General features: G+C 37.8%; 3 protein-coding genes across 12 annotated transcripts; 2 read left to right on the top strand and 1 right to left on the bottom strand.

Moving 5' to 3' along the window:
- The first annotated feature begins 30,166 nt into the window (after positions 1–30,166).
- On the top strand, positions 30,167–73,658 carry KY (kyphoscoliosis peptidase). 2 transcript variants are annotated; one of them, XM_088131717.1, is made up of 11 exons: positions 30,167–30,314; positions 39,823–39,885; positions 46,441–46,485; positions 49,491–49,565; positions 51,326–51,382; positions 62,402–62,484; positions 64,793–64,901; positions 65,838–65,955; positions 70,481–70,669; positions 70,780–70,970; positions 71,789–73,658. In XM_088131717.1, the coding sequence occupies exons 1-11, from the start codon at positions 30,167–30,169 to the stop codon at positions 72,691–72,693; spliced, it is 1,983 nt and encodes a 660-aa protein (XP_087987843.1). In that variant the 3' UTR covers positions 72,694–73,658. The 2 variants fall into 2 exon arrangements, with proteins under 2 accessions (XP_087987843.1, XP_087987844.1); XM_088131718.1 differs by lacking the exon at positions 39,823–39,885.
- A 130-nt stretch (positions 73,659–73,788) lies between these two features.
- CEP63 (centrosomal protein 63) lies at positions 73,789–110,604 on the bottom strand. 5 transcript variants are annotated; one of them, XM_007434739.4, is made up of 16 exons: positions 110,470–110,604; positions 109,251–109,349; positions 107,986–108,054; positions 104,159–104,339; positions 101,581–101,676; positions 99,607–99,729; positions 93,336–93,449; positions 89,104–89,337; positions 88,744–88,889; positions 87,150–87,260; positions 86,708–86,819; positions 84,444–84,641; positions 84,067–84,132; positions 82,699–82,904; positions 81,885–82,173; positions 73,789–80,409 (listed from the first exon to the last, which is right to left on the bottom strand). In XM_007434739.4, exons 2-16 carry the CDS (start codon positions 109,262–109,264, stop codon positions 80,251–80,253), a joined length of 2,118 nt encoding a protein of 705 aa, XP_007434801.1. In that variant the 5' UTR covers positions 109,265–109,349; positions 110,470–110,604; the 3' UTR covers positions 73,789–80,250. The 5 variants fall into 5 exon arrangements, with proteins under 5 accessions (XP_007434801.1, XP_007434802.1, XP_025026651.1 ...); XM_007434740.4 differs by having other exon boundaries at positions 104,159–104,336; XM_025170883.2 differs by lacking the exon at positions 89,104–89,337.
- Positions 110,605–110,636: 32 nt separating this feature from the next.
- ANAPC13 (anaphase promoting complex subunit 13) lies at positions 110,637–116,377 on the top strand. 5 transcript variants are annotated; one of them, XM_025170886.2, is made up of 3 exons: positions 110,637–110,710; positions 112,279–112,401; positions 113,987–116,377. In XM_025170886.2, the coding sequence occupies exons 2-3, from the start codon at positions 112,303–112,305 to the stop codon at positions 114,110–114,112; spliced, it is 225 nt and encodes a 74-aa protein (XP_025026654.1). In that variant the 5' UTR covers positions 110,637–110,710; positions 112,279–112,302; the 3' UTR covers positions 114,113–116,377. The 5 variants fall into 5 exon arrangements, with proteins under 5 accessions (XP_025026654.1, XP_007434804.1, XP_007434805.1 ...); XM_007434742.4 differs by having other exon boundaries at positions 110,688–110,763; XM_007434743.4 differs by lacking the exon at positions 110,637–110,710 and adding an exon at positions 110,751–110,882.
- Positions 116,378–144,179: the final 27,802 nt, after the last annotated feature.

The raw sequence follows: 144,179 nt of genomic DNA, 5'->3' as shown, positions 1-144,179 counted from the left end.
TTCTGGTGCCCTCCCCGTTTTCCTCATCTGTTTAAGTCAAGATAGCCTAATTAAAAACTGAAACGCAATTTGCTTCTAGCCATAGGGCTGCTTTCCATAGCTAAACTATTTTATTCTAGGCTGAACAGACTGATTGTGGTATTTTCTTTTCTACTGTAAAATATACTTTATGTTTAATTTTCATATCTGTTGATTTCATCAGTGTGCATTTTCCTGCCTTGTGCTTAGAATTAGATACCATTAAAGGCATACTGTTTAGGATCCTAGATATAATCTACTGGAGCGGAGGGGAATGCTGGCTGGGGAATTCTGGGAGTTGAAGTCTACACATCTTAAAGTTGCCAAGGTTGAGAAACACTGGTCTAAATGATCAAGCAAATCACAGATTGATTTTGTGCTAATAATTTAGGCAAAGGAATGAAAACCATTAACAGTAATATCTTACAATTATACAGTTCATCGTATAATATGATAGGCTTCATATAAATATGAAGGAAAAGGATGAGGCCAGGGAGGGCTGATGTGAATGTCATAAGACAAAGTATTCCCATCTGTGGAATTGAAAAAGCTACAGAGAAAAAAAATCACACAGTCAGATGCATTTAAGGCAACTACAGCATATACCCTTTTAAACAAAAAGAAGATCTCAGGAAGCAGCAAATGAAAAAACAAGTTTGAAATGCCCTGGGAATGTACTATTCTCCACAGCTAACTTGTTCATTTTCTTTGCTCTGTGGATTTTCACAATAATTCCATATATCCTCCCACTTGTTTATTTTTAGTGAAGAACCAACCCCTTTAAGATAGAGACAAGCAACGATTTTAAGACAGCTGACAAAAATAAGACAGGATTGTTAAGAGCCATTTGCACTGCTGAGGGACTGCGGCTCTCCAATCACATCTACCTGTCCCTTCAGGTCTTGCAGAAAGGGCAGGTTGCGGGTCCCATCCATGAAGGAATATCATCTGATGGGACTCAGGAGAAAAGCTTTCCCGCTGTCTGGAACATCATCCTCCCTGAGGTCAGACTGGCCCCGACTTCGTTGGCCTTCCAGAAGGGCCTGAAGACATGAGTTTGCCATCTGGCCTGGGGATCCGGTTACGGTGGTGTAGAGACTGCAAAGTGATTGTACTGCTAGGGAAATTAATGGCGCTGTCCCACAGATTATGTTTTTGTGGTTTTTTAATCATTTGAATTGCTTTTAATGTTTTTTGTTGTTACATTTTCAGTTATTTTTTGTATTGTTTTGGTATTTTTAATTCTGTAAGCCACCCACAGTCATTGACATAAGATGAGTGGCTACATAAATGTAACAACCAAACAAATAAATATTCCTTCCATCAGCTGGAAAATGGTGATTCTGTGCTGCATATAATGTAGCACTATTTGCCCTCCCCCAAATCAGGTAAGCACTTTTCCTTGACCTTGCCCCCAATTTAGATTCCCCCCTCTGGTTACCTTTACAGGTAGTCCTTGTTTAGTGACCGTTCGCAGTTATGGTGGTGGTGAAAAAGTAACTTTATGACCAATCCTCACATTTACAACCTTCACAGGTCTATAAAGCAAAGGAAAGCTGAAGTAAGATCATAAGCACAACTGCAGTTTCACTTAGTGACCACTTCGCTTAATGGCTGAGTTGCCCGTCCCAATTGTGATCACTAAATGAGGACTACCTGTATTATGACAATTAGTTGTTTCCTGCTAATTTGCTGTAGCAATTTCTATATAGGGTGGGGCATAAGTTGTTTCTCTCTTGTGGTCTGCAATCTTTCTGGCTTCCTGCAGGACCTCAACAGGGAACTTTGCTGGTGCTCCTTTTTCTCTCCCCCCACTTTGATATTGTATTGTGACAGTTCAGAAGCTTGTCAGCCCATGAAACAAAAATAGAAGTATTATTTTAATTAGTGCTGACTCCATCTGATTTGCTTTTCTTTCTTCAGACCTTGGTTCAGTTCCAGTCCATTTTTACTTTACTGATGCAACTTTAGTTGGTTTCTGGGAATAATGGGGACTGGTTCTGTTTGCACTTTCCTTTCACTGTTATGACCCTCATTTTGTCTTTCACTTTTACTTCATTACAGGATTTGTTCTAAGCCTGACTTCACACATTCCAGTAAGTTCTGATGTAATTTTATTTTGATTTAGGCTGTATGAAGGCTGTATGAATCCATTCACTGTGGCTTCTAAACCATGATTTATGGCTTTCCACCATGTATAAACTTAGCCATTGTAGCTTATTAACAAGCCACAAATTACTGCCCCAGAGCAAGAACTAAAGGAACAGAATGAAAATGTAAGCAGTCTCACCGTTAACTCTTCTTTGTTCATTTTTGTTTGCTATGTCTAATGTGTATATTTCCCATTATGTAATGCATTTACCTTACTTTAACAACTATATGCATCTTTGACGATGCATTTTAATTGGCAAATTGCATTACCACATTCAGCAAAGTATGAATTTCAAATGATAAGCTGTACCGGGCTTAAAGTTCCCTTGATTATTCTGATTCATAATAAAATAAAAATATCCTCTGAAGCAGAAAAATAAGGTATGGATCAAAACTCAGGTATACCTAAACTGAGGAAAGCTGTAAAGGTGTCCACCATGCATAGTCCAAAAAGTCAAGAAGTCAAGACTGCCTGATTTTTTTTTTTTTTTTTTAATCGTGTCTCGCTGTAAGGTTCATCCTGTACTTTCCCCGTCAAGGGTGGTACAAGGGTATTCCTACATGTCTCCTGGATGGGGGAACATACAGCATTAGCTGACCTGCTCCAAATAGGTAGAAGGTTAATTAAATTATACATGTAAAATTTTCAAGAACTAGTGGATGGGAAGTTATACTGTCTATTTTTCCTGGTGAAAGAAAATGTAGTTAAATAAGTGGGAATCTCAGCAAAACATTGTATGACACATTCATTGAGGATTTTAAAAATGTGATTACTAATATTTATGAATTTCAGAATAGAGGGCTCTGGCAATGGTTCCCCATTTAAAAAGTAGGCAGGTGTATATAATCTGAATAAAATGGTGAAGTTAGAGTCATTCTTTCATGTCCTTACTGAAAGGTTTGTTTGTTTATTTTATTTTGAAATATAAAATAAAGTTTGAGTATTGTTTTCCACTTTCAGTAGCATACGCATTCTATTTTCTTATCCTCAAATTGTCTTGTAAAAGCATCTTTGTAATTGGTCCTCATTCTTAATTCACTTTTTTGTATTTATTATAATGTTATGGTTAGTATTTTCTTAACGTCTGAAACCTACCATGTCCTTCATCATATATCACCATTTTAAAACAACTCTTCCTTAAAAATTGAACTTTCCAAACTCTAAAACCTCTATAATATATTTGTCATTTTGCATTACTTCATCACAGAGTTTGTATACTATATTTATCCTTCTGTGTGATTTAAATAATGTACCTTTAAGCTGTATATTATGAACCAATTCCATTCTGTATCCATTATGCATCAGGATTCCTCCCCGCCCGCCCCCCATGCTTTAAATGAATTCTTTTTTATCTCTGTTTTTGCATCTATTCCTTTGAAGTGTGTACCTTCCATTTTGTTCATCTTCTCTTCTGAAAGCATGAACATCTAATTTAAAATATAATTTTAATTTTAAATATGTGTATATTTATTCACTTGATCAAAGAAAATGACATCTTTTTCTTGGTTGTTGGACAGATGTTTTTGTTTTTAAAAACCTTTGCAGAAAACCTTCCTGTTTAATAAAGTAGACGCATGTACTGATATCCCCTTACACCTACGACAGCCGTCTGACCTATGTCAGATTCTGTTTCTGAGAGTTTCCTAAATCTCAGGAAATATTGTGTGGGGGTGGGGGCAGGGGGATACAGGGAATATTAAATACCAGGATTGTATGAGTAGCAACCCTTTTCCTTAAAGCAAAGTCACAGATGGTGTGCTTCACTGATAGAAAATCAAGGGATTGGGAGAGTACGCCTTGATAGAGCCATCTTGCATTCCCCCATCCAGGAAGTTAGTCGAATAGACTGCCGGTGCCTCCACATGCATATCCTGTCAATTTTAATGATGGCATTTCACCTGTAAATAAACTATCTTGAGGCTCAGCATATCTACATTTCCCTTATGCAATTCCCTTTCAGATTCAGCAACATTTTGCAAAGCAGAAAATAACACAAAGTAAGCCACAAAAGTTAAAGGCGTGAAAAGAAAAAGAAAGGGAAATATAGCTAAATCTACTTTTCACCAGCACTATCCACTGTACTCCTCCACACCTTTTCCTCTTTGCAAACCATCCATGCTTCCAATATATCCATCCACCATTTCATAGTCTTTTGTTCTTTAAAATTCTCACCTCTCTCTTTTTGCACCTTTTATCAACTCCATCCAACCACAACTTTCTCATTCTTCCCCTTCCTCTCAACCCCTTCAATCCACCTATATATTAGTTTTGCAAATGAATCCTCATTCTTTCTCTCTTTATGTCCATACCATTTGAAATACTCCTTTTGTACTGGTTACTCGCTTTTGCATTCAATTCATTCCTCAACCATTCATTCATTCTTGACCATACCTTTTCTTACTGTATCACACACTTAGTATCCTGTTCCCAATTTCATTCAACTTGCTTTTATGTTTCTCTTCATATAATGAAGTGGGCAGAAGCATCCTGTTATACACACCCATTTTTGCTTCTTTTAACAAACATTCATTCCTTGCAATGGAATGTTCAGTATCAATTATCTTTTGCTCAGGATTTATTTGATTTAAAATTTATCTACCCTTTTTTCATATTTAGTAAACATTCTACCAAAGTGCACAAATTCGCCTGCTGCTCTAATACTTTTACATTTATTTTTAACTTGTAATTATTCACTCCATTTTCCCTGTCAACCACAATTACCTTGATTTTTGACATACTAATTTTTATATCCAAACTTCTCATTGTATCACACTATCTGATCAACAAATTGTTCAGGTTGTCAGCCAACCCCATGGCATCATTTCCATACAAAAATACACATACATTCACTTCCCCAGCTCACACACATCTAGCATCATCACAACCATTCCTTATAGATTCAGCAATCAAGGGGACAGCACACATTTTTGACTTACTCCTTGCTCATCATCAAGCATTCACAAGCATTTCATTTAGTCACATGCATGTTTTACTTCAAACATATTTTGTTCTGATCATATTCAACAGCCAGATTTCAGATTCATGCCAAGCATTCCATACTTTGAGTCTATTTACTTTATCATACACTTTTTCTAAATCAACAAATATACAATAAACTTTCTCACATTCACACACTCCTTAGTGATGTGTTGAAGAACAAAAATCTGGTCTGCAATACTGACTGATTATACTTCTCAAATGTTGCTCACTGTCACCTCTTGTACCCTTACAAAGGAAAAATCTGGCAATCACCTTCCCAGGTACACAGAACAAACTAATACCACAAGAGTTTTTGCATTTGCTCTAACTTTCTTTTTGCACAGTATAGTGGAATGATAATAATAATGTTGTTTCTATCATCAGGCACAGATGCAGTCTTTGCATACTTGTTAAATAAGTTGTACAGCTACTAAATAAGCAAACTACATACATATTTTAACATGTGTCTAGTTACACCACCTACACCTGCAGTCTTACAATTTTTCAACATTCTCCCAAAATTTATGACCTACTTTTCATATTTTTTCCTGTAACATTCATTTAAATCATTCATTTAAATTCTATTCCTCAACGTGCCACTCTCATTCCCACAGAAATCTCTAAATAATATTTTCAGCATTCTCTCACTTCAGTTTCATCTTAAATTATTTAATCACTATTATTCTTAATTCCACTCCCTTTTCTGGATGCTTCTTGTTTAGTCTTTTTCACCCAACATTTTAAAAATTTTCCACCAGATTGCTTACATTCTCTGTGTCTCTTAATCATAATAATTTCATATATTGATTGAATTATTTAAGAGTGGGTTTTTTTCTGTATTTGCATATTATACATTACACATGTTTTCTCATCAGTAGCCTCTTTCACTATTATTCCACCAACTTCGTTTTGCATACACTGTATAACTTCTGTGGCACATTGTAGCATTTATTTTTATTTTGTTGCAATGACTTCCACGTCTTTTTTTCCTTACATACACTTTCCATCATTCTTTTGGAAGATCATCATGGTTTGAAATTTCTTTCATTGCTATGTGTACTGGTGAATAGACTTAGGCTTTAATCAGACATTCAAAACAAACCTTTTTCTGAGCAGATACTTACCAAACAATTACCATTTTCATTCATCCTTGGGTTTTGAATGGCCCGATCACAGTCTTTTTTCATCTTGTTCTCATCCATCCATTCAGGTCACCTCTTGATTGCATTCATTCAGAGTATTGCATCATTTCCCCCAAATTTATCATTGTGTTATATGCAGTTCTTAACCCTATGAATTCCTATTTTCAGACAAACCCATAATAATACAGATGACACCAGTTCATTAGTTTCTTGTCCATTCTATCCCTCACATTATGAGTAACTTAAACTTATTCCTAGGAGGAAATTATACTGTTTCCTTCACATGAGATTTAAAAAAAAAAATTAGCTATTGGCCTACAAGAAGTAACATGATTTACATCAACAAGGTGAAGCAGATCATAGAATGACCTGATTTGCTCTGCTGAAGTGAAGAGGCCACTTGGCTGGCTTCAATGAAACACATTTTCAGCCAGTGCTGCAGGCAGATGCTGTCTCAGCCTTTTCCTGACCACTCCCCAAAACAGGTATTTGGGGACTTTTCTTCTATTGTCCTCCTTCTTATGGGAAGAAGTCTAAAAACTTATAGATATGCCCATCCCACCACTGACCTCTCTTAATCACTGGCAGTGGAGAAAAGACCAGGGGAAAGGATCTTGTGGGTCAACCAGCACTATGGAAGAACACTCCTCTGAGATTTTTCCTGTAATGCAAGCTCTGAGAAGTCTGAAGGGGCTCCAAAGCACTTAAACAAAGTGAAGCACTCCATTAAAACTTTGCACAGGCCTAATTAGCTTCAGTATTCTGAACAGCAGGAAATTTAAGAAACCTGGTGCAGAAAACGGACTCTCTGATAAAATCATTTTATAAAGAACTGGTCTCAAATACAAATTTTTATACAAATGCCCCAATTTGTCTTTATGCTGACTTAGAAACATATGTAATTGAATAATTTACCCAACTCCTTGATGACTTTCCTAGAAACATTTTCCCAGTCTTTCTGCAAATACGTAACTATCCCTGCAAAACATTACATCAAGAGTTGAGTACTGTTTGCAGTTGCTATAACATGGGTGATACCAGCATAGATTGTAGCAGTTTGTAAATGGTTCTCACACAAACTTATATGGAGCTGTTGCTCTGTGGAAACAAAGTTGTTGGTGGCCCCACAGAGAGGTTAAAAGATCTTGCTCAGTCCTCAGCTACCCTAGTTAAAGAGGATGCTAACTTTGACCAAGAGCTGTTAAAGTTAAAATGTTCAAAACTCTGAGGTAGGAAATACAGAGTCAGCTCCATTCTCAGAGTTCCAGAGATCCTATTACGCAAAAGAGCCCAACCATCCTGCGGCATGCCTTCTCTTTATAGAAGCTCTTGGCTCGGTGCAGCTGAGAGCAGATGGTCATAATGACTTGGCTGAGAAGAACTGTCAGCACTGATCCCCCCATCTCACATGATTTTAAAAATGCCACCTGGGAAGTGCAAAGTGTCTTGCTGCATGCACACTGAATTACTGTCCATGCCACGTTCCTTGGCTATGGCACCCACAATGTGCGCCTGTTAGAGTTTCTGCAAGTTATATAAGCTTCTAAGCTAATCAGTTGCTTTGTTTGCTTGTTGGAAGGTTGGTTAATACAAAGCAAACACAATTTGATGTTAGTATCTTATTTTGGTGTATGTGTAGTTATTTACATTTCTAAAAGGGAAGGATATAAAAAACATGCTCCGTATGAATCACACGACAGAAGCATAAGTTGAAATCATGCACACATACATTAATATTTACGTATGGAACTGCTTCACATTTTAGTTAATAAACCAGTTAATTTTATTTATTTTCCTACTACATTTATATGCCACCTGCTCTACTGATTCTAGTACACTGAACTATCTATAAAATAATAAAAGCAACAAAATATGAGTGTTGTAATTCATACACTATGTAACTCAATGCACTCTAGACAGTTACTTCCATTTAAAGGCCCAATTAGATGGCATCTTCTGCCCCAAAGATTTGTTAGAAAAGGACCATTTTCATTACATTCCAAAATGTCTGCAGTTTCCACCACCTTCCAAGGTTAGGGACCATCCTAACTTCAGGGACTGGCACAAGGTGACTGCTAAGGAGAAAGCTTTTTTCCAAGTACCATTCCCCTTAATGTCTTGATGCAGGTATCCTCAGCTTATCCTCAGCCAGCATATGCTAAGCAGGTAAATTTTACCTTGATCAGTTAGTCCCCAAACTAACAAGGACCTAAGCTTAAAGCACCTTAGAGGTAATGACTAAAACCTTGCAGTGGAACTGGCAACCAATGCGGCTCCCACAACATTAATGATACTCTGCTATATTAGTGTTGGCTACTCAGCATGTGGGCAGCTACCTTCTATAATAGCTGCAGTTTCCAAAGTAATCTGCCTACATGATAATAAGCGTGTTGATAACTGTTGTTAGAACCTTCTGGTGTAGAACAGATTGCAACTGGTGCACCAGCTGAAACTGGGCAAAGGCTTGCAAGAATCATAAGTTCAGGAAGATCCTAGAGTTGCACAGCTGTTCCTTCAGGCAGACATAGCTAAACCATCTAGAGTCAAAGGTGTTGCAGTTCTGGATCCAGAAGACTTCTGAATAAACAGCACCTCTCGTGAATAAACCTCTTCCATCCCATCCAGTCCCTTTCACAGACTCCAAGACTGGGTCAGGACTTCCACTGCCTCTCCTGCTCAGCCAAGGGGGTTATATCTCACCCTGAACTAAAAAATTATCTTTCCCAGTAGTTTTATGTAGATATTGAAAAAATGGTGGGAAGACTGAGCACTGAGGCACCACACAATGATGTGGCCAAGGGCCCTTTTTCACCCTTTTTCTACTTGGGAAGAATCAGAACAACTGAAGAACAGTACTTCCAACTGTCAACCCTCATAGATGGGCCCAAGTATATAATGACCAACAGTATTAAATGTCACTGAAATATCAAGCAAGACTAGAAGAGATGTCCTCCCTCCATCTAAGTCCTGGAAGACTGGAGATAGGCCAGTATTGTCTGAATCAAGGGTTGGCTTTTTGAGGAGGGGGTACATCACCCCCTCTCACTAAGAAGCAGGGCCTCCATTGACTTTACTGATCAGGCAGGTCTGTAACCAATAAGGCAAGCTCACAAGAATTTGTATTTTAGGAGCATATAGAAAGAATGTCAAACTCCTTTCCACCTTCTTTTCATTCCCACCCTATGTGACAGACCCCCTCTTTTACACAAGAAGACTGTTTTGCATATGTCTGTTGTTTTTACAATGGTCAAATTTGCTAACATGTTGCTTTTCACTAACTGGAGAACTAATTATCATACACTAGTGCCGTCATTCAAATCAACCAGGAAGGGCAAAGATCAAGCCACAGGTGTCATTGCTCATCTCTCAGATAACAGTCCACAAATTTAAATGAATTCTAGATGACCTCATGAGGCATCACCTTTGTCATCTCATTGCCATATAATTCCAAGTGAAAATCTTCATTTTGTTCTTCAATCTATTGCTCCCTAATAAGGTGTTTAAGGCAGCAGTCTAGAAACCAGGAGACCATGAATTCTAGTCCTGCCTTAGGCACAAAGCCTGCTGGGTGACTTGTGCAAATTTTGCTGTTATGTTCATCATATAATCCAGACTGTTATATAGAGAATGTTGTGGACATGGACACCTTGTTTTAGGCTTTGCTATCCACTTATGCAGCATATATATATATATATTTGTGTATCTATATAGTGTGTACCCTATTTAATACTAAAGGTGCAAGAACAATTTTAATTACCCCTTGAAAGAAGCAGATGACCAGAGTGATGAGGCAGTTGAATATGTCAAGCCAAACACTGATGGATACATGTTAGAAAATGAGTGCCACAAAGAGCACTCACAAAGAAGGACCAATCAGGACCTTGGGATTTCAGACAGTTCTGAAAGGTGATCAATAAGGAGTGAGAAGGGATCTGACAACCTGGACTTGGCTGAAAATGGTTAGAGGTCCTCATCTCCTGATACTGATTCAATAATTATAACAATTTATTAAATGTATATGAGGGGGGACCCCAAAAAAAACCAGAATTATCTTCTGGAGGGCGGGGCCCTTGTAGTACAGGCTTCCCCCACTAGGTGAGTGTTCTAGGAACCCATCTGCCTCAGTGTACCAGCTGGGTTGTTGTGAGAGGCTGCGTTCGGCTTCAGTGAGGTTTTTTTTTAGAGACTCTTTCAACGCGTTTGCCTATTTCGTGATGGGTGATTTGTCCCTCGCTTGCTCATGCCTGAACAAAGAGACAATCACTTGACTGCATGCCACGCTTTGAAGGAGCAATTGGAGGCTGACCCTGATTTTTTTTTCGAAAGTCATAACCAGAGATGAATCTTGGTGCTACGCCTACGACCCCAAAACGAAACAGCAATCCAGCCTGTGGAAAACTGCCACATCCCCACAACCCAAAAAAGCACAAGTGAAGTCAAACATGAAAACAATGATCATCAGTTTCTTTGATGTGAGAGGGATTGTGCACTCGGAATTTGTTTCTCTGAGTGAAATGGTCAACCAGTTTTTATCTGGAAATTTTGAGAAGGTTGTGTCATGATTTGCGGAAGAAACGTCCCGAGTTGTGGCAAACAGGTGACTGGTTGTTCCACCATAACAATGCCCCTGCACACACCGCGTTGAGTGTTCAGCAGTTTTTGACCAAAAACAGCATGACTCTTGTGCCCCACCCTCCCTATTCACCCCATCTCACCCCCTGCAACTTTTTCTTGTTTCCCCAAATGAAAAAAGTCCTCAAAGGGAAACGTGTTGCTGATGTGGAGGAGGTGAAACAAAAAACGGCAGAAGCACTAAAAGGCATCAAAATCGACAAGTTCCAAACCTGTTTTGAGCTGTGGAAAAAACATCTCGATAGGGTTATTGCATCAAAAGGAGAGTACTTTGAAAGTGACTGAAGTTTGAACATGTAAAAATAAATACACGATTTTTTATAAATAAATTCTGGGTTTTTTTGGGGGGTCCCCCCTCATTTGATGTCCAACTCCCAGTGATTCTGGGTGATTTACAAATTGTTAAAAACATTTAAAAACAAGGAAACAACAAAAAAATCCACAAAAGGATAAAGATGGAGAAATGACAAAACCAGATAGGTACAAAGGAAAAAGGGGGCTTCAAACACCTTCTCCAAAGGCCTGGGCAAAGAGCCAGGTCTTCAGGAACGTTTAAGAAACAGCAGTAGGGTGGACTTGTTCGAATCTCAGGGGCAAACTCATTCATGCCAAGCCCTTTAAGCCCTTCTCTGTTCTTTGTGCAAGGTTCTCTGCTGACTGGCCACCCAGTTAGGTCCAGATTTTTTGAGTAAAAGATTTGCTAAGTGGTAGCATCTCAAGAGGGAATATACTGTCCCCTGTGCTGGGAACTGAGAATTTTACCTTGCTTATAAAAGTGTTTTTGCCTGCTTGCTTAGATAAACAGTTAAATGTTTTACTGCACCTTTCATTCTTTTTGTTTGCCATTGCCACAGCTATTTGGATAACCTCATACTAATGAAGGGAAGCTGAATTCTAATTTAGGGTTAAAATGGGAAAGTAGCAACATGTGCATTTAGTTGATAAAAGTATAGTTTCAGCTGTCACTGTAGAAAAACATTGATTAAGTCTCAAGAGGGAAGCAACTTTGCATATCACATTCTCCAGCTAAGTAAAGTCCATGCAAAGCTTTTTTTGAATCATGAGCGTAAAGATGGTCTTAAAAACCTGTCTGGGGTATAAACTGAGGTTTGAATTGGTGCCCTGTATGATGGGTGTTGTTTTTTTTTAATCACAAGATAGTTTGATCATTCCTATAGTATTCGCAAGCATAACAATGAAAATAGACATACCTAGGACTATTAGGCTAGGTCCAGTGAAACCCAGCATAGTGAACACTCAGAGCTGAAATAACTTCTCCAGGAATTCAAAACACAACTATATAGAAGACACTAACGGCTTTGGAACCAAAGCTTAACCAATTTAAATCCAGAGAGTATTCATATGTCCTTAAATTTCAGACAGAGATTTGGCAGTTTTGACCTTTCCTGCCCAGTCTTTTTCCAATCACATCATCTGCACTCCTCAATCTACTGCAGTTTATCAGGGATTTAGCTGTGCCACACACTGAGGAACAACACAGCAAGAACACAAAGGAGGAAATACATAGAAGTAATCATGGCTTTTATAGCTCTTGATGTGGAAGTTTTACACTATCTATTTTCCAATTTGTATAGTGTATTCCTTTGTCCTTGGTGAAAGCAGAAATAGCCTTCCAATATTAAAAATATATATAATTGTTTGATTTACCCATGATTTTTTTAATTTATAAACCATACACACAAATACAATGCTTTATTACCTGAACCACTGTTTACAGTTTTAATTTTAAAAGTCAACAGATAAATAAAAATCAGATAACAATCAGATATTTGCCTTTCTCATCTCACAGGCATAGTATCAAGTCAAGGGAGGCAGGTTGGATGATGACAAAGCTGTTCATTATGTTTCAGCAGCTTGGAAACTGTGAGTAAGAGTTACTTTAATGTTTGGCTCTAATTTGCTACAAAGAGGGAGAACAATTTTTGAAATCAAAAACTATAAATCCTTGGACATTGCTGAAATGCTTTGAAAGAAATCCCTTGGACAATATGTCAGATCCCAAGAGAAAAAGGAATGACTAGTAAACCTGTTAAGAATATGATGTAGCAGATACAGGATGTGATTTCTCTTCCTGGCATGTTTGGGATCCTTTGCAGAATTGCTTGTTGTCAGTCTGCCCGGTTAGACTTTTACAATAATTTTCTTGAATTTTCCCTATACTCTGTCTATAACAATGATTCTGATATTTGAATGTGGAAAGGCAATATGGTTGAACTGTTCAATGAAATTAAAATCTGTTAGGATTAATAACTGCAACCAATGACACTATTTCTTCATGCTTCATACTATACAGTTGAAGTGTGCACCCCCAAATCCACTCAGACACCACCATCCCCCAAAGCCATGTAAATAGAAGGCAAAGGTGAAGATACCATCTGCTCAGCAACCCTTTGATTTTTGCCCAGACTGAGCTTTGTTTTCTCTCTACTAAGTAACAAAAGCCAAATACTGCCTTTGAAAGTTCACAGGACATGTTGGAAATAGAATGTCAAGATTTTGACTCTTGACAAAATTGAGCTAAATTTAACAATAGAGGTGAGTAGTGGCAACCAGTGAGCCAGCATGGTGGAGAAGAAAAAGGCTTAATGGTGGTCCTTACTATTTAGTAATCTCTCATCTGAATCTCAAGCTAAAGTCTGCCTGCTTCCAGGAAAGTCATGGGGCCTCACTAGCTCATGATTCTCTAGCCATAACAATCTGCATTACTATGGCATTTCTGTATTCCATCAACCTTTCTGCAAATTATTACTTTAATGCATACCAACCCACAATTGTCATATGCAGCTTTTTCTAATACAGTACATGTTGTATATTTTTCATGCTATTTTTCAGTGGAGAAATATTTAGGATAGACAATAATGGATTCCATAAATGATATGTCGGTCCACGTAAAGATGGATTTAATGATGATGGATCCTATCTTTTCATTTGAAAATCTGTTACAGCTTTCCTTTACATCAGCAGCAGTGGTGTTTTCTTGCTGGCCCCTTCTGCCTAATATACCACCTCACTAAGAGCTGGTGACACTTGACATAAGAATATTTTTCACTTACAAACTTTAAACATTTGACTACCTATGCCTAATTGGTATATGCTTCAGGTTCTGAAGCACACAGGAACTTTCATGATCATATTTGGAAAGTCCGATTAGGGATAGCAAGTACCCATGAAATTAAAGATAGATGCCAGGAAAGATCTTAGAGATAACAGAAATGTTCAACAAGTAAAGCAAGCTTTCTGGATACTCTCCTTGCACCCATACAGAGCAAAGTGCAGCCAGTCAGAAAATGAGACTTAAAGCTTCCATTAACAGACTCTTCCAAGCTCATGTTACACTCTTCTATTCTCAAGAAGTCTTTGTACTACAACTGAAGCATAGCAGGAGAGCTGCAGTTAATTTAGACAGCATCTTTAAACAGAAGTGGAAAAAACTTCCCTTCCCAGCACATTTAATTGGTGACCTGCCAACTTAACAAGACAATTTTATTTGAGATGGCTGCCTTGTAGAAATGCTTTGGGATTGGATTGGCCTGTCAATCACTACAAAATGACTACAATACTGTACATTTCTTGCTGGATCATGACACTTTTTCTATAACAACAGCAGCAGCAGCAGCAGCAATAATTATAAATCTTCAAATAATAATTTTATTTATTTATGGGTTTATAGGCCATTCTAAGCACTAGCAGTTCTGCGTAACGTATATCCTAACACTGTAAATCAGGTTAAAAACATAAATGTATATTAAAAAAGTAAACATATCAACATAAGTAAACACAAACAAACATTGGAAGCTTCATTTGATGTATCAAATTATATATCAGAGGGAACAACATTACGACAACCCAACCTCCAATGCCTCCTGAAATAGCCAAGTTTGAATGGCCTTTCTGAAAACAAATAGGAGCCATTTGTACTTCTGGGTAAATTCTGTTCTACAGACGAGGGACACTGATGGAGAAGGATCATTTCCATGACCCCCACAGATAATAATCCCAGAACATAAGGGGAGGCTGTTTACTGCATCTTTTTAGAAGGGCAAATATTACTGGGAATAGGTGGTCCCATAGATACCTACATCTTGAGGCATGAAGGGCTTTAAAGGTGACCACCCAGAAGTCAACTGGCAACCAATGAAGCTTTCAAAGTAGCAATGTTACATGAAGAAATCAAGCAGTACCCATAAACACTTGAGCCATTGCATCCTGGACTACCTGTGTTTTCCAAATGCTTTTCAAGGGCAGCTCCATGTTCACTGTATTGCAACAATCTAGGTGAAAGATGAACAAGGGCCCCCAAGCTAAGAACCAGTTTTATATGTGGCAGTATGATCCCATCCAGAATTAAGGATGGTCTCTCCCTGATGCTGGATGACTCCTGAAGTCACAGCCATTTTACCTAGTTGGGATAGAATGTAAGCATTTTCCTCCCCATCCAAACTCTAAGCCAATACCTTAACAACATCCTCTGTTCAACTAGGTGTCAAGGTTTAAAGTTGAGTATCATCTGTGTACTGAATATACCTCATCCTGTGTTGGTTAATGATCTTACCCAATGGCTTTATATTAGTATTTCCCACTCCCAGACACTGGAAGTGATCCAAAAGGTAGGTAGGTGGGTGGGGGGGGGGCTGCAGATATATCAAACAACACAAAGAGAGTCACATTCCCAGTCTTGCCATAGGTTATCCACATGCACCGTCAGTGTCCTCTCAATGCCAGATAAGAGTGATTCCCACCTAAAACTGATAGCCTGTGATTTGTTAAACCTATGACAAATTAATCTGGATCATAGCCTAGATTAGCTATACGTTATGAAAATTACATATGTGACCTTCTAACATGACTAGGGCAGTGCACGCTTCAAAAATGATTCAGAAGAATTTTGTCAGACCTTGCACAAGCACAATACTACTCTGCTGCTCGTTAAAGCTACAGTTACGGCCAACCTTTGCAGTCACTCCAGTAGGATATCATGGTGAATGGTATCAGGCATGCTGAGAGATCTAGGAGGAATAAGAAGTGTGCATTCCTTCCATCAAGGTCCCAATATAAGTCATCCATCAAAAGCAACTAATGTGATTTCTATTCTATGACCAGGTCTGAACCCTAACTGGAAGGGATCAAATGCTTAAATATTAAGCTTATATTGCAGATGACTGGTTGAAAGAGAATGCTTAGCCTTAGGCAAATGAATATCCAAATTCAGATCTCAAATCAAGTAGAGTTTCAAAAAAATATGTGTTTTATTCCTGCTTTTTTGGCCTGCAAACCAGAAAAAGTGACCCTGTCAAAACCAAGTTATAAACATACCATAGCTGAACATTTGCATCTGAAAAGTTCAATGAGAGGAGAAATTTGAACCCAGGTTAAGCAAATCACTGCACAGACTCTTTTTTCTGTGCTTTTTTTCACACCATCAAAAAGGATGACACCTTTAGAAATCAAGGGAACTTGTTTGAAAATGACTGTTTAATAATGTGGTCTTTTCATTCCTTTCAACCCAACAGAATGTTGGAAAGAAAGGACATAGTCAGTTAACAGAATAACCCTCTGAAAACAGAACAGAACGGGACCCCATTTGGTGCAGGAGGAGAAATTGGCCAAAGAAAGATTGTGTTGGAAAATGGGCCAGATCTGGCTAGAAGCGTCATAACAAACATTCAGAAAAAAAGTCCCCCAATTCATCCATTTTTTAAAAGGCAAATTGGCAGTCGCCTGGAATGCTGCAACTGTTCCATTCTGGGCCCAGTCTCACCTCCATCCAGGTCATCTGATCCACAGAAAAATAAGGCAGAGAAAAGCCTATACCGCTTACCCTGTGCTGTGGATCCCTTGGGGTTCTCTGAGCTGGGTTGTTTTGCATGCATGCATACAAATACACAGAGATGCAACACGCAGGGAGAACAGGAAAATATAAACACACACAGACAACACATATGCACACAACCTGAATAGCCCTTGGGGAGAAAATGTATACTGTAGAGATAAAAACATGCAGAGGGATGCAACATGTTACTTCCTCATACAAAAGAAAATACACCTCCTACAACCACTACTGGAAAAGAGGTTGGAAAGGATCCCAGAAGCCACACTCTACACATTTTTCTCTGCCTTATTTTTTTTCTCCAAAAGTTTTCTTCATTCCTTGTGGAATATGTTATTTAACCCCCCACTTCCCCATTCACTCAAGATATCAGGACATAAATTGAATGTGTATATATGATAGATTTATTCATCATGTGTCCTGATAGCTTCCTCTACTCACTAATGCATCTCCCTGGGACTTATTACTATCTCACCCACAGGCACCTTTAAAATATATATCTTTGTCCTTTTTCATCTGGATGTTAAATTTCTTCTTCAAAATTCAGTCTGAACTCCAGAACAGCAGAATTCAGTATCAGATCAAGTTCTTGTGCATACAGATTAATATATCACGATGACGGAGACTAATGGCAACAATCCTAGGTATAAATAAATAAGCTCCATTGATCTGGTAAGAATTACTTCTTCCAAATAAATATGCTTAGGACTAGGTTAAGAGCTCAAGCAACATGAAGATCCTTTTCACAAATGTAAAATTACCATGTGCAGTCAGAACAGAGGAGAGATATGAGTGGAAATGTTTCTTTCCCTCCTCTATTATTTTTGAGGGTGGTTGCTCAAAGTCACTTCCTACAAACTGTTTCCCACAAGCTACATGGGGAGAGAAAATTTAGGTATAATCCTAGTTGTACGTGAGACATAAATCATGTAATACAGTTCTCAGGCTATTCTCAGAATCAGTCAGATGCACAAAGTGCTTAATGGGATAGCAAATAAATTCTGCTGAAATGTATTTAAGAACTAGAGTTGTGCAAAGCTTCAAAGGAGCTCTTCGGTTCAACCAAACTTCAACTGAATCACCCCATCCAAGCATATTTGTGAATCAAAGCAAGGAACTGTATGAAAGCAGTGAATCAAATCAGGAACTTCAAAGCATTTCATAGTCTTTCGAAGCACTTCGCAGATTTTATGGCTTTTCTGCTGCTTTTGGGGGTGCTACAGGCAATATTTAATATTGCAACTTAATTCCATATATGGAGAAAAAATAGAGGATCGAGGTTTGTGACCTTGATATGAGTACTTGATCAATGAGTTTTACCACCTTATTAAATTCTCTACCTGTCAGAAAGGTTGTTTGAGGCGGAAAGGCTAACATTGCTTTGAGCTTCATTCACTTTTTCAGCTCTCAGCCACAGAGAGAACCATAACTTTGCTCTCTTTTGTGCTATTGGAATGTTATACTGCTGTGCTGGTCCTGACAGAAAGCCAGAAGTTCAATTTCTCTCTTTGCACTTTGAACAGTGGTATCCGCTGGGTGTGGGATCAGATAGCAACATGGCTGACACAGCATCAGAATCCAAGCCTAACTCTTTTTTGATGTGCATCACTGTCACATATATGTACAAAGGGATGGGGGCTTGATTTTGACACTGCATCTGCAATTTTGTCAGTTTTGATGTCCCCTGCCCTCGCAGATGCTTCTGGCTGAACATGGAGTCAAGGCTCATCAGTCTAATGTGCACTCTTGGGATACAACTTACTTTGAAATTCTGCATGATCAAGTTAGTTTTAGTCTATTAATTATTCACAAATGAAAGTATGCTAACAGGCTATCAATTATTAACAAATGAATGTACGCTAATACTTATAGGCCCTGGGCTAAATGCATATTACTTTTAAGATGTAGTAAGGCTATAAATGTCACTTACTCTGTGCCAGCCTCTTTCTCTATGGCCTTCCTATCTCTGTAGCATTCTGTCTAAGGCAGATTCACACTTTCTGTTTGGCCTGTGACCAATATGGACCACTTACCACTTCCTTAAGGCAGGAATGGAGGACATTCCCAGCCCATTACAAAGGCATCCTGCATCTCTGCAGTGCAGCTTTGATCCAAAACTGCTGTTTTCTGTCTTAAGCCCTTTAGAATGGATGGTCTCCAGCACTTCATTGCATTCTAGCAGCAGGCCAGCTCCAAGTGACTGCAGTGCCTGCCACGTCTCCTTCTTTCCTGGGCAGCCACTTTGTCCTCGGCTGCCGGGCTGCTAGATACCCTACTGGCCGGCAGTTGCTGTTTTATGTTTGTTTGTTTTAATCTTGTGATTGATCCAGTGATGGCCTATTAAGTCAATGAACTATCCTCAACCCTAGGCAATCCTGCTCCAGTCAACCCTTATATGTCTCAGTGGACACCTTTTGGTTTCTGACCCAGCTGGGTGAAGCGTGTTCCTTTTGCTTTTCCAACCCCTGCCCACATGCTGCAAAGCATCCTTTGCCTTTCCTTCATTTTTTATTTAACATCTTCAAGTAATAATGGAGGAACCTTGTCTCTCTGTTTCTATGAAGCTGAACTATCAGTTATTCCTTACTAAAAAGTTACCATGAGCGTACAAAGGAATGTAGGAATGAAAGGACAACCTGTTCCCTATTGGTGTTGATTATTGTAGTATCGGAGCTATATGGTAGTATAAGGGGGGGGGGGAGAAAAAGGAAAGGGTCTGTGTTAGTGTCAAAAGAGATAATGTGGGAAGAAGCATGTGTGTGAAGGCATCCTTGTGTGCCAACATCTGGGAAACCAAAGGGAGACTAGTGAGGAAAGAAATCAAAGCCTGTTTTCCCTGTAGGGATGGCAAGGGCAAAATGTGGGGAATGACCAACCAGATCTTGTGAGGGCTGTAATCCAGACAGAACATCAGCCCAGTCCCATTGCCAACTCACTGCAATCCAGACTGGAATTCTGAAGTTGGCTTAGGAAACAACCAGGAGCAGCATGGGAGACAAGCTGCTTATGATGCAGTGTGCAATTGACTTACATGTTTCAGCCTGCTTCTGCTGTCTGTGCCAATCAGCTAATAGAGTATTCCCAGCAAGCCAAATACAATCAAGTCTAGGGGTCTTTCCCTAAGCTTTTCAGCCAGTTGTGTTGCTGAAAACAAAGAAATTAGTATGAGGTGCAAGTGGCTGAAGACATCAGTGCTGTTGCAATATCCTGGATACCTCTGAGAATTAGCATGATTTTCAGCTCTCATTAGAATGATTGAGATTTTTACCTGATAAAATAACACCAAAACAAGGCTTTCTTCTTGTTTCCTTCCTTCTTTGTCCAGTTATTTCTTCTCCATACTTCATCTCCATCCAGTTTTATTTCTCTTCCCGATTCCTTTCCTTCCCAGGAATTCATTCTTCCTCTTACCCCATCCTGGTATTTTTCCTTTTTTTTACAGCTTTTGCTTCTGGAAGCAAAGGGGGATATGTAGTGTTTGTTGAACATTTCTTGATGTGGAAATGGCTGTTATATGCAGACAGGGAATTATTAATTTTGTCAATGGGATACCTAATTTTATAGGCAATTAATTTACTTCATAAATGTTAATTCAATTAGCATAATATTTATCCTGATCTGCTTTATTTGGGGTGGGGGGGGAGGGCTTATGGCAGGTATACATGCATGAAGCACACATTTATGAGGTTGAGGGAGAGAAGGGAATCTCCAAGACTGGTTTCAGCTGGAGATAGGAACCCTAGACTAAGGTTTTTCTTCTTCTTCTTCTGTATAATATTCTGTCTGGTGACCCCTTAAATTTAGAGTAGTCCTCTTTCCTAATAAATATGGTAAGTATAAAATTATGCATATTGGAAATAGGGCTTATTTTCACATATTTACTTATGGGACAGGGATTGGTTGTTATGCATATTCTGGTGGAAATAAACCTCGGGATTCTGCATGGCTGACTCAATTGAAATGTCAATTAAGCATCAAATAAGATGTGCTTTAAAGCATACAATTCAAGGATGCTTAGATTGCCTGTTTCTTAGTTTACAAGAAGAAATTGAGATCATCCCTGATTCAAATTAGGACTGCAGAGTGGAGAAGGTTAATACTTTCACACCTTTTCTCAAATGCACTTATGGGATTCCACAATACTTTTCCTTTTTATACACATTCAGTGTATTATGTGAAAGGAGTCGGGGTATGGCAGCTGTGAAAAAATAAATTTCACACTACAGATTATTAGTAAAAGGAGTGGTGATAAAATTGTCCAGATCTTAATGGTGTTATATAAATCTGTGGTATCACATATTTGGCATACTATATATGCTACTCTAGAGCTGGAAAAGGTGCAAAAAAAAAAAAAAAGAGCAATAAAAATTAAGGTGTTGGAACAGCTTCAGTAACAAAGAAAGACTAAAATATTTAAGGCTTTAAAAATAAGAAAAATATAAGTTAATGTGCTGGTAGTTTATAGAAATAATGATACACGGTGTAAATAAAGTGGACCATTTTTTCTTCCCCAAAGTAGAACCTAGAATCTTCTATGGAAAAGGATGAGCAGCAGGATTCATAATAGACAGTAGAAAATATTACTACATTTAAGACTTAACTGACGGATTTCCTGCCACAAGTTATGATGAAGGCCACCAAATGACACAATTCCAGAGGGATTAGAAACATTCATGGATGATGGAATGTTTGTCATGAGGGTAATGTGTGGGGAGCAACTGTGAATGGAGGTTATTGCCTTCATGCCCTGCTTGGAGATTTCCTGGAGGTACCGGTTTGGTCCTTATGGAAATGCTGGACCAAATGAATTTTTGATCTGATCCAGCCAGGTTCTTTCTACTGTAATAATACTTGGAGATGATTCTGACTGATCTCTTAATTACACTGAGAGACAGCTGGTAATAGATCTCTGACAGAGAAACTTTAATTTGGCTTCCTGCACAGAGCAGAGGGTTTGACATCTTAGTCTAAATAGGTTTGACTTCTTGGCCTAAATGGTTCCTTTCAATTGTATGATTCTAGCCCCAAATCCTATGAACGCATAGTTGTGAAAACTTACTCTTACCCTGATTTAAACTGGTTAACCATGTTTAACATCACTACCTCTAGATTGGTCAATGGGAGGCTTCTCATCTTCCCTCCCATTGCTAATTGACTATGTTATAAACAGAAATAAAAGTCCAAAAACTGGCAGGCTGTGTTCATAGAATACATTAAGCCATAAATCTGTCACTTACATTTAAGCCTGCATGTTGTAAAAACCCAACCTGTAATATTAGTTCTTTGTTCAGTGTGTTGTGCAAACCCAGAAATTTAGGATAATAAAGTAAACCATGGATGAGGATGTCATACAAGCATAACATCAGGCAAGCTGCTTAGAATGAAAAGCAAGCAGAGGATAATTCAGCTTTCTACAAAATAATAATAATAATAATAATAATAATAATAATAATAATAATAATAATAATAATAATCCGTGATATTATAGCTTTCCAAAAGAGCTGATAGTGAATAAGTTTATTTATAAATGCAAAGCTTCCTATTTAGTTAGAATCCACACACAGATACGCTTATCATAGAAACGCTGTCCATTTCCACTTTGCAAGGAAAATAAGCCCTTATTAAGTGTAACACTTCTGAAACATCTTGTTGCTCAGAACTGGAAAATATATATTGTACAGCACTAGGTTTTCACATTCTGTTCCCGACAGTATAGCTGAAAAGCTACATTTTGAAATTAACAGGGACAAATATGGTTATAATCCTGTTAGTTGGGTAAAATAGCTGAGATACATATTTGCATTTTTAACTGCTATTTTCGTCTGCACATGCAAATGTTTCCACATCAGGATCATTCTTTACAGAATGACTAAGCAGGCATTCAGAGTTTTGCTATTCCAAGGTGTTTACTGTTAAATTCATCTTTCTAGGATTCATTAACTTGGTGAAAACATCTGAACAGTCATTATTGATTACCATAAACTTGATTTTCAAGTCCAATACATGGATTCAGGAAGCATTACTGTAATGAATACAAGCAAGCAGTTTCACAGAAGCCAAACACAAAATTACCTATAGCATACAATAAATCTGACTGAAGTTTCACATTTCACCTAAAGATGTATGACATATGGTTATGCCATCTCTTTCAAAGGAATTGCCCTTCCCATGAAAGAACAAAACATCAAAAAGTGCAGCATGCAAAAACTTTGTCATATAGTCAGGAAGGAGAAAAAAAGTCACTGCCACCAGTGCATTTTCATTCCTAACATTATTCTGTTGATACCTATGTACAGTTTCAAACGTTCATAGAGACCTAGATACAGATTTTGCATAAGAACTAAGATACAAGTACATAGCAAAAGTAGGCAAGCATTCTATCTCTCCATCTTTTTTTCTGGAAAGTTTCCCCCCCCCCAAAAAAAAAGTCCAAAACTTATTTCAATTCCTTTGGGAACAATCAATGGATAGAAAATTGCAAGGCAGAAAGACTCTGAAGTACTTTGCACAATTAATTTACTTTAATCCCCTGCTGCCCACATAATTTCAGTACTAGCTGGCTTTTGACTGTTTGCTGAGCCACCAGCCAAACAGGAAGCAATCTTGATGGGAGCACAAATCAACCAGTTTCCATTGGAGTCTGGCTTGAGAGATTCTTACACCAGAGCTGGAAAAATAGATGGAATTGCAGCAGTCTGGCACTGAAGACTTAAAGTTTGTCCACTCAGAATCCAGTCCAAATCAAAAAGGATCTTAAAGTGTTTTTCTTTGGAAGTAGGCTGTTACTCATTATAAGTCCTGCTTTTAGCTTCTTGAATACTTAAGCCTGGACTTTCTGAAGTTCGTGCTGTCTCAATGTTGTTGGTGGAACTGTTATTCCATCTCCACTTTTTCTGAAAAACAAAATTTCAGTTATTGTTCACTCTCTTCAATGCTAAACTTCCTCAGTTCTTTCAATCTCTCCAAGTCATTAATAAAAAATGTGAAAGTTCAGGACTGAACATTTCACTCTTTTCTGTTTAATGAGGAACCATTGATTCATTGATTGATTCACTGATTGATTTAGAAAATTTATATAGCCACCTATCTTATGTATGATAATCCTAGGTGGCTCACAACAACATTCCATAAAGTCAAAATAAATATAACCCACAAATCATGTATCCCATCACAATGCCACAACATCTTCTTTTGGGATTCTTTGGCAGTATCAATTATACGGCATGCAACAGCATGGATGACTTCTGTTCCTCAGAGATTTCTAAAGCTAGCTTCAACATCTGACATCTGCCTTCCCACACAGGGCTCTAAACTGCAATGAATAATTCTAAGCATTATTTTATTAACATGTGAAATTAAGGCTATTGTATGATAGCTTGCAAATTCTTTGATGTTTTCTTTCTTTGGTATAGGTGTATAAATGGATGCCCCCTTCATGGATCACTGCCTTGTCGTGGCGAAGGGGCTTGCGTAACTCAGTGAAGCCATGAGCTATACCGTGCAGGGCCACCCAAGACGGACAGGTCATGACAGAGAGTTCTGACAAAATGTGGTCCACTGGAGAAGGAAATGGCAACCCACTCCAGTATCCTTGCCAAGAAAACCCCATGGACAAAGTCAAAAGGCTAAAAGATATGACACCGAAAGATGAGCCTCTCAGGTTGGAAGGTGTCCAGTATGCTACTGGGGAAGAGTGGAGGGCAATTCCAAGTAGCTCCAGAAAGAGTGAAGCAGCTGGGCCAAAGCCGAAAGGACATTCAGCTGTGGATGTATCTGGAAGTGAAAAGAAGGTCCGATGCTGTAAGGAACAATATTGTATAGGTACCTGGAATGTAAGATCTATGAACCAAGGCAAGCTGGATGTGGTCAAACATGAGATGACAAAACTGAACATCGACATCTTGGGAATCAGCAAATTGAAATGGACAGGAATGGGTGAATTTAATTCAGATGACCATTATATCTACTACTGTGGGCAAGAAACCCTTAGAAGAAATGAAGTAGCACTCATAGTCAATAAGAGAGTGGGAAAGGCAGTAATGGGGTACAACCTCAAAAACGACAGAATGATCTCAGTGCGTATCCAAGGCAAACCATTCAATATCACAGTCATCCAAGTCTATGCCCCAACCACTGATGCTGAAGAAGCTGAAGTTGACCGCTTCTATGAAGACCTACAACACCTTCTAGAACTAGCACCAAAAAAAGATGTCCTCTTCATCATAGGGGATTGGAATGCTAAAGTAGGAAGTCAAGGAGTAATCGGAATAACAGGCAAGTTTGTCCTTGGAGTACAAAATGAAGCAGGGCAAAGGCTAATAGAGTTCTGTCAAGAGAACAAGCTAGTCATAGCAATCACTCTTTTCCAACAACACAAGAGACGACTCTACACATGGACATCACAAGATGGTCAATACCGAAACCAGATTGATTATATACTTTGCAGCCAACGATGGAGAAGCTCTATACAGACAGCAAAAACAAGACCAGGAGCTTACTGTGGCTCAGATCATGAGCTTCTTACTGCAAAATTTAGGCTTAAATTGAAGAACGTAGGGAAAACCACTAGACCACTCAGGTATGACTTAGATCATATTCCTTGTGCGTACACAGTGAAGGTGATGAATAGGTTTAGGGGATTAGATTTGGTAAACAGAGTGCCTGAAGAATTATGGACGGAGGTCCATAACATTGTACAGAAGGCAGCAACTAAAACCATCCCAAAGAAAAAGAAATGCAAGAAAGCAAAATGGCTGTCTGATGAGCCTTTACAAATAGCTATGGAAAGAAGGAATGCGAAAAGCAAGGGTGAAAGGGAAAGATATAAGCAACTGAATGCAGATTTCCAGAGAATAGCAAGGAGAGATAAGAAGATTAAGCAGAAGAGATTAAGAAGAGGTGGCAAGAATACACAGAAGAACTATACAAGAAAGATCTTAATGTCCCTGATGTCCATACTGGTGTGGTCACTGACCTTGAGCCAGACATCCTAGGGAGTGAAGTCAAGTGGGCCTTAGGAAGCATTACTAACAACAAAGCTAGTGGAGATGACAGTATTCCAGCTGAGTTATTTAAAATACTAAAAGATGATGGTGTTAAAGTGCTGCACTCAATATGCCAGCAAGTTTGGAAAACTCAGCAGTGGCCACTGGATTGGAAAAGGTCAGTTTACGTTCCAATTCCAAAGAAGGGCAATGCCAAAGAATGCTCAAACTATCGCACAATTGCACACATTTCACGTGCTAGCAAGGTTGTGTTCAAAATCCTACAAACTAGGCTTCAGCAGTATGTGAACCGAGAACTACCGGATGTACAAGCTGGGTTTCGAAGAGGCAGAGGAACTAGAGATCAAATTGCCAACATTCGCTGGATCATGGAGAAAGCATGAGAGTTTCAGAAAAACATTTACTTCTGCTTCGTTGACTATGCAAAAGCCTTTGATTTTTTGGATCACAACAAACTGTGGCAAATTCTTAAAGAGATGGGGGTACCAAACCATCTTACCTGTCTCCTGAGAAATCTGTATGTGGGCCAAGAAGCAACAGTTAGAACTGGTCATGGAACAACCAACTGGTTCAAAATAGGGAAAGGAGTACGACAAGGCTGTATACTGTCACCCTGCTTATTTAACCTATATGCAGAGTACATCATGAGAAATGCCAGGCTGGAAGAATCACAAGCCGGAATTAAGATTGCAGGGAGAATCATCAACAACCTCAGATATGCGGACGATACCACCCTAATGGCAGAAAGTGAAGAAGAACTAAAGAGCCTCTTGATGAGGGTGAAAGAGGAGAGTGCAAAAGCTGGCTTGAAACTCATCGTTAAAAAAACTAAGATCATGGCATCTGGACCCATCAATTCCTGGCAAATAGAAGGGGAAGCAGTAACAGACTTCATTTATTTGGGCTCCAAGATCGCCGCAGACGGAGACTGCAGCCATGAAATTAAGAGACACTTGCTCCTTGGGAGGAAAGCTATGGCAAACCTAGATAGCATATTAAAAAGCAGAGACATCACCTTGCCGACAAAGATCCGCATAATCAAAGCTATGGTTTTTCCAGTAGTAATGTATGGCTGTGAGAGCTGGACCATAAAGAAGGCTGAGCGCCGAAGAATTGATGCCTTTGAACTGTGGTGTTGGAGAAGACTCTTAAGAGTCCCCTTGACTGCTAGGAGGTCAAACCAGTCAATCTTAAAGGAAATCAACCCTGACTGCTCATTGGAAGGATTGATAATGAAACTCAAGCTCAGATACTTTGGTCACCTAATGCGAAGAGAGGACTCTTTGGAAAAGACCCTGATGCTGGGAAAGATTGAAGGCAAAAGGAGAAGAGGACAGGAGAGGATCAGATGGTTAGATAGCATCACTGAAGTAATGAGCATGAAACTGAGCAAACGCAGGGAGGCAGTGAAGGACAGGAAGGCCTGGCGTGATATGATTCATGGGGTCACAAAGAGTCGGACACAACTTAACGACTGAACAACAATAAACTGACCTTTTCCAATCTGTTGGGCACTGTGTTGTTTTCCATATTGGTTGGCATAGTTTGGTTAAACCCTTACAGAGTCTTCTTCTGTTGCTTGCTATATTCCATCAATTCCTATAGCCTTCCAACCTGACCAGAATGCTCATATAACTTCATCTTCTAGTACTAGAGGTTTTTGCAAGTACAGAATATCTTCTAAGATATCATAGATGTTGACATCTCTACTATACAAAATTTCAGAAAACTCCTTCCATCTTTGTCTGATCTTCTTTGAATCAGTTACTATCTGTCCATTAGTGTACTTTAGCATACCAATTCAAGGTTGGAACCTCCTTCTGAGTTTGGAGATCTTTTGGAAGACCTTGTTTTTCTGTGCCTGTTTATATCTTGGATGTCTTTACAGATGTCATAATACTTCTTGTCTCCTCTAACAGCTCTATGAAATTCTTTGTTAATTTCCTTCTTGAGATCTTTATCTTTGGGCTTCTGCTTTGTTCTTCACAATTTCCACCATTTGCTCTAACATTCAGTTTGCTTTCTTCTGTTTCTTGGTCTTTGGCAGTCTCTTTTCACATTCATCCTTAAATAACTACTTTGATTTCATTTTATAGTTCCTCTGGTTCCCTGTCCATGAGGTTCAGGACTTCAAAGTAATTCTGATGTTCTCCTTGAAAATTGTGACATATGCTCAAGATCACATCATAGAAACTGGTTGACTTTGTTCTTTTGCTTTAACTTAACTTGTAACTTGAGAATGACCAGTCCATGATCTGTTCCACAGTCTGCTCCTGACTGTATCTTTGCTATTATAACTATGCTCTTCTGCCTCCTTATACCAATAGTACAGTGAATATGATTTCTGTGTACTGTAGTGTTGTCCCTATATATGAAATGGCCAACTATATAAATTGAATGAATGAATGAATGAATGAATGAATGAATGAATGAATGAATGAATGAATGAATAAATAAATAAATAAATAAATAGGCATCATTTTGTTGTTTGAAGACTGTGTTAGCAATGAAAAGAATAATCGCCATAAAGTGTGATTTACAAATCCAATGGTTGAGCTAACACAGGGTAAAGCTACTATGTCTGTGCTGCAAAAAATGGAATGACTACTAGTTAGGACTGCTGTCCATATCTTTTTTTCTGTCATCTAGTGGTTGTCCACATTTTTGCAGATTGTTGTAACCTTAACATAGTGTGCTAAGCCCAAATCAATCAAGTTTACTGGATTTTGTGAATCCAGCCAGAATTTATGTATACAAATATTTTGGGTCCCAAGCTCCAGCAAAGTTGCTTGAAGAAACTGAGCTGGTAATGGTTAAAGCTTGGGTAATCTGTGATCAGTTATATGAACTTACATTTGATTAATGAATGAGAGCTACAGAAGCACAAAAACTATATAACTGTGTTGCACAGTCCTTTAGCACACAGGTGTTCCTATCTCCACTCACCCCAAAAAACCACAAGCCAAACATCACTCAACACCCAGCTCCGGATAGAGGCCCAAGATATATTTAGAAAGGATTCTAAGCCAGCACACTCTCTCCCCATTACACTGGCTGGCTAAACTAGGTCGCTCATAATTGCTAAACCATATTGCCTGTAGAAGAGATATGTAGCTCAGTGTTGAACTGTGGAGTCCTTGGAGTTCTCTGAGCTTGGTTGTTTTCTTACAAACATTTCATTACCCGGCTAGGTAACAACTTCAGTGCTAGAATGGAGTGGGATTTGCTCTCTGTTTATATTCAGTAGCTTGCCCTACCAGTGTTGGTGAGGGTGTGGGTTTTGTTTCATTTCATTTTTTCCCTCTGGTAGTTCCTTGATTAGGGTATTGTTTACTGCTTGATTGATGTATTGCTTGATGTAACAATCAAGCAGTATACAATACCCTAATCAAGGAACTACCAAGGAGAAAAAAAAACCATCTCCACCAACACTGGCAAGGCAAGCTACTGAATATAAACAGGGAGCAAACCCCACTCCATTCTAGCACTGAAGATGTTACCTAGCCGGGTAATGAAACGTCTGCAAGAAAACAACCAAGCTCAGAGAACCCCAAGGACTCCACATATTGCCTGTGTTCCTTTTGAGGCTTTAGCTGGCCTGGAAGACTACAAAAAGGGTTGGTTGAAACTTCGGACTTTTTTTATGCTCAGCCTGAATGTGCACTGCAAATTGAATCAAGTATACAAAATGTCACAAAAATGGGGGAATAAAGATGTGCTGCTGCTTTTATATCTTGGAAGAGCTGGTCAGCTTCTAAAGATAGTTGAGAGTGCATTGTTGACTGTTAGAGATGACCTGGGCAATATCAAAAACTTCCATTCCCAAAGAGCATCCAGGATCATTTCTGTTCTTTTTGCTGTTTTTTATTTCACTGATTTTCTGCCCAAAGTAGCTCTTCCCTGAGTCTTGTTTTAAGTCTACACATTGGGTTTGCCAATCAAGAAGTCCTTTTAGGGGATGTAAAAGCTTCACAAAGTAAATTCTCCGAGAGCAACAGAGGTATTAGTAGGATTTACATGTGGGCAAGGACTTCATGCTGAAAGGGCAGCCAGAAAAGGAAGGGCCTTAAAGAGTACATGCTCTGAAACTAGACCCTTCCCTCCCCACCTCTCTCTCTCAGTCTGTTTGAAATGTATCTCCTTCAGGTTTGGGAAATGGATCCCTGCTGGGATTTCCTTTCAAAACTGACTTGTAACCTGCTTATTAGGACACATCACTGTAGAATACCAACAAGATCAGTGTGTTTGGCAGAATCATCCAGAAGCTGTGCATGTGTTTGTATGCATATGTGGGTGGGTGCATTTGGGGTGAAGGGGGAAGCAAAAGGTGCACAGCATTTGTCCTTAGTGGCAGTATCAGTAGCTATAAGGTAGAAGAGGCAATGATCTGATGGGGACGATGGAGTTTCCAAAAGTTCATAGTGCAGTTGCTCTAGAAATGCTTCTTGTAGTCCAATCTGAGAAGAGGCGCACCAAGCCTGTGCAGAAGCTGCAGCAAGACAAACATGGGCAAAGGCTTGTCTCACAGCAAAACCAAGGTAAAAAAAAAAAATTGTATTGACTGGGGAGTTTGCAGGGAAGGGCAATATATGCACTCCAGTAGCAAGTGTTAACTCAGCAAGATGAGGGGAGTGGGAAATCAAAGAAAAAGAGGAAGATTGTAGGGGTTTTTTATTTGTTTTGTTTTGTTCTGTTTTGTATATACATCTGGACAAACAACAGTTTAACCAAAAAGGGGAACACTTCTTAGTCTTAGTTCTTTTCACTTTTTCCTTTCAGTTTAACTCTTTAATCCTGCTAGTCTTTGGATGAAAGCTACAGGGTGTGTGACTGCTCTTTTAATAGTGTGGAAAACAGCACATGGTTTCTCTGTACAGTATGGCAATGCTGCTGGGAGCAAGCCCATACAACGAAACATAGGACTAAGTGCAAAGGAATGTATTGTGGCTACTGTTGCGAGGATTATGAATGCAGAACGTCCTAGCTCAATGTGAGATTTTACTAGAGTTACCAGATCTGCACTGTAATTTTTTTTTTTCTATTTCTTTTTATCCACCATCCGGATTTTTGCAGCACAGATCTGATAGTCCTAGATTTTACAGCATGAGATACTGCACCTCCAAAGTATGATTCAGAAACTGTCCTTAATTTGCAGACAGAGCCAATGAGGGAACAGACTGAAATGGACAATGATTCAGTAATTCTATTTCCAGCTGTTGCCATCATAAACAAAGGGAAGAAATATTTCATGCGCCTATATAAACACGACCGCATTAGCGTGCATAGCGGTGATTAATAAAAGGGACATCAGAATGAGACATTTATAGCTTCATTCAAATCAAAAGTCTAGATTGTGTTTTGCAGAGGGTATAAATTTTGATAGTGACTTAGCAGATCTTATTCTTGCTGCTGCTGCTGCTGCCGCTGCTGTTCTTTTTTCTACCTGATTTTGGAATTGGGCAAAACGTGCATTCCCATTTCTTAGTTCATGAGTACAATCTACTGATCATGTGACATGCCAGGGAAGTTTATATAGGTCTCCCATATTAATCATTTTGCTTTGTAATAACCTCCCTGGTGAAATAGTTTTAAGGTGAGATGCAGTGACCCATCCAAAGTCACCCAGAGAAATTCACAGCTGAGCACAGGCTGCAACCTGATTTTCCTTTTCCTTCTCCATAGTCATTAAGCTACAGAGGTTCCTAATGCTTGCCCTTCTATCCGTCTTATTATGGAGCAGAGTAGGGGTATCCACGGGGTGTGGTCAAAAAAGCCTCACTTAAAAACAGGCAGAGCTTTGATTGCGCAGTTGTGGCTGCCATTTTGGCTTTTTGACCATACCTGGTGGACACCCCTATTATGTTTTTAAAAAGAATTAAAGCCATAGGATGGTCATTCAATAATATCATCAGAGGTATCATTGAAGTGGGGGGGTTGGGTTGGTTGGTTTATACAAAATTAGTACATTTCGCCTAACAGGGCCCTGACACCTTTATTTTTGAGCTTAACTTTGCAAAAATATAAATTTAACATTGTACAATCACAGAAGCAAAAGCACCAACAATTTGCTACTGAATTTCAGCAGCGTAATTGTATGGGACATTGGGGACTGCATAACTAAGGTTGGGGCCTGGGGCTGCTCACCTCATCTTTTATTAACTGTTTGCGTAACCACTCTTGGGCTACCACGTACAGTTCCAGACAGAAGTACATGCAGCTGTGTATGGTTATCCAAAACTGGGTAGACAAATGTTTTCCTCCTTTCTCACAATATTATAACCAGGAGTGAGGCATCTCTTCATGCAGAGTTAAAATAACTGAATCCTCAAGAAAGGTTGTGTGATTAAAAGGCTTCTCCAGTTGCTTTTCTGTGTTTTGCAACAAACATATTATCTATATGGCCAGACAATGCTTCCCTTGGGATTACGAGCAAAGAGGCTGCACATGCAAACACATGTGGAAACAACTGGAAAATGTGGACATTTCTGAAGGATGTGACTGCTTAGATTTTTCAAAGAAGGTGCTCTGCTCACATCACTGCTTTCAAATACCTTGCACAGTCCTAAATATTTTTTTATCCAATACATAATTAAACTGTGGAATTCACAACTGTAACACAGCAGACCCTGTAACAAGCCCAAATTATGTCAAAATGATAGTATGTGCATCATGTCATCATGCAAATGGCACATTTATTTAGTGACATACTTATTGATGATAGTGTCATCACACCTGTTGGCATTTGTTCCTTGTTACCCCTCTGGAGTGCCCATGCTACCAGATATTGATGCCATCAGTACAGACAGTTTTAAAAGCAGACCAGTTAAATTCATGGAGAATAGAGCTATCGATGGCTTGTAGTCCCCATAGTGGTATCTTATCTCTGGAATCAAAGGCAGCATTCCTTAAATGCCATTTGATAAGGATCAACAGTGGAAAAGAGCCATAACCCTCATGTGAACTTCCTGAATGCATCTGTTGTCCACTCCATGATGCAGTCATTCACAGTAGGGATCGTAAGCAGGACCAGCTCCTGCTGTGGTGGTAGATTTATTGGTGTCGTGATGCATAGTCCCGGCTTTCTTTGCACTCCTCTATGCTTTGCAGTTGGCGAAGATTCCGCAGGTTACTGCTGCGTAGCTCATGGCATAAGGAGGATAGATCAGCCTGGAATAAAATGGTGGTTGTCTACCCATTCCAGTGGGGATGTAAATAACACATGAAGAAAGACTCATAGAATACCATAGCAGAAAGACCTTTAGCAGGAAAATCTAGCAGAGTTCCTCTCATGATGGGAATTAGACCAAACACTTAAAGATGATTCTTTATTCTATAATCTTCTGTTCTACTAGTAAAAGACGGAGGGGGAGCGACATGCTAGTGCAATGATGCCCATCACATTTCCCCACCTGTGGACTGATTTTCCAACAATAATTTTTAAAAAACAAAATGGCTGAAATGGCCAGGCTGGTTACAAAATATAGTTTTAGTCCCACCCAGCCAGGCAGCTTCGGACTACGGACAGTTGCCTTATATAATGCGGACACATTCTATAATATGGACACATTCTACGCTGGTTTTGTGGCTGTTGTTTATAAAGGAAATATATCACTTGCAGAGTATCAGACCATTTTGATGTTCCTTCAGCAGCTGATTCAGTCATCACTCCCAGTGGTCTGCCTGGGTCAGCTGCAGCAGGCAGGATCAATCAAAGCATGTGAGGCTATGTGTGTATGTTGCCAAACAAGGAAAAGCCACAGCAATGGGCAGAGCAACCAAACACAGTGGAAGATTTTCCCTTGAGCCAACACATTTCAGAAATGCTCCACGGGGAGATTCTGTTATTGTGGTTTCCTGCCAGGCTTTTCACTCCTAATCCTCATCGTCTTATATATATATATTTATAATTTTGAAGATAATAGTAAAATCTAATACAAACTAAGCTGAAAGAAAGAAAATAGAATAGAGAGGAGTAAAAAGTGCAAGGAAGAAGAATTTAAAAAAGAGAGAAGAAAAAGAAAAGTAAGAGTATAATAAAGAAAGAGAAAAGAAATATATAAAGAAATTACTTCCAACCTTCATCACAACAGTATAAACAAATTTAGTAACTCTTCATCCTCTCTAATGTTACAGACATTTATCTCTTCATCCCATATCCTATCTCTTATCTATAAACAAATCCATAAAACATCATCTTTTCAGTCCTGGTATCAGCAGAAAATCCATAAAGGGTAGCCAGAAGTAACAACATATCTTGTTCTAACCTTAATATAAAACCAATTTTATATTCATTCCTTTACTTCTAACAGTCTTAATCTTTAGTTCATTCAAATACTGTAACAGGATTTGATTTCTCTTCATTTCTTCTTCATCCCATCACACAGCACTCTTCAAGGCTTTAACAAGCCTCTTTTGTAAATCCAATAGGAAAAAATTATCCAGGTCACTCTTTTGGTTTGTCATTTGTATTTCCCTTTTAAATTTTAAAACCTCACCCAGTTTCTTTTGTAGATCCAGTGAAACATCCTTTTCTAAGTCATTCTCTTGACCTCTCAATTTAAATCCACTTTCAATACCATCTCTATCTTGTCAGATAAATTTTGTTCTACATCTGTCATTTCTTCAATAACATCTTTTGGACATAGTCTATAGAAGCAGACATCATTACTGACATTGTTGATATTGTGGCTACTATTTTCTGATTCCATTCTTCAAAAGTCTCCTTCAATATTTTTATTGTCATAACCTTTTGCACTTACAGGCCTGTATACCTTTCTTCTACCTAAAATCTCTAGTGTCCAGTTTTTGAAATCATGAAATTGCTTATCTATGTTATGTCTTGTAAAAACCAAAACAGGATCTATACCCCATGAGAAACTGTTTATACTTTATAATTAATGCCAAAATTTTATTGTAAAAGTTTCAATATTCCAATTTTTTCTGGACCCTTAGTCTAACTTTCTAAGATCAAAATCTTATTTAGCTTTTTGCTGTTTATTTCAGATTCTTTACATTTTAAGCTTATGATTAAAATTTTCTTTCATTCAGGATTGAAAGCAGACTCACCTGGCATTTTCCACCTTGTCATTCCAAAGGTCTCTAATAGCTTGAAAGTAGTTAATGAGCAATTTTCAAACGTGATTAGAAAATGAAGTTTGGGAAATTAGTGTCCTTAAAAAGTCTCTGCCACAGTTGTGAGCAAGATGGCTAATCCCTTCATCTTCTGGCACTCAAACCCACTGAAAACTGTTGTCCTGAGGTCTCCTTGCAAGGAGAAGCTGTCCGGAGCACATGTCAGCAATCTCCTGACCTCTCCTAATCCAGAGAGATTCCAAGAGACTAGGCTACTCACCAGTTCCTTGGGCTTTGCCATGGTCATCAGCCCCACTGTCACAGAGCCTATATGTGAGGTTTGTGAACTTAATGTCCTTCAAAAGTCTCCGCTGTGGTTGCAAGCAAGATGACTAATCCTGTCATCTCCCGGGGCTCAAACCTGCTGAAAACCGCTGTCCTGTGGTCTCCTCACAAGGAGCAGCATCCAGAGCATATGTGGCCAATCTCCCATCCTTTCCTTCTAAGGCACTGGTCTACTCACCAGTTCCTTGGTCTTTGCTGCATTTGTTGGCTCCACTTTTGCAGAGTCATCTTCAGTTTGCCATACTTCCCCTGGAAGTAATGCCTAATCATCATCATCATCATCATTATCATCATCACTATCAGGGTTATTTTATATATAAACATGTGAGGCCCACCAGTTGAGCAACTCTCAGGTAGCATGGCCAATGGAAAGGGATTCTGGAAACTGAAATCCAAGACATCTGGATTATTTTTTATTTATTTATTTATATTTCAAATTTGTCACTGCCCATCTCACAGCAGAATATAATATAAAGTGTTGCAATAGTAAACTCTTAGAAGCACCATTTTTAGAAGGAATGAAGGGTCTTCTGACATCTTAATGACTATCAAATGCATGAATGCAAAATGGGTCACAGTCTACTTCACCAGTTGTATCAAGTTCTCATCTGCATGCACAGCTTATGTTGGAAAGGGGATGAGTGAGTACTAAAAAGGGAGGTGAGAAACAATGAATATTCCTACCCTGATCTTTAATTATAGAGCCAGTTTGATGTAGTGGTTAAGGTGCCAGGCTAGAAATTGGGAGACAGAATTCTAGTCCTGCCCCAGGAATGAAGCCAGCTGGGTGACCCTAGGCCAGTCATTCTCTCTCAGCCCCAGGAAAAAGGCAATGGCAAACCACTTCTGAAATCTGGCCAAGAAAACTGCAGGGACTAGTCCAGGCTGTTGCCAGGAGTCAACCCTGACTTAAAGGTACACATAAACTTCTTTAATTAGATGTGATACAAATATTCTCTCAGTAAATAGCTAATAACAATTAATTCCATAATCCCTTGCCATTGGCCATATGTCCTGGATGGGATGGACTTGGTAATTCATAGAATGAAAATTTTGCAAGGAGTCATTTAGGCCACAAGTTAATCCCCACCCCACCCCGATCTCTGGATAGATGGCTCTAGCCTTGACTGGAACACATCTGATGAAGGGGAACTACCACTTCTCTGGGTAGTTGGTTCCACTATTGAAAGCTTTTACAATAAGGAAGATTCCCCCCGCCCGCCCCCCCATTCAGTCAGAATCTGCCTGTAATTTAAATCCATTTTTTTAAGTCCAGTTCTCTGGAGGAAGAAAAAAATCAGCCTTCACTTTTTTCTCTGCGGCATCCCTTCAGATATTTGAAGAGTGCTTCTCTCAGTTGTCTTTACTCAAGGCTAAATATACCCATCTCTTTCCATCCCTCTTCATGGGATTTAGTTTGTAGTCTCCTGATTATCTCTCTTGCCTGAGCCTGTTTCAGTTTCTCTGTGAATCCTTCTTAAAGTGTGGTGCCCACACTTGTATACAACACCCAAGAATTGTATACAACACCCAAGAAGGGGACTGACTAAACAGAATGCAGTGGAAATATTACTTGGAAATTATATTTTTATTGATACTGTCTAAAATGGCATGTGCTTTTTTTTGCAGCCATATCACATGGCTGGCTCATATTTAGTTTGTAATCAACTACTATTGATTACAATAATAATTCTTTTTTCCAGCCAGCACATTATGGGATACTTCATCAAATGCTTTGCTAAAGACAAGGTATATTATGTCTAGAGCATTCTCACATTCTGTTAAGGAACTTACCTGATCAAAAAATAAGGTAAAGTTAGACTGAATGTATGCGTATGTGTGCACATGCTATTCTCTTACTATTCTCTTTCAGGACAAGCACTGTTATGCAAAGCACAGTAAAAGAGTAAGAAGTAATAAGCAGAAGAAACTGGGGCAGGAGATAAGAGAGAAATTCGATCTATATTAGTTTCTACCAATACCATTCATGAGATATTTGCATACTTTTCTATCCTTGCAAATTCTTCTTCTTTCTACCATGTCCCAAATGGATTCATGGATTGCCTTTTGTTCTTTAAACATGTCACTTCTCTCTTTCTGAGGATCTCATCAATTCTATCTAACCACGAACTTCTCAGTCTTTTCCTTCCTTTCAACTCATTCACTCTTTCTTCAAATATTTTGTCTGCGATTAGATCCTCACTCATTCTCTTTATAGCACAAAACCACAAGCACTCTCTATTTATCATACATACATTAAAATAATCAAAGGGACAGTATGGATCCTTGACTTATTCCCTGCTCTATATTCACCAAACTTTCAATTTATTTGCATCCATGCTTTACTTCCATCATATGGTATATCGTTCCACTGTTCTTATCACATTGTTCTGAATGGAGTTCCCTTGCCTGCTGGCAGAACTCAAACACATTCAGTATACATCTTCTCAGGTAGACTTCCACAATCTACATCTTCATGAAAGAGTGATGTTTAGTGAATAGCAGAAGGTAAATTCCCTATTCTCCTCCCTCATTAATTGGAGGGATTTTTGTTCTTTTGAAAATTACAGGCAATTTTGTGGGAGGAAGGAGACAAGAAAGAAGTTGAGTACAAAGGGTAAGAAACATCATTCCTGATAAAAGGTCATAATCTACAAGAAACTGGGGAGGAAAGTCCAATAAATGAGCAGTGGAATTTAACATCAGGCATCAAGTCATCACAAGAAGTAGGTACCAAGTTAGCTAGGAACATTGTGCAAGTTTATTTGTGTTTTAAGTCTGTTTATTGTATATGTACAAACTCAATAATGGTTTGTGTTTTGCAGTTTGAAATTGCTTTATAGCAGAGTTACCTCTAAATAGGAGTAGACCACCATCATCTTGTATTTGGCCAGATGATTATGTTTTCATTTATATTTTTTTATGGGATGTACTTTTTAAAATGCTGTCTGTCATTTGGCCAGCTCTATATACTTATCACCTTTTGCCATTGGAAATCAGTTGCATACACCATTGCCATGCACAATTGCTATTGCATATGACTGTTTAAAACTAAACAGAGATTTTTTTACATTCTCTTTCTTCATGGTGCAACTGTCCTAAGCCATACATAATGTGCTTTGTTTGGTTTTAACTCATGGAAACTCAGCCACTGTGGTATGTGAAGCATACTAGATGCTGAGGTGAACAACGTTTTGATGGTCAGGGGCCACAAATAACTATTTGCAGGTGCCTGAAGGTCATAGTGAATGGGCTGATGATGCAAAGTAGGTGGAGTCAAGGTTTTCTGATTTTGTTTCCTTAGGGTTTTCAGTTATGTGTAGAAGTTACTTTCTTTTATACATTAGGTTAACTCCATTTTAGAATATATATTTTGTACCCCACCTTAAGATGTCAGGAAGGCATGGCACCATTTCTAACTGTGCTCAGAGTTGACTCCAAGGATATACAGTACATAAGGGGACTGAAGATGGCATGAAGTCATGGGGACTTTGGTTGCTAACCTCTGAGGTATAACTGTTTTGTATGAACTAGGTCACTCTAGCTTCTTGGAGAAAACATGTTTTTATAAAACAGGGCTTAATGTAACAGCCTATTTCCGCATTAGTTGGATCTCTAACATGTAAGTGTTCATATTGCATACAATAATAGAAGGAATATATTATTTTTACTATGAAATTCAGGGTATTGTTTTTTTCTATAGAATATTTGTAAAATACAATCATAGTCCTCATGCTAATGCAGCATTATGAATAGAAATTCTTTTACTGCTGATCCCATCCCATCCCATCCCATCCCATCCCATCCCTCTCCCTTCCTTTTCTTGTTTTCTATCAAAATCATTTTTCCAGACTATTTAAAAGCTTATACTTTATTCAGATTCTGAATATGTCTGCATGAGTTATATCTCCTCTCCTGCACCCTGCACCCCCACAGACAAAACTAATTACAGTAAGCTTAGAGTACAATATATATTTTCAATTTGGGGGATGCAGTGTGAAAAGAAAAAGAGAATTTGGTTTGAAGAAACAAGCATGCTTTCTAAAAGAGGGAAAGGCAATGTTTTAAAATATTAAATTAAATTTAAATTTAATTTAATAATTTAATTTAATAATAATAAATAAATAATGTACATTGAGCACTGAGTAATAAAAAGCCAAATTCTCAAAGTCCTCTATTACATTGGTATGGTATTGAAATGACTTGGCAGCTGGATTTAGACTGCTACATTCCAGCATTTTTAAAGAAAGGAAAGGATCAACATAAACTACAATTCAGAAAATGTCCAAACATGAGATTTATGCTAAAACTTTCTCCTGGAATGAAATTTCACTGCAGCTATTAAGTCTGTAGAAAAGTATTTTCCAATGTTCTGCTAGCTCCCTATGATATGCTAATTCCCCCTATGCATTCGGCAGGGGCTGTGGACTTAAATATAACCCAGCAATACATTCCACTGATCTACTTCAAAGTCAATGTGTGTATCACAGGGTTGAACTGGGGGAGCATTCAAGTGTGCAACCACTCACCTGCATTCTAAACTGGTTACAGACCAGGAAAGACTGTAACACATATTTCTGTATAATGAATGTGCTCTTAAAACTTATGCTTTTATTTTCTGTGCTACAGGCTTTAAAGGGATTGGCAATGGAAACAACAAACTAGAGCAATACCAAGAAAATTACCTTCATGGTATGTCTATTACTCTTTGGCATTTTGTGTGAAAAAGTATGGCTGGCTGGAGAATTCTGGGAGTTGAAGTCCACCCATCTTAAAGTTGCTGAGGCTGAGGAACCCTGCTATAGATAATCTATCAGTATAGTATATATAGCCCACCTTCCTGTAAGTTCTCAGGTTAGACAGAGATGGATGTTACATTACATCATGTTCCCATATATGAGGTTTTACATCTGCAGCATGTTATGATGATGTCAAAATGACCCATGGTGAACTCAATTTCTGGTAGAAGGTTTGAACCTTTTAAAATAAGATCTGGCTGCATACATGTGAGAGCCAGTTTGGTGTAGTAGTTAAGCCATCAGGCTAGGAACTGGGAGACCGTGAGTTCTAGTCCTGCCTTAGGCACAAAACCACCTGTGTGACCTTGGGCCAGTCACGTTTTCTCAGCTCTAGGAAGCAGGCAATGGCAAACCACTTCTGAAATCTTGCCAAGAAAATTGCAGGGACTTATGCAGGCAGTCACCAGGAGTCAACAGTGCTTGAAGGCACCAAAAACAAACAAAAAAAACCCATACATCTGACAAGTGCCAATAAGGATGAAGCTGATTGCATACTGCCTCCTGGTGGTCAATATAACTGTACTATATAAAGAGACATTCTGGGAAGTTAAGCCTCTTTCGTGTGTAAAACAGAGTCCAAATACTGCTATCTTTCCCAAAGAGTGATCCAACCCTACCATGTGTAAATCATTTATAATCTGCTCTCCTTTAATGGTTCTGCAAAATCTCTGCTCATTCCGCCTAATAGGAGAGCCAGCACTGATATTCTAGAAAGTGATGGTGACATATATGGAAATGACATATGTACATTTTTAAAAAATCAAAGAGCAAGCAACTGCAGAATTATTTAGGAATGACAGGAGCATATATGGAGCTATTTGAGGATACAGACTATGAGATGCAATTTGGAGAAGTGGTTCTGAAAATAGAAATAGCAACTGCAGATGCTAGCAACTTGATGGTAAAAGTCCAAATATTAGGACTTTTGCATAATTCTTATAATGTAGTAAAGGAATGTACAGCCTACATTCCTTGTCCTAATTTTCTGAGGTTCTTGGCCTAATTTTCTCTGCAAGAGATCAGGAAGAACTATCTGTTCCTTATCTTCAGCCTCTGGTGTGAGAGAAGAATATATCAAAAAGAGAAAAAAGAAGTTTTAGAAAGAGAATGGATGTCCCTACTCACTTTTAGTTCGGGTCCCAGCCAATGTTTTCTTCAGTGTTACTCATCATCTCATCATGTGATGATGTCAAAATGACAACACATGCACAATGATATCATCATGCAAAAGCCACATTTACATATTTGCATCATGATGTCTGATACAAGTACGCAGCATTTGCATGATGACAATTTGCTCCCTTGCCCTCAATAGATACCCAAACTGGCAACATATTATTCCTGAAGTAATCTGACTCACATCAGGAACAACAATTTGCATATTCCTGATACAGTAAATACTCTCATTCGGTTATCTCAAACTACCTTATAGTCATCCATAAAAACCTCTCAGTTGATGCAAACTGTCACACAGCCAGCATCCTACTGAACTAATTAGTTCCATTGTTCTGGAATCTGTGCCTGAATTTTTCAGATCAGAATAAGAAATCAGATGTTTGGCTTCCCAACAGAACCTACCCAGAATTTACATCAACTTCCACCACTTTGCAGATAGTTCCCAATAATTTTTAGTTGCATAATGAACTATCAGAAATCTTCATGCACCAAGCATGGAGGGGTCAACAAATCAATTTTGAGCACTATGGTTGGATGACAGTACTTGTGAAGTTTGACACCATGAAGCAGCCAGTGCTCTTACAGTGTTTCTGAATGCTATGAAGTAATTCAAATTGAGCCCTATTAAAACAAACACATGACTATCACACATTGCAGTGATAGTTCATCATTCATGGGCCTGAGCCATGCCAGCCATAAGTTATGCAGTACCCAGAATGGCAAATGCATTTTTGGAATGCTGAAGCTTCTCTTTGGTGATTATCAGTATACAGATCTTTGAAAGAATATTCTGGTTAATGTATTCCTTTATGGAGACTGAGGGTATGGAGGTTATATCTTTCTGTACTTCATTTTGATTTGTGTATTAAAATATAAGATTTAAAAACAGAAAAACATATTTTAGCACTTTCTATATGTTCTTCCAATGCATAGAGGGGATTTGGGTTCATCTAACTCTCTTGGCTACCAATATGCATGAATGGATCCATGTCTGAAGAGAGCCTTCATACACGCAACTACAAATAACGAGCTTCCTCATGGCCATAATTAAAGTGCACCTCCATTTCTATAACCTGCTATTTGTGCAACTTGATTGTTAGCCAAACCCCACCATTTGCCCATCTTTGTACTATCACACATTAAGGAGATTGTTAGTTTTCCTGCCAGTAGATGATGCTTGGTGGGAAGACAAATGGAGCTAGGAGAATCCACCGATCCTTTTCCTTAACTTGACCCCATTAAAATCCTAAGGGCAGCATCATTACCAAGCCTTGTTACTGAGGAGGAATAAAAGTCAGCAATTAAGGCAGCACAAAATATGCTGCCAGGATAGCACTTAATACAGCCATCTGGCCTCAGTCACTAAACAAGGCAAATTTAAGAAGTGTAATCCTAGGCTATAAAAATGTAGCTTACCTCCAAAGCAAATCAAATGTACTATTGCGACCAAAGATCAGCATATCACTCTCCCCTGATAAAATTCATACAATAAAATTAGTGCAATGAGTCCAGACTGACAAATTGCCACTTTGCACTAGTTGTTGCCATGTTTTCACTGCAGCCACACAATATTTGATTATTGTGCTAGTGGTAGCATGATTTGAGTCTGAAAGAAGAAGATTAGTGTAATATACTTTTGTCTTCTTCGAATGTATTGTAGCAGCAGCATATGTAATCCTTACACAGATCCCTTTAAAAATTGCAGTAAAACAATACAAGTTGGATGGTTTCTATTTCCCAAGGGTCACAAAAGCAGGAGCGTTCTGTTAGTGGGGTTTGGTGAATCTGCCCTGTAACAAAGTCAGTGGGAATACACTGTGCCTAGTTCTAAAAACCTCCTTCCTTAACCCTGGAAAGGTTAATAATCTGTATAAACAGTGTCCAGATTGCCATGTACCTTTTGTTATTAGGCTCTGCTGTTCCAGGAAGGGGTGCTAACTTTGATTTGGTATTCAGTATCATTCAACCTTTGAATGACTGTCTTTTTTGCCTGGTGAAAACCAGATGATAGGAGCGAATCTATAGTGAGCCCAGAGCACCTCAGTCTTTGATTTACTGCTAGTATCCCTGATGAGAAGTGGTTGCCCTTCAAAATTAGCAGAACCAGGACATTAGGGAAGAATGCTTCCTCCAGGCAATTTGTAATAACTTACTTCTATTTTGGGCACTCCTGTTCTCAGACCTAAGTAATATGTCAGTGTAGAGAGTAAGGAAGATGACCTTGACAGAGATATGCAAGATCTGTTGCCTAGGTGACAAGGGGTGAAAAATATTTTAAATCCAGAACATCCAGATAACGTTTGGAAGTGGCTCAGACAAACACCTCTCTAATTCACTGAATTGTAAGAAGGAGGAGTAGGTACAGCATATCAGACTTGCAAGGTTCTGTTATTATAGCCAATCTCAGTAGAAGTAGTTTTAGTCTTCCTGGGGAATTGATTTCACAGTTTGGTCTGTGGGGCTGACAACAGTCTTGCAAGTCAGATTGTGCTGGACCTAAAATATTTGTCACCCTTCATTGCCCTAGCAACAGATCTTGCATATCTCTATCAAGATCATCTTCTTTACTCTCTACAGTTGGGACACACTTTGCAGCTGGCAGTATGGACCTTAGACATTTTGTCTAAGTATTTTTCTTGATATAAAATGTTCCTCTTCTCCATATAAAATTTGGGTAAGGGTTTTAACCTTAACAATTGGTAGGGGTGCCAGTTTTAATTTCCTTCCTTTGGTTGCTTAGCTATTTTACAGGGCTATTCCCTATCAATACAAAGTGTAGATGCATAGATTTTGTCCAGACATTTCCTAACTTTGTGTCCTGCAAATATGTTGGATGATAATCTCATCCTCCTCAGCTGCTGAATCAACAAGACCACAGAGTGGTGATCCTCCAAAAGGGTCAGAAGAGTTTTTAAAAACTTTTTGAGGCAAAAGGAAATTCTTTTTTTTTTTAAGGGAGAGTTATGGTTCCCACTCTCCATGTTAGTTCCACAATCTGAACTGGGACAACATTCACTTGATTGAGTGATTATGTACCAACAAGTCAGTATCAATTCTTAGTGACCACCTAGATAAATTTTCTCCATGATGATCTGTCCCTGACCTGGTCCTTCAGGTTTTCCAATAGTGCATCCCTCACCACTGTAACTGAGTCCAACCACTTTGCTGCTAGCCATTCTCTTCTTTTTCCTTCCATCTTTCCCAGCATTAGAGACTTCTCCAGAGAGCTAGGTCTTTGCATAATGTGTCCAAAGTAGGATATTTTGAGTCTGGTCATATGTGCCTCGAATGCGAACACTGGGTTGATTTGTTCAATGGTCTATTTGTTTGTTTTCTTGGCTGTCCATGGTATTTTCAGCAGTCTTCTCCAATACCAAGTTCAAAAGAGTTAATACTCTTTCCAACTTTCGCTTCCATAGAGTGTCACAGGAAATACCATTGCCTGCCATTTTGTGATCTTCATAGGTACACACACATCACAGCATTTGAATATCTTTTCCAAGGCCTTTGTGGCTAGTCTATGGGGTATTTCTTAACTACTTGTTCCTTTATTATTTCTGGTTGATCCTAAAGGACAGAAATGGTCTACCACTTAATGTTTTCATCGTCTATTCTAGGGCTAGTTGTTGTAGCTATTGTTATTTATTTGCCATTCTTTATATTTAATTTTAGTCCCTTTTTTTAGTGCTCCTTGACTTTTATTACTAGAGCTTACAAATCCTTTGCATTTTTAGCGATCAGAGTAGTGTCATCAGCATAGCATAAGTTATTGATATTTCTTCTTCCAATTTTAAAACTATGCTTCCAGTCCAGCTTCCCTTAATATATTCAGCATATAGGTTGAATAAATAAGAGAAGAGTCTTGTCTCACTCCTTTGCCCAATCTGGAGCCAGTCTGTTTTGCCATATTCTGGCAAAACTGTCTGACCTGTATATAGGTTTCATGAGATGTTCTGGTATGTACAAAGCCATCTTGTTTCAATATGGATGCTGAATAGAATGCCCTACATAATATAGTCAAAGCTTAAGCCATGCAAAGTGCAACTACTGTATATGTAACTATGTGTAACTAGGTAACTTGTTGTATAAACTTCAAGAGTCTCCAAGGACACAGGTAAAACCTTGTCCAATCCACCTTATAGCAGAAGCTGAGAAGAACAAAATTAAATAGACTTTTACATGTTTGCTTAAGAATAAAGAAGGATCTTATTACATTTTTGCAGATCAAAGCATAGTTCAAGGAAGCAGAAGACTTCAATTATGATTCATTTAGAACAAAGAATAGATGTTTACTATGAAGTATATATATAAGCTGAAGACTCCCCTTCATGCTTTCTCTTAACAGAGTGCCTTGAACTTAAACTTCAGGAGCCTCATTCACCTTGTTGTCCTAATTTCTTCCTAGTTTTCTTTTAACTTCCACATAAACTTGGCATCACAAATAGGATCTGTCAAGAGGTGTTTAGGAGAACTTTGTCTACCCTTCAATATGTATTTTGTTCCATCTTGGGAGCCATTGGGTCTGCAAAGGATTTTCTAACCCCACCACAGATCTAAGGACCGGGTGACTGATGCAATGTAGAAGGTAATTCCTTGGTAAAGATACGTGTTTCCAGTGGAGGATTCCTGCAGGTTGGATGAGAATTAGTCTGAAGAAACATGGGAGGACATATAAGTAAGCAACTGATTAAAGAATTAGAAGGGTCTCCCAAAGGAACCCCTGGGAGGGTAATGTATTTTAAGTATGGAATTAATGAAGTAAGATATTGTATTGCTTGGAAACAAGTAATTAGAGATAAGTTTGCAATGTAATGGCCACTACTTGGGGCTCAGGATAAGGTTAAGATAGATAGAATCAGGCAGGATGTTGAGACCCTTCCTCCAAAGGTGCCACTGAAACATGAGAGCCACGTGAGGTGGTGTTTTTATTACAGCATGGTTGTTTGTTATCGATGACCACTTCTCATTTAAGAACTCAAGGCATGCTGCTGTCCCTGGGAAAGCTTGTGGAATCCTGAGGTTTACAGAATTAGAAATAAGATTTTAAAACAAATCTAGGAAAATAGAAAAAGATAGAGAGGGCAGGGCAGGAAAGGGAAGAGAAAGGGGAGAAACAGAGAGAAATGAGAACTGAGCACACTCAGTAATCATTAAATGTGGCATGTAGTTATGAAGTGACAATATACGCCAAACTTAGGTCCAGATCCTACTTGTCTCTACTCACCCAATTTCATAGTACTTCCGTCACTTCATATTTTCTTTCTTTCTCCAGGCTGTGCTGTTCGGAAGCAACAAGTCATTACAACCTGCTCACAAGGTATGTGGCAAAGTAGCAAATATGCTGATCGTCCCCTATGTTTCTGCAACTTTCATTCTCTAGAATATCATAAAAATTATGAAGCACTTGAAAAGGTTTGGAAAGCAATGGAAAGGTCTGGGAAGGCATCATAATCCTGTTCATATATTCAACCTGAAGTGGAGATTTAAACTGGTGTCAAGGAGATGGGGTTATGTGTGCTGACTCTATCCAGCCAGTCCCTGATCTTTCCTTATCAAGCAGGAAGTTAAAAGAGAAGGAATCATCATGCTGACAGCAAGGATACTGATCTGACCAGGTCCTGGATCATGCAGGATTGTATTGGCATTCAAGCACATGCAAGCAGAGTTTCCCCTTGAGAACTTGTTGGGGAGCTTGGCAAGATCAGGACTGATGGAGTAGATGAATCCAATTCACCTTTAACATGTAGTTTTTGAGTTTAATATGTACACGGTGCTCATGTCACCTCTGTTTTAAAAAATATCCAGAGGTTCAGAGAAAATCTGAAATTAATCTGTTCCTATTGGGTGAAAGTAAAACATTAAAAGGAAATCTGGCCAATATGAATTATTGAAGTAACCAAGGCAGGTTTACCTGGAACTCTATTTTCTATTAGAGGAATTTTCTCATCCCAGATGTCAGCTATGAATCTTACTTTCATGTGGATAGGAGAATTGTCTAGTTCGACCATACCAAAAATTCATTTCATCCAGCATTCAGTCTCCATCCCTGATTTACCAGATGCCTCTGGAAAGCAGCACTTCATGCAAATTGTTGTCCAATCCTTTGTAGAAGAGCTGTAGCTCAGTGATGCCCTGCTTGCAAACAGTGCCAGGATCTATCTCCAGAGCTTTCAAGAGAGCTGGGAAAGGCTCATGTTATGAATCCTGGAAAGCTCTCACCAGTCATGGAAATCAATACCTGCAGTTGAGACTGCAAAGCCCAGAATTCCCAGGTTTTGAACAGATAAAAAATGAGTATCTTTGTGATGAGCCGACTGGGAAAGCCAGGGACTGCGTATCTGAAGGGGGCCCAGTTGGAGGAAGTGGATATGCAAGACTTTGTACCACTTAAAGAGGTCTGGAGGCAGAATGCTAATTGAAGCTCCCTGTTTTCCTTTCTTCTTCTTTTAGTTCATTGATATCAATGACTTAGTAAAGAGGAAGATGTAAGAACCCAAAATATTGACATTATCATTACAGTTACTTTTAACTTATCAGCTCTGCTTTCTGACGGAACTTTATTGATCCCACTGATCATTCAAATATTGAACCATATTTAGATAAGGGCTTTCACCATTGAAGGTCTGCTGATATAGAGCAGTGATGGACCATGGGTTGCACAGCATCACTCAGCAACCCCATTAGAATGGGCAGGACCATTATGAACCCTTTTTGAATTCTGGAATGTGTTTGTGTGTGTGTGTGTGTGTGTGTGTGCATGTGCGTGCTAGCTGAATGCCTTTAAAAAACCCTCAACAGAATGCATTTTCCCCCATTTTGGGGAGATAAAGAGTCATTTCCCCATTTTGTTTCTAAAAACTAACCCCATTTGCAAAGATATCACACACTGTGTAACTGAAAAGTTTGCCTGCATTTGATATAAGCTTTATTGAGGTCAATGAACCAGACTTGGTAGTATGCAACTTTCTCTAATTTTTAAGATTTCAGATGCTTCCAAATGGAATAAGGTGAAGCTATTACATCTCTCCAATCTCACCATTTTTTTCCTGGAAAGGAAAAAGAAACCTTGGGAGTGTACAAATGGAAGACAGTAATGTCTGTACCTTCTATAAAATTCCATGTATGGCAGGCTGATTATACAATAAAAGCCTACTTACTGTGGCCAAATTTGACAACTGACCTTTATTCTCCTTTCCAACTTATGAAGCTTCAGGCAATCTACCCTGTGTTTCCTGCCATCCCAATCTCATCGCATTTTTGCAGCAACCTCTTTGCCCAGGAAACAAAACTAATAAGCATAATTAAGCTATGTGTCATAGAAAATGAATAGAAAGGATTCACCTGTAAAGGAAAGGAACAAAAAAAGAACACCCGTTGCTTCTTCAAAAAAGAAGGAAGGACTGACAGAGCAATTATTGGCTTCATTGTTTGCAAAGAGACTATGACAAATCCTAAAATACATCAGTAAATGCCCAGAGGCTCTCAGCCAAATTTCCCTGTTTGATGAGGAAATATCAAAGGCAGGGAGACACGGCTGTCATAACATATCTTTACTTCTTGCCAGCATTTCATCCTTTGCAGCTCTGTTCTGAGAAAAATTGAGTTGGATTAAGATTGATCCATCCCAGAACTCTAATATAACTTTTCTTGAAAACAAGTAGAAAGGTGGCATAGTTATACAAGGAATCAGCTCATGAAAGGTAATTCTGTGTCTTTTAATATCAAAGAAGTGAACAGATGAATGAACAGTAATGGAAATAATAGAAAACAAACAGAGGATCTGAAGGATCTTGGGGTAGTTGAACAAAAAGGTGATGGCATTGCGAAATGAAGATGTGAACCAGAGAAATACTATTTTCTGGCTTGTGCAATGTGTGTCTGTCTGTACAGGTTCCATTCACTGTGAAAATCTGCTCATGGAAGAAGGCTTTTATCCTTCCTCCTCCCCACTGTCATCTTTATTGTTCAAAGGCTGGAATGTGTGATGCCAAACTGAGGTGGAAGAAGGGAATCACCCAATATTGGGTGGAAGCTGTCTGATTGAAAAGAAAGTTGCTCACCCAAGTTCCTGCTGCTGCCAGGTTTTCCCCAAGTCTGTTCTTTCACAAAAGTTGCCAGTGTTGCACCTCTGCCCTTTCCTGTAATTAATTGAGCTCAGATTTGGAGGTCACATAGCAAGTTGCCATGGGAAAGAAGGGAGGCGGAATTGCCTTTGCTGTGTATATCTTTCACTTTATATCTTATGAGCTATAATGTGTATGCTGTGCAACTGGAAGTGTCTTTCCTGAAACTCACTGACTGCAAAATTATTACTTATTTTAGGAACTCAGGTGACAGTAGAAGTTCATGGTAGCAATTCTACCCCACAATTATTCAAGAAGCTCTCCTCTGAGAAAGGTATGTAGCTTTATAAAAACAGGCTACTTTTAATAAATAAATAAATAAATAAATAAATAAATAAATAAATAGAAATGAGATTGAATCATACTATATTAGACAGCTGGTGTCACACAGTGCTTGAGTCAGGAAATCCCAATTTTGTATCTGCCCCTGGTATGAAGTCACTAGGTGGTTTTAGACAAGCCACTCTCTTTCAGCCTGAGTTCCCTTTCTGCAGTATGGGGCCAATAATGATTTACTTTACAGACCAGTCACAAAACTTAAAAAGCTAGCAAGAAGTAATGCACATGAAATGCTTTCAGTATTTGAGAGTGCTATATAAATTAACAGGTACAGTACTGTCACTTAACAGACCAGACAGAAAAGAAGCTATTTCTGAGCAATTCTTGGTTTAAAAAAAAAAGTCCTGTTTTAAAGATATATTATTAGCCTATCTTCCCCAATTAAGGAAAGCAAATTGGCCTCAAACTGATTTTTCTAATCCCCAAATAGATTATTAGGGCTGTCTCCCTCCCCCTCACTAGGAAATCAGTTCTGACATTTGAGCATGTTCTTCAGCGTGTATAATAAGGTAATGTTTCCCTCAAGTAAACTTGACTCCTGGTAACTACACAGATAGGTCCATGAAGGTTGCGGGGAGGGGAGCTGTTTGTTTTGGGGAAGTCATTTACTACTGCCTTCTTCTTTTTTTAAACTTTCCAGTCTAGTGTGCAGCCTTGGGAATTCCTTAAGGTTCCCATTTTAAGCATTAACCATGTCTGACCCTGCTTAGCTTCATAAAGATCAGCCAAGTTTGGTTAGATGCTGCCACCTACAGATCCCTAATTCAAAAAATAGTTGTTTCAATAAAAAGAAAATAAAAGGAAAATATTACTGAGGTTGTATAAATAGTGCCTTTTTACTTGGCAAATCTTAAATGTACACTACCAAATACCTTGTTCTAGGAATACTGCTAAGTACTTTTTTATGGGGTAGAAGGAATAATTGCAGACATAGCCAACAGTAAATAATTCCATTAAAAAAATGTCAGTTCCATGGAAGAATGATACAAAATGGACCAGATTATGCCTAAACATTACTGTTAATTCTCCGTGTTGGGCAAATCTGTTTTCAGCTACAGAAAGTGATACTTAAATTCATGATCAGGTTTTCAGATGTTGTATCCAATATCTAATCATGAGTGAGATTAATACCCAACATATGGCATGTCCTGATGGGATTCCCCACACCTCCACAATAATGCTATTTACTGCAAGAGGAAATCTACAGCTGATTCTAATTTTCTGATTTTGGTCAGTTGGACACTCCAGTCATGTCCCATTTATATGCAATCAGTTTCTCAATGCTTTCCTATTGTAATATTTGCTAATTAAAAGAAAGAGGTGGCTAGATCGGGAAAGAGAGACAAATATTCAAAGTTATCCACAGTATAAGTGAAACAATAGACCTGTTTCAGATGAATATTTTGAAAAGCTATGACTACAAATGGTGATTAGATCATTAACTCCTTAATATGCATACATACGCATGAAAAAGTATATATTTTTGTCACAACCCCACTGCTGAACATCTGTTATTGTAGTGGGGAGATTGACTGTAGACACTGTCCAACTGCAAAGAACTCCAGCATCAGGTTCCCCAGCCTGATACTTTCCAATTGTGTTGGACCACAACGTCCACAACTTTCTAAGCCAGCATATTAGAGTATGTGTTTTTTTGTCTACCCACTAGTTCATATTCTTTTCACAATTTCATAGGTTTTGAAGTGAATGGGAAAAACAGACCCCGCCCACCTGGACTGAAAGACCAGCATGGTAACTACAAAATGGTATTATATTGTCTGACCCACTTCTACAAGGCTGCCTTGTAATTTTCTGGGCACCAATCATCAGAGTCCTCTTTGGAATCATAAATATGGGAGAAATCCCCACTCTTCAAAGTATGTATGCGATAGAGAGATTTTTCCTGTAATTAATTCATATACTTCAATAGTTCAGGAAGCCTTATATTATTTCTTAGGCTTATCAAAGTATATCAATAAATTAGGGCTTAAGCTGTAAATATGAGCTGTAGGAAATACTGACTAGTCTTTTATTGAGTTAGGAAACCTGGTCTTTTGAGCTTTTTTTTTTAACTCTAATATTTATTAGAATGTCCCTTTAAATAGTGCAATGACTGAGCAAGAGTGATATATGGGGGTGGGGGAGGGCATGGGAGGATTCTTGGCAGAGATCTGCAAATTAAGAGGGGTTTTTTTCCCCCCTTTGATTCTCTTTTCTGGTGGTAACGAAGAAAAGTATGATTTTCAATGGACAAACTTGTGCTTCAAAAATGCCAGTGTTGCCAAAGTCAGCATTCAAGCTCTATTCTATTTTGGGTGTGAGAAGGCAATCTTGGGATCATGGAACTGGAAAAGTCCACTTAGCCAACAAGTCTAATCCCCTACTTTGCAGGGATTCAAACTGAAGCATCCCTGACAAATAGTTGAACACATCCAAGGAATGGGAGATACCAACTCACTGCTTCTGCTATTAGAAGTGTTCCACATTTAATCATCATTTGCTTTCCTGTCACTTAAAATCATTATTCCATGTCTTGTACTCTGGAATGATAAAGAACAGGTCTTGACCTTCCATGTCATATCCTTTCAGATATTTGAAGAGTGCTACCATAGTTCCCCTCCACTTTCTCTTGTAAACATTCCCAATTCATTCAAACTCTTTGCATTGGTGTTTTGTTTTGGTACTCTGATCATTCATGTTGCCCTCTTCTGTACTTGTTCCACTTTGTCTGGAACTTTTCTTAAGTATGGTACCAGAACTGGATGCAATAGTTGGGGTGGAATCTGATCAGTACAGAATGATTACTTCATGTGATTTGGAAACTCTCCTTCAGTTGATGCAGCCTAAAATTGCTTTTGCTTCCTTGCAGCCACATCACATTGCTGACTCACATTTATTTATTAAATTACTATTTCAATCTCTTTTTCAGGAGAATTATTGCCAGGTCAGTCATGCATCATTCTATACTTGTGCATCTGATTTCTGTCTCTTAAGTTAAATTAAACTTTGGAATTTCTCCCTCAAATTTCATTCTCTTATTTTAAGCCCACCTTTCTAAGCAAGGAAGTTCATTTCACATTTTGATTCAAACCTTCTAGAATATTACATTTTGCATCATCTACAAATCTGATAAGCATTCTCTCCACCTCTTCATGCAACTCATTAACAAACATGTTGAAGAGCACAGGGCCCAGGATTGAAAGTTGTGGCACCCCACTCAGCATCTTATTCCAGTGAGATGAGGAACCATTGATGATCACTCTTTGAGTATGATTTTTAAGATAGCTACATATCTGCTTAATTTCATTTCATTCAGCCTACTCTTAACTAGCTTATGAATCAATATGTCCTAGGATATACTGTCAAACACATTGCTAAAATCAACACGTTACCTCTTCAGCAATTCCAGAATTTATTTAAATGAGATAATGTTAGTCTGACAACACTTGTTCTTGACAAATCCATACTGACTTTCTGGTAATTACTACATTGTTTTCAACATGCTTACAGAGCAATCTTTATAACATCTGCTATAGCATCTTTACACATGTTGAAATCAGACTCACTTTTCCCCCTTTTTATTCTTTCCAACCCAACAGAATGTTGGAAAGAAATTATATAAAGGGGCTCTATTGGTATGTCTGCCTGCAGGAAAACTCTCTGAACACAAATCAGAATGGGATCAAATTTGGTTCAGCAGGAAAAGCCAGAAAAATAAAAATTGAGTTTGTAAATGGGTCAGGTCCAGCCAGGAGCTGCAGAGAAAAATGCTCCAGAAAAAACATCATCAATTCATTCTTATGGGAAAGGCTGCTGGGCAGTGAACTGGAATGCTGCCAAATGCTCTGTTCCAAGCTCCCCTCCCTCCTGGTCTTATGCAGCCTGCCCTCTGCTTTTCTGTGCCCACAAAAAACCGAGGAGAAAGCAGAAACATACATACACACGCACACGCTCATAGGAGACAACACAATGCTTAATTACACTAGGAAAAAAAAGAAAGAAAATGTCTCCTGTGGCTATTTGCTGGTGCAGGAATTCTGTACATCATGTTCTACCTGCTTTCCCTACCTTGTTGTAGATAGAGAAAGTGTCCACTGTCTTCCAGTTGTCTGGCATTTTACCAGTTTTCTGGGATTTCTTGAAGACGGTACATACAGCTTCTGCCAGACCATCTGCAAATTCCTTCTATGATGTGTTGTTGTTGCTTTAAGGGCAACTCCAAAGAACAACTCTCAGATCAAATGAGTTATGTATAAAAACTGAAAAAGTTCACAGTTTGTTGTTCATCTTTGAATGTTGCCTGTATTTAGTGACAATAAAGAGTCTCCTGATAACTGGTGTGTGGGTATTACCTACAGGAAGAATGCTAAATGTTATACCTTCAGCACACTAGGATACAATTTATTTGCCCTTGAAGATTTAAGCTCATTCAGAAAAAATAGATGTTCCCTGATCATGTTTTTCTCAATCTCAGTCTTCCATCCTCCTCCTTCAGCCTGTTCTTCCCAAATGTCTGGGGGAAGATATACCCACTTGTTGATGAACACAGAATTGAAACAGGAGTTGTGTACCTCTGCCTTTTGTTTTATTGTATTTTATTATCTTATTTTAGGTTTGGTTAAGTTAATTTTTAGTTTTGGTTAGCTAGTAGTGTTTTGCTTTCTTTCCTGAGCAACTGTTACAGTTATTCTTTTCTTTTTATTTTGAACATACCTGAAAAGGCCTTTTTTGTGCTTCTTAGCATCTTTTGCAAACATCAGCTGTTGGCCAGGTACACAAACATGGCACAAGCACGGCAAGCCACAGCTGCAGATTACTGTCTATTCTATTGCATTTTTATTTCTTAAGACACCGCTGGGAAATTGCTTACTTCTCCATCCCCAGGTTCTCAGATTAATTAAACACAAACACTTGACTTAGAGGGAAAATTCCTTCTTAGGTTCCTCTGTGAAACTCCATTTGTAAATTTCTGTTTGCTCTTTTTGCTCACTCACTCTGTGAATTCTGCTCTTCAGTTATACCGACCTTGTTTGGCCACTGCACTGGCACCCATTGAGAGCCAAGAACTGCAAGTCAGTGAGTGACCCTGACAGTGCCGTCCTTCCTCCAAAAGCGCTTGGTTTTCCAGACTAGCTTCTGAAAAAGGAAAGTCTGCCATGTTCAGAATGGGAAATGCAGTGGACCTGCAGAGAGGGTGGCATGGACTGTTCTGCCCTTTTCTACCAATTTGCTTTGGTAGGAGGAAAATTTTATTTTACTAAATATTAAGAAGCAAATTCCCTGCTAGTAGCCAGCAAGTGGGCTTCCCCTCTTCTGCAGCCAGCATAGAGGGGCAGTCCACTACAATATTGCTACCTCAGAGCAGCCGGAGATTTCAGGAGTCCCATTGCTGACCCATGGTTAACTTTTCTTGAGAAGAAGTGACTAGAAATGAAAGATAAATGTTATGATTTAAGTTTATTTACATTCATATACAGGCTGAGCAAAAGAGGGTTTTATACCATTAATAATAGATTTCCATTTTCCACCAGATTTCTAAAGAAGCCACAGCTTTTTATGGAAAATGTCAGACCTTCACCTTATTTCTTTCATTCCAGCATAGATGTAAAAAAAGAGGGAGTGGGGGGTGATTAGTCTGGTCTTTTCCCTTGACTAATTGTTTATTTTTTTATTTTTTTATTAGATTTTTATCCCACCTTTATTTTGTTATAAATAATTCAAGGTGGTGAACATACATAATCCTTCTTCCTCCTCCTTTTTTCCTCACAATAACAGCCCTGTGAGGTGGGTTGGGCTGAGAGAGAGTGACTGGCCCAAAGTCACCCAACTGACTTTCATGCCTAAGGCAGGACTAGAACTCACAGTGTCCTGGTTTCTAGGCAAGCACCTTAACCTTTAGACCAAACTGGTTCTCATTGTTAGAAGAAGATTGGCCAGATTGCATTTATGCAACAGTCTGAACAAGATCTTTAAATCCCTTTGGTTTTCTATGGAAACACATTCACAATGACTGCTTGTTCCTGGAGAGGTCGAGAAGTAAGGTTCTGGAGTGGCCTCATAAGAAAGCTGCACTCAGAAGCATCTTTAGCCCTGAAGAGTGACAGAGCACAAAGGCAGCCTTAGGTCTCATTCAGACTAACCCCAATCCATGTCAATATTTTCAGGACTAATAACTTGTCCTCTTTCCTGTGCTTGGCTATAGATCTTTCAGGTTACAGATGAAATCATTTATAAATGAATAATGACATAAAAGGCAACCATACTCCCTGCTGATTAAAGTTGCCATTAAAATAACTAAGAAAGGAGGTCAGCAAAGAGAAGAGCTTTTTAAAAACAAATAAACAAAAGGCTTAAGTGCATCTCCAACCAAAAAACTCTGTAACAATTGAAATAATGTTAGATGTGTAATCTTTAGACTTTCTCCCTCCTCTCTCTCACACACATACACACAAACACTTTCCCTCACAGAGAGACACAGCTTTCTCTGTTTTCTCCTCCTCCCCATTCTCTCTCATCCAAGCATGTGTGTACATGTATGCGTGCGCGCACACACACACTGCATTTCTGGTATTTTACTAGCAGATCCCATGATATATGGGTAATATATTGGTAATAATCTTTTTTAATATGCCCTGGCAGCTACAGCCATCTGATTTGGGCTGCAAAACTCCAGCTGACCACAAGATTGCATCAAGGACATGCAGAAAATGCTCTTTGCTGTCACCTAGTACAGTGTTCTCAACCTCAGCAACTTTAAGATGGGTGGACTTCAAATCCCAGAATTCTCCAGCCAGAATTCTGGGAGTTGGAGTCCACCCATCTTAAAGTTGCTGAGATTGAGAAACACTGACCTAGTGGTCATCTGGATTTTTGCAGCTCAGGTCTGGCAAAGTTATACAGAGAAGCAAAGCAGGTTTTAAAAAGGCAAACAAAAGTTGAGTCTGCCAGAGGACAGAGGTGGATGGAGGGCAACCTTTAAAAAAGGATCTGGATGCCGGTATAATTCCAAATGCTTTGCCACCCTTCTGGGGATAGAGATGCAATGTAGGACTTAGGGGAGGTTTTCATTTTCACAAACCTGATCTTCCCCAGTGCTATTTCTGAAGAATTAGATTCCTTTCCATTTGGGATATATTTTAGCTGAGAATGCAAACAGTAGGATGGACTTTTAATGAAATATCAGAAACGGGGATAGTCAGTGCCTGCCAGAATTTGATATAGCCTTTGTTTGTGTGAGTGGAGCAACATACCAGCAGCTTGGTACAGAATTCCAGCTGCTAATGGTAACATTATATCCTTGTATGACTTCTTGTGACTTGTGAAAGGCTTGGAGCCTTTTGTTACAGACTGACAAAGAGCAAAACAGACCACCAATTTGAAGAACTACCCTGCTTCCAAATGGTAAAAAGTAATTTTTGGAGATGGACAGAGTAGGAACCTCTTAAATGCATAAATCTGCTTTAGCTCTCTTTAGGTCACTGTAATAGCCTTCTTCGGTAAAAGGCCAGATACACAAACAAGCTTGTTAAAGAGACGGATGCCTGGTGCTTGAGTGCTGGCTGAGGCAGACAGATGGCTGCTGAGCCCATTAGGTGGCTCACACCTACATTCCTCCTCGCCTGTAGTTCTGCCTTCACTCCTTGCACCTGGAAATGAGGTTGAATCCTGAGGAATCCTGCAGCCACTACAGCTTCTGACACAAGGCTTTTCCTTGACAGTGCCTGCCTCCCCTCTAATTCCAGGCGCAGAAGAAAGAAGGTTTAGGAACAGGTTGCTCCCCAACTTTAGAATGAGGAACAGGGTGGCTCTGTGAAGCTCCAGCTTGAAATATTATATTGTTGCAATTTGTTCTACATGGGGCTGTCAATGAAAACTACCTGGATGTTTCAACAGCTCCTGAGTATAGTTATTTGCCCCTTCATGGATCACTGCCTTGTCGTGGCGAAGGGGCTTGCGTAACTCAGTGAAGCCATGAGCTATACCGTGCAGGGCCACCCAAGACGGACAGGTCATGACAGAGAGTTCTGACAAAATGTGGTCCACTGGAGAAGGAAATGGCAACCCACTCCAGTATCCTTGCCAAGAAAACCCCATGGACAATGTTAAAAGGCTAAAAGATATGACGCCGGAAGATGAGCCCCTCAGGTCGGAAGGTGTCCAATATGCTACTGGGGAAGAGCAGAGGGCATTTCCAAGTAGCTCCAGAAAGAGTGAAGTGGCTGGGCCAAAGCCGAAAGGACGTTCAGCTGTGGATGTATCTGGAAGCGAAAAGAAGGTCCGATGCTGTAAAGAACAATATTGTATAGGTACCTGGAATGTAAGATCTATGAACCAAGGCAAGCTGGATGTGGTCAAACATGAGATGACAAGATTGAACGTCGACATCTTGGGAATCAGCGAACTGAAATGGACGGGAATGGGTGAATTTAATTCAGATGACCATTATATCTACTACTGTGGGCAAGAAACCCTTAGAAGAAATGGAGTTGCACTCATAGTCAATAAGAGAGTCAGAAAGGCAGTAATGGGGTACAACCTCAAAAACGACAGAATGATCTCAGTGCGTATCCAAGGCAAACCATTCAATATCACAGTCATCCAAGTCTATGCCCCAACCACTGATGCTGAAGAAGCTGAAGTTGACCGCTTCTATGAAGACCTACAACACCTTCTAGAACTAGCACCAAAAAAAGATGTCCTTTTCATCATAGGGGATTGGAATGCTAAAGTAGGAATCAAGGAGTAATCGGAATAACAGGCAAGTTTGGCCTTGGAGTACAAAATGAAGCAGGGCAAAGGCTAATAGAGTTCTGTCAAGAGAACAAGCTAGTCATAGCAAACACTCTTTTCCAACAACACAAGAGACGACTCTACACATGGACATCACCAGATGGTCAATACCGAAACCAGATTGATTATATACTTTGCAGCCAAAGATGGAGAAGCTCTATACAGACAGCAAAAACAAGACCAGGAGCTGACTGTGGCTCAGATCATGAGCTTCTTACTGCAAAATTTAGGCTTAAATTGAAGAATGTAGGGAAAACCACTAGGCCACTCAGGTATGACTTGGATCATATTCCTTGTGAGTACACAGTGAAGGTGATGAATAGATTTAGAGGATTAGATTTGGTAGACAGAGTGCCTGAAGAACTATGGACGGAGGTCCATAACATTGTACAGAGGCAGCAACTAAAACCATCCCAAAGAAAAAGAAATGCAAGAAAGCAAAATGGCTGTCTGATGAGGCTTTACAAATAGCCGTGGAAAGAAGGAATGCGAAAAGCAAGGATGAAAGGGAAAGATATAAGCAACTGAATGCAGATTTCCAGAGAATAGCAAGGAGAGATAAGAAGGCCTTCTTAAATGAACAATGCAAAGAAATTGAGGAAAACAATAGAATGGGGAAGACTAGAGATCTCTACAAGAAAATTGGAGATATGAAAGGAACGTTTAGTGCAAAGATGGGCATGATAAAGGACAAAAAGGCAGGGACCTAACAGAAGCAGAAGAGATTAAGAAGAGGTGGCAAGAATACACAGAAGAACTATACAAGAAAGATCTTAATGTCCCTGATGTCCACGCTGGTGTGATCACTGACCTTGAGCCAGACATCCTAGAGAGTGAAGTCAAGTGGGCCTTAGGAAGCATTGCTAACAACAAGGCTAGTGGAGATGACAGTATTCCAGCTGAGTTATTTAAAATACTAAAAGATGATGGTGTTAAAGTGCTGCACTCAATATGCCAGCAAGTTTGGAAAACGCAACAGTGGCCACGGGATTGGAAAAGGTCAGTTTATGTTCCAATTCCAAAGAAGGGCAATGCCAAAGAATGCTCAAATTATCGCACAATTGCACTCATTTCACATGCTAGCAAGGTTATGCTCAAAATCCAACAAGCTAGGCTTCAGCAATACATGAACCGAGAACTACCGGATGTACAAGCTGGGTTTCGAAGAGGCAGAGGAACTAGAGATCAAATCGCCAACATTCGCTGGATCATGGAGAAAGCACGAGAGTTCCAGAAAAATATCTACTTCTGCTTCATTGACTATGCAAAAGCCTTTGATTGTGTGGATCACAACAAACTGTGGCAAATTCTTAAAGAGATGGGAGTACCAGACCACCTTACCTGTCTCCTGAGAAATCTGTATGCGGGCCAAGAAGCAACAGTCAGAACCGGTCATGGAACAACCAATTGGTTCAAAATAGGGAAAGGTGTACGACAAGGCTGTATACTGTCACCCTGCTTATTTAACCTATATGCAGAGTACATCATGAGAAATGCCAGGCTGGAAGAATCACAAGCCGGAATTAAGATTGCAGGGAGAATCATCAACAACCTCAGATATGCGGACGATACCACCCTAATGGCAGAAAGTGAAGAAGAACTAAAGAGCCTCTTGATGAGGGTGAAAGAGGAGAGTGCAAAAGCTGGCTTGAAACTCAACATTAAAAAAACTAAGATCATGGCATCTGGACCCATCAATTCCTGGCAAATAGAAGGGGTAGAAATGGAAGCAGTAACAGACTTCATTTATTTGGGCTCCAAGATTACCGCAGACGGAGACTGCAGCCATGAAATTAAAAGACGCTTGCTCCTTGGGAGGAAAGCTATGGCAAGCCTAGATAGCATATTAAAAAGTAGAGACGTCACCTTGCCGACAAAGATCCACATAGTCAAAGCTATGGTTTTTCCAGTAGTAATGTATGGCTATGAGAGCTGGACCATAAAAAAGGCCGAGCGCCGAAGAATTGATGCCTTTGAACTGTGGTGCTGGAGAAGACTCTTGAGAATCCCCTGGACTGCTAGGAGGTCAAACCAGTCAATCTTAAAGGAAATCAACCCTGATTGCTCATTGGAAGGATCGATAATGAAGCTCAAGCTCAGATATTTTGGTCACCTAATGCGAAGAGAGATCTCTTTGGAGAAGACCCTGATGCTGGGAAAGATTGGAGGCAAAAGGAGAAGAGGACGGCAGAGGATCAGATGGTTAGATAGCATCACTGAAGCAATGAGCATGAAACTGAGCAAACTCAGGGAGGCAGTGAAGGACAGGAAGGCCTGGCGCAATATGGTTCATGGGGTCACGAAGAGTCGGACACGACTTAATGACTAAACAACAATAGTTATTTGAGAAGGTGGAAGTTCTCCGATGTAACAATTCTACTTTGAAAATTGCAGTGGTTGCCAGGTGCAACTGCTGAAAACTCTACATGCCTCAGGCTACAGGACTGTCTACTCCCCATGGTTTCTGCCTGTCCAATGAGATCAAGTGTGGCAGGCCCACTCTGGCTCCCTTCTCTTAGAAACTGCCATCTACAGAGCCCAAGGAGTTGAGTCTTTCAGTTGCAGACCTCTTCTTTGCAATAGTTTTCTTCCAGAGATCAGACTAGATCCCACCCTGCTGAGCTTTAGGAGAGCCATACAAACTAGGCATTTAAGAAACCTCTAGGAGGGGACTTGGTGTAAGTAGGGAGCTCCTACCTTGTAGTATATTTCGATTGTTTTTGTTGATGGGCTTAGTCTTCTTTGCAATGTTTGGCTACTGTTCTTGTTGCAGTTAGTTGTGTTATTTTGTTATACTAAACAAAATATATTAATTGTTAATCTTTTAATTAAGGGAATATAAGCTGCTCGGAGTCCACTAGATAGGAGCACCATATCAACCCCAGGCATTAACTAACTATTTATCTCAAATGGGTGCTTGCTAATGCACAGCCTTGCTCAAAGGCCAACTCTCTGCCCCCCACACACATCCACACCCAACCATTTTTTAAATTCAACCCAAATCTGGTGTGATAGTTAAATCGCTTGTGAGAGGACTGGAATCTTAGGACAGTTTGAAGTTTTCTTATGAGATCCCAGAAAAGAATGTTAAAACTCATGAGATTGGATAATTCTCAGGATAGCTGCTCTCTAAAAGTAGCATGGATCCCAACTGCTGGATTAGATTGTTTGTGTTTTTACAAATCCAGCCCAGATCCAGCCATCTCTCCAACAGTGCCATCTGTGTCAACTGTGCAACAGTGATTGACCCCCTACAGAAGAGCACATAAATAAAACAAGATTCCTTGTTAACTCAGATACAAGGTAGGGCAGTTAGGTGAATAAGACAGCAGGGTCCCTGTCTCCTTTACAAAGCTGTAGAAACAGGATGTTAATCAGGTAATTTGAACAAGAGATGTGTTCATACTTTTGCATCTGGTCCCTATCTGTAGCGTAGCACTTGCTTGCTGTAATATCACCTCACCCAGTTCTACTTAGCTGGCATCTAACCTGAGTGAACATGAGTGAGTTTATTTGCAGACAAAATCTCACAGGTATGTCAGCCTGGGGAAGCGTTATCTCATCCACCTAGTCCTAAACAGGACCACTGAACAAGAATCTGCATACACATTATGGAGAAGTGCAGATTTGCTTCAATGCTCTTATTGCCAGTTTGGCCCAAACAGAAGCACAAACCCTTGCTCAGTCATATTCATACCTAGTCCTCTTCTATTTTTGCTCCAGGCATCTCTTAAGTCTTGTTAATTGTGTTCTTTAAGCTGTTTTGGTTGTGTTAACACAATACAGTGAGCCAACCCCCCATCCCAACCCTGAAGTACATAAGCCCTTATTGTAGATTTAAATTAGATTTACTAGGTGGTTGGCTTCTAGAAATGTCTTATTCTTTCCAGAATAATTAATCTAGGGTGATCAATTGCAAAAGAAGGAAGAGCTCCTGTATCTGGTCACCCTAATTATTCCTGATTGCATATTTATTTCCAGCTTATCCATGGGACAATTCTTGCTTAAAATCCAAGCCTTTGGACCTGAAGCAGTTTGAAAAATTGGATGCATATGCAAAAAAGGTAAATAAATCCTGAAAGTCATAGCAGCATGCTTCAAACAGAGCTTCCACCCTTTCTGGAACCCTTGCCCTAGATATATATTATTGTCTACCCCACTGCATAAATTTTGGTGTTAATTATTCTCACTAATATTATGGAATGTTTATGGAATTTAGTTATTTAGTTTTCTAGCTATTTTAAATTATGGCGAATGAATAACAGCTCTATGTACAATGTATCATTATTTGAATAATTCTGTTGTGTGTTGTATGTCCAAATTACTAGCATGTCTGACAGTTAGTCAAGAGTGGTACAGCTGCTAATAGATAAGCTGATAATCCAGGTATGTACTGAATTAAAAATTGCACAGTAGTGTTAATTAAATATGTTAAATATGTGAATAAACATATTCTCTCTCTCTCTCTCTCTCTCTCTCTCTCTCTCTCTCTCATACACACACACACACACACGCACAGAACTTTGGAGTAAGATGGAAATAAATTGAATAGGACACAAATGTATAATATTTGGTGGATCCTGGGAATTATGCTGTATCTGAGAGATTTGTAGAAAATAGGTGCTGCAGTCATCAAACTTATGACAAATTATAAAATACAATTTGCTGAGATGTGATAGCTGCAATCTATTGCTCATTTGATTCCTTCAGACAATTTCCACTTGAATGGAGTATAGAACACACACCTTGAGAGCTTTATTGTATCTGTATTTGTGCTCCTGTGCTGTGTCCCTATTCTATACCAACCTCATTCTTCCAATTATCTTAAGGAAACCATTTCCTCTTCTCGAAGAGAAATGCAAACTCATTCAAGTCCTAAATGTGAATTAACAGCCCAGTGGAAGCTGATTGATCAAAATATATCTAACATGCATACCATCTTGAGTGGTGCAGTTGCTTTAGAAGTGTGAGATTAGATAGATAGATAGATAGATAGATAGATAGATAGATAGATAGATAGATAGATAGATAGATAGATAGATAGATAGATAGAATAAATGTTTCCTTGGAAGTTTGATGGATCCAGGCAAGCCTCCCCATCTGGTGCTTTCTAATCTGGTGATCTCTGCTGATCCTTTCCTGCCATTATTCCTAATAAGTGTGGCCAAAAAGATTTTATAAGAGTTGAAGGCCAGCTTTGTTTTACGTGGATCATCTTAATGAAGGGATCTTTGAAATAAATGTGAGTTCAGACCTGATTAGGTAAAATGCCAACCATTTCCCAATAATGTTGCTAATTTTTAGAAATACAAGAAACTGTCTTAGAACAGGCTAATATTCTTTGCCCATCTATCCTTGTGTAGACTGTGCTGACCAACGGCAGGTCTCCACAGTTTCTGCTATCTTGAGACTGGAAAGCTGAAGAACACTGTACACCAGCCTCATCTGTTAGCAGGTCACAATAGGTAATTGAAGATGTTCCCTGCTGTCCAACCTTTTAATTGAAGATACCAGGGATCAAACTTGGCATTTTTTGCCTTTCCATGATGTACTCTGTCATGGTACATGGTACTTCCCTGGAAATTTCTCTGATCTTCCTCCCTAAGAATTTTCAAATTTGCATCCATTTTTATCATTAAAGTCTCAAGACTATTGAAGCCTTTTCAGAAATATCTCAAGTCTTATCAAACACTTTTTGTTTCCCTCTAAATTCCTCAGATGTCTCACTTTAAGGGAACCTCCAGGATTTATTTCCAGTTTCGCAAACAAAATCATACTGTCAACTCAAAAACAGGTTGATAAGTATTTATTACAAATACATTTGCAATCCAAGATGAGATACCTCTGATTATGCAGCTTCCAGATTTTTAGAACGTAATCTTGATCAGCTGATAGAGAATAAAATCTCATCTTTGGCCTGAAGGCTGAGCAATTCTAGCTGACAATAAGGACACGTTGTGAACGGAAATAAGTGAACTGGAATCAGTTATAGCTACTCAAGTCTGAACAAATTGTATACGTGAAATAGGAGAGTAATCCTACCTGACAGCGTCTTTGAAACTTGTTTAAGACATGGACGGCTGTCAAGTACAGCATATCAGGACTAAAGAAGACCCTGCTCTATTTTATACTTTGATGATTAATTAGGCTCCTCTACCCATATATAAGCTTGCCTTCCCCCTCCAATTGCCCTGAAAATTATCCTAAGCCAAACTGTAAGCTCATGTGTTTTCTTTGACACAAGGAAACCAATCACTAGAAACTAATAGAGGTGCATGGACGTTCTGAACTGAATATTAAGGAAGGAAGGCTAATTTGACTGCTGGTTTCAAATTAGACAATGCCATGCAATCTAACATCCTTAAATTACAGGTGACTGCCAAGAGAACTGTGGAAGAGTTAGTGCAAACTTTGCTCCGTGTAGCACATACTGATCTGGAGAAAGTTAGGGCCATTTGGATGTGGATATCCCACCACATTGGTAAGCAGTTTCTTTCTATGAAATTTGTGGATAAGGATTGTTTGTTGTTTGCCTTCTATTCGTGCCCGTGTTCTGTGGACAAGCTAGAATGGGAATATATGACTAAGGGGTACCTAATAGTCTAGAACAGGGTTCTCAACCTTTTTTTGCTCGTGGCCCCCATGTATCTCTGTGACTCCCTCAAAGTTGCTGTTAGTTGATATTTATTGTAAACTGTGGTAATTTTCAATATTTATGGTGCTGAAATTAGCATACAGAATGAGATGTGAGGATTGACAAATTGATCATATGCCTGGTTGTTATGTTTGGGTGCCCGCTTATAAATATGGCATGGCCCCTCGGGGGGGGTGTCATATGGCTCATGTTGAGAACCACTGGTCTAGAATACCTACTTTCTGGGGAAAAATATAAATATTATCATTCAAAGGAAATATCTATTTTCAGATACCTTTCCAGGAATTGCCTATCATCAGGAAACATATATAAAATATTGCCTTTGAGATATTATGACTTCCTTCTCTCAACTAGTTCTTGCTGTATCTGTTCTACAAAATTTACAAAAATGTATTTTATTTGAGAAAATATTTGGAACAATATGTGATGAAAAATATGTGTACAAAAACCTTAGGAGGAATGCATACAAAAAGCTATGTGCAGACTAAAATTGAGCTGGAAACTTAAATAAAACTTATGGTTGGAAAAATGAGAAATAAACCAGAGCTGAAGATCTCATTTATTACTATAGCCAGTAAGCTTCAAAGGCTGATAATTACACAGGAAGTCTCTCCTGCACTTTTTAGCTTTTTACCCACTCATGTTTAGGATAGGCCTGCATGGTCTACAGTGGAATGAATATTAGTAGGTAGTTCTAGCATACAGTAACTTTTGTAACTTCACACTGCTTTTTACATATTACGTGTTCCATTGTTCTTCCAGAATATGATGTTGTAGGTTTCCATGATAAAAAGAATCAGTCTTACAAGCCCCAGGATGTCCTTCAGAGTGGAAAGAGCATTTGTGAGGGATATGCCGGGCTCTTTGAACAAATGTGCAGGTACATCAAGTTCAGAAATGTTGGGCCGTATTCAGTTGCTTAACTACCCATGTATCAATTCTATCTCCATTTATACCTAGTAGAGATTTGAACATCATTTTGAACCTGTGTTGTTGAATGGCAGCAAGTCCTAGAAAGGTCAATTTTGCTTATCACTCTTCCCCAACATAATTTATTTTGCACCATCTGCTGAAACTCACATTGTATTAACATAATGGCAGATGTGTATATGGGGATAATTTAGTTACAAGAGGTACTCTGTTTTTCTGGATATCTGAAGGTCAAAAAAGAAGAAAGTTCTGAAGGCTATAACACACCCCAGGTAGCCCTTTGCCTGCAAAAAAAGAAGTGTGAGCAAGCATCCACTCTCTGTTTTATGTGTAAGACAGAGGGATAGAATTAGACTGTGCAAGTAAGCGCATTAAGAAAGAGACCCAATTATCAGTATGTAAGATTTTTTCTAATAATTTGGTTTTATGAAATCAAACTGATGAGAGATCCCCTTTTTTGAAATTAGACATCACACTGGAAGTAACTTAAAGCTCTGTATTTCTGTACTGTCATCACATTCTTAGTTTAATAATGAACTAGGTTTTCTCCCAACACAGTCTTTATTCATTGGAAATGTAAACATGTAATTTGACTGACAACCAAAGTCTGGAAAGATATTTACAAAAAAAAATAGTTCATCAAGGCAAAATCTCTGGCATTATGAAACAAATTAAAAAATATCATTTTAAAATCATTTTGATCAACTGAGTCAATGCACTCTTGACAAGACTGAGTCACCTGGAAGTTAAATAACTACTTGCAGCAAAATGTGGTTGAAGATGCATATTGAAGTGCTGAAATTCTTACAGTGTATATTAATAACTGTAACATTTACATGAATGTTTGAATGCAGGTGTGTTTATTTTATCAATTACAACTGAAAATAGATCTATATTCACATTTTACCACAGATATTCATGTGCAGTGGGATCAAGCAAAAGCCTTTCCATGTATGGCTGGTGAATACTAAAATTACTAGATCAGTACAATTACAGAGGAAGTTTTAAATTAATTTCCTTGCCAGCAGAGATGTTTTTTTCCCACCATACTCAATTCAAGAAGGCAATGCAAGAGCTGTATTTGTCCTTGATGACACTCCTGAGCCCATTTGGGCTACATTTATTATGTGATCCCTGACTGGTTGGAATTACATAATAAAGTCTTAAAACTCACTAAAGCAGGAACATATTGGGGCACAAGCAGATGCATAAAAACTATGAAAGACAATTATATATTTTCAACAGGTTCCATTTGCATGTGTACTACTCACCTGATAGGAAATTTAGAATGCACTAATTACATTTTCATGAGAAATAAAGTTGCTGTGTTAAATAGATATTTCCCCTTGGATTGAGGCAGGACTGGGTTCTGCCCTCATGCATTTATCTCATTAAAAAAAAAAAAAAAGTAAAATAGAGCTGCTCAATCTTGTTTTTCCATGCCAAACTGTAACAAATGGCACTTGAAATTCTATTCCTTCTGCATGTCAAATACTTTTAGTGCCTCTGATCTCAAAGTAGGAGGGCATATGATGAAGGGGAGCATTGCTCGCTCTCTGCTTGATCTTGGATACCATGACATTTGTTAGGTCACCAGGATTCTAATTAGAATTATTTTGGAACCTCACCTGTAATGACTTTAGAGTACTGACAACAGCAGCATGGTTAACTGTAACCATGGTCTATAACTGTAGTACTAATGGTTATGGAGCAAATTCTGATGTCACAAAAAAGTTCTCATTCTTTTTTCAGCCATTCATTATATGACAGTCAATGGAGACCACAGCTTGTCTTATTTAATAGAACTTAGGTGAAGGATGTTTAATGTCCAGACAGGGGAATCATCTCTTTTACCTAAGATTTTGATTGCCCATTACATTTCCTGGTGTTTAAAACTCTCATAGATTTTAGCTTAAATGCTAAATGAAGTCCAAGAGCATTGACATTGTGATGGTAGGGTCTCTGCTGAAACAGCTGCTTGACTTGGCAGACCTGCAAGAATCTGACTACAGTTGGGAGACAAAAAGCAGTCAGGGAGTATAATAAATTTTCTGACAGATCCGAGCACTAGAAAGCAATTTACTGCCTTGTTCCAGTCATTGTCAATGTAAAAATAGCTGTGGAAAAATGCAGGTTTGACAAGACACCATCAACTTCTATTGTTGATGTAAATATTATAAATTTCCTTCTCCAGCTCATTACAATACTGGTTTTGTTTTTTAAAAAACATTCAACTGCCTGTTTGGCATTTGAAACAGAAGATGCCCCAAATTCCAGAGCTTTGCTGACTCAGACAGCTGTCTAGGTTGGCAACTCTACAATTTGCTACAGCAAAGTTAATTGACTAAGGGCAACTCTAACTGGCAAACAAAGTACCAGCTTGGCAAAGGAAAGTGGAAATGTGCAAAAATGTTTATATCTCAGCAGTTTAATCCTAAATCAGTTATGACTCTAGCAGTGACCCAGAAAGAGATATTATAGGAAAGAACCAGCCAACCAGCCAACCAAGTGACCGTTTGCTTCTTTCATTGATTATATAGACTTATCTTGTCTCCAGCTACATGGTTTATCACTGCCAATTATCTCATTTATCCACATGCCTTGCTGAAATCTCTCTACTCCTCCTGCACTTTCCACAGGCCTTTGTAGGTTTTTTTTGTTGTTGTTGTTGTTCTCAATTTCTTTTATTCAGCTGAAGCAACCAAAACTGTCTACAGTACTGAAGGGAAGGTCATGCCATTCATGTAATATCATTGTAATTTGTAGCATTTTCCAGGTTATTTTCTATTCCCCTTTGAAACACAGGCTAACATCTTATTTGCTTTTAATCATCTCCGTGCATTGAGCAGATGCTTTTACTGAACTGTCTGCAGTGATTGTATCAGTGTCTGCAATCAATTCCAATTGTTTCTTTCAATCTATGTTGCCGCAAATTTAATTTCATCTACCATCATACTGCTCAAGCTACTGGCTTTGTTAAGAGCCGAGGGAGCTCTTCACATCCCTTTGCTAGACACTTGTTTCTTACTGATGAATTGCTAACAGTAAGAAGGACTTAGTTAGGTCAATTCTATACAATGGGTCCTTCCAAACTGTGACATTCTTTGGCTTTCCACCTTCCTCCTCCATTAATCAGTCAGTATTTCCTGACCTCCAGTAGTAATGTATGGCTGTGAGAGCTGGACCATAAAAAAGGCCGAGCGCCGAAGAATTGATGCCTTTGAACTGTGGTGCTGGAGAAGACTCTTGAGAGTCCCCTGGACTGCTAGGAGGTCAAACCAGTCAATCTTAAAGGAAATCAACCCTGATTGCTCATTGGAAGGATCGATAATGAAGCTCAAGCTCAGATATTTTGGTCACCTAATGCGAAGAGAGATCTCTTTGGAGAAGACCCTGATGCTGGGAAAGATTGGAGGCAAAAGGAGAAGAGGACGGCAGAGGATCAGATGGTTAGATAGCATCACTGAAGCAATGAGCATGAAACTGAACAAATTCAGGGAGGCAGTGAAGGACAGGAAGGCCTGGCGCAATATGGTTCATGGGGTCACGAAGAGTCAGACACGACTTAACGACTAAACAACAACAAAAAATTTCCTGACCACAGAGCATACACAATCCACTGTGGGAATGTTGTTGGATCCTCTTGAGTTTTTTGTCCTCCCATCTTTGATATTTGGGGGGGGGGGGATACTTCTATAACCTTTTGGCTTTCTTCAAGTCTGATGGTCATTTTGTCTGTGCTGAGTGTGACATAAATAAGCCTTAAATGGACAGGTTCCATTAGAAACGTAACAGCCATATTCTGGTTCAGCTGTAGCTTCCATAATACTTGCAAAGATAGCTCCCGGGAAAGCACATTATAGTGATCTAACCAGGATATGGTATGTCCAAATGAATACATTGTATTTATACAAAACATTTGTGAAGTGCATCTTTGCATATGGCACGTGAACTCCCTTACTATGTAGAAAACTGTTACAACAGAAAAGATTTTGTAAGATGTTAGGTGATCAGTATGTGAAGTAACTGGATCATTTTCCACCAGACTCTTTAAAAGACTCTTGGACTTCCTTTTTTTTTTTCCTTAAAAAAAGAAGGGGGCGGGAAGTCCAAGAGTCTGCTGATAACATCAAGTTGTGGCCGGTTTTTTTTTCCCTTAAAAAAAAAAACCAACCACAACTTGATGTTATCAGCAGACTTCACATATGCAAGCCTTTAGGAGCAATTGAACAATGCGCCACAAAATAGCGTGCAGCTTCTTAATACAGTAAACAATATCTTCCTGCAGCAATATGCTATCTGACATGCTATGAACAAGAAAATGCTTACGTGTATTATCGTAACAATAAGAGTAATGCAAGAAAGGAGCCATCTTCTGGGGAATGCTTCGTGGGAATCAACAATGGTTATAAAAGAGTGACATTTTTCCAAGATGCAGTTTTAGTTCCTGAGGTCTCATTCTTATCTTCCTTCAGCATTGCAGGGGTACACTGCATGAATTTATCTGGTTATTCCAAAGGCTATGGCTACAGAACAGGGCAGACCTTTGAAGGAGCATATGACCACGCCTGGAATGCAGTTTACCTTGATGGAAGGTGGCATTTGGTGGACAGCACTTGGGGGAGTGGCTTCGTTGATGACCGTTGCAGCAAGTTTACCTCCAGGTGCAGCTGTCTCTGGTTCTGGTGTGCTGGGGGGGGGAGGGATGGGGCGGGGGCAGGGAGGAATTGCATACATTGCCAATACCATTCTGACCTCTCCCTTCTCGTTCCAGATACAATGAATTTTACTTCCTCACCCACCCCGCCCTCTTTATTAATAATCACTTCCCAGGCAACGACAACTGGCAGCTACTCAAACCAACTGTGACATTAAAACAGTTTGAAAATAACATGCTATACATGAGTAACTTTTACAAGATGGGTTTGCTGGTGGCCCATCCGGAAACACCGATTATTCAGACAGGTACAATCATTAAGCTTCTTGCCACATGCCAGTATTATTATTAGATATAACATTTCCATCTTTTGGAAGAAGAAAAAAATACAGCAAAGTTTAAGACTGAGGGTGATTTTTAATTACATTTAAAAGATTAGCTTGGTGGAAGTAACCTGTGGATCTCAAATTTCTGCAGCCGTACTCACTTTCGCACTTCTGCCAAGTACAATTTATGCCAAGTTCAAAATGCCACTACATAATTAGACTGAAAGGGTCCCTAGAATATTTTAATATTTCAGTTTCAAAAGAAAGCACAAAAAGAGAAAGGTTCAGAATACAAGTGCCTTATAGGTGCATGTTAGCTCATTGGTTTTCAGCTGATCCTTTCAGTGTCATTCAGTAGTTTAACTGTACAAAGAATTTCATTTTAGAATTCTCTCTTTGGGACTCTCTTAACTTTCTCTGAACTCCAACAGCTTCTAAGTTGTTGAGGGCAAAGGACAGGCAGATCAACTGTAAGTAAAAGCCACATATGCTTTTATCTAGCCTCAGAATGATGAGCAGTTCTATTTCACTAGTAATAAAATAGAAGCAAACAAGTCCCAAAACTGAAATCTCCCTGCCCTCAACCCTGTTGCTGTTTTATTCTGAGTTTGGATTTGACAGAAGTTTTTGACAAATTCTATCCAGCCAACTACAATACTCTCTCTTTCACTGCCAAAGTGACTGACAGTAAAAGCTGGGTATTCCATTCTTCAGATCACTTTCTACAGGGCTTTTGATTGATTTGTGTTTCTCAGTAATAAGACATATTCTAACCAGCTTTCTTTATTTGCATGTCACAGTAAATGGAAAAGTCACAGTAGAGGTGGAGAGCCGTTCCCCAATGCTGTTCACATTTGGACTGAAAGGGGCAAAGGAATATAGCTTGATGACTTTGAAGAGGAATGGGATGAATCTGGAACTATATCCACAGAAGATGGGGAGTCATAAACTGCAAATCTATGCCAAACCACCCAAAGACTCTGAAGAAGTTTACATCTGTGTCCTAGAATACAACATTGAATGCAGCTCGGTAGACAGGAATGTTTGTTTCCCAAAGGAACTCCAACAACCAGTTGGGCCCAGCTGGTTCACAGAGAGACAAGGGATCCTCAGACCTTCACAAAAAGATCCTGTTATTCATACTAATGACGGCTGCTGCGACCTCAGTTTCATCCTCAGTAAAGACTTGAGCGTTTTAGCCTCACTGCAGTCAGACAGTGTAAACCTCAGTGAGGATGGGGGAAGACGGCATATCTTACAAAAATGCCAAGGAAACCAAATAAACTTTAAGATCCATCTTCCGCATGCTGGAAATTTTGCTTTCACAATCTTTGCTAAGAAGAAGTCAGATCCTGGTAACTATAAATATGTCTTTAATTACCTCATCTGTTGCCCAAACACGAAGGTCAAATGGCCAATGTTCCCCCAGACTTATAGCACGTGGGCAGAAAGCTATGAACTAGTGGAGCCTCTGGCTGCATTGCTACCAGCCAATTGCAACATCAAGTTCAAACTTAAACTTCACAGCATTGCCAAAGCATTTGTTCAATGTGAAAAAATCTACCCTTTGTCTCTTAGTAAGGATGGCTACTGGGAAGGATCCTGCAGCACTTCTGGCTGCACAAAGATATATGTGATGGTGTTGGAGAATGCTAACCACAAATTTTACTCACATATTTTGAAATATGAAGTTGAGCCACAGTAATAGGCCACTTGAACTTTTCTCATCTGCCCACATGCACAATATGTGATCTATCTATAATCCATTCCACTCTGAATAATTTATTTTATGCTGTTGGATGATCATCCAACTGAAGCAGCAATGAAACAATTTAAGTTGATCAAACCCCATCCTGAGACTGTTCACTGATATTATATGATGCATGAGGTTTATATAAAATGTAACTTACTCATAAAAAAAACCAGGAAAAACTTGTCCATATTAATAATTTCAGCATAGCAAAATTATTTAGGTACCTAGCATATAAAGAGGCAATTACACAAATATTCTCACCCATCTTGCCATAATTTTGAGATGTGACCACTGTTTCTGAAAGGATATGTTCAATATTATCATGTATAACAAAGGAGCATTCTAGAACTCATGCTGGGCCAAGGAGAGAAAAAGACCCACATTTTTGACTGTCAATACAAGAGTGGCTACAGAATTGGAAGAAACATGAAGAAACATGCTTTTACAAGACTATAATGTAAGCTTTCTTGTGTGCACTTCATTGTCTTACAAATATAAAACAATACTGAGAAGTTTTACATCAGATCTTAAATGCAATTAAATGCTAGTTTTTATCCAGTGGGCTGTGGCACCTAGCTAACATTTTTAATTCAAATCACTTATCTCTATGTAAACCATTAAAAAAATTATTTGCTTTGAGGAATGCTTCTTCATGAACTACAGCCTGACACTGAAGCACCTCAGGATAACCCAAGACAAACTTGATTAATACACAATTAAACAAATACATAAATTGATTATTGAAACTGGTGCCCTATTTATATAGAAATCCTTTTTAAACTTCATCTATGGTTTTACTGAATCAAAAAATGAATCTTTAAATAGAAGTTACAGCTCATCCAATCTATTGTACTATCTAACTGACCACATTTTGCAGATTTTTTTTCCTTAAAATACTTTATCTAATGAAATATGATGTGGAAGCTTATTTAAATGGTCCTGGAGGTTTTCCAGTGCTGTAACATTAATTAATTTTTGATTATATGTTTCATACATTCAGAGAACTGTATGGATTCCTTATCTCAGCCACAAAATATTAGCAAGTCATTTTACAAATGCCACTTATTTTATTACTGTTTTATTACAGTTTTGAAGAACTACAGATTCACACAAAAACTCTTGTCAAATAAGCAATTTCTCCTGCTCTGTTACTCAGATGTCACTAACAGACATTAAAGTATTTAAACAGACATTATCAGTACTTAAACAGACATTATCAGTACTTAAACAGACATTATCAGTACTTAAAGTGGCACAAGCCAGTAGACGCATTTGTAGCCCATGTTCTGCAAATTCAGGGACAGGGCAGATGATGACCATTGCTATGGAAAGTTGCCATCACTGTTTTCAAGCCTGTCCTCACTACTACTTTAATAAGGCTTTCCCAACCTGGAATTCTTCATGTGCGACGGGACCACGACTTTCAGTTTGAAAGGCAAAGAATTTGGTGCTATGTAGAAAATTCTGGGGCTTAAGTTAAAACACATCTGGAGGCCACCAGGCTGAGAAAGGATTTTTCTAAGTGTAATACTTGGTGCATAATCACTGGAGGTAGTCCAGGGAAACACTGCAGGAGCCTAACTTTGAAGAGTAATGGAACCCCATGTAAGAAACAACAAATATAATTTGAAGCACATTAGACGAGGTTGATGGTATTCAAGATAGAGGTAGGCAGCATTCATCTACCAAAGTCTTAGCTTTAAAAAAATACTTTAAAAGGTCCCTACAGAAAATCATTCCAGAGGGGTTCTTTTTGCAGATTTTGGATCTTTGCCAATGAATTTCAGGAGTGTGATCTCGCAGTATAAACAAAGTAGGAAAAGCATGCAAATAATTCCTGGAATTCTCTTCACCCCCATTAACAGTGGTGGCCACAGGAGATGCCCATATTTTTTTTATCCTGGTTAATGTAGTGTTATGTTTACGTGTCTGTGTATACATACCAGGGAAGCACAGAAAAGGTTGTTTATAAGCTGCTCTGAGTCACATGACCAGAAGGGAGAAGGCAGAACAACTTTCTAACCCTCTGCCCAACTCCTCTCCCATAAGGATTCAGAGGGAATATTTTCTGGATTTTTGTTTTCTCTACACCCCCTAGCCATATTGTGTGTGTGTGTGCACGCATGCACGCACACACACACACACACCCCTTTGAGTCAGTGTTGACTCCTGGCAACTGCCTGGACATGTCCCTACAGTTTTCTTGGCAAGATTTCAGAAGTGGTTTATCATTGCCTGCTTCCTAGGGCTGAGGGAGAGTGACTGGCCCAAGGTCACCCAGCTGGCTTTGTGCCTCAGATGGAACAAAACTCAGTCTCCCAGTTTCTAGCCTGTTGCCTTAACCACTACACCAGACTGCCTCTTCCAGCCATATCTAGCCTTTATATCACTCCTTGCCAACATTCCACTGAAGTGATAGGAAATAGGGTCTGGGGGTTGTGTGCCCACAAGTCATACCCTATTCTAATTCTGAAAATATACCCAAATCAATTGCCATGCATGAAACATCCCTAGAACAGCAAGGATGGCTAACATGTATGCATCCCTTATTTCTTTTATATGTCTTGAGATGAAACTGCAAACACTGTTGTCTTCCGATGTAGGATTGGAAACAAATTCTAATTGTTATGCAAATTCAGTACATGGATTTTTTCTGGACATAAGCATGACTAGTACAAAAGGGAACTCAAGTGAAAATACTGCTGGGCATTCCAGTGTTTCTCCCAAGGATTCTCCATGATCTCTTCAGGCCCCTCCTCCCCCCTCAATTTTGCTAAATATGCTGTATTGTAAAGCTTAGAGAATATCTTTCAGTATCATGATATTTTGAGTCCAGTGGGGAAAAAAACTGCCCCAAGATCATGCCATGATTTTCAGCAGCAAGATCACCTAATATTTGGGAGGGGGGTCAATTTGGGGCTTGTGTTTGAGATTTTTCTGGGGAGTTACGTGTGGGAATAGAAGTCATTTGCATGTTTCCATTCCTATGTTACTGAAATTGACGATTTGCTACAAGTAGTCCTCAGGTTACAACCACACGTTCAGTGACCGTTCAAAGTTACAATGGCACTAAACAAGGGGGACTTATGAGGGGGAGTTGCATTTACTTCAGAAGTATAAGAAGTATAAGTAACTCATTCATTTAATTCTATTAAAACTTATAAAGCACAAAAACACTGGTGCAGGACTAAGGATTTTAATGAGCAAGTGAGCCCAGCTGTTGGATGCCGCATCTTCCGTGCCTGATGAGGGCATATATTACTAAACAAGTGCCTACATTACACATTCTATGAACTCATGATGCTGACTGGCAATTACATTTATTAATATATAAGTTGATTTCCAAAATATTTTTAATATGTAAAATAGAAGGTACATGCCAGACTCAAGCAAAATAGAACCTCTGGAGTTATTAAAAGTCTGGGTTTGAAGACAAAACTCCCCTCCAACTCTATTAATTAACTGGTAACATCATCTGATTATTCCAAAGAAACATTCAACATTTTCAAGGCATAACCCAGTAGCTACAGATAAAAGTACTTCAGGTGTCTGCACCAGCTATGCCATCATGCTTCAAGATACATGACCTTTCTCCACACACATCAAGTCCAAGGGTTTGATGGAATAGTGCATAAGCTATATATAGCTCCCATTTTACTTACGTGTAGCCAACCATATCAACAATTTACCATACATTATATGAGAAAGCAAACAGCAGGAATGCCAACCTCTTACACAATTTTTTTTTTTTTAAATTGAGTTATTGATCATTTGAAACAGTCTGCTGTGCCAAACAAAGAACTGTCTCAGGTTCTTGACATCACTATTGTTACAACTGGCTTTCTAAGAAACAACTCAGAAACAAGTGTTTCTCAAGAACTTAAAAACTAGCTTCTTAAGTCCTGGAAAATACATAAAATAGCAAAGGCATGAGAGCCAATTTGGTGCAGTGGTTAAAGACACCAGGCTAGAAACTTGGAGGCTGTGAGTTCTAGTCCTGCCTTAGGCATGAAGCCAGCTGAATAGGCCAGTCACTTTTTCTTCACCCTAGGAACAAGGCAATGGCAAACCATTTCCCAAAAAGTTGCCAAGAAAATTGCTTGGAGCACTTACCAGGAGTCAAGACTGACTTGAAGGGACATATACAGTACACAAAAAAGGCAAAGGGACAAAGAATTCTATAGTCATTTGGGATAAGGTATGACAATATACAGAGTTTTAAAATATACAGATCAGGTTTTAGCTTAAAGCTGTTTGCATTGACCATACTAGAGGAGAACAGAAGATCCCAATGCACTACTTTGTTTCACACCTTAGGTATGTGTGCTTTTATATTAGTGTACAGAAAGAGACAAAAATAAAAATAAAAGGAAAATTATAAAACTTGACCACATAGGGTAATACTATCTAGTTTTCCATTATGTTAATTTAAAAGCCAGTTCATATGCAGAGAGTAAATACCTGTCTTCAGTATAAGACTGAAAATCCATATGATACTGTCTTTCCACTGTAAAAGAATATTAAGAGTAATTTTTCCCCAACGTATTAAATATATATCCTGCTTTAGCCAATCTTTAATCAAAACCTAGCTGATTCAGAAAGATTTAGTGGATGCCTGAACCAAACAAAGGTTCTTTCAAAACTAGCCAACTATTTTGGCAATTCAGAGACATAAAGAATTCATTTTGGGGAAAACATGGTGTAATTCTTCCTAGACTCTCCATGTAAGGAAACTGCCAGGGCAGGGAAAAAGAAATGCAGTTGTGTGACAAATAGCTCCAGCTTCCACTAATTATTTTAACAGGAGTTCTTCAGTCCCATTGCTTTAAGTGGAGAGTTGAAGTAAAATCTCACAAGACTTACCTAAAGTTAAGTGGGTTCCCTAGGTCCCTCTTCCAGAAGCATACATTTTTAGTGGCATTTGTGGGATTTATGAGAGTATATGATTGGATAATTTCACACTCCAATGAATGAAAAAGCTATTCAAATCATTCTGTCTTTACTACTCTATGCTTCCAAGTATACCCTTTGTCTCAAGCATGACAACGCAGCCCACACTTTCTTCTTCTACTTGACATAGTTCTATCCAGCTCAAGCAACAAGCTTCAATTGAGGAGTGACTGTATTCTCTTTGAGCTCATGAGTGTCATCACAAAATGGGATTGAGAGCAGTTTTAAAACACCCATTTCATAGAATGGCAATTGGTAGAAGCTAACAGACAACTAACTTGCCTAAAAAGCATGAGCCCCAAATATATTTAATTTTTTTCTCTCTCTCCTTCAGGACCACTCAGCCTTCTTTCAGTCCCTATTTATTCCCATTTTCCTTTTTTTTTTTTCCTTAGACATTCCAGCAATTAACATTTTTTCACACATATGCGCATAAAAATATTCATTCATTGAGACAGAGAGACAGAATGCATGAACTCCTTTCCCTGCTTTCTCTCTGTGGACTGGCTCACAGATTAATGACGATTACACTCCCTTCTTCTTTCCCTACTTCCTCTCCTCACTCTATTGAATTGCCTTTCGCCACACCAGCACTTCCTTAGTTATTGCAAAGCTGTTCCCAAGTTTCTTCACTTATCCAGCAGAGAAAATAGAATCATGTCTTTTCATCTGGGTCCCAGGGAACAAGGAGGAGGAGGCCAACCTGAAGCCTTTCTACCTGCACATCCACTTTACATTTTAAGATAATGTAAAATAAGTTTTAGTAAATCACAAATAGTTATAATAAATCTACAGAGCACTTTATGGGCAGAGATACAACATTCACTAGCTTTGTCTATCTCCACCTTTCAGGGAGTCTTTCTCCAATGATAACTGAAGCAACAGGCACATGTCTTCTTTCTTTCAGGATCATTATATAAAATCCAACATTGTGGTCTCATACAAGAAAACACTGAGCACATTAATTCTGCTGGACTGAAAATGAGTCATTCCTTGTTACCAAGAAAATGCTGTGTGTGCTTTGACAGCCACTATTTACCATCCCTACAGAACAGTATAAATCAAAATTTGTGTTATTCTTTTGGCATGCCTTCATGCTGAGTATAATTTCATACTGTCCATCAGTGTCAAGATAAAGTGTTGGCAAAGAGAGGCATGAAGCCATAAAAAGCAAATTTAGCAAGCAAAATAGAAGCATTAGAAAACTGAAAGAGAATGGAATTAGATAAAAACAGTAGCATTTGCAAAACTAAGGTGTACATTAAGATGTACTCTGGGAGCAAGGATTTCTTTAGAGTTATTAACAACACTCAGCATTATAGTAGTTGCAGTAATCTCAGGTTTTGGCACCAAATATGCACTGCTTCTAAAAATGTAGGCATCTCTCACTTTCTCCAGAAGAGATAATGTCAAAAATCACTATCCAGCAGATAAAAAAAAAGCATACTAATGCCATTATGATTATGAATATGGAAGAGAGTAGAGTGCCGATCATGAACTGAGATTATATATTTAATATATTTCTAACAATAACAATCTGAAATTATTTCAAAGATTTAAGGGTGAAAATCTAAAAGTCTCCATCTCATTGAAATTGCACTGAACGTAAGAAGCTGTATCTGGCTATTGAAACTTGGTATCTTACTAGTAATTCAGAGGGAATATAGAAAGGATGAGTTGAAAATATGAACAGGTAATGTTTAGCTTCTTAGTTTTTGCTCAAGGACATGCTTTTAAAACCCGTATTTCTTCCTGAAACTAAATAATTTTTTAAAAGCTGTCTGGCACACCAACCAGCCTCCCAAATTTGTTCTTATGGTTAGGAACATCTGTGCAGTACTTCGTAAGACAGCTGTTGTCTAAGTTAAATTGGTCCCATGTATAGGTGTTTATTACTTATACTGAACTTCACCTTTTGAATCAACGTATATAATAAAACATCTCTCTCTTTATGCAACAGTTATTTGACCATATTTTTTCTACAGCTATGAAAATGCACAAAGGACCATTACTAAACCATTAATTTGATGTTTGATGGCAACTAAAATCAACACAGAAAATAACTACCAAACTCACAGGAAAACCAGAAAAGGAGTAAAATGGCATTTTCTTTTCTCCTTTTCTCAGGCCACTTGTCACTTTGTGGGACCTTGGAAATAGATAGGAAGTTAATATTCAAATGATCAGCAATATTATTTGCATTCATAGTAAAATAAGATAATAGTATCTACGTCATTTTATTTCTGCACACACACACATAAAATGTTTAAATGCTCTCCTTAGAGTGGCAACATCATCCCCTCTGAAGCACACTATTTACTTTAGGGCAGCAGAACACTATAGGTCAGTTAGAAATGTTTTCTGTAGTAGTGCAATAACTGTGATCAGACAAAATATTTTGCTACAGACAAATTTCATTTCCTTGATTTCACTGCCGCTGAATACCTAAGACAAAGAAGCAGAGAAACGTACTTCCTGAAGGCAGTAGCTGTGTCTTGTCCTCTAAAGAAAGCAGCAATAAATGAAGCAGCTCTTCAATCCACAGACCCTGAATCAAAGTTACTTTTGGTATGTAAACTGTTGTACTGTCCTTTCACTCTCCTTTTTCAATTCTTCAATATGTGCATTTAAGCGTTCCAGAATATGATGGGATCTTTCTTCTTCTTCTTCCAGGAACTTTTCAGCAATCACATCTACATTTGTAGTGGGCAGAGGACTCTAAAAAGAAAATACATTTAACAAGGCTGTGAACCAAAACAATAAATTTTATCTAATGCTTATCTTTACTATTTAAACAATGAAAGGAAGAGAACTATACTACCAGTTTCACAATATATTTTCCACTCTGGCTGGTTTACCAGCTCCAGAACTTGCTAGAGGATAGCTTGGCCACAGTGATACATGTCTTACCAACCTTGCTCCTAGATTATCGCAACGTGCTCTACAACTGTTTCTGGAATGTTGCCTTATTTGCTTCCTAGCTTCTGTCTGTATATATCCATCCTTGCCCACTAAGATCTTTGGAGGCACTGCTTGTAGTGCCAAAGGGAAATGTTTATGAAGCATTCCCACAAAGAGTAGCCGTGGCACTCTTTTGGTGGAGCATGTCAGGCATCTAGTACATCCTAATTTACATGTACCTCTTTAAACATTATTTAAAGCATTTGCTTCTGGCTCATATTCGGTACTTTATTGTACTGTATTGTTTTTAGTTTTGTTATTTTGTACTGCTGTACACTGCTCTTATTGTTGAATGCAGAGAAATAATAACAGAAAATAGAAAATCACAAGGCAAGACTTCATTTCTGTATTCAGTACAAGGATTTAACTGTAAAGGAACTTCAATTTACATATTTTAAAAGGTATATATATATTTTAAAAAGCCAAATCACTTAAATGGCTACTTTATTTAATTGCGTTTATGATCTCTGAAAAAAATATTGGACTATGATTGAATATTTAGTTGCATATTGAAAAACTTTTACTGAAAATGATAATAACTATCATTTGGCTTTTAAGGCATCTAGGTTTCAACTTAGATACCTATCTCTGGAACTGAAAGTCTCACTGAAATCTATGAGATTGACTTTTCAATAGTAAGATTCATCTGCAAGCCTTTAACAGTCCCCTCATAATTACTGGCATTTCTCAACAACCATATGGCTTAGGAAGCATACCCTCTGAAAACTGAATGCAACTATTCAAGATCTTATTGGCAGTTTATAGTTAGCTCTTCAAAAAGTACCTACAAGCAACAGGTTACATTCTTCAATTTATGTAAATATTTATACTCCGTGCCTTTTTTTTTTTTTTGCACACGAATTTGCTCATTGTAGTAAAACAACCAACTTTGTATACTTATTGAGTTTAGTGCTCATTCCAGCAGTCCCTTCCCCAGCAGTGTCCTGTCCCATATTTTCTACTAAATTCAAAGTTAATAGCAAACCAGTATTTAGAAGTATAGCTCCTCAGTATTTGGAGAACACTTTGCACTTATTATAGTTGGGAACTGGGAATTTACAGATGATCTCGTCCTTCCTTCATGGCTTGTTCCAGTCAACGTTGATTGAAAAGGAAGTAGCATGGCATTAATGGGCGAAAATATTTCAAAGGAGACACACCAAAAGGAATGCATAATCTCTAACAGATTGTGGTATCAGAAAATAGTATATCCCTCATTTTATTATGCTTACCAAAGGTAAAAAATCCTTCTCACACTCTCTCGATACCATGTAAGAAAATTCTGTATTTTCGCATGGCAAAAGATCTGATCTCTCAAGAGGTTCACAGGGCAAAGATTCCACACTGTTTATTCTATTGAGTGGAGGTAGTCCAGCAGCTGTACTAGAAATGGGGAATATTCTGGATGGAAAGTATTTTGCTTTCTGGAATTCCTCCTCATAATGTTGAACAGTCCTGTCAAATTTAGTCTGAAGTGCTTTCATTTCTTCCTCATGTTTGCACTGTAGTTCTTGCATTCGTCTGTATATTTATTAGAAATAGTACGTTAGATCCAACAGACCAGTGATTTTCAGCTTAAAATCTGCAAAAATGTTTAGGGAAACTATCCATGTTAAGTGCTGAAATCACAGCCAGAAATCACATGGAGGCAATACAGTCCACAGAAAATTTAAATATAATTATCCTCCGTGCTATTCAAAAGGCATACATTACAACTGCTTCTATCATAAGAACCTATCCATCACAGGACAGGACAGGACAGGACAGGACAGGACAGGACAGGACAGGACAGGAGGGAGAGAGGGAGGGAGGGAGGAGGAGAATATCTCTTTTCAATGTTCTTTCTGTTTGGCAATAATGTGAAAAAAAACATTAATCAAATCTCACCTACAGTTAATAAAAATAAAGGAAATGAATAGAAATTATAAAAAAATTAAATATATTTTAGAGTGCTTCAGTATTTTTTAAAATCAAAATCTAGTACCGTAGTAAAACAACCAACTTTCCAAAAAAACCCTCCATTTTCAAAATCATATAAATTCTTACCTGTTCTCTGCATTTTTTACCTCAGTCACTGGATGCTGCAATTGCTGCACAACATTGTCATAATTGCTCTGAGAAACCCAAGACGAAGCTTCCAAGCTGGCCCTGGTTTCTGCTAATTCTTTCTGTAGTTGCTTATTCTGACGTTCCACTTTATTTAAAACCTTGTTATAACTTTCTTGGAATTCTGCAAAGGAAGTATTCTTTGCCTTAAAATGATAAAAATACATTAGTAAGAAATGTTTCATTTGATGAAACTCAAATCCTCCTAAAGTTTATTTTCTGTTTTACAGATTTAAGAAATTTATAAGTCTTTTACTAAAGAAAAGAACCCCATTGGAAGGTAAATCAATCACAAAATGTCTGAGTCATCATCTGAACTAATCAAACCTACAGAGCAAAATTTCTCTCATTCATCTCAACTGAGTATGAACTTCAAGACCACTTTGTGATCACTCACAAACCAGTCGAGTTAAATGTGTTTCAGCTATATGGCTCATAGTTTACATCCAAAACAATGAGGCTGCTCTCTGATTGTTGAGGGTACTCAAAATCTCTTATTACTCCATTTAGTTGAAGTTCCTGCATGATTAGTATATTTTTGCTTCGTATAAGGACAGCAATGGATCTAAAAATCCTATTATGGACAAAGCCAAGAACAAAGATAAACACAAATTAGGATATAACTTATAACTGGTTGCCTTGAGCAAAAAATTTTTTGAATTGTCATTTCCATTCTTTTTTCTTCATGGTTACATAGGTAAATGATTAAAATTATTAAAGTTAGTTTCTGTTCTCTACCCCATTATCATTAGTTTGCAAGAACTGCAATATATTTGCAAATTCTAATGGTTCATTCTGGATTTTCAAATGAAAAAAAAAATCCTGCTGTATTATAAAGTAAAAAACACAGAGCTTTATAAAATGTTTGTTCTTTTTCTTATTCTTACTCTGTAACTTGTTTCTTGATACAAAAACAAGCTAAGCCTAGTTTCATTTCATGCCAAGTATGACACATCTGTAAGCTTTCATTCTCATATGGAGTCTTTTTAGGAAAAATGTCCTCTCTCTGTGCAGAGATCAAGAGGGGAGCACTAAGACTACGAACTTGCACTGACATCTAGTGGTCACACCAAATCATTTGTCTACAACTTTTTAAAAAACAAATCATGCTCTGTAGAATAGTATGTTGAGAAGCAAATTTCTTAATCACCTTTTACTACAGCAGATACACACAGTGTTGTATCTTTGGGGAGAATTGCCTAATCACCTTCAACTTTGCATAAAAATAATACTTGTTTGTACAACAAAGCAGTCAAGCAAGTCACCGCATTTAAGGAAATAACATAGTTTAATCAAAATATATTCTACCTTCTGTAGCTTCTCTGATAGATGGTGATTTTCTTGTCTGAGAGCTTCCAACTGAGACAGGATAGCCTTAAGAAATAAATTTAATTCTTTTAATTGTTAGCATAGATTAGATGCAGGAAATATATAGCCCTTTGGTCATACACTTCTCATCAAGCCATGTGTTCTTTAATATGATAAATTATTTCAAATGTGAGAAGCCAAACTTGCACAATCTGAAGTTTCTAGTAATTACATCTAAATTTGAAAAAGTATTACCAAAAATTGTAAAGGATGTACAACAAGTGAATGACTGGAGAAAATAAGTCTCACTTTACTATTTTCAATCTAACAGGTTATAGTACTATACTAGAAAATATATTAAAATTCAGTTGTTTTACCTTGTGCTCTATCGCCTTTTGCTCCTCTTTTTCAATCTCTATTTTTAGCTGTTGCTCCAAGTTTAAAGTAGAACCCATGGAAGAAGCAACTGTAATGTCACGTTGATGCAGTTCCCGTGTTAGTTGGGTAATCTCCAGCCTCATTCCTTCCACTTCTCTACTATGACTTTGCTCCTTGTGGGATAGCTCTTCCTTCAGCTGGACAGAAATGGATACAAATTTGCAGGTTAACATTCTTCTATCTATCTATCTATCTATCTATCTATCTATCTATCTATCTATCTATCTATCTATCTATCTATCGTATTTATATAGCCATCCATCTCACGTAAAAGTGACTCTTATTTTTATCTTTTTATTTTTGTAATAATAATCAGAAAACATATTAAGTGATACCAAGTTCTCTGATAGTCTCTGTTACATTATCATGGAATCCCAAACTGCAGCACTGTTTCAGAAATCCACTGCATTAATTTACAGTAAAACAGTCCTGTCTGAAGTTGGGGTATTCATCTAGGGTAATTATACTCAACCAAATATAAGCTAATTGATGAATTCCCATACTCACTTGAAAGTGGCCAACAACAACATACAAATGAGACCAAGTAAAGACAGCTTTTAGAAGAGAGTTTGAATTCCTAAAGATCTGCAGATTAGGGCACAACTTCCACAAAACAAGAACCACCTCCTAAAGCCATTCATAGTAAACATCAGCAAGTCTTACAAAGCAAGTTGGAATGCTGGGTCCAAAGGAAAGCTGTTATCCCTAAAGGTCCCAGTATGGCTCAAGGAAAAGATGGCACCTTAGGACAATACTCCCAACTCCTCAGATTTTATACATTATTCGTAGAAGACCATCTTCCATCTTGGTGTGAGAAAGATATTTGATATGGACAGTGAGAGAATGCAAGACATTTAGGGTGTTTAGAGTGCTATATGCAACTTTAAATGGGTAACTCAAGTTCAATTTAGATGAAACAGTCATTTCAATGAGCCAATCTGCTGGAACATGAACAAGCTCAAGTATTTCTTTTTCTCCTCACACAATGCCCACAGAAATTTCTATGTGTCTTAAACCACAGTCTCATATGATGTCAGAACTAGGAAATTGATTTAACCAATTAAAAAAATGCCTCTGAAGCCAGCAGTGTGAAAGAAAAAAGGAAGCAGTTCTTCAGTTCATAGTTTTAAATTCCCATACATCACAATTTATTGGTGCTTTCCCATTAAGCTTGAAATACACTGAGTATTTTTATTTATCGTGATGCTGGGCTGAGTGAGTAAATGCAGCTTCATTGTAATTAGAACATAACTTTCTCTCATCTAAATATGTGAGGATGGCAAATATTGTCATACACCTCAGCCCACTGATACCCCACAATTTTGAGGAAGAGTGGGGTTAAATGTAAAGCCTTCATTCAGAAAACCAGGAGTGCCTATAGATCTGTGTGATAGCCCTTTTCTGTTGTTCTAGTTTTCTTTCTTTAGATTGATTCATATTCAAAATTTGTCTCAAGTTATTCAAACTTGATGGGAAAAGAAAAAAAAAAGATATACCAATAAGGACAACATACTATTTGGTAGATATTCTAGTGCTATCTAACAGAAAACTCTACCTGAACTATATTTCAATTTCTAAGCATGCCCTCTCAACCAGCTGGCCCATATTCCATTTGATTTCAAGCAGCTGCTTTATACTACTGACATTTCATTGTGCACAGTTTTGTTCAGTTTTTTCTTTTTATGCCAAGGCTGGATGAGTATTTCTCTCTACAATTCTTTGCATTCAGCTATTCTTTTGGTATTTTGGAAATTCTGCTGTCTCTGTAATAAAGACACATGTTACACCACGGAAGTCCCCCTCATTCTTGGAGAGTATTCTGCAATGGGCACCTTAGATAGCCCAAGATATAAATGGATATTAGTGTGTACTTTCTATAGCTATCTTATTTTACTTACTTAACCTGAAAGGGAGACTGCGTTTTTTTAATAAATAATTTACTTTTAAAATGGAAAGGACATTTTGGAGGCATGGAGATTACAATAATGGAAGCAGTGAGTGTTTTCTGGCTGCAGGGAGAATAATCTTAAATTCTGGGTCATCATCCTTCAATATAATTAATCTCTCTTTTAGTTCCCTTTAACGATACATTGTTTCTATGTCTACATTTCCACAATCTAAGACATTCTGTATTGCCTCAATCTGTTTTAATGATATATAAATCACACATTTTAATGTATTTATTTGCAGAAGAGATCCCCACTTTTTTTATCTCAGCCTTGGCTTGGCAAAGCTGCTCTTCAGTTAGCTGAAGCTCCTGTAACTTCGCTTGCTCTTCAGATGGCTGGATACACTTTTCATCTGGAGATCCTAGGCTAAAGCCAAGAAAGATACATGCAAAATCAAAAGCAAGTATTTTTTTAAGCAACGTAAATCTAACATGCCAAATCTAACAAATCCAGCAGACTTTTTGCTTCTGAAGTTTAATTTTGACACACCCAGCAATAAAGTTAACAGTTCAACAGAAGAAAATCAAAATCCAGTCAGGCATAACTCTTGAGACAAAAGCAATGAATAACCCCAAATGCAGTAAATTGCTAAAAATATAGATATGTCTAAATGGCCACCACATTGAAGATGTACATCTTGTTTCCTATGTTGTTGTTTTTCTTCCTAAAGATGGAGAAATTTTTGAGGTAACGTACCTGCCCTCAAGATGAATCATTTCAGCACAATCAAACTGCTGGCGTAAATCCTCCTCTAATTCTGCTCCATCATAGTAGTTTCTTTTGGCCCCTGTATTCTTCTGCAGTTGCCTGGACAAAACAGATCAGTGCTTGAAGCCTTCTAACAAACAAAGTCAGTTATACCAGCTGTAGAGGGAGGCATATGTGTAGTTACACTCATGACATAGATGAAGACTGCAACATGTCTTTAAAATAACTTTAAATATTTTATCAAAATTGTAATAAAAGAAGTTCTACCATAGTACTACATTAGTAGCTATTGTCAGCCAATGAAATGACAGCATAATTTCTTACCAATCATCTTTCAAAGTTCTTATGTTAACCTTTATCCCGAGTACCTGACAAATGAATTTTCACTGGTCTTCCTAATATTGGAACAGTGATTTAAAATATCTTACTAGGATATTAAGGGAGTCAGTTTGGTTTAGTGGTTAAAGTGCTGGATTAGGAACAGGAACGCCTGAGTTCCAGTCCTGCCTTATGAAGGCACCTGGGTGACTTGGGGCCAGTCAGCCTCTTGTCACTTATCCATGTAGTTGTCAGGAATCAAAAGTAACTTGAAAGCACACACACACACACACACACACACACACACACAAAAGGGTGGGGTGGGATATTAATGGGATGGGTGGGTGAATCTCTGGGCCTAGTTTTAAGGAAAGGGGGGAGTCCAGAAAAGGGGAAGACAAAAAAGGGAAAAACAGGGAGAACTGTAAAGGATGGAGAACTGGGGAAGGGCAATCCCCTGCAGGCTTCCGATAAGAGAAATCTTCCCTTTTCCTAGTAGATTCATAGGTAGGACAAGTGAGAAGGTTCTAGGAAAAAGAGACCATATGGAAGGATGGCCATGCCTACTCTTGGTTCCAGTCTTATCTACTACTGGCAGAAGTTCACAACGAATTTAGGAAACATGAAGAATTTTTAACACTAGAAACGTAATGAATTCAGTAAGGCTGAGATTTCATGCATTCACTGGGTAGCAGCATACATTCGTACCACAGCAAAAATACAATCTCAAAAAATGTGATTCACAATGCATAAACCGACTGAATTGACAATTTTGAATCTAGAGAAATAGCAGCAATGGTGTTTACAATCAACAGCCAGAGGCACAGTATCACATTATAATAATACACAAATACATTTGGTAACTGTTTTCATTACCTTTGCTCTACTAGAATTTTAAGAAAAAGTTCAATTTACCAAAGGAAATTATGCTAATTTCCTGTAAAAACTGTTGGCTTGCTGAGTTCTCTTACACAGGCAACAGTTGTATTGATTATCAACACAGAAAGAATCCATCTGTTTTTCTTACTAAGAAACATTTTTGAAAACATTTTGAATTATGTTATAAACCCATATAATCATGTTTTCTCTGCCTTCTTAATTGAAGAATAATGACATATTGCATATTAATCTAAGGTTAATATTTTCCTAACATTTGGAGAAAGTTTAGAACATATTCTTGACTTCGAACAAGAAAAACAAATGTACCATAGACTTCTCTTAAGGCATATAAAATATTTAATAAATTTTAACTTTACAGCCACACCTGATAAGAGTTTCTTTCACATGCAGAGTCTCAGTTAGCTTGAACAGCTCCTTCTGTAATTGTTCATGATAAATCTGTAAATTTGTGATGAAGTCCTCCTGAGACAGCAGAGTGGCCTTTAGTTCCATCTTTTCATCATGGAGAACCTTCAGAGGAGAAAATGAAAATCACTAGGAAACAATAGGATTAAAGTTACATTTCAAGTGAAGAACCACCTGACACAATCCCTTCCTTACTAAACCATGTTTCCTACTTAGCATCAGTGTAATGCTAGAAGAAAGCTACTAAATAAATAACATGCCGAGCAACTACTCCTGCAAACTGTATGTTATTCAGCTTCCAAGCAATTCATTCACACACCTCCAGAGAGTTCCGGGAAAGTTTCAGCTCATGTAGGAGCTTTTGTTGTTCTTTAAGAATCTTCTGGTTAGCATCAGTCAAATCATCTACTCTTGTATTCAGCCTCTCCAGTTCCAATTCATTGGCACAAATAGTATCATTGGCTCTTTCCAACTTGCTGGCTAAGTGATGGATTTCAGATTGGCTTGCCAGGTCCACAGACTCAAACATTTGCTTCTGACTGCACAGTTGAGTCTATGAAGTAGAAAACATTCTGTAAAATTAAGCAATATCCTTCAAGAATAAAAATTAAGTTGGATGTAGAAGTCACATGTCATAGTACTTTCCAACATGAGAGGATTTTTTTCCAGAGCTTATTTCCATTGTAGAAATAAGAAACTATGGCTGGAAAAATTATCAGAGCTATCCAACATATATTTAACTCAATCAGATCTTTAGTTGTCCACATCCAATCAAAAATACCATTCTATTAGGCCAAGGAGATAGTTTACCACTTTCAGGTCCCATTATCGGCAACTCAGTTTTGGTCCTTAAAAGAAAAGTTCGAAAATATCAGATTGAATCTCAGAAGTGATTTGAGAACTTCTGAAATGAAGCATGGCATCAGGAGCTGGCAAGATACTCAAGTGTCTCCAAAACTGCAAAAGTGAATGTCCACCTTCTTTAACAAACTCAAGCTAGAAAGAAGGTTTATTCCTGTAAAGGATTCAATATCAGAGATAATGAGATGTCTGAGACAACACTCTATTTTTCCATGTGGGCAGTAGGTCAGGATTGATACAATTTCTAGCTGACTATTGCAGGCAGCCAAAATTTCTCAACACTGGACAATGCAGACTAATAGACTCCCCATATATTAGAAGTAAAAAAAAAAAAGGCACTGCAGATCAAACAGATGCAAATAAACCTATTTCAAAAATAAAAGTTACTGTTACAGGATTTATTTTAAAGGCAGAAATATTGCATATCAATTTCTTATTTCTTGTTCATATTTTCACAATTTTTCCTTATACTCTTCACCTTTCAGTTCTACTAGAAAACTGAGAAAAGCAACATGTTTGGTTGCAGAAGAAGCAATCAGAATTTAACACAGCACAGAAGGCTAATGTGGCTGTAATCTGTCAAAATAGTAGTAGTTGAAAGACTGCATGTGTGAGCTCTAACAAGATAAGAAAATATTCTTGCCAACTTTTATTTTTATTCACTACTAGTGATTATCATGACACTATTTCTGATGGAAAAAAACTTCTAAGGATTTGCAAAAACAAATATTGTAGAAGAAAATTTAACACTTTTACTACTGACTTATCGAATCAAGCAAAACAGAGAGAGTTTGCAGAAATTCAGGAGATTTTTGTTAAAGGAGAATTCTTGGGGTCAAATCAAAAGCCCTAACCCTAATATATCTTCTCAGGAAAAACTTTGCTTAGCTATAAAACATTTAGAAGGCCAAAGAATGCTGAAAGCCTGGGGAAAGATACCCGGAGGCAAGCAGAGCTCTGGGAAAGCAAAAGAAAGTAACTCCCTAGGAAGGAACTATAGTATGTTCATGAAATACTACCTTTCTTCTTTCAAAACCCCATTGTCCTTGAGTCCTGCCCCATTACCTCATAGCTACACCCTAATGGCCTCACTGACTTTACTACACATTTGATGTGTCATAGACAATGAAATACCTGGTTATTCTTTTCAATCACATATATATTCCAATTTGTATAAGTCTATAAAGAGGGACTATAACCTTACCTCTCTTTAGGCCTGTCAATAAACCAATTTCTGCTTCGATGTAATGTGCCCCTAAAATATTCTACAACACTGTTTGCTTTACCCAAATTTGCACCAGAGGATCTCTGATCCCCCAACACCACTTTTGGAAGGACACTCCATGGATCTGTTTTGCCAGATAGCCTGAGTAGTTAGTTTGTCAGCAGTGTAATTATGTATCACATGATTTTCACATGGCATACTTCCTAAAATAAGTAAAATACATCCTAAATCTAACATATAAATAAATAAATAAATAAATAAATAAATAATCAATTCTCTGATGGGAAAGCAGATATTTTTACAGAGAACCTTCATAATTAACATCCATGACTACAGTTATCCGATAACCATGAACGTGGCAATCACACAGCTACACTTGAAAATAAAAATACCATTTTTCTATTATCTTGTCACTAATAGAAGGCAAAGTTCTCTGAAGCCCACTTTTAAAAGGCTGAACCATCAAGAACACAGGCACAATTGCAGCAAGGCATTTGTTTCATAAAGGCACAGACTTTTCCCAAGCAATTCTGTCAGCATCTGCCTTTTACCATCAGTGTCAGCTTCAATCCCATCACAGCCAACTTCTGCCATGCAGAACTTCCACTCAGTGGCATCTCTATAGTCCATTAAGTGGAATGCTCCCAGCAAGAGCTTCTTAGCTGTCACAGCAAGTTTTTTCATAGCTGGCACCTGATCACCACAGTAGCATTAAGCCAACATGCAGATTACTTTTTTTAACAAACAGTTAAGGTTTGTTTTTACCTTATGAGAAATAAACAATAGAATTTACAATATTTTTGTTATATTGCCACATACACATTTTGTAGGATATATATACTATTGTCAGGTTCAGCCCAAGAACTCAGATACTTTATTAGCTTGTACCTAAGACAGAATCTCACCAGACTAAATTTATCTACAGCTACTACAGAATATACTCCGTGAAGCTCTAGGGAGTAGCCAGCCTCATCCTCTTCGTTTTCCCACAGTCTTGTTGTGGGCTGAGGAGGTGCTTGCCCTGGAATGTCTCTCCCCACTCCTGACAACCTTGAAGCTCCATTCCAGAATCTTCCCCGCTCATGCTATCCATCACAACTATGATATATATACTATTTATGAAAAGCATCATTTAAATCTATTGCATGTATACTATGGCATTCTGTCAGGCACTTAGCCACTATAAAACCTGTAACAAAATAGTTTTAAAGATCATACTATATGTTTTCCCGACAAAACTGTTTGGGAACTTAACAGCAAAAAGGACCAATGCCTACTAGTTACTGAACAGATTTTAGGTTATTTTCTGACTATATGTACAATGGTGCTTAGAAGTTTGTGAACCCTTTTGAATTTTCAATATGTCTACATAAATATGATCTAAAATGTGATCTGTTCCTCACACAAGTCCTAAAACTAGATAAAAAGAACCTGTCATGGCCCAGGCTCAGGACTTAGATTGTGAATCTGACCCTGAAGAAGTTGTTCCAGCTAAGCCTGTGGCATGTCAGCCTCAGGAGAGACAAAGCCAAGAATCACATCAGGCTGATCAAACACAGGTACCACCTAAGCAACTGAAGAAGTCAGATGAGGATGATGTAAGGCCTCCCACCCTCCTGCTCCCAATTAATAGAGAAGAGAGCAGAGCAGCGAAAATCTATTAGGCTCCTTGCCAAGCAAGAGAATAAATCTCCTGGCTGGTGATAGCTGGCTGCAGCTTTATTTAAGAAGCAGCTCTGACCCATGCTCTCTTTGCTGGAAACAAGGTCTGACCTCCGGCTCTCGTGTAACATTCCTGCAAATCCTTTTGTCTTCGAAATTTTGAACCTCTGACCTCTGGACTGGCTGACAATCTCTGGACTGGCAGCTCTGGGGCTTTTTGCTGGGGCTGGACTTTGTGCAGCACAAAGGGGCTTCCTGGTGTGCTACAGCTCTGGGGCTGCAAAAAGCTTGCAGCCCCAGAGCCACAGCACACCAAGAAGCCCCTAAGCCACAGTGTATTCTTTCCCCGGCCTTCCTGAGCTCATTCTGCATCACAGCACCCCCCTCATGCATGACCTGTGCCAGCCCTCCCAGGCCTCCCACCTCCACGGTACCCCTGTGCTCCTTACCCGGAATTTCCACCTCTTCCTGCTTAATGACCCGCGCATCTTGGGGTTACGAAGGCAAGCAGGACTACCTAGATTGCTGTCACTAAGCAATGCGGTCATATGACATCACGCTTTACAACCACATTGCGTAGCAATAGAAATTCCAGTCCCAATTGTGATCGCAAGTCGAGGGCTACCTGTACTGAGGAAAATGATCAAAATCTACATACTTTTAAGCACCACTGTACATATTGGACAGGACAGGGTTATCCCACAAGAGATTCAAGGTCACTTCAATGGTTGCCTGAATGACACTCAAGTTTGCCTTAGAAGACAGAGAAAGGAATTATGGCAAACAACTCAAATTAATTGTACCTGAACTAGCTCAGACTTCTCAGCCAAAGCCTTCCTCTGTGTTTCCAATGAAGCAACTTGCTGCTGGTACTGCAGGCGCTGCTTCTCCCAATCTAAAGACTTTTGATGGAACTCCTACAAAAGCAATTACTATTTATTTACAATCTGGATGCATAACTTCAAATATTTCAAATATGATTTTTTTTCTTTTTCTTCTCTCTGCTTCCTTTCTATGACATTATATACTTTGATCCTTGGAAGGATGCCATCCACATTCAAAAGAACAGTATTCTGGAGTTCCTTCCAAGATTAAATTTCTATATTAGTTATTGTTCATATATTGTCCACTAATAGGCTTACAGTTGCCTTTATGGAATTAACATTCTGCTTTCCAAAGAGGCATTACAAGGAGCATATACCTTGCAAGTATGGCATAGCAAAAATCTGATAATATATTTCAGAAACAGCGCTGAAGAATTAATGACAGAAAGACTAAGATGAAAGAGGGAAAAAAAACAAATAGTAATTTGAATGTGAAGAAGGGTTTTTGAGCACAGGTACTTTATACCTTTAATCAAAGAAAGTTATGTCTACCTTGTATGATCACCTTCTTCCACTGTGTGAACAACTTTGAGAAAGATATACATGGATAGGAAAAGAATGAATATCTAAGTACATGCACTAGCCATCAGTAAGGAGTCAGATATTTCAACCAATCACCCTCACATCTCCAGCTCTTTCAATATTCTGCTGCTAGATATTCACTCATGTTTATCAAAGGACACTATAACCAGCTAAGACATTTTCCACACAATAAGTATTTTATCTAATAAATTATTATGTTTCCTTCATCTGCTATACAAACTTCATACACTGTCTGCCAAGATGCTCCTTTTGTTGTAGGAATATCCCATTTTCCAAGTGCTCCATGTATAATGTTTTGGATCTAAAAAACACAGCATTTCCTTGGCTGATATATTTATTACTATGTTAATTGTTCTGAGGAAGACTGCTCTGGGCCATTGGCACATTAAATTAGCAAGAAGGGGAAGTTTTAATGGAGAAATTCCAAAAATATACCTAAACTAACTCTATTTCATGTAATCTAACTGTAAGGACTTGACAAGTTCTCATATAATGTCCATAATCATACTTCAACTTCTAAGTTTCTTTACATTAAAGTTAGTACTTCAGTTAAAGAGTAACATCATTTCTATGGTTACTTTGATGAACTAAGATAATATGCTATAACAACCCTTATCTCAATCACTATCTTGTCTCTCCCACAACCAGAAGATTACATCCTTAAATTCCTAATGAAAAAAAAAATCTGATTTCAATTAAAATTCTGATTTTTTACAATTCATGTTCCATAAAGCTATTCTTGCCAATTGCTAGAACAATTAGCATAATTCACAAGGAAAAGTTAAGATCTATGGTTATGTAAGTACATGCCTTTTGCACTACAAAATTATATTGTTAGGGTAAATGAAAAATTAATACAGTGAAACTTTAATCTAATGAATCTCACTGGAATGGATGAAATTCCTGTTATATTTACATCACTTGCATAATGAAGTCACTGCACAAATGATGCAAATTACATCACTTTCTGTCATTTGTACAATTATGTTATTCTGCAAATGACATAAATGACATTTGCAGCATTTTACATTATTTGTGTAATGCCACTACAAATTATGTACTTTCCAATATAACAGACAATTAGGATACCTCCTCCCTCCATCTGGTCTGTTCAACTGAGATTTCACTGTATCTGTTTAACAATATGTATGCAAAGGCACTAAGTATCCAAAGAGACCAAATTTGTTTTCAATTTCAGTTTTTTAAAATTATTTTTATAGAGATACTTACTATTCTATTTTTTTAAATCTATTTTTAATCCTCTTTTTAAAAGAAAACATATTAATTTTACCTTAATTTGATGGACAATTTAGGACTGGTTGATATATGGAGACAGAAAAATGGCAATTCAAGAAAGTACACCTACTTTTCTGAAAGACGTAGATCCTTCTCAAGAATAGACATGATTTGGATTTCAAAGAACTTGACTACTAAGGTTTCTAAGTAGAGACTTTTTCAGATCATAATCCTGTGAGTTTGGTTTATAAAAGAAAATCTAGTTCTTTTAGATGGAGACTAAATGAAAGATTGCTACAGAAAGAAGCAATAATGGAGGACTGTAAAAAGAATTAATTTTTTGAAAATAATTTAGGTAAAGGCAGTGATTTAAGATTGGTTTGGGATGGAAGTAAAGCTTTTATTAGAGGTTATTTTATACAACGTAATAGTGAACTCAAAAAGAAATCACGAGAAAACACAAGCTATTTGGGATGAGATGAAGAGAAAATAATAAAGAAATTTTCAAAGATTAGTATTTCTCAACAAATTAAGCTTTTACAGTTACAGTTATCTATGTTAACAGTAAGAGAAATGGAAATAAAAATGAATTATGTGAAGCAAAAAAACTGAGTTTGCAAATAAGCCAAGTGGCTAGCATATAAATTACAAAAAGAAAAAAAAAAGAAAATGATATTGAAATTACAAGTGGGAGATACTGTATTAATGGACAATATGGCCATATAAAAAGCATTTCATCAATATTATTCCAACTTGTATAAAGGAAGTGACATCTCTCTAGAGAAAATAGATGAATATCTTAAGGACTAAAATTTACCAAGGATTATGGAGGAACAGAGACAGAATGTATCTATAACAGTAAGGGAAGTTTCTGAAGCTATAAAAAAGATTAAACCAGGAAAGGTGCCTAGACCAGATGGATTATCAGGTTCTCATCATAAAGGTTTTGAGGATGAACTTTTACAACTTTACAAAACACAATGAACTCTATCTCACAGGAAAGAAAGATACCAGAGTTAGAAAGAGGCTAATACAGCACTAATATCTAAAGAGGGACAAGTTTTAACTTCAACAAGAAATTACAGGCTGATATCATTATTGAATAATGGCTATCAGTTATTCACAATGATTCTGGCTGACAGACTGAAAATAATTTTGCAAGAATTTATTCATGAGGCTCAATGTGAGTTTTTACCTAAAAGACAGTTAAAGGATAATGTTAGAAATGTGTTGGACGTTTTGGAATATTTGGAGCAACATAATGAAAAACAAGCCACATTGATTTTCTTAGACGCCAATAAGGCCTTTGACAATTTGAACTGGGCCTTCTTCTTCAAGGTTTTGTCAGATATGAATTTTGGAGAAAATGTTATAAAACGGGTAAAATTGATTTACACCTAACAGAAAGCAGAGTTAGTTGTTAATGGAGATTTAACAAAACCTTGTGAGATACAAAAAGGAACATGACAGGGATGTCCACTGTCTCCTCTCTTGTTTATTTTGGTTCTTGAAATACTGAACAGAGATATAAGACAAGATGAGAGGATTGTAGGAGTAAAGATTAAAAAAGAAACTTGTAAGTTAAGGGCTTTTGCAGATGACTTGGGGTTGGTTCTGGAAGATCCTTTAAAGGGAACTGAAATATTAATGGGCAAATTAAAAGAATTTGATGCATTAACAGGTTTCAAGATTAATAAACAGAAGACAAAGATGTTAACCAAAAATATAAAAATAGAAATCAAACAGAATTGATGAATAAAACAGGTTTTAAGATTGAGAAGAAGGTAAAATAGCTGGGTATCACTATGACAAATATAAACTGTATGTTATTTCAAAATAACTATGTTAAGGCATGGAATGAAGTTTAAAAAGACATGTTAAAATGGGAGAAACTACAACTGTCATTGCTGGGGAGAATATTTATTCATTCATTCATTCATTCATTCATTTATTAAATTTGTCACCACCATCTCATTGAATAACTCTGGGCAGTTTACAAAACATTTAAAATCAATTAAAATTACAAAATTACAATAATAAATAGAAAATAAATAGATAAATAAATAAATAAATAAATAAATAAAATATATCCAAGAATTTCTGTGATAAAAATGAATGTCTTGCCTAGAATAATATTTTTGTTTCAGACAATACCTGTTTTGACAGCTGATGCACTATTTAAACAGTGGCAGAAGGATACATCTAAATTTGTGTGGCAGGGGAAAAAACCATAAGTTAAATATAAGGTGTTACAAGATGTATTGTGTCTACCTGATTTGAAATTATATTTTTCAGCTTGCTGTTTGGTTTGGATGAAAGAGTGGGTGCTGCTGAGAAATAGAAGGCTCTTGGAGTTAGAAGGACATGACCTGAGATTTGGGTGGCATGGATATTTGTGATACAACAAAGTCAAGGTGAATGTGGATTTTTAAAATCATCCAGTTAGACATGCCATATTGAGAATATGGAATAGATACAAACCCAGGTCGTGCCCAAAAACACCTTTGTGGCTCTCAGCACAAGAAGCATTTTATAGACAAGAAATAATAGGCAAACACAAATGGCTAACTTATCATGAGATACTAGAATTTTGTCAATGAATGTAAAAGAAATTCAAGAGAAGAACTGATGGCAGAGGGATATAGTTGTCAATGGTTCCTTATTTACAGTAATCAATTCTGGAGGTAACCAGGGTATGAGTGACTGTGAGTAGAGCCTCATGGTTCAGGAAGGGGTGCAACTGGCGCACAACACAAAGCTATGCAAAGGCCCTCCTAGTCACAACTGCCACTTGCTCCTTGAGCAGGACTCATGAGTCTAGGACAGATTGCGCACCAGGTCTGTCGGGGCAGTGCTACCCCATCCAGTATCAAAGATGGCAAAATCCCAGAACCAGAAGGCCCCAAAATTCAGAGCTGCTGTCTTGCCAGTATTCAGCTAAAGCCTGTTCTTCCCCATCCAAACCTCTACAGCCTCCAGGCACTGGGACAAGACATCAACTGCATCACTTAGTTTGCCAGGGCAGAGATAAATAACTGAGTATCATCAACATACTGATGATACTTCACCCCATGGCGATGGATGATCTCACCCAGTGGCTTCATGTAGATATTAAATAGGAGTGGAGAGAGTACCAAACTCTGCAGAACCCCACATAATAAGGGTTGAGGGTGGAACCTCTCACTCCCAATTAACAACTGGTGACCGGCCCCACAGAAAGGAAGTGAACCAGCACAATACTACTCCTAGCCCACGGAGTCGATCTAGGATACCATGGCCAATGGTACTGAAGGCTGCCAAGAGGTCAAGAGCAAGGACAGATGCACTACTCCTGTCCCACTCCCACCAGAGATCATCTAAAAGCTTGACAAATGCTGTCTCCATCCCATCCCCAGGCCTGAATCCCAACTGAAAGGGGTCCAGAGAATCTGCTTTATCCATGGCCTGCTGAAGCTGCCGCGCAACCACCCTCTCCATGACCTTCCCTAAAAAAGGGAGGTTTGATACTGGACAAAAATTGTGCAGTATGGTAGGATCCAGCGATGGCTTCCTGAGAAGGGGGTGAACGTACACCTCCTTAAGGGGGACAGAACAACCCCCTCTCTCAAAGAATTAACCACCACTACGATCCAACCACAACACCACCCAGGCAGCCTTAACTAGCCCGGAGGGGCATGGATCTAAGGAGCAGGTGGCTAAACTCACAGTTATAAGGACTCTGTCCACTTCCTCAGGCCCAACAAGATCAAACTGTTCCCAGATATCCTGGTAGGATTGTATCCCAGTCATCTCCCCTGGATCTGTACCAAAGCGGGCATCCAACATGGAACTTTATATTTTAAAACATTTTCTAAAATGCTTCAAAGCAGGTATACAGATCTTTGTAAAAGAGCTTTTATTTATATTTTTAATTTATTAAATGGATGTATATAGACATACAATCAACATGCAATTCATTGGTATACACAAATGAAAACTACACATAGCAACCAAGAAACATTAAAAACTATAAATTTATCCAACCCCAAACAATCAAAGGCAATCAAGATAGGCACAAAACTTCCTGACCCAGCACTTGCGGGGGAAGCCAGATACTAAGAGTCTTTTGAAAGGCAGGTAAGGTCATCCAGATCTTGGGAAGAATCTTGTTCCTTAGGGCAGGCATTGAACTTACCTTTATTTAGGAAGCACAAGAAAATAGAACATATTGGTGGTGGATCATAGTTAAATATACTTGTTTTACTGAGCAACTGAATGACTACTAAGAAGTCCCATTAATTTTAACTGGACTTATACTGAGCTAAAGCTCTCCTACTTCCAAATGCAAAAAAAATCATCTTTAGATTTTTCCAAACCTATTCATACCTACTTGAATTTATAAATTCTGACCAAGACCATTTTTTCCACCTACCTCTAATTTCTTGGTCATGATCCTTATTTCAGACTGATCCTCCTCTTGGCTCTTGGAAGATTGCCTAGTTCCTTTCAACTGTTTCTTCAGCAATTTTTCATAACTTCTCTTCAGTCTAGCTAGCTGCAAAAAAGAAAAATAATTATTGACAGCATAAATACTAAAATAGAGGAATACAGATTTTTTTTCAAAACCTATAGTCTGTATTCAGTGACCAAAAAATTCATATTTTATAAATAAATTAAGCAGAACTATGAATATTTCAGAAATGTTGCAAAAACTAAATGGACTGATAGAGCTCTTATTATGGTTTTTTTTCAGTGAATTGTCATTATTGTAACAAGTAGAAGTTAACCATCTTTCACTGAAAATATAATAAATATCTCTAAATTCCAAACTTAACTCCCACCAAATAAAGCATGAACAAATAGAAGAGGAAAAGAGAATAGAGATAGTTAAAAAGGGTTTTAAAAGATAAATAAGGAAGCAGTATTGTCAAAAAAACTCTGAATAGTTTTATCTTTTACTCCAACCAGTATGTACACTTCTTCAGGATGAAGATTTTGATTTAAATCAAATTAGCCTGCTATAAAGGAGTCACATATTTTTGATGCAATGAGGGGTGCAGTGGAGGAGGGGGAAGTGGATGTTGCACAAGGCTTTCATTTCTATCATACAGATCAATAAACATGAATATCCAACAGCAACTTAGGATACTTCAGATAGGGCCATAACTACTGTTAAAAGTGAGAAAATAAGATATAATGAGGACTAACCCCTGTTATGATACCTTAGGAATTGCTGTTGCTTTTTAACCTTACTGAATTGTGCTGTCATTCCAGCTTCCAAACTTTACAAAGATCTGCCAGTGAACCTCAATCTTGCCTGGTGGAATCCTTCCTACTTCCCTGGAGGCACTGCCTAAACAAGAACCATTACTCATGCTGAAATGAAGTAATGTCTTCAACTTGCAAAAGCAAGAGCACAAAATTTAATTTCAACTATAGCCCAGAGCAGGCCCTAACACCATATGGCTCGCCAAGCAGCCTTGTGCACCCCACCAGCGTTTTTTAAAAAGTCAATAAATTTGCCATTGCAGCTTGAAAGACACATAGCTTGGAGCCTCTAATGCCTCCAGGCCTCACCACTGCCACTAGCTCCAGCACTGTTGCTGCTCTGCTAGCCACCAAACAGCTGACTGGTGCACCAGGTATTCCTTTGTGGCCCACTATGATTTTTAATTTATCCATGTGGCCCTTCCCCTCCACAAGTTGTGCAGGCCTGACCTAGAGTAAACAAGACTTAGCTAACTCTCCAGGGGAACAGGTTAATGCACTATTAGTCTCTTATGGCATTTAACTGCAAGTAAAGAGAAAGCAGAACAAGAAGCACCAGCTGAACATGGAATGACACTTCTCTGAAATTTTACACTGAAATGACACAAGCTGAAATTTTACCCTGAAATACTTGAAGTAACGGTAAGCATTTTAGTTTCTTATTTTTTACTGAAGATTTTAAATATAACTTTAGGTAGCAATTCTATGCATGTACATTCGAGAATAATGTTTCATTACATAAATCATTCTTCATGTGTTCAATATAGCTATACATTATGTTCCTAAGGAAAAGAAGAAGAGCATATACAAATTCCCTATGAAAGGAAAAGATTGAGAAGCTGCTTCAATATAAGCAACCTACCCCCTCAGCTACAATTTGGGAAAACTTTATATAGAAATGCACTCACTAACTTTTTAAAAAAATAATTCATCACTGTCTTCTTCTAGATTGAATTGTACTCACTCTTATGTACTCAAAATGTTTGCCTTTATTAATCTGAAAACAATCCATACTCTTTGATTTCAATACCTATATGTACAGATATACAAGCCCCCTTTTCATTTGACAAACATGATTAAGAACAAGCCCACTTTACATTTTGCTCAAGGCAATTCTACTGTCTTTCAGGGAGCTCACCTCATCTTGGACTTTTGTTAATTGACGTTCATATTCTATAGTCATCTCACGATTCAGTTGTTCCATCTCTTCTAATCTCTGGCATAATCTCTCAATCTAGAAAATAATAATAAGATATAAAAGTTTGTCCACACAAATGACAGTCTGACTCTACAGGTTGTAAAAGTTTTTCAGCCAAATGCTATATCCACACAGAGCCAATTTACCAATTCCTATATGGCAGTAAAGGAGATTCAGAGCTCTGAATTAGTAAAGTAGACCCTTTTATTCCCACTTCCCTCAAGCACCTCCATTTCCCTTTACCTCCCCAGCACACTGTCTGGGAAACAAAGTATTACTCCTGTTATATATCTAAAAATATACATGGGGCTTCCCCCCACTTCCATTGCTACGTTTGTTGTCCCCTCCCATTCTTTTTCATCTGTCTTCCTTCCCCTCTGGATTGCCTGTACCCATATATAAATAGGTGAAAGGATTCAAACTGCTCATATCTACAGTGGTACCTTGGTTCACGAACTTAATTCGTTCCACGATTCTGGTCGCAAACCAAATTGGTCGCGAACCAAATCAAATTTCCCCATAAGGTTCAATGTAAATAAGGTTAATCTGTTCTGACCCCTACAAATGTGGTAGCCAACCAATTTTGGTCGCGAACCGAATCAAATTTTCCCATAAGGTTCAAAGTAAATAAGGTTAATCCGTTCTGAACCATATGTATTTTTTTTAAACCACAAAAATATGAAACAAAGTACAGTACAGTACAGTATGAAGAGAGAGAACACTAACCTTGCTTGAGGCGACTTCTGGCGTGGAGGACAGGAAGGCGGGTGGGGAGGCGGTTATTGTTTGGAGGGAGAGTCCCCTTTGCCTACAGGAAGCCACGACCACGTGTCAGAGCAGGGAAGATGGCCACGGGTCGTGTTCATCACCCAATGCGGAGTTCGTGAATGGAAGCAAAATTTTGCGAATGGTGCTGTTCGTGAACCGAATTGTTCGTGAACAGATGCGTTCGTGAACCGAGGTATTACTGTACTCAGAGGCAAACTAAAACCCTGCTACAATGATTTTTCCATCTCAAATAACAAAAAATGAAACCTCTGCAAGGGTAAAAAGAAATTACACTTTCCCTTTTGACCCTAAATAGAAAAACTTGTGCTTCTGGTAACATAACACAGGGAGGCTCATTACATTTGAACAAGCCTAAGATGACCTTATATAAATTTAAATTATAGTCAGCTACATGTAAGGAACTGCCTATGACATTTATTTGCTATGATAATGAAATGAATAAACAAGGTCATTTTCTAAAGGAGAAAGTAAAGCTAAACCAATCTTCAGAAACATTCGCTGATATAACATGAGTGAAATTTATTTCCCATATCTAAATAAGGGATGAACAAAACTGGTGGGAGGTTATTAAAAAGAAGTCTTCCCTGGAGCCTACAAATTGTAGCAACTGTTGTCCACTCTCCTAGGGTCAACATGCTCAAGCAAGTGGTCCTAGGGAGTTCCAAGTATTCTTAGATAACGATTACAATCTGGACCCACTTTACTGTTTTCAGAACTAGCTCAATATCAAAATAGCCTTAAATTTATTTATTTTACTTTGGCACCATCCCATTCAGGTGCTCTGACAGTTGAAGTACACTGGGGGAAAGGCCTAGGAGAATAAAACTGTCAATTCTTCTGGCCATTTCAACTATAAATAGTATCAAAAATAGTATCCTTCTATACTGATTTCCAAAGAGAGAGTTTGTGGCACTGTTCCTCACTGCTTCATTCCACACAGGAATAACTGACTAAGATCATTTATAAGTTCTGAAAAACTAGTGATCCACAGTAACAGTCACAGATATCATATTTTGTGAGTTGATGTACCCATGATGTAGTGTTCTCTTTAAAAAAGGATGCATGACACTGAATATTTCTATACTACCAATTTATAACATCATCTAGCCAAATCATTGCAGAAGACAGGCTGTATATTGCTGCAGGGTCACTCTATAAATCACTCATGTGGAAAAGTTCAGAGCCCAGTGACATTTTTGCAGCCTGATAAGTGATTGTGTTTGCAATATATTACACACACACACACACACAGTGTGTTATTCTGTTTTTATGCCAGGTCTGCTATTGTGCTGCTACTTTTTCCAGTAAGTTTTCCTTGGCTATTGGTGTTACGTTCTTAATATTTACAATATTTCATCAATGACCAGTTAAGTGGTTTTGACTAAAGACTGTGAATCAAATCATGATGTAATAAATAATACATCAAACCTTTCAATATAGAAGGAACAGATGGGAAAACAGAAGTAATAAAAGTTAGGGTGAATCTGCCACTTTAATTTTATCAAATGAATATTATTTACATATTATTTGCAGAATTCTCAAACTATGGCTAGGGGATACACTTCATTATTTCACAGCATTTTTACTTAGAAACCTATCCCTTTAAATTACCTTACAGAAATGTTCAAAGGGTATGTTTTTGTAGGGTCAATATCTATAGTGGAATTTTACAGAGGAAGGAAAAGTCTATTTAAATAAAATGAAGATTGTATAAAACTCATAGAAATACCTCTTTGCGTTTCTCCTCTGATGCATTTTTGAGGGAGGACAGTTCCTGTTCTCGGATTTCTAAACAAGACTCCAAAGCCTGAGTTTGAGTTTCCCATTCAACTTTCTTGTGAGCCACCATGATATCTATTTGCTTCATCAACTCTTGCAGCTCTGCCTCACATGAAGTCAGGAAGCCTCTGCTAACAAGAAAATAGCTTGTTCTGACTACACAACAGTTATCAGAAAAGTGATATTAGGTAAGCAAAGCTTTCTTCATCTTTTTCTCTGTGATCATCCCCCAGCCACTAGTAATATTCTATAGCAGGGCTATGTAGCAGATTCAGATTCTCATACAAAAAGATGCTTCAGAATATGTAGAAGTACAAACACAGTATTTATCTACAACTTCTTAAACAGCTATACTTTTTTCTGGTATTGTGCAGCTGCCCTCTACAGCTACTAAACAATCACCAGAAAATAAAATGTGTACAGGTGGTCCTCACTTAATGGCCATTCGTTCAGCAACCATTCAAAGTTACAACAATGCTGAACAAGTGGTACTTACAACCGGTCCTTGTAGTTGTGGCCATTGCAGCATCCCGTGGTCACGTGATCACATTTGCAACCTTCACTGCTAGCTTCTGACAAGCAAATTCAATGGGGAAGCTGGCAGGAGGTCACTTAACAGTGGGAGATTCACTTAATGATGGCAACTTTATGACTGTGTGTCTAGTGACAGAAATTATAGTCCCAATTACTATCATTAACTAAGGACTACCTACATATTGTTTAAGGAGTTACAAACAGGTGATATGGTTGCACCCTCAGGTGCTATATAGCACTTTTTGTCTTCAAATCAAAAACACCTCACAGCCCTATTATATACACATCCTATCCTTAGGGCCCCTGATTTCAATGGCCAGGGGTGGGCTCCCCCATAAAAAAGCAATAAGGACACTGTTCAAAGACATCCTATAACACAGATTTGTGTTCAACTCTAATAAACAATAGATTCTGTGCAATACACGAACAGGTTACTACTGGAAAGCCTACAAGCACCAGGGGCATTTATTTGTTACCCTTTTTGTTATGTAATGTATAAAATACATAAGATTTTGAAAAAATGTTTTTAAATTAAAACAGACTCAAAAATGTAAATGCATAAATAATTGTCACATGGAAGATGCTAGTTAATACATTGAGAAGCACTGATCACTTTGTGGTCCCCCACAAAATCCAAACACATGTACTTGGAAATAAAGTGCTATCCATTAAATGAAATTTGTAAGTATTAAATTTCAGCTTCTTGAAAAATGTAATTAAATTAGAATCAAAATGCTCAACTGGGGGAAAAAACTAACTGATCATAAGAGGAAAGCAACATTATGTGGTTCTATTGCATTTGTAAGTTCTCTTAAGACTTTTGCCGGAGAGCAGAAATCTTAACCTCAATTGTCACAAGTGTGGCACGAGTACTAGTTCATAAGCCCAAGGGTAGCACAAATGAAGACAGTTAAGAGCACCACAGCACATCATTAAACACAGAGTTATTAAAAAAAAGAAAAGAAAAAAAAACTGAGACCCAGAGCTGTTACTTTGCCATTTCAGTCTGGCCATTTATCTGGTAGTGTTTCTGATTACCCAATATTTAATTTGGTTTTGGCTGAACAATATTTACCCCTTGAATCTAATCATTTGATATTGGCATCCCCTTAGAAGAAGCAACTATGCCTATTTTCAATTCTCCCAGAAAATAAAATTGATATTGGCAGTTCTCTTTAAGGGGAAAAAAAATGTTTTCTCTTCAATTTAACATGTGTTAGTTACTCATAAGAGGCTATAATTCCTGCAACTTCAGCTCAATTTTCTATTACTTTGAATGAAAAGTAGGCTAAAATCTGATTAAATATATTCTCTCTCAAGAAAAAAGCAAGGTTCATATCTTCCATTTTTGAGCACCCTTGATTACTAACATATAAGCATGATTCTTATCCAAACTATGACATATAATCCTACTATGATGCTATCACAGTTCAGGTTTTTCTACTTATTTATTTTGTTTAAATCAAAATAAAATATTAATTGAACTATCATATAAGGTCATCAACACAGGAATAAAACTGCATAGAAGTGAAGCAGTCATAGGTTTTTTTCAGACATCAGCTTAAAGAAGGTCTGGCTGCTTTAATTAGTTGATTCTTTTACTCATTGGTAGTGTAAATCTTAAAGCAGATACATCTTTCAGGCTTGCATGGAAGCCTGAAAAAAGAGATTGCTGCCTTAATGAATAGCAAAGAGATGCTGGTCTCTCATGAACTCTGAAGCACTTCTTCTGAATAATTTTCAAACTGTGCAAAGCCCTAATACATATTATATTTGTACATTAGTTATGCATAACTTCATCTAAGATCTGAGCTTTCAGAGACTTTTGACACTAGGGGAGGGAAACATAAAACCTACAGAAGACAAATGGAAAAAATAATTTGATATGAAAGCAGAGTTACAGCTAGCGGAGGTTAATGTCTCAAGCTTCTCCAAACCTTGACTGGATGTTCACTTTGGTTGAACACAACCAAACACAAGGAAAACACAAGCAAACACAAGGAAAAGCATAGGGGTTTTTTTAATAAATAGAAAACCATTTAAAGTGTAATCCTACTCAAATAGAGGGATCTTGAATGAAATAACCAACAAATTCAAAATGCAGCTAGTGTTACTCAAGCAAGGTGAAAACAAGAGGGAGGAATAGCATTTTTCTCCCTTCCTACTTGTTTTGGGTTACTGACTTTAAAAAAATCTCTCATTATATAGTATATATATATAGTAGAAGGGAATTATATAAATCACACACACTACTGGAATATCTTAAACATATCAGAAATGTTAACAGTGCTGCTCTAGAATCTGTGAATCCAAATTGTGCCCCAGTCTGACACAATACCCTTTTTACTTCTACCAGCATTAGAGCTTTGATATCGCAATGGTAAGAGCCTCAGAGATTTTTTTAGTGGCTGAGTGAGGACATAATATAACAGTGACCACAAGATTGCACTTTTGTGTTTTCAGGTTCTGTGCAAGAAAGCAATTTTGTTCCTTGCATAATGAAACAGAAATACACAAACCACTCCATTAATTGTTCTAAATTGTAATGGTGATCCCTGGTAATATAACAGTTGTATTATTTACCTTCCCTCCCTATGCCACTCCACAATTCTGGTATCCATAGAGTGTTCTTATTTTTTTATTATTACCAGAATTGTAAGTATAATGATAAAAATTTTCTGAAACTGAACATAGCTGGTATATGTGCACTAAAATGAGAATAACCTAATAACTATCCTTAGATCTATGTAGCAACATTCTTAAAGAGGTTTACTTTACATTGAGTGCACTTAGGTATGCATTAAAATAGCCTACATATCCCTCTGTAATCAGCCTCAATTAGTCTGTACAGCAACTTGAAAAGGTAAGCATAGTACTACCATTTTAATGACTCCTTGCAGTTGCATTTTACAAAAAATTAGGAGACAAGCAAAATACACAGCTGCTACTGAATTACAGCACATTCTTAAAAGTTTATTTAAAATAATACTTAATACAATTGCTAAATTGGTTTTACCTTAATAAAAAGGAATCCAAATTGTAAATGAATGCACATAAGAAAAAGTTTCACAAGGTATAGATACTATTTTTGTATCAGAATGGTGATAAACACCCCAAACTGGTGCATTTAATAAATATGGATTTTTCTGACAATTTGGTAAAGACAGTAGCTAATACATGAAGTCCTTAAAGAAATGTTTATTTCTATTTGAATAACATTATTGAGAAATAGCAAATACACACCTGCTCTGTCCTTGGGTTTGCATTCTTTCCAGCAGTGCCTCCATCCTGAAATCACTTCCCTTAAAGCTCCTGGAAAAGAAAAAATAAATAAATAAAAATTATGCTAGTAAGCTTTCACCATGTCTACCCTCCTCTATCTCACTGTTTGATATGAGATATGGAAAAGGGAAAGATCAGTGAAAAATTACACAATTTATAGTAAATATGGAGGGAACAGTTGGCACTTCAATAGCTTTACAGGCTAAATGCTGGGCAAATTATAAATTAAAAACAACACAAAAATAAACTAGTAAACAAGATTTTGCTAAAACTTTAGCTAAGCAAGCATTATTTCATATTACATTGCCACAGTATTCTAAAATGAAAGGTACTACAGTAGCTTTATATCTTTTCATAAAAAATAAAGAGCTTGTTGCAATTATTTTGCTACATTTGTGTTCTTTTCTCTTTCTTTTCTTTACAAAGCAAGAATAGAAAGGCATCACCCATCCAAAATATGTACTGTAGCTTTATCTTCAGATGGAAGAACGATAAGCGATCAAGGAGATGTCTGAAGACCATATAAAGAAGAAAAAAACATCTAGCACTTCAAAGAAATGTTGATATATAGATGCCGTATGATTTAATAATCTGGACTAAAATGAATTTCACATGCACAACATTCTTACAGTATTTTTAAAGAAAAACTCCCAGTTGACAGAGATTACAAAGACTTCAGATAGTAGGAGTAGGCATTAGTGGTTAGGATTTACAGCACTGGGGACTGGTTCACAAATTTACCTAGCAAAATTTAGCATCTGAGGTGGCCCACTGAAAAATAAGAGATTGCACTGTATGAGCCAAATACAGAAAATACCTATCCCTCATTATATGTGGGGACCTATTTTTTTAGGATTTTACAGTTGCTTAAGTTATTTTTACTGTGTTTGTAGATATGTCATGGTATATATTGATTTTATTGCTTTTGTGTAATTTTAACTGATTTTTTTTTTTACTTTTTAATTTTGATTGCCGTTGGACTGTACCCTGGTGGAAGGAATGTTATAATTTTTGTTTGTTTTGTACTGAAACTTGGTCAGTATGTAAATAGTCCACTCAAAGTCTTGTCTGAATAGTAGAAAGATCTTGCATACCTGCTCCATTCATCACAGAATGGCTATAGTTAGTCAGCTATATATAACCAGCCCCGATTTGCTTAAGTTTGCCAATGATCGTTAAGACTGAATACTAAACATTCAATAAAATATCTTAAATTCAGAATTTACCTGAAAGCTGCCATCTAGTATTTAATACTTAGTCCAAACAAAGGCATCATTCCACTTTCTCAGATTTTTTTTCCTGTAAAGTGCTAATTATTTTCATTTCTGTTAAGGCAAAAAAGTAATAACATATAACAATAAGTAGCATGACTCTAAGATTTAATAGTTAAACAGTTTTAATTTTTTTGCTAATTTATTGTTCATATTTTTCCCCATTCTTCCCTCAAACCCAAGAATCATCTAGTAAAAACTCACCAATGGCATTTCCTAAACTATATTTAACAGCAAACTACACTTTGACTGTATCCCCAGTGTGCACACAAAACATACTTGCAGTCTGTGGTGACTGGTGCATACATATCCATGTTATTTCCTGTCAGACCAGTAATGTAGGAACTAAAAAGGTCAATGAATAGAGAACTTGAGGTGATGGAGTAGTAGAGTTTAAAAGCTAGTAAAGGTTGGTCTCCTAGCATATCATGGCAAAAATATCCTCTAAACACCAACAATTAACTGAACTGCAGCTGCTTTAATTAAGCTTCTAATAACTTCCTAAGTATATATCTGCTTACTTGGCACAAAAACCATCCTTTTTTTTTTTAACTAAAATGAATGTGAAAAAATTGATTAATTTCTTTATATATATAAAACACTGTCAAAAAGTACAATCTCCATCTTTTTCTGAGTACAGTACTGGTTAGACCAACCAACAAGAATGCACTTTTGTTAGAAATTATTATTAAAGAACCTTCTTAAGTAAGTAATATAAGTAATACACTGAGACTTAAATCAATGAACATCTTGATTTTTATTCAAAATGTCACTTTTTCCAATAGGACCTTCTCAAGTATCTGTAGGATAGCATCTCAAATCTGTACTGGGACTTCCTACTTCAATAACAACTGCTCAGAAAGTATTCTTGTCTTACCTATTGTAAAGAAACGTATTTGGGCAAAGACCAATAAACGAGAGATTCAGTGGCTGCGTTCGCACGACACTTTCGCTAAGTCATGGTTTATTAATTTAATCCAACTTTCTAGATTCACATAACATGCTGAATCATAAAGTAGTCCCAGCGGGGCTGGGGCAGCAGGCTAAAATTTAGTACAGTAGTTGCGAACCGACAATACAGGACTAAGACAACAGAGGACGGAGAGCAGGGCAGCAGAAAAAGGAGCCCAGTCGGTAAACCCGGCGTCAAATAACGAATGCCAAGCAGAGTTACCTCAGATCCCTAGGGCTCTCCCGCCGAAAGGACTCGAGGAAGCGTGCAGATGCGCACCTCCGCCACACTCCCCAGAGCTCTTCCGTTACCGCCGAGCCGCTCCTCCGAAAAGAGCTGCAAACGCCCCGCCCACGTTTTTCGCGATCCTCTCTATGATTTACGTCTACTAGAGCTGCCGCCTGTGACGTCACGTCCTTTTCTTCCAAAATCGCGGAACGGCGGCGGATGTCGCGTGCTGCAGGTGTGAGTCGAAGCGCTGGTGTGAGAGGCGCATGGAGGAAGGGAGGAGAAGCGGTGATGGAAGAGAGGAGGAGCAGGAGGGGGCGCGGGGCGGGGTCCTGAAATTTCTCTCTTTTCGGAACGAAGTCGGGATGGATAATTTGTTAGGTTTCATATACGGGCAGGGAAACTGGGTAAGAATGTAGGCGCTGCTAGGCTCGCATGCCGTGTTTCGGGCTGTCGGACAGTAGTCCTGATGGTCCTCATGAGAAATGAGTTGCGGTTATGTTTATCGATAAGTATTATCTATCTGTAAGTTTTGCAAGCAACCTTGTAGGATAAGTTATTTCATTATTACAAGCAGCCCTGTAAGAAGCCCTGAATACTGATGTTCCCAAATAATTAAGCAAGTGGTCTGGACCCGTTAAAAATTCCAGAAAGATTCTGGTAAATTCGGAGTTCCTAAATATATATATCAGAGATGGGAAAGTGCTGTAACAGGATTTATAACAGTTAAAGAATATGGATGCTTCCAGAAGGATATTATTTAACATATTTATCCATTATGTATACCTGTATTTTTCCTCCTTAATAGTCTTTTTAAAGAAAAAAAGTACTAAAAGTATTGAGAAAACATGAAAATTATAAGTAAGCATGATTTTTCCACTATCCTCTTAAAAGCTGCAATTAAGTAATTGCATAGTGAAAGTCTCAAAGAAAAGTATCATATGAAGGAGTGAATATATGAATGTTTACTGGAATTGAGCAAAATAACCATTGGAAATAGCCAAAAATCTATATCTTTGCCATTTAATTTGCTATTAAATGGGTAACACTTAACAGGGAACAGTTAGCCGCCAGTTTTGAAGGTCATACTAAAACTTTTTGAGAAAAAAAAAAGCACTTTGCAAAATGTTCCCAAAAAGTTTCCTGCAAACTGAATGGGCTGCAGAAAGAGGGAGCAGCATGATATGCAAGTATAAATTAATGTATATTGGAATTTTTAAAAATGTAGGTATAATATGATCAGTGCAGATTATCAGCAGAGGGATTTTGATGTCATTGTGTATAGCTCAGTAAAAGCAATGTTGTATGACATGATGGTTATTTATACTTCTCAAATGTGAATTTTGACCTTATGAAGAACTCAAGCTTTAACAAGTGTGGGGCTTGGCAAGGATAATTTTTTTAAGGAAACAAAGAAATTCGTGCTCCTGATTTTGAAGAATGAATTCAAAATATGTGTTCCATAGCAATTTTGAAATGTCTTTACATTTTAAAATGAGAAGATAGAGCAATATGGTCAAGATTTCATGAGAAGTTGATTTATATTAATATGTGGATTATTTTTACTTTATTCCTTAGTTTCTTTTTCCCCTTATGTTTATGTTTGTTTTAATTACTGTAAGGTGTGCAGTTTTTAAAATTGTAATACCATAATTGTTTTGTTATATTTCACTAATAAAAAAACTCTTTAAAAAAATAGATTCCCTTCACTTCAGTGGAATTTCCTTTCAGGGAAGTAAATTTGGCAATTAGGTATAAGACAAGCAGTAGTATATAAGCATAAATGTTTTCTTTGTATCATAGACCTCATTATAAACTGCACAAAAAATGGATAGTGAGGTACAGAGGGATGGGAGAATCCTAGATTTGATTGATGATGCATGGAGAGAAGATAAGTTACCATATGAAGATGTGGCAATACCCTTGGTAAGTTCCTGAATAATTAATATATTTTTCCTTTTTATTTTAAACTGTTTTCTCAATTTCAAAAAACTCTCAATGAAGCTTTTGCTAATAACTTTAATTAAACCCAGTCAAGAATTAACATTCCAAAAGCCTAGTAAAGTTTCTGCCTATGAGCAGAAAGGTGAAATATAAATAGTAAAAATGGTTATAATAAAACTAAAGCAGCAACGATGTAGTTGTTAATACAGATACATAAAATATAGTTGTATAGATACTACATAAAGTTCTTTGAAGTTTGTCATCTTCTTTATGGCTGTTTGAAATGTTTTCTGAATATATACTAGAGCTGTGCAGTGATTGGGTTTGAAGAAGCTGATTTAAAGTGTAGGTTGGCATATATGTGACATTTATTAGCAACTCCTTAAAGGAACTGTCATTTTCTGTACCACTTGACCGCAGGAAAAGACTATTTGATTTAAGGAGGTGCCAGCAGGTGGGATGTACTGCAGCAGGAAGGAGGAATAATCTCTCCTGTTTCACCAACTAAACTGCTTCCACAAATGGTAGCATGTGGTTGGTTTATGTTCATTTGCCATTTTGTACCAGTCCTAAAACAATGCTTGTTTTATATGATACAAATGAAAGTGAAAATTACAAATCACGAAGCAAGCAGTCATTTGAGGTTGGGTGAATACAAATTTATAAATCAAATATTTTATTTACATAAAATAAAAACACATTTAAGAAATAAAATAAACAGCTCCATGTTGATTTTATAATGGTCATGTGAGTAATCTATTAATATCACAGCAAGCATATATACATATGATTTTTAAGTAATTTTGTATATGTTGTGAGGGGAATCTGCTTTGCTTGGCACCTAGTATACTAAATAGCTGTTATGAAAACAGTATTTTTTCATAAAATTGTTTAACTGTATTGTCAAGAGCCATATCTTATACTATTGTATATATGTACATCAGTTGTATTAATATACTTGTGCTATTAAAAAATTAACCATAACATCATTTTTGGCTTATAAATGGAATATGATGCAAGAACCTATGTATAGTTTGTTAATCTTTTAAGTAGTACTGTATTAACATATAAGGAAACGTCAGTGCCATGGAACTTTTAATTTTGCCCTTTTATGAACATTTATTCAGTAAATGTTCAATAAACTGAGTAGCTTATTTTTCAATATCTATGGAGAGAGGGAATTAATAATCTCATAAAACAATGTGATATAACATAGATCCTGAAGAAATCAGTAGGACGTACAATGTAATAAGCACACCTATAACTACAAACTTAATTTCCAAATGCCTAGCATTTGAGCCAGTAAGCTATTAACAATTTCATACATGTACCCTTATGCATGATTACAGCACTTAAAGATGTTTAGGTTTGCAATTAAAAACAAAATATTGCTTACTTTCCCATTTATGAATTGATTCTTCTGAAACAAAACCTGATTTCATTTGATATGTTGTACTGAAAACACATTATGTACCTTTTTTCCCACTCAGATTTGTTTCTTTTATTATTCATGATAAATATTTTTAAGTGTTCACTTTTGAAGCATTACAGAATTTTCTATTTTCAGAATGAACTTCCAGAACCAGAACAAGACAATGGTGGAGCAACAGAATCAGTAAAAGAACAAGAAATGAAATGGACTGATCTGGCTTTGCAGTATCTTCATGAGAATATTCCTCCAATTGGAAATTAATTTCTCTGTATAGATTAGCATAATCACTACTTTATTCAGATGAATTTCCTCTCAGTTTTGGATTGCAGTCTTTTGTCCTATTAGTCGTGTTTTGAGACAGCTGATAAATAATTGTTTTAACAAAAACAGTTGCTTAAAATGCACTAAGGGTTTTCTGTAGTCTGTGAGACATTTCTTACACTTCTCCAAGTGCTAAAAATTTTCCTTGAACTTTCCAGCAGAGGTCGCAAAAGTACAACAGTTTCTTTGAATATGAATCGGTTTTTAATCAACTTGTAATGTATTGCAAAAATTCTGTATGTTTGCAGTTCTTGGTTTCAATAAATTCTATTCATAGCAAATATATTCCATGGAAATATAGGAGGTTCTGCTAGTTAAAGCTCCTTCAGTTCATCTTCTTAATGCCATTTGGAATATTGGCTGAAGGTGCTCAAAGTATGCATTACCAAGCATAATAAAACTTTAATGACTTCAGCTTCAGACAGAGGGGTTAATGCACAAATGTAGCAAGGGAGGGATGTAAGATAGATACTCAGTTGTAATTTCATAAACAAGAACAGTGGTGGGGAGTTAAAGGGAGCTCAGTTAAGTAGTTTCTTTTGGTGCATGTTGCATTTCTTAAAAGATATTTGCTTAATAGACTTTAGTATGTCCTAGAAAATTCTACCCTAAAATGACAATTTTGCATCTATCCTGTAGAGATGCTTAAGGTTGTCCTCAGTGAGATTCTTGAAAATGTGATATGAAACAGCTCAACATATAACATGCTATGTAGATACCATTCTTTTCTAATAAACAAAGATTCATCTTGTTGATAGCTAAATGCAGAAAGTATTAGATTCCACTTTTGCAGTGAATTCACAAGTGATATGGCAAATCCATAAAACCATTACTACACAAATTTAGTGCCACAACTTTAGTTTTCTTCCTAATATCAGCCTCTTAATATATTATTGTTATTTTTACCAACTCTGAGGAACTTCAGAAATAGTTTGTGTTATGCCACTAGGGAATAGGTGTTAAGGAAAATCTGTTAAACCCATATAAGCCTTCCTTCATGCCTTTAGGTGCCCATGGGATTTGTGGCTTCTGGGTTTAAATGTGTATCATACTTTGCTCTTTATATAATACTGGAAAGTTTTAATGTGAGCATGCTTGGACTATAGGTGCAATTTTAATAACTGCTATTCTTCCAAGACTTTTCTTATTTTAAGAAAATAGTCTATTGTCCCACTTCCCAGTGGTTTCTTAAAACATTAAATTTGTTGTAATGTTACATTATGCACAATATGCCTCTTGCTCTGAATCAGTCCAAAAGGACCTGACTGTTATAGGTATTCAACAAGTCTTCAATTCATAAATGAATAAATATGAAACAGAATGTGAGACTAATAAGAAAACGTAGAAAACAGAATATGGGAGCTACAACAATGAAGTAGCCTCCTCCTCTTTACTTTTGCTCTTCTGTCTATGATATGAAATGATATGAAGATTTCAAAGAATGATCCTATGTAGAATAACCATAGAATTTCTGTAGAACCCAGTGGGCTGACCTGAGCAGTTTTTGTAAGAAAGTTTCATATCAAAAATCTTCTAAAGTTCTGTTCCAGCCAGGCAATATATAATTAAGCATTTTAAGTTGATATTTCAAATTAGAGACAGGAATTCATTTATTTGTTTTATTAGACTTATATGCTTCTCTTGAGATGCTTACATACCTACATAAAGTACGAAGATTAAAAATATAATTCATAAATCATGATATTCCAAACATCAAGAACAAACATTCCTCTCGCAGGAGGAATCAAATTCAAACATATTAGACCTCAAGATAGTTTGGCTGATCTGATCTTAGAAGGAGTACTGTTCAGGGAAGGCAGCAACCAAGAATATCTTATTCCCATAGTCTTTGTAGATGACACTTCCTGGGGATAGGGACAGGGAGGGATCCTTGTCTTTCACAGCTTAATGGACAGGTAGAAGCTGCTGGGAATAGGTAGTTCTGAAAATACTCAGGTTCTGAGCTATATAGGGCTTTAAAGATAACCAGCACCTTGAATTGCTCCCAGAAGCTGATAGCCAGTGCAACTCTTGAAGTAGGGGTGTTATTTGGGCAAAGGTGCCCATAACTAGCATAAAAGAGAAAGTAAACCCTGTGACACCCCAAAGTGGAGGATGCTTTGATGACCTCTTTCTCACTACCACCAACAACTGGAACTGCCCTTCAGGAAGGAGAATCATTGCAAAACAGTAGCTCCACCCACATTCCCAATCTTCACAACCAGTCCAAAAGGTTGATACTGAAGGCCACTTAAGGTCAACAGGATCAAAAGGGTCACGCCTCTTTAGTCCTATCACTAATCATAAGAACAATCATGGATTTGGTTCCATATTCAGGCCTGAACCCTTTCTGTGGAAGGTTGTTGAGAATATGGTGGCCCTGCAGTTGTGGAGAGCCCTAGAGGAAATGGAAGGTATTTGGAAGCCAGTTAATAGCCAGATTTGATAAATGCAGTAATGCTATTCTTAAAACAAGTGGTACTGCACTCTTTCCCATGGAAGCATTTACCACTCTGATCCAGCCTTCTTAATGTTACAGTCCTCCAAAGGCTATAATACTAAGATAACCAGATGTGCATCTCCACCCCATGCTCAAACAAGACAGAGTATTCAGAAGCCTACTGATTGCAGGACTATACCATCTTTGTTGATGGGCCTGTGCTTGCCTGTCAGCCCCTTGAGATAGACCAGGTCAGAAAACAGCCTGCATGAGCTGCTGGAACTATATTATAATATTGAGAGCCTGACAGAGATTCTCTCCCCTCTTATACTAATGAAAATCAAAATGGGTCAATCTTGATTTTTTTTTTCTTCACTCTCTCTTGTCTATCTGGGGTAAGCTGATGTTTGTAGAATGACCACAGAATTCCTTCTTCAAGACCATCTCCATACCACCCAGAGAGCAGACTCTCCGTCTGGAGGTCATCCTGGATTCAGCATTCCTACTAAAGCAGCAGATGGAAGCCATGGCTTAGAGGACTTTTGTTGAGTTTTGGGTAGTACACCAGTTATAGCCTCACCTGGAAAAGGATGCTATCCTTGTTATCTCTTGTTTAGATTACTATAATTTGCTCTACAAGTGGCTACCCTTGAGGATTACCCAGAAACTATCTAGTCCAAAATGCAGTGGCCCATGTGCTAACTGATCAGTCTCAATGTTGCCATATTATACCATTTCTGAGGGAGCTGCTTTGGCTACCAGCATATTTGCAAGTACAATTCAAGGGGGTGGATATTATCTTTAAAACCCTAAATGGCTTGAGTCCTGGGCATTTAAAAGACTATTTTGCCCTAATCAAATCATCCCATGTAATTAGAGGGCTTGCTCAGGGTGCCTACCTACCAGGAAGTGGGACTCAAAGGCAAGGGTTCTCTGTAGGGATTCCCCTTCTATGGAATAGCTTACCCTTCTAAGCAAGGATACCCCACCCCACCCCCCTCAGATGGCCTTTCAAAAATTTGTAAAGTCCTGGCTTTTCTGGAGAGACTTCCAGGATTAGGATTGATCCTGGTGCTATCAATGTAAGTTTTAGTTTTTATTATCATTATATATTCTTTATTTTATATTACTGTGTATTTTACACTATTGTATTTTATTATATACACTGTAAACTGCTTAAACTCCAGTTGGATTGGGACAGTATATACACATCAAATAAATAAATAAATAAATAAATATTCTTGATGTTTTCATACTTAAATTAATGTAACTTTGGCAGTGTTCCATATCTGATGTACATATTGATAAAGACAATTATTAGATATTTTTAAATGCAACTAAGTATAGATCATTTCAGTGCAACTTAATATATATGGTATAGAAGCTTTCTCATTTTACTGGACTCTAGGCCCCACCTTATTTTTTATTATTATTTTAGGTCATTTTAATTTTACAGAATTATAATATTTAATTCCAAGAATATTTCAGGGATATATCTATATCTATATTCCAGGGTTGTTGTTAGAAATGATGGGTAAGTCTAGTCCACTTCTTTGTTTGAGAATATGTCCTCCTGCTCCAAAAAGACAGAGCAACTTGGAAGGCAAAGGGGAACAGCCTATCTTACCTACTGCTAAATTGCTGTTTTATTATTAGCTCTGCCTACTATAGGGGCCATTTTGTAAGAATGCTCATAATATGCTCCCAAATTCCAAAAGTGCCCAGCAGTCCAGAAAGGTTGGCCACTTCTTCAATAGTACATAACTAGTGAAATGACTATTGTTAACAGATTATATTTTAGAACCCTGAGTTAGTGGTATGGATGGTTGCAGCTATAAAACTAACATTTTGGTTTTATAGAATGGTCAGATATATTTCTGAGATTTCATAGACAGCTCAGAAGATCCTGGTGATTAGTAAGAGTAAATTGACACCTAGGCAATTCCAAATTAGACAGAATAATATTTTGTGTTATTTCCCAACACATCTTCAAAATGTGAGTAGAACATTTAAAACTGGATGGAGGAATAATTCTGAAAAAAGGTTCCCATACTGTTCAAATTACACTTTAGCTGTCTACTGGAATAGTCCTCTAAATTTCTCCAAGAAGTGTAGTTGATCACTAGAGAAAGCCTCCCTGTTACTTCTGCTTCCATCTTTTTTCCTAAGCCCAGTACTATAATAATGTTATGCAGCAGCTTACAGGTGGAGCTGGGTTGATAGCCAAAAATGAAGAGGGTGCTATTTTTTTTGAGAATTTTCCCTAATTTTTGTTGATCAATAGGCAATTTAGACTAAAAGTTACATAATATGTTAAGAGGGACACAATGTCCAAAAGAAAAAAAGGAAAACAAGGCAAATTTATATGTATTATCATACATGCCAAAGATTTTCTGTAGTGCTCTATTTTATATAAATATGATACAAGTTTGCTGACTCAGGGTGTCTGTAATGATTGATACCATGATATGAGACAGAAAAGAAACTGAAAAGATGTACAGTAATTGTAGCATCATGAGCCAATCAAATCAGCCTCAAACACAGTTTATCTAGTTCGGAATGCAATGACATACTTTAGTTAGCCTCTGACAGTCAATTACAGACTCTAAGGCTGAACTGAGAGGGAAAATCGGGGTGTGTGTCATGAGCCCATAATTCTTCCATGTAGTGCTAAAACACGATTTGGTGTTATATCTGAACTAAATACCATGCAAGGAAATGAAAAATGTATTTATTTTAAATTAGTTATATCATACAGAGTTTTAAATATAATATTGTAGCATTTTAATGCAAAATTAAATTGAGGTTGCTCTTAAGAGCAGAAAATACATTCCTTTGTTATATTATTAAAGACACAACTAATTGTCTCTTAATATTAACACTCAGATATTATTCTTTTGATCTGAGCTCCAGGCAACAGACTGTGTTTTATGTTCAAATGTCTTTTTAGGGAAACAAACCTCTGAAATACATTTCAACAACATATTGTTTTCTGTGAAATTGCAGTATGCATCGAATAGATTCCAATCTCATCTGGAAAAGACAAATTATTCAAAACCAAATGACATTCTTTTGCTGTTGTTCAGTTTTGTCCAAAACATTGTACCATTGCTTTTAGTGTTCAAAGGCAGAAGTGCTATAATGCTATAATAAAGTGATATCACTAATAACATTTTCTAGATTCTAATACAGCAGATGCTAAACAAATGCCTCATTCTTTATGTGAATTGTTAAGATAGATTTCCTCTAATCTGGTGCCTTCTACATGCAGTGGGCTTGCAACTCTGTAATAACCATAATGCCTGAGAATTCCAGAGGATCCAAGACAGCAGAGGCCACCAGACTGAGAAAGCTGATTTAAAGTGTTTCTTTTCCTACTTCTATTCCATCTTCCCAATGAACATTCACTTCCCAGCTAATCATGTTTCATGGTCTCAGTGGTTTATTAAACCATTAATTACAGCAGGAGAATTTCAGGAGGGGAGAAAACTACAGTCATTTCCAGCCACCAAAATCACACAGCAATACAAATTATTAACAGTGTCAAAACTAGTTTGGCTTTCTGAGCTAAAGTATAGAAGAGCAGAACATGTATTAAATCCTTTCCACCCTTTCAAAGAGGAAAATAGATACATGTTTTACATTAGGGAAAATTGATTCAGAGCCAGATGTACATGTCACACTGAATCATAAACTAACCAGCAACACTTTAGCCTAGCAAATTGGATGAATCCAGACGGTGTGATTAGTTTGCAGTTGAGCACATTGTGCAATTCAGGAATCTAAGTTACTTCTATGATTAAGTTAATGTAAATATGTTGTGAAAACACAAGCATCTTTCAAAAGAACAATCACTTCCATAGAATATGATGGAAAAGACTTCCCTACAGAAAATTTTGAAATATTAATGTCTTAATTATATACTCCTTTTCAATCTGGAAGGCATATTTTCACATGTGATGTCATAAATTTGAGCTCCAGCGGAACTTGAAGAGTTCGTCGCACACCTACACTGAAAGCATTACGCTGGCTGCCAGTTTGTTTCTGAATGAGATGATCTCTATCTGTCCATCAAGGTCGTCTGAGGAGATTCATTTACAACTTCTGTTGGCTTGGCTTGTGGCGACTGAAAGTCGAGTCTTTTGTGTAACTGCCCCAAGTCTCTGGAATGCATTGTATTGAGAGGACTGACCTGTATGTTGGCCTTCTTAAGGGGCCATAAAAACATATCTTTTTGAGCAGGCCTTTAACTGTTAGCAGTTTTCATTATAAGAGCCTTGATTTTAACTTTAGTTTTATGTTTTTGCAGAAAACCTCTTGGAGGTTTATTTTGGGAATCTGTGGCATAAATAGTCTATTAAATAAATGTGTATTCCAGAACTGATATAAATCTGATATATACTCTATAATCAAAGGATTGTACCCAATGCTGCCTTGGCTCTGAGGAAAACATTTCTACCGTATACTGTACATCACAGCCTATTTCTGTTATTCTTCCATAATTATTTTTTATATTATATCCTGTTCCAGGAAGTGGGGGCAGTTTTTGAGAGAGTGGAGGGTGCTGAGTAGGAAGAAGGGAACTACGTTGTGAGCTTTAGCACAGAGGTGCAAAAAGGACAACCTACCATCTTCCCTTTTGTGGCTCCTAGAGTGTACTCAGCCACTTTTTTGGAAAGATTTTCAGGGGCTGACAGACTTTATCTACAGGTGGTCCTCACTTAACAACCACAATAGGGACCATAAAATTGGTTGTTAAGTGGGACAGTCATTAAGTGAGTCACTGAGTGTCCAGACCCAATTTTATGACAATTTTTATGATGGTCATTAAGCGAATCACATGGTCATTAAGAGAATCTAGCTTCCCCAATGGACTTTTTTTGCCAAAATTTGCTTAACAACCACATGATTCACTTAACGACTATGTAATTCCCTTAACAACCATGTAATTCACTTAATGACCATCATAAAAAGATCACAAATCACGATCATGTGACTGCGGGGGGGTGCAGTGGTTTGCAATGGTCATAAGCGCAAGTACAGGTTGTAAAGCATTTTTTCCAAGGCCATCGTAACTTCAAAGAGTTGTTAAATGAACGGTCGTTAAGCAGGGACTACCTGTACTCCAATCTGAGAGTGGAACTTCTGAGTTCAGAGATCTTGTGGAAGACTTTCATTCTTTTTCTGTGTCCACCTCTATTTTCAGTATCTTTACAGATGTTGTTGTAATACTGCTTCTTGTGCCTTCTAACAGCTCTCTTAAATTCTTTAATTTCCTTCCTGAGATCTTTATTTTCCTCGGCTTTGGAATCTCTTTTCTTAGCAATATCTGTCATCTGTTTTGACATCCAGTTTGGTTTCTTCTGTTTCTTGGTCTTTGGGAATCTCTTTTCATATTCACCCTTAACAACTTTGTTCATTTCATTCTACAATTCCTCTAGTTCTCTATCAATGAGGTTCAGGAGTTCAAAGTGATTCCTGATGTACTCATTGAAAATGGTGAGTATGTCCTCAAGATCATATTGTGGAAAGTGGGTGGCTTTGTTCTTCCATTTCAGTTTGACTTGGAACTTGCACACAAGCAGTTTGTGATCTATTCCACAATGATCCTCTGGTCATGTCTTTGCTGTTATAACTGAGGTCTTCTACTTCTTTATACCAATAATGTAGTCAGATTCATTTCTGTATGTTCCATACAGTGATGTCCATGAATATAGGGATCATTAAAGAATGTGTTAGCAATGAATAAATCATTGGACTGGCAGAAACTGATAAATAATTCTCTTGCTTCATTTCTGCTTCCTAGGTCATAAAGTCCAAGTATGTTTTCCTCCTTACTATTTCCAGTTTTGCATTCTAGTCTCCAATCCCAAACAGCACATCTTGCTTGCAGATTATATCAGGTTCAGGTTGAACTTGACCTTAAAACTTCTGTATCAGTGGTTGGAGCATAAACTTGGATAACTGCAATATTAAATGATTGTCTCCAAACTCCAGCTGGTCTTATTTGGTTATTGACTGAACTGTATGCAAATTCTTTTTTTGCTATATCTTTCATGACTATGGAAGCAGTGACATTTCTTCTTTATTTTTCATGTCCCAAGCAGTAAACACTATGATCTTCTGACTGGAAATGTCCAGCCCATTCCAATTCGCTGATGCCTCAGATGTCAATGTGTAGTCAGTTCATTTAATCTTTCACTGTGTTGCGCTTTCCCATGTTCATGCCTCTTACATTCCACAGTTCCATTATAAATTCTGACTCTGCAGTTTTAGACTTTCTTTTCCTTCATGGCAACATTAGCAGCTAGATGTTCAGAAGGTTTTAATCTAACCATGTCATAAACATCATTAGCACTTCAAAAGATCCTCAACTCTCCTTGAGTAGAATGTTAAGTGCCATCCAACCTTAGGGGCCCATCATCCAGCACTATATCATCAATCGCTTTATTTTGTCTTTCCAAGTGGTTTTCATGGTAAAATACAGGAGTAGTTTGCCATTGCTTTCTCCTGCCCAGTATGAAATGATGCCTTTGCCGTTGTCACTGAAATTATCAACACCTTCAGCATCTTCCTATATTGCTTCTGCCCAGTATAGATGCCTGCTGGCTTTAGCAAGGCAAATGGAATGACCTTAACACCTCGGGTGAATCTGCTGGGAATATATACTTTTAACATACACTTCTAGTGTTTTTCACTCATATCTCCCAGATACACACTATCACCGCCACAATGAGCCACCATAACAGGATTTGGGGGTGGCAAGCAGGATATATTCCAATACATACCAGTTATTCACCTCCTACAAAAGCAAGGGCAGTCCACACCAAATGACATGTAATCCCCATGAAAATCTTGGCTCTTATGCTTTCTTCTCACTGTATAGTGAAAAATCTGAATTACTGGTGAGGGAGTAGAAAAGGCTCCAGTTCTCTTATTTTCCTCATCTGCACTCATTTCCATCATCTTTATGCACATACGTACCCCTCAACATTACTAAATGCTTAAATTTTTTTTTACTATTATTATTTTGGGAGACACTTTAAGGAGCAAGCTGTTGTTGGCAACTGAGGCAGTATTGGAATGTTAATGTGGACCATCTGGACTACTTGCTAATGTTGAAATATTAGCATGATGTGGTAATTTTGGAGTGTATGCCAGGGAAGGGAGAATGAGCTGTTGGTACTTTTCCCCCTAAAACCTAATAGCAATTAACATACTATTTAACTCTCCACAGAAAATAAAATATACGAAGTATATGTACACTGGAGGAAGGTGAGGATGTGTGTTGGTTCTCTTCGATCCCTGTGTCTTCTTTGGAAGCGAGATGGGGGGAGGTAGTTTTCCAAGGAGACCTTGAAGTATGGGGTTTTGTTAGGCATGGAATCTGTGTCTCCATGGAAACTGGCCATGAGGAGAGCAACAAACAGAGGCAAAGGAATTTCAGCATTGCCAGACAGGCATCAGAGGAACAAGAAAAGTTCTCTTTTAAAAATGAAGAAAAATACAAACTTATCCAAGGAATACATAGGGGACAGAAGTGCTACTTAATGCTGGGAACTCAAATATGAGGGTGGAAGATTCTTGCTCTTCAAAAAAAAAAAAACCCCAAGCTCTGTCATCCCTGGTGGTGGTGGTGGTGGTGGTATTATTAGTATTAGTATTAGTATTAGTATTAGTATTAGTATTAGTATTAGTATTATTTTCCTTTATGAAGAGATAACCAGGCTAAAGCATGCTTTTTAAGTGATTCTTAACTAGAAACAAAATCTTAGGGGAAGAGATATTCTCCAAATAAATCTTTACAATATAACTTTTGTCTGAAAACGTTAAAGACAAATAAGACTTTGACAAGTAAGCTAGAAAGGCAGGAAAATGATTCCTTAATAGAAAATTAAAATATAAATGGAGTATAATCTGGTGTTGTAACAGTGTTATGCTGTGGTTTGTAAAAGTGTCTAAATGGCAGGAAGAAGAGGGTTAAAAGGTTAGTGGATAGAGATATCTTATACTTGTCCCTGTTTTTAGAAATTTAGTGTACATTTTTGTATTTTATTCTTAATCTTCCTCAACGGACTCCAGAGACGTTTGCCAGGTATTGTGCCATTCCCCTCATTTTATTTTCACAAGGATATGCTCACCATGTAGTGGGCAGACTGTATTGACTGATCTACTGGAAGATTTTTGGGTGAACTACAACAGATCTTCAAACTGTTTACGCACAGTTTTAAAAAACTACATTCCCCTAAATAGTGTACTGAAAAAGTACATTTGGGGGGGAGAAAAAGAAATAAAGTATATATTTTTGTAAAAAACATGTGTTGAGAAGCATTCCATTCTTCAGTCATTAATGTATGTCTGGGATTGTACTTGGCTCTAATTTGTGGAATTCAGGGTTCTAATTAAAAAATTCATACTCATCATGCAATTCACTTTCAGTGTAAGCAATGTTTTACAAAACACAGTAAAAGAGTAGGAAACAAAAAGAAATTAGACATGAAATAAGAAAAAGAAATGAAACAAAGCTAAGTCTGGTTTACACCAACACCATTCATTATTTCTTGATATTACAGTATTTAGTTCATATTTCTTTTTCTGCATTTCTCTGTACACAACTGTAGATGGGCTCATAAATGTTTCAATTCATCTTTCAAATTATTTTCCCTTTCATTTTGAATCCTATTTTTGTATGATGCATAAGCAATAATTCTACCTCAAATGTATGCTTGTATATGCTTCCCATTCAAAAATTTGGGCACTTGATGTTTCTGAAGTCAAATCAAAATATTGTAAGGTCTCTACCCACATTTGTCATACAAATTCTTTATCATTCAGTAGGAAAACATTAAGATACCAATTTCTCCATACCTGAAACACACATTTCAAGGTGGTTGCACTATGATCAGATACAGAATAAACATCAATGATACATTCTTGAATTTGATGATATAAAGTCAATGATATTAAAAAATAATCAAACCTAAAAAAGTTCTGATGCACATTTGAATAGAACATATATTCTCTTTTAGTTGGATACATCAAACTAAATTCAATTCTTCCATATTCATTCATTCATTCTTTCATTCAAATTGTATGACCTCTTATCTCAGCAAGTGACTCTGGCCATCAAGCAATCTTAAAATAAATTAAAGACAAATTTTCCATCAAAAATACAAAAATTAAAATACACAGCAGCCAAGGAAGCTGTCACAATCAGTAGTTGTTAGCACAACCAGGGTATGGGGCCCTTCACACACTCAGGGCCTTAGGCCTAGGCATTTATTTGTTTTGTGATGTGATCATAATTTTTCTCTCCATCTGACCAAACCACTTCAATATATTTATCTTCTACAAGTCATTCACTTTTCTATTTTATACATATTTGTTAATCTTCCATTCATTCTTGAGCCTATCTATTTGCATTTTACCACACACACTCTTCAGAAATCCAGTCCCACTGCATTTAACTTTCATATTTGTCCACACAAACAGAATTCTCACTTCCATATGACAATGTGGGAAAAACACACTCTTGTACAATGCCTTTCTTGCTTTTTTGACAATATTGATTCCTTAAAATAGACCATATTCTATCAACTACCACTTTTGCAATATTACCATTTTTCAATATTGTCACAACATTTATGACTTCCTTTTCAGTTTTTTTTTCTTGGACAATAACATAGCAATCTTTGATGTATCATTATCATGACCATACATATATCCAAAATCTTTCAATGAGCCATGGATTAACCATTATGCAAAATAAGCATGTGCTTAGGGCACCAAGGGAAGGGGGGCACCACAGAGGATGGTAGGGGGACACCACAAATAATGGTAGTGTCAAGAATTGTCCCACATTCAAAACTTCTCATCACCCTTGTATCCTTAATTTATTTTCTCAGTCTTTCGTCATAACAATCAAATCAATCATGCGTTTAGATTTATATTCATTCTTTGCCATATACGTATATGTATGAACAAGCTTAGGAATAGAAACAAACAGAACTTTTCTCTAAACAGATACTCACTTTTCACCACTCTCATTCATTCTTGGGTCTCCAAATAGCCTAATCACTGTTTCTGTACTCTTATCATCCCACCCATCCATTCATGTCACCTAGTAAAATATTTTTCCCATGGATTGCATTCATTCTGAATGCTGCATAATTTCCCCCCAAAAAATATTCCTTGTACTCCCATTATCACTATTTACTAGAGCATAGCATGTAACTATCACCATACTATGAATTCCTACTTCATGTGCACCCACATGATGATGTGACTACTTTTCCTGACGTGGAATGGCTACTGCCCATGGGCTGCCAGTTGGACACCCCTGCTATGACCACAAGACATGAATGCTATCGTAGGACTGAGTTCGTGTAGCATTTGTGTGGGATTCTCAACCAGAGTTTCACTCTCTGTTAGAAATAACAGTAAATGCAATGGTAAGTGCTCAACTATTTGCAAAGGGTTGGAATGACGTCTTAATGCAGCCAAATAAATAAATAAATAAATATTTTCACTAGACTTAAGAAGGACTTTACACAATATCCATCGCCCACTAAGTCATTAAGGAACTGAAGTAGTCTACATTCCTGTCATATTAGTCAGAAAATTGTGGGTCCTGTATAACTGTATAACTCAAAGGATGTTGATTACATGCCCACAGGTAACTCTGTGGTTGAAAAGGTCTTTCTAAGCAGCATACATGGCTGGCTATGAAGAAGACATTTCAGTCCCTCCTCCCCCTTCCCCCACACTTCAGGGCTTCCATATGCTGGAAATACTTTTTCTGGGCTGTTTAGAAAATGATAATCCCATGGATCATTTGGTATGTTTGGAATGTTTGCATTTCCTACTGTGTATGTGTTTTACGCATGCTGGAAAGGCAAGAGCTTCCTAGTCACTTAGTAAAATTGTACTGTATTTTAACTGACTAAGCCCCCTTTAATAATCAAAACAAAAGACTGAGAACTGATGTCACTGTGCAAAACTTTCATTCCTGAATCCATTCTATTAATGTATAAAGTATGTGGGAGATGTTGCAGGTTGTGATCATACATGAATTCAGAGTGAGTGCCCTTTGAGAGGATGTTCAAAGCAGTGCACTAATAATATGTCTAGATAATGCTTGGTCTCTTTCCCAGTTCTGCTCTGTTCCATCAGTCTAAGTTCTTCTCTCTGTCTTAATGAAAAGATAACCAGAGAGAGGATTTTACATTGTAATACTATCTGATAAACAGAAACTATAAGCAACATGGTCAAAAGCATATAGTTAGCATCTTATAGAAGAAGGATGTTATGTGTAACAAAGGAAATAAGGTAGATCTGGGTGTTAGTAGCCAATCAAGCAGGAAAAAATCACTGATCACAGGCAAATGCATGGAAAATACATTTCTTTTAAAAATCATTATTAAATAATATGTGTATGTTTATGCATTTCATGTTTTCTTCCTGAATGCTTCAGGTTTATCCTATGATCTGGTTTTTTCATCCTTTTTCACCTTCTGAAATTTATCTCACACTTCTTTTTTTTCATCATTGAGCAGTGGCATATCTTAGACTAGATTCATTTGTGCAGAAATATACTCTAGTTCAGGGTGCATTGCCCACAGTCGTTCATACTTTGGTCACCTCCCAACTTGTTTTGCTCTACACAGAGCTGCTTTAGAAAAACATCCAGAAGCTACAGTTGGTCGAGAATGCAGCATCACGAGCAATTACAGGCATGCCATGGTACACCCATGTTACACCTTTTCTTCATAAGCAGCCCTGGCTCCCAGTAGGCTTCTAGATATAATCCAAGGTGCTGGTTGTCACCTATGAAACTCCACACAGCATGGGACCACATATTTGAGGGACCCCTTACTCTGATTGTCTCTACTTGCCCCATCTGATTTGCCAGAAGGGGCATGCTTCATGTCCCATGTATTAAACAGTGTCATCTAATGGGAAGTGGGCCTTTTCTGTCAGTCACTGTGCCTGTCCTTTAGAACACCATTTCCCCCAAGATTAGATTAGCCTCGACTCTGCCATCCTCCTGGAATGCCCTTAAGACCTGACTCCCAGATATGGGAGTTTTGAGGTTAGATGAGATATTGTTAATTATTGTTGATGGTTATCCTTGTCTGCTACTTTTTCATTTTATTCTTGTTATGCATTCTAATTTTTCATTTTTGTTTTGTATTATTATATTGACATTTAACTGTATTTGCTGCCCAGAGTTGCTTATGTGAGATAGGCAGCCAAATAAATGGAAATAAATAAACAAACAAACATCATAAAAATCAGATGCATTTATTCTTGTATATTACATAACTGATAAAGGAAGATTACAAACTTCAGAATTAATGAGAGACAAGTGAGAAGAGATGTAAAAAAAGAAGAAATTAAAATCTATCATGTTCTAGTGCAAAGATTAAAACTGACTTCAAATATAACTCCGTACTAAAAGCTCTATGCTCATTTAATGCACGGATACCAGTTCCAACCTTAGCCATCACTGTGTGCTGCACTTTAATCAGACTTGGTGCCTTACTGTGTTGTTCAATCCCTAAAAAGGTGCCATTAGGACAATTGCTACAAGTCCTGTTTTTTAATATATATTTTATGACAGTTTGTGTTCAGATAACATTGTAAAGCACAAAATCACAAGAAGCTGTAAAGTACTATTCATATGCCTATTAACTGAGTTTTTCCTTAGCACGCTGTATAAACACTACCAATATGTAATCAAATAGATATATAATCATCTGCTCCCCACATTTTATAACAAGTATCATTATAACTTCCCATTACTGATCTGCTTAGATTCTGATGTTATTGCTTCTAATAGCAATGCTGATGCACAACTGATATCAGGCTCCCACAGAGACAAAGATGAATATGGCTAGTAATTATATTTTCATTGTAGTCCATCAAATGGTAGCCTTATAAAATGATTGACAACCTCAAGGTGGAATGGTAGTTTAGAAGTTCTGATCTTCATGTCTCTTTCATGCTGCCCTTTCAGAAGAGTAGACTTGGATATTTCTTATCTCTAACCTTCATACTGTCTATTGATAACAGATGCTTGTTTACGTTCTCTGCATTCCTGCTCTCCTATTCAAATAATTCCCCAAGTTAGGCTAGAATCTTCCAGCCATTAACTAGGCCCTTATTCATGGCCACTACATTTCCCAGCAGCTTAGAAAGCCATGAGTGCCCAATGGCCATTTGATCATTTTTGCAACAATAGAATAGCAGTGAAGTACCTAGGGTTTGACAGATGCACTGCCCAACCTTTTTCAGCAAAGCCATATACTTTCACAGAAATGCAAGAGAAAGAATTATGGGAAAGGAACTCCCCAATTGGCTATTAATGTACAACTAGAAATATGGTCGTCTAGTTGATGTTCACTCCCCACTTCCTCCCCAGATCCCTCATAAATGTTAAATTTCTTAAGAGTAGGGGACATGTTTTTAATACCTAGCAACAGGGCAGACATGCCCCATGTCTGCTGCCATAGTTACAGATCCACTCCTAAACACACTGCCTCTTCTAGGTTCTGCAAAATGCACAAATAAATTTGAATTAATGCTTGGGGAACCAAACTTCAGCACCTATATGGCCTGTTTGATGGCAGCACCTAGTTGACTTTGGCTGATCTCAGAGCAGTGTCAGCCTTGGTTAGTACTTGGAGGGGAACTACCTGAAAGTTCCAGGGGTGTTGGAAGCAGGTTGTGAAGTCAAAACAACATTCTGGAAGCAGGTACTATAATATCTCTACCCAATGCATGGTTATATCCATGAAATCATCAGGAGTACTTGATGCCTTCAACAATGTTGAAAGTAAAATCCCAAATGAGCTGTATTCCTCAAGGTTGACATTTAGGCCTCAGTACAGGCATTACCACATGACTGAATATTAGTTATCTCAATCAAAGCCTTCAAAGTCTAATCCATTTCCAGTAGGCCCTATAAGGACTTATCTTAAGAAGTTTTCCTTTGGCTCTGAACAATCTGTCTTGCTGCAGGAAGATTTTGTCAGGATAAGTATTTAACCTCCTCTTCTTCCCCTTGTCTTCAGATTAAGCTGCTTTGCTGGGAGTCACACATCCTATTTATGGTCTTTCATTTTCATCTTCTGCTTTCAGAACTTAACTTCTACTGGACCATCCCACTTGCTCTGATATTGATCTAGCAGTTGGTTTTCCCTGAGCCCTGAAAACTAACTGTTGGTAATGAGGCCTCTGCTGGATTGTAAAGAGTTTCTTAATGAACTTTTTGGCTCCAAAGCTGTATTTGCCACTATTTCTGCACAGTTGTAAAATCAGAAGTAAGCCTGATAGGGAGAAAAAATATGGTAAGGGTAAAAAACAGGAAACGTGTGGTAGCATAAGCTTTGTGAGCAGGAATAGACCTAGTTCAGCATGTTTTGACTGTGAACCCCCTTTGCATAGTGGTTCAGATGTTGGATTTGGATGAAGGAGGCCCAGGCTTTTGGTGAATGATTGTCTCTCAGCTCATCTACCTTATACAAAATAATATGGGAATAAATGAGGGAAGAATCTCGTGTATTCCATCTTAAGCTCCAAGAGGAAAAACAGAATATAAACACAATAAATAAATATTTGTGCTTGTTACTAGTGTATGTTCAAGTTTTTTTTAATGTAATTCTTTCCTCCTCTTCTCTGATAGGTAATCAGTTGGTTGTCTGAGGACACTGTTGAAAAAAGTAGTGAAATGTAAGTGATTGATCACTGTGTGAGAGAGATACAGTTGTTGAGAGTAAGTGCAGGATCTGCTAAAACATTTCAGACAGATGGCTATCCAGCCTCTCCCTGATTCTCCAGATCTCCCCTCAGTTTTCTGAAAGCAAAACATACTCAGTTCCTCTAAATGTTCCTTATAGGGTTTAGTTTTCAGTCCTACCGCTATCACAGTAGCCATTTTCTGAACTCAGCTCCTGTTTGTCAATGTCCTAGCTTTGTATCATCTGCAAATGTAATAATCTATCTCTCAACTTGTTCACTCTGGTCATTAATAAAAATATTAAACAGCATGAAACCAAACAGCACTCTTCTCAATACTATTCTCCAGTCTGACTTGCAATCATTTATGAGACCTCTCTGGGTGTAGTCTTCCAGCCAATTATGAATCCATCTGATTGTACTCAAAGTACTCAAAGAGTGGTCCATGGACTGGTGCTGGTCTTTTAATGTTTTTGTTACCAATCCGCAACAAGATAAGTACAGAAATTAAGCATAAGCATTTAGAAACTTTTATAGCCATTAGACATTGGCACAACATCCTACTGGAGATTAGAAATACAAAACCACCACAGATACTGTAGTTTGAGAAGCACTGATCTAGACTACCTTTTGGCATGTTATTAATAAGGATATCATGAGATACCTAGTTGAATGATTTGCTGAGATTGAGGTACATTATGTCCATGGCATCCCCTGATGTGTTAAGATAGTAACTCTGGCAAAAAAAAAGCAGTTAGCTTCATCTGACATGACTAGCTTTTGTTAATTATTGCATTAGCCCACAAGCACCAAGTACCCACAAGTACGCTGTTTAATAATCTGCGTGAGAACCTGGTCTAAGATAAATATCAAGAAGATGGATCTATAATTTCCCAGATCCTCCTCCTTCCCTTTTTTTGGAGGGAGGGATAATATTTATGATCCTTCAGTCTTCTGGGACTTTTCCATTTCTGTAGGAATTCTCAGAGATTACATTTAGCAATTTTGTGATCACTTCCACTAGTTCCTTTAATATCCTAAAATATAATTATTCTGGTAATTATACCAGAATATACCCTGGACACTTGAATTCATTTAAATTAATTACATGTTCTTCTTGACTCTCCTGAGCTGCAGCTGTCTCTTTCCACCAGTAGCACAACAGATGGCAACTAGGGTTTTGTTTCCCTTCTGAGAGAAGACAGATGCAAAATACAAATTAAGTGATTGATTGATTTATCTATCTATAAAATTTATATGGCCACCCATCTCACAAGAAGTGACTCTGGGCAGCATACAACAATTAAATAAAACAATAAATATATAAAAACAATCATTATTAAAAAATATAAAACAGTCATTATTAAAATGCAAACCACCAGGTACAGGAGAGAGTAAATTAAGCACAATGATGGAGCCATCTTAGAATAACACCAATCCCCTGATGACATAGCCAGGTCTTGACAGACTTACGGAATGTTAACAGGGATGGGGCTAACCTTATGGAGAATGTTCTGTAAGGCAGGCACCATGGCAGAAAACCTGAAGCATACCCTCTCTACCAGATCTAATGGGATGGCAGATGTAACTGGGGAGAGACGGTCTCTCAGGTAACCCAGTCCCATGCCATGAAGGGCTTTAAAGGTTAAAATCAGCACCTTGAGTTGGACTTGGAAGCAAACTGGCAACCAATGCAACTTGTGGAGCAGAGGTGTGGTATGTACTGTTCTGGGTAATATTGCCCATGCTGCTGCATTTTGTACCAGCTGAAGCTTCCAGATACTCTTCGAGGGTAGCCCCATGTAGAATGCATTATAGTAGTCCAATCTAGAGGTGACTAGGACATGGGTTACTGTGAACAGAGACTCCCAACCTAGGAACAAGTACAACTGGTACACAACATGAATCTGTGCAAAGCCTTCCTAGTCATGACTGCCACCTGCTCCCTGAGGAAGAGTCATGAGTCCAGGATGATCCCCAGATTATGCACTGGGTCTGTCTGGGGTAGCACAACTCCATCCAGCACCAAACATGACATAGTCCTAGAACCAGCAGGCCCTAAAATGTAAAGACATTCTGCTTTCTCAGCATCATTCATTACCATTTCATTCCGTTCTCCTCACAACAGACCTATGGTCTCTACCTTTTCCTTTGTTTCCAATGTAACTAAAGTCCCAGTGTTTCTCTTTGGGGCATTTTTACAAGCATCAGCTCATTCTGAGCATTAGCTTTTCTTATACAATCCCTACATTTCTGAGGATTACCTTGCATCCATCACTGGTTATATAACCCTCCTTCTATTTCCCATACACATCCCTTTTTCCCCCCAGCATTTTAGAAGCCTCTATATGTGTCCCCATTAGTCTCTTTAGATGTTTCCCATTTTTCCTTCTAGCGGGAATTATTTGCAAGTGCACTTTCAATTTCTCTAGATTTTCCTCATCCTGGAAACTTTCTCCTTCAGGATTTCTAACTACTGAATCTGACCTACCCTCTTTTTGTGCTCTAATATAACACCCTCTTTTTGTATGTGTGTGTGCGCGCGTGTAAAACTTTGATTATTTTTATTATAATAGTAAAATCTAATACAAACTAAAATTAAAGAAAGAAAAGGGAATAGAGAGAAGCAAAAAGTGCAAGGAAAAAAAGAAAAACAGGGAGAGAGATAGAAGAAAGAGAAAAGAATATAATAAAGAGAAATATATAAAGAAGTTACTTCCAACCTTCATCACAAGTATAAACAAATTTAGTAACTCTTTACCCCCTCTAAAGTTAGAAACATTTATTTCTTCATCCCATATCCCATCTCTTATCTATAAACAAATCCATAAAACATCATCTTTTCAGTCCTGGTGTCAGTAGAAAGTTCTAAAAGATAGCCAGAAGGAACAACATATCTTGTTTTAACCTTGATCAAATAAACTAACTTTATATTCTTCCTTTTACTTCTAATAGTCTTAATCTTTAGCTCATTCAACTATAGTTGTAGGATTTGATTTCTCTTCATTTCTTCTTTGCACAAGAGTTCTTCAAGCCTTTAACAAGCCTCTTTTGTAAATCAAATAGGAAAAAATTATCCAGGTCATTCTCTTGGTTTGTCATTTGTATTTCCCTTTTAAATCTTAAAACCTCAGCCAGTTTCTTTTGTAGATCCAGTGAAACATCCTTTTCTAAGTCATTCTTTTGGCCTGTCAGTTGTAAATCCACTTTCAATACCATCTCTATCTTGTCAGATAAATTTTATTCTACGTCTGTCATTCCTTCGATAACATATTTTGGACATTGTCTATAGAAGCAGACATCATTACTGACATTGTTGATACTGTGGCTACTATTTTCTGATTCCATTCTTCAAAAGTCTCCTTCAATATTTTTATTGTCATAACCTTTTGCACTTACAGGCCTGTATATCTTTCTTCTACCTAAAATCTCTAGTGTCCAGTTTTTGAAATCATGAAATTGCTTATCTATGTTATGTCTTGTAAAAACCAAAACAGGATCTATACCCCATGAGAAACTGTTTATACTTCGTAATTAATTCCAAAATCTTATTGTAAAAGTTTCAATATTCCAATTTTTTCTAGACCCTTCGTCTGTTTATAACTTTCTAAGATCAAAATCTTATTTAGCTTTTTGCTGTTTATTTCAGATTCTTTACATTTTAAGCTTATGATTAAAAATTTCTTTCATTCAGGATTGAAGGCAGACTCACCTGGCATTTTCCAACTTGTCATTCCAAAGGTCTCTAATAGCTTGAAAGTAGTTAATGAGCAATTTTCAAAAGTGATTAGAAAATGAAGTTTGGGAAATTAGTGTCCTTTAAAAGTCTCTGCCACAGTTGTGGGCAAGATGGCTAATCCCTTCATCTTCTGGCACTCAAACCCACTGAAAACTGTTGTCCTGAGGTCTCCTTGCAAGGAGAAGCTGTCCGGAGCACATGTCGGCAATCTCCTGACCTCTCCTAATCCAGAGAGATTCCAAGGCACTAGGCTACTCACCAGTTCCTTGGGCTTTGCCATGGTCGTCAGCTCCACTGTCACAGAGCTGTCTTCAGTTCACCATACCTGGAAGTGTAATATATCACCCTCTTGACAAGATTGGTGAGGCACCTGCCAAGCATGTAGTTTTTATGAGATGTAATCTGTTTTCAGCCAGGACTCCTTCATGTAGGTAGCAGAATCCATAGCCAAAGGGCCTCATCTATGTAGTCAGTTGTTTGCTTCCAGGATCCTGTTTTCTCTTCTTACACTGTTACCCTTGACTGGAAGGATTTATAAAAACAGTACTTCCATTCCCATGATTAATGTAATAATGGTTTGCTCAATTAACCACATTTTCTGCATTTGTACAACACAGTAAAATGGTAACTAATCACATAATTGGATTTGCACACGGTAAGTTAAAATGTGGCTAGATAGTCTGAGATTCTGCATTTTGTCAAACCCAACCCTATTCTGCAATTTTCTCCCTGATGAGCAAAAAAAAAGTTGTATATACTGTATAAGGAAAATATATATTTGTACAAATTAACAAGAAGTGGAAAAGAACAAACTTGCTTCTATACTTAAAATCTAAGCTCTCAGTTCAGATGATACTAAATGCTAAAGCTGATTCTCAGATACAATCTTAATATTAGAATGGCCTACTTATCCTCCAGGTTCTGATCCAGTCCACAGCATATTGTAGGTCATCCACTAAGATCATCCAAGCAGTTTCAGTTCCATGTCCCACCTTGCTGAGAAATGGTATATTGTATTTGAGACATAATTCTACTGAATCAGTGTTTCTTTACTAACAGAATTATTGCTGCCTACTAAAACTATAGGGACATGTAGTCACTAAAAGTCAAACTCAAGTTGGGCAAGGGTTTAATTTACCTTTACACAACAAAAAACAACTGTTTATGGAATTATGCATTATGTTATGCATTATGTTAAGAAGATCAGTGGAAGTCCTTGCTGCTATGGACAGCTGTCCACTTTCTTGAAAACTATGAGCTGAAAACAATCCAACACAACTTTGCAAGCAACCAAGATTGAATTATTATAACCTGCCCTAGTACTGGAGTACAAATCAAGGCAGAGAAAAATGAAGGAAATTATTCACAGCAAGCTATCTGCTGATTTGGTTCACCACATTTAAAATCCTGGCAAAGGAAAGTGCAGCTAATAGAAGCATCGCAAGAGCATTCTTCCCCAACTTGGGGCCATACAGATGTACTGGGTACACAAGAATAGTAGCCACAGAATATCTGGAAGTTACTAAATTGGAGAAATCTGCTTGGAGTGAGGTATTATTTTAACAATCAGGATTGGAAATCTGGAATAGAGTCAAAGTTGGATAGAAAAAGTAATAATGGTAATATTTCCACATCCTCATTACATTCTTGGATACAGCTTTGGGAAGGAGGACATCACATGAGGATATTTAGTCATATTGGCCTTCTTAGAAATGCCTAAGAGATACATATTTTTTGGATAGAGAAGCAACTGCTGACCCAACTTAAATCTTAAAATGTTCACTTAGCCTGCTTCTTTTCCAGCCTTATTTTAGTACTTCTCCTATGCCCTTCTTTGAACTTCTTTTAATTGTTATAGCCCATACCACTCTTTTCTAAGAAGTGTTCCTATTTGTCTTGTGACAGTTGTAAAAGAAACAGTGGAAATACTGCAAGGTTTATAGTGAACTATAAATTGTTTTCTCATCTTGCAGGAAAGCAAAAGCCTACGCTGAAGCATTCTGAGTTTAACTAGGGAATATGAATGATTCAAGCAATACTACGCTGTCATACCAGCTAGAGAGAGAGAGAGAGACATGCTTATAGATTATTGTAATTGCTGTTGATGATCAAGGTTCATTTTTGCATTTCTTTTTTTGTGTAGCTTTGGAAGAGCACCCTTGTTTACCTTGCAAAACCGGAATAATTTTTGCACACATATTAGAAGCCTATGTGGAGGTGAAGCCTGGCAAATACAGTAGATGCAAAGATTTTTGATCCATACTCGTTTACATTTTATTTTTGAAGCAGAAAGCATCTGTAAATTTATTTTGGGATTGAATATGATAATTTGTTCAGAATTGGAGGGGATTACTCTGCATGCAATACTGCTGATATGATGGACACTTTCACTCTGCTTGATTATAAATCAGTGGTAGACTGCTACGTTCAAGCCCTTTTATGAAGTGGCAAGCTGTGTTCTCAAAAGCCTTGGGACTATTGCCACCAGCTCAACCTATACACTGTTAGTAAATAGCTTATTGCAAAAGACATAGTGAGTTTTTATATGCTTTTCAAAAAGTTGCCTTGAAGTTTATCATTTTTGAAATAGCAAAATATAATCAGAGAGTACAGATTTCTTCATCTTCTAAAGAAGACATGTTGATACTTATGTACTATAACAGAGGAATCAATCAGACTAAAAGACCAGGTTTTCTTAAGCAACTAACGTTGTTGAATTGGTTGGCAGCCTTAGCATCCACTGGGTTTTTGCCACACCAAGTTGGCATTTCCCACATAATGATGGATAAGCTATACATAAACAGGAATGATTATTATGTTCCTGAAGTTGTGTAGCTTATTTCTAGTTTATAAATGTTTTCCAAACATGGACAGGCCATGTCTAGAGGGAGTAAACAATCTCTCTAGGTACATTCCTTGCATCTCTAACATTCAGGCTACTATTCTGGAATGTTATGCAGACAAAGTAGAGCTTATTCTTTCCAATAACAAAGAGAATAAGCCCTTGTTGCTGCCGTCACCCCGTGTGCTTCATCTGCACCTCAGTGTGCATGGCGTACAATGTCGTTACTCCAAGCATAAGATATGGATCTTCAGAACTAAAACATACCCAAGTCTAACAGGTAAAGTTTATGCTGAATCATGAACACATGATTAAAATAATTACCTTCTCTATGGCAGAGAAACACCCATGAAGTTAGGTAGTGCTTGGTTGCTATTCAGATCAGGAATTACCAGGGAGTAACTATAAGCTGTAAGTACTGGCAAACGGTTTCCATGCTGGCCCCAAGAAATCTTCATGGGTATGTCTAGGTCAGTGTTGTCCAAACTTGGCCACTTTAAGATGAGTGGACTTCAACTGGCTGGGGAATTCTGGGAGTTGAAGTCCACTCATCTTAAAGTGGCCAAGTTTGGACAACACTGGTCTAGGTAGTCCCCAGGAGTACAAAACCAAACCAAACCAAACCAAAGCAATCTTAGCTTTTTATAGTATAGTTACATGCAGTGAGGTAGAGGGCCAGTCCTGAAACAAAACCTACTCAGGCATCTAACTGGGATGTGAGTGGTGGGTGATGGTTATGTATATATGTATTTAAATAATAATAATCTTTGCAATAGCCAACATGAGCTTTAAAACGACTTGCAAAACAACTACATTTTCATAACTTTATGCCAGAGTTGATGCCCTTCTGACTCCTGGGGGAAGACTGTTCCAAAAAATTCAGGCCACTACAGAAAAGCACCACCTCATCCCCTGTGGATCTCACCTCTCATAAGGGGGGTGGGGGTGGGCATTCAGCTGCCCCATCTAGAACAAGCCTATTGGACAGATCAGTTCCAGCTGGAGGAGCTGAGCCTGCAAATACTTACCGTGGTGCTTAAACCATTTTGAATTTTCAATATTTCTGCATAAATATGACCTAAAACGTGATCTGTTCTCCACACAAGTCCTAAACCTAGATAAAGAGAACCCATTTAAAGAACGAAGTCAAAAATTATATTTGTTCTTTTGTTTATTGAGGAAAATGAGGGTGAATAATTCATCAATTTATATGTTACAGCATTAAGATAATCCTAACAGCCAAAACGTATTGAATGTGTGAAAAATATACATACACAACATGCCTGGGAGAAACACTCCTATGCAAAGCACAGAAAAAGAAGAATAAATAGTAAGCTAAAGCAGCTTTTCTTCATACGCTCTTTTACACAGCCATTGTCATGTCTTTCGAAAAAAAATCATTCCTCACACCAAACTGCAGACCACTCACTACCTTTCTACCATGATTTGCACATCTTAAAATTTCTCCTTTGCTCTACTTTTTCACCGTGTGTGTATAACAAACTGCCAACATCTGCTGGAAATCATTCAGGTTCTCAGGGGTGACTACAGAAAAGGCACACTTCCTAGATCCTTAAGATGATAAGATTTAAAAGAAGGAACCTGAAGCACGCCCTCCTGTGGGAGCATGGGGGGCAGACAGACGTTCTTGGGAGAAGGTGGTCCCTCAAGTACCCTGTCCTATGGCATGTAGTCATTTCCATGCACTTCCAAAACAATTGAGAGCACTGTTTTTCCTATATGCACTATATGCATATATTTTTTTATCCACAGCCTCTTTCACTTTATTATTCCACCAAGCACCATTTTTTCACACTTCCTATTAGTATAAAGTGTACCATTTACTCCTCTTATATTCTAAGTCACAGTTTTCCATACACCATGGCTGTCACCAAAATTATTGTCCTCCACTGCCCTTCATGGCTTTGGTCAACTGAAGTTTTCACATATCAAGAAAAGAATAGATAAGCTTCATCCCATCTTCATTCTGCATTCCCTGCTAATGGTAAGCACACAGTACAGTCAGTTTGGGTGTCAGTTGTCAAAACAGTGAACAGATAGAAACTGACCCTCCTTCACAAAAGAGGTGGACATTCAGTCTTTGGCATAGAAAGGAGGAAACCATTAGGAGTTTTGCTGCCCTAAAGCTGCCTATTTGTAGGAGACTCATTTGAAAGTAGAGGTCCTGCTGGAATTTTTTGTGCTGCAATTTTATCTTCCCTCGAATAAATACTATTAATCAGGACTTGTGGATTTTCATTCCTTGGATCCAGTTTCCAGTCCAGACTGCAAGGAAGGAAATATGGCAAGTGCAACCAAAGCTCAGTTTTGCCCAACCAGGCTTGTGTTTTCCTATGCAGTTAGGATTTCTAATCTAAAGATGACCTTGCAAACCAGCATCCTGTTGTCTTCACCCCACCAATTAAGAAGTATATGCAGTCAACTAACACACAAGACTATGTGAAAATGTGAGACAGGGATAAATATTATAGTTCAAATTAAGATGGAACTCTTGCCCACCATGGAAAGGTTGTCTAAACTGAGTATTGTGTTCACGCTTTCCCCGATGAAATACAAGCATCAGCAGCTAACAGTAATATATGATGCAGCCCTTAGTATTGTTGAGTTCATGCACACAAAACTATACTATGTTTGTACAAGAGTATTTCTTTGCTGGGCCTTGTGTTATGTGACAAGTAGATTCTATCTTGTAAAAAGGATATGAAATAAAACGATTGGAATGGCAGGTCCTGAATACAAGCAGGAAATAATTTCAGAGTAATGTGTTTCTTGACTGGGCATGACTTCCTCGACTATAGTAGGTGGTGCTCTCTTGTCCAATTCATTGTCCTGGTTCAGTTTAAAAGGTTAGGGGTTGGAGGACAAGTGAATCAGTGACAATAAAAACAGCAGCCAAATGTTCTGACCCAGACCCTTTTCTCAAACTTAACCTTTCCTACCACTGAGTAATAGCCAGAAACTCTAGGACAGTTCCCGGCTGGAGAAAATGCTGTATATTATCAACTATATTTAGGACTTGATTTATAAACCATTTATCAGCTGAATGCGTAATAAGGTATGAATTAAAATCTAAAATCAAGCCTAGAGCAGGGCAGGGCAAGCAACTAATTGAGGGTCAGCCAAGGCAGCAAGAGCGAGGCTGGCAGCCAAAAGTAATATCAATTTGAATAAAATTGTAAGATTGTTGTATAGCCAATGTTAATTGGGGTGAGGTGGGGAAAGCAGTAATTTCTGCTTTCCCTGATTTTTGTCCCTTTCTGCTTTTCCTGAGATTCAAGATCCTTATGATGAATGAGATGCACAAGTCCATACGTCCTTTGTACCTGATGAAACTGGAAAAAACAGAGATTAAAGAGTGAGTCACTAACACTCCCCAATTCCCTGTAATTTTTAACTGTCTTTTGCTTACAAATAACTCAGTTGACTGATTATATATAATGTTGCTTAACTCTCTCTCTCTCTCTCTTTCTCTCTCTCTCTCTCTATATATACAGTTAAGCAACATTATCAAAGAACTGAAATACCTTTCCCATGCGTAAATATATTATTATTCAGTCATGTAGGCATATATGCAAAACTTTAAATCTGAATCATCAAGTTGCTCAGTCTCTCTCTTTGAATCATAACTGCTCCCTTAGTTGATCTGATATAAAAACAGTAATGCCTTGAAAACCTTAACTGGTATCTTTCACAATATAGAGAAAGGATAATATTTGCATGTATAATATAGAGGAAATAAACAGTCTTCACATGCAGCGTGGACTTTTTTTATGCAACAGCTGTGAGCGACAACATGCATGTGAATTTCCCCCAGGATTTACCTCTGGGGCAAGAGTTAGTCCTGTAACCCTAAGGATATAACAAAGGAAAAAAAATGTCCTCTCCTGCAACTGAATAAAAACGATTTCGTTAGAAGAGTTTTCCTTGAGAAAAGATTTTACACAGAGATTTGAGAGAACCAGGAATGGCGGGTTTTTTCTGTGTACCTCTGAAAAAAAGGTATATATTGAATATCCCAATTCAGAGAGACTTATCACTTGATGAACGGCAAGAAACTGACTGCTTCCCCATCTGTCCTTTAAGAAATAAATCACTAGTAGCAAACATTTTATCTCAAAAACATGAACTGTGAGAGTAGAGTTTTTTCACAGTCCCAGCTCCATGTCTGCAGATGTCTTTCTTCTTATCAGATGACCAGCAACCAGCTGCAGGATGTAATAAGGTCCAGTTTTTTAGGTATGCCCTGGCTGGAATCCTGGGGAGGAAACTCCCTCCTTTGTGTTTTATATCTGGGAAACAGATCCATTGTCCCATATCATTTTACTGAAAAAGAAGGAAGAATGTAAATCTATCATATACTGAAACATGATTCCAAAATGGAAATAAAGAAGCTGCCAGATAATCTTTTGAGGGTCATTCTTGGGACCTGATTGAAAGATAATTTCAGAGATAACTACATAAATGTAGACAGGGAACTGGGGCCCTAACTTATAGTAGTGGTCTATTTATCCCAGAAACTTTCCATATTCACTGCAATGAATGACCAAGAAGAGAGTTGCTCTCCCCCATAATAGAATGCTTAAGAAACCATACCTTGAGAAAGTAGCGGAGTTGACTGCAAAAGATTTCATCCATTGCACATTCCAAGAGACTGACCATAGAAGATAGAAAGGCACAGGCTATGATAGATACATTTATTGAATCAAGGCTACCATCTTCATATGGGTTTATAGGGATTATTCTGATATTTCCCCACCACTTCAGTATCCTTCTTTGACAGATTTGATTCACAACAGTTCTGAATAAGTTGGTGTTTATTCTGTTATGTAAAAGAACTTTTATACCTTTTATTTGTTTAATGTTGGTGTATTCCAGAAAATTTGAGGGAGAAGAAGAAGGAGAAGGAGAAAAGAGAGAGAGGGAGGGAAGGGAAGGGAAGGGAAGGGAAGGGAAGGGAAGGGAAGGGAAGGGAAGGGAAGGGAAGGGAAGGGAAGGGAAGGGAAGCAATGTCATAATGAATCCAATTATCTGAGAACCACAGTACTTACTAGGTGACATATATCCAATAATCATATCTCTGATTGGCCTACTTCACAGGAGTATTGTAAAGAAAAAGCTCCTGGAAATGTTTAAGCTGCCAGGTTGTCAGTGGAGAGATATGTAAACCTTTATGTACTTCACCCTATTTTACCAATTAGCTACTTCTTCTCATTACAGAACACATTTTCTTCCAACTGCAATTGTTTTGACCTGAGATGGAAATGTGAAGTAGTTGGACTCTGGGTTATTAAAACTGCTGAGTGTATGTTAATGAATATTTAGATCTTTAAAGGAACCAGTCCACTGTTTTAAAAAGAGGAAAAATAAAAACAAAACAGCTTGGTGAAGGAGAAGGGAGAGGGAGAAATGGACAAATGAAAGAATGGCCAATTTGCCCCATCATTCAATAGAGCACTGAGTCATTCAATAGGTTCTTAAATTGGGGGTAATTGGGGCATATCCTCAAGGTAATGGAGCAATTTGTAAATGATTTTATCTGAGACCAGAAAAAGGGCAATTAGGTCAAACAGTTTAAGAATGACTGCAGTACAGAATAATAAAGTAAGTATATGAATCTCTCTTGCCCTGAACCAAACAATTTGTCTATTTTGTCCAAGCTCAGCAACTATAGAACTCAGTCTAATTTCCTACTGTCTTGACTTGAACATTTTTTCCAATGGACTAGAGAAAAAGGAGAAGAGAAAAAGACAGAGTGGTAGAAAGAAAAGAGGAAAGGGTTCATAGAGCTCTACTCACTGCAAGCAGACAGCATCAACAGGTTTCTTCCAAGAGAAAAATCCCAAATTTCCAATTTGGAAAAAAATTGGAAAAAAGCTTCCTGCCATTGATGTTAATATTGTCTGTTCTGAATAGGCCACAGTTCTCTAGGATCTCAGAAAGAGACTGTCCTATTTCTGCTGTCTAACTGGATATATCAGAGAACAATTGTTACATCTGATCTCCCCATCAAATTGCTAAGGACAGCACTGGAGGATAGAGGAGTGCTGTGGTTGAGGCATCCAACCCGATACTGTAGCATTTTACTGGGATACCCAGCTTTGCTCTCCACCACAGCACTGGACTGGTGGACTAGCAGTCAAAGCTGAAACTAAACTTGAGAACAAGTGCTCTGCTATGTACCTGTGGTCCTTTCCTCTCCTCTTTAGCAACAGAGGTTGCTTGAGTC

This window comes from Python bivittatus, unplaced genomic scaffold (assembly GCF_059951505.1).
Source record: "Python bivittatus isolate LINGU-HERP-01145 unplaced genomic scaffold, Pbiv_v1 ctg000980_np1212, whole genome shotgun sequence".
In the NCBI taxonomy this organism is placed as follows: Eukaryota; Metazoa; Chordata; class Lepidosauria; order Squamata; family Pythonidae; genus Python; species Python bivittatus.
This window is presented reverse-complemented; position numbering and strand designations above follow the sequence as displayed.

What these genes read in the sequence shown, in the direction of transcription:
- KY (XM_088131717.1), top strand. Translation starts at nt 30,167, where the DNA reads ATGGGGACGATGGAGTTTCCAAAAGTTCATAGTGCAGTTGCTCTAGAA. An exon ending in GAAGCTCTCCTCTGAGAAAG is followed by an intron (nt 49,566 to 51,325) that starts GTATGTAGCTTT and finishes ACAATTTCATAG; the next exon opens with GTTTTGAAGTGAATGGGAAA. An exon ending in TGGATGCATATGCAAAAAAG is followed by an intron (nt 62,485 to 64,792) that starts GTAAATAAATCC and finishes CTTAAATTACAG; the next exon opens with GTGACTGCCAAGAGAACTGT.
- CEP63 (XM_007434739.4), bottom strand. An exon ending in CAGAGGAGAAACGCAAAGAG is followed by an intron (nt 101,677 to 104,158) that starts GTATTTCTATGA and finishes ATTATTTTCTAG; the next exon opens with ATTGAGAGATTATGCCAGAG. An exon ending in CCAAGGCTGAGATAAAAAAA is followed by an intron (nt 84,642 to 86,707) that starts GTGGGGATCTCT and finishes ATTTCTGTCCAG; the next exon opens with CTGAAGGAAGAGCTATCCCA.
- ANAPC13 (XM_025170886.2), top strand. Translation starts at nt 112,303, where the DNA reads ATGGATAGTGAGGTACAGAGGGATGGGAGAATCCTAGATTTGATTGAT. An exon ending in AAGATGTGGCAATACCCTTG is followed by an intron (nt 112,402 to 113,986) that starts GTAAGTTCCTGA and finishes TTCTATTTTCAG; the next exon opens with AATGAACTTCCAGAACCAGA.